Raw genomic sequence first — 143,259 nt, forward strand, 5'->3', positions numbered from 1 at the left:
ACGATATAGCGTAGTTGCGTATGAATTGACGTCGTACTTGTCGTGTGGATAGCTGGTCATAACTTACTGAAATTATATGAAAAGAAGACATGAAATGATGTGTAAAAATCGTATGTGGTTGGCTTAGTATGTTCGTAAACGTTTGCAAGAATTCCGAACATTGTTATGTTGTCGGTTAGGGACTGTTTTGGATGTGTTGTTGGTTAGGGACTGTTTTGGACTTGTATTTTCATTAAGTTGGAAAGACTAATTATAAGTTAAGAGTATACATCATATTGTATGTTGGATGGGCTGTTATAAGTTGTTACATGCAAACGTTAAGGCTGCAAACTATTAGAAGTAACTTGAGAATGTTGTAGCCGTATGTGAATCGTTATTGCATGTTATGAATGTGGGCTGTTTAGAATATTGTGTGGGCTGTCCGGATTGGTGTTGAATGTATACTTATTGATGTGGGATTGGTTGTATGTAGTTGGTTTGACTACAAGAGAAAGCGTCGTCTAAACATCTAGAAAGGAGTTACTAACGTTAGAATACGTTTTGAATCTCCCCGTAGGTTAACCATAGTTGTTGGCGTCTTAATATAGGTTGAAGTATTATTGGGCAGCGTATACATATTGTGTGACAAATAAGCGCTAAAGGTATGTAAGGCAAACCTTTCTTTCTTTGGCATGATTCTTGTGCTATTCGTTCTATATGTACTCCATATGACTCCATTCTTAAACGAGTAAGGTCTATATGTTCCTCGTGATGGTTTATTGATATTGTACTCCTATTCTGTTCCGAAGGGAACATCCATAAGGTGCCAGTTGAGTTGCGTATATGGTTTTACTAATGATTTCGAGGAAATTAGTTTTATACTAAAGGGAACATAAAGTTCGATTTTCAAAACCACTCCGAAGGGGGTGCGAGATTTTACTATTTCATTTCATTTACGATTTATGTTTACATTCCATAGCATCATTTCTTGTATTGATATTTGTGGATTAAATTTGTGTTGACATAATTGTGATATTAAGCCGGAAGCGACTGCCCGAAGGGGCCATCATTATTAAGCCGGAAGCGGCTGCCCGAAGGGGCCATCATTATTAAGCCGGAAGCGGCTACCCGAATGGGCCATCATTACTAAGCCGGAAGCGGCTGCCCGAAGGGGCCAGTATTATTATGCCGGAAGCGGCCGTCCGAAGGGACTATTGTGATACTAGCCGGAAGCGGTAGTCCGAAGGGACCATTTTGTTAACATGTCGGAAGCGGCATGTGTGTTGGATTGCATTATTTACTTAAATGTTGTTTTGAGACTTCGTGTATACATTTATGTTTCTTCCAGCGAAGGCTGCAGGTATTGAGTTAAATTGTTATTTCTTCTATCCTAAATCAAATTATGATTATGATTTGTTACCACCTTACATACTCAGTACATTGTCCGTACTGACGTCCTTTTGCCTGGGGACGCTGCGTTCATGCCCGCAGCCCCAGATTGCTTGGCAGGTTAAGTATATAGCTAGGATGCTCTGACGTCTGTTGAGATTGGCAAGTTCCACCTCATTCTGGAGTTGTGCTTGTTGCACCCTATTTTTACCAAGGCTAAACAAAGCACAACTTATGGAGCTCTGAAAAAAATTAATTATGTACAGAGTCGCCACCTAGCATTTAAGGTATACTAGGGTACCTATAAATTATTAATATATGCAGCTTAACATTGTCTACGAAAATAAGTGAGATTCTAGGTAAGAGTTCAAATTATTCCGAAGGGAAGGTGTTAGGCATCCTTCAGAATCCACAAATGTGGTTCCCGGCTGGACCAATTTAACTATACGAGGGATGTGTAAAAAGGCTTTATTATTTACAAAAATTAATAGAATTTAGACTAAAGAATAATATGAATATTCACATAAATAATCATGCAATACGTATTTTATACATATGTGTTATAATAATTATTAAAAAAAATGTTATGTGCAACTTAGAAGCTTGGGTATGTGACAAAGGTATAAAAATGGACATGAAATTATTTTTGCACTCGAAGTGAGTTAACTAATTTAACTAGTTAAGTATGTACACCTAATCAATTAATTATGAGAGTATATTCTAAAACCTAAATATTGAGGCAAATCACCCTATTTATTCACTTAAGTATGCTAAGCTACTAAATTAAAACTCTAGCGAAACGTGATAAATATAAGAATATTAGCTACGAAAAATAATAACTGTCTAATGTTAATTTGTCTAAAACACATAAAATTTAAATCACATAAGCAGATCATAAATAAATACCGCCAACCTGCACCCTAAAAAGTAAAGTTTCACTATATTTTATGCTTGCATAATTTAAGAAGGTAAAAAAAAAAATATATAAACAAAGAGTTTAAAAAGCTATTTGAACTTATTTTGAGTGTCATCTTCAAAAGTAACTCCGGATGCCTGCATGAGACTTAATAAAAATGTTAGTAAGAGAATAAATAATTATCGGATGAATTAAAAAAAAGTAATGAATAAACTTAAAATAAAAAAAAACCCGTCTTTGTACATGAAAGGCCTTGGAAATCGACGGAAATTTCTTCATCGGCCATTTGGGTTTAGTATTCGCCCAAATGAATTTAACTAAATGCGATAAAAAGATAACAGTAGCATTGGCCGCTAAAAGTCTTTTTTTTTCTTTTTTTTCGGGCATAAAGCCAATATTTATTTTTTAAAAAAATGTAAAATCAATCCGAATATTGATAGTAACAACGTGCAGTAGCCAAAGGAAGGAAAATCAATCCAAGGAGTAAAACAAAAGTTAAGCAGCAGCAAAACACAAAAAAAAAGGACACAACGAGCATAGCTGGCCAAAAAAAAATAAAAAAATGAACTAAGGTAATAACAACGACAAAATTAACGAAACCAGCAATGGAGTATCACCAAAATAGAGACAACAATAAAACAGCAGTAGAAATAGAATCAACCTAACAATTCAAGAGTAATTTTAAAAGCAACACAACAAAGCCAAAAAAAAATTAATAAAAAAAAGCATAACAAATCTGTCTTGAAAATAATATGCGGGAGAAATAATTAAAATATTTAGAGTAAAACAAGAATTAAAATGATAGAAAAACAAAGCCCAATATATTGGTTTTAATGGTATTTTCCGATCAGATCCGAAGCAAGAAGCAGGCGGAGTTGAGTGTTTCATAGTAGTTGTTCGCGGCTGGCTGCTCCGGTTCACCGGAGCATAAAGCTCCTCGCCGGAGCAGTGAACAAGAAAAAAAAAAGAGGGGGCTGTTTGGGGGGGGGGGGGGGTCGTTTGGTTAATGGTGTTGTGGAGATGGAGCAATGTTTGGGAGAGAGGGAGATGAAATGGGGGGTTATGGGGGCTGTCCGGTTGGAGAAATAAGGAGGTGGAGATGGGAGGCTGTTTGTGGGTGGAGAGGGAGAAGCAAAAAATCTGAAAAATCAGTGTGTCTGTGTGTGATAGCGTGTGTGAGGGAGGAAGGAAAATGTTTAGGTTTTTTTTTGTTGGAAGAGAGTTAAAAATCTGAAAAAATTAAGTGTGTGTGTATTATGTAGAAGATGAATACCCCCTCCTTTTCTTATAATGAAAAATGGCCCCTGTTTTGTCCAAAGAATAGAAGATTGCACCCTTTTGTCTCCTCAATGCTTACCTTAATCCCTTTTTTTTTAAAAAAAAATGATGAAACCTTGACTTGATCGGATTTTACTCTGCGTTGAAAAAATTAATTACTCCGATTTTCTCTGCACTGTCAGACTGTACTAACATATAGTTAATTAATACATGTATAAATAATAACGCAAGTATAAAATATAAACCTTAATGTCTATGATATGAAAATGTATTGCTATAAAATTAAGAAACAATTATTAATTGCACAAAAATGATAATATTACGCTGTACATGTGCAAAATAATGATTCTTGAAAAAATGACAATAAATTGAGAAAATTCCTAAAATAAGGATAATCATCAATAAATTGTTGAAAGAAATGTAAAAATGTGTAAAAAAATGTATTTCGTGCTCTTTAACGAATCAGGGCCCCCCAAAACGTTAATTTTAAGCACGTCGAGCCAAAATTAGGTGTCAACAACTTGTCCCTCTTCGACCGGAGACGATTAAAGAGTTTTCGGACGAAGACGTTGACATGTAGCCTATTTTGGCTCGACAAAGAATTGTTAAAAGAATATGTACGGAGAAAGAGGCCAGACGTTGGTAGAGCTTTGACAATACTCTCAGTCTGTAGGTAGGGTTGCAATGAATAGATAAATGATAAAACGGGAAGGATTGTTCAGGGCCGAAAAAAAATGTTCGCATACCCTCGTCGTCGCTTCCAAAATTGCCCCCAGTATCGAGCTACGAGATACTGGGACGGTGCAAGATTGCATACTTGCTGGGGAAAGAATGATTCTCGTCCCGATGTGACCGAACTCTGCATAGAACTTCCTACATATCTCGTCAATCACGAGAATCAGGTTAATGTAGTTCGAAAGGTGATAACTAATGGATGTTGTGGCAAATTTTGATCGTCCAATCAAAATTTTGCCCCAGTGTTGTTAGAATGGTCCTAGCAAGTGTAGGATGAAGAACGGTCGTGCTATGTAACGCCTTTGCTTCGGCGAAGCATGCAGGTTCAGTGCAATGCGGCTGCGAGCATACGCAGGGGCATTTGAAAACAATAAAGAAATGCAGGTGCGGTGCAATGCGGCTGCGAGCATACGCAGGGGCATTAAGAAAACAATAATAAAACAAGGCAGATGCGGTGCGATGTCTTATGCAGAAATTTTCAAAGGGCGGTGCGCGGCCCGTGCAACATATGAAAGGCGGTGCTCAGCCTTATGCAGAAATTACAAAGGGCGGTGCATGGCCCATGTAACATATGAAAGCGATGCGAAGGGCGGTGCGCAGCCCGTGCATCGTATGAAAGGCGGTGCTCAGCCTTATGCAGAAATTACAAAGGGCGGTGCATGGCCCATGTAACATATGAAAGCGATGCGAAGGGCGGTGCGCAGCCCGTGTATCGTATGAAAGGCGGTGCTCAGCCTTATGCAGAAATTACAAAGGGCGGTGCATGGCCCATGTAACATATGAAAGCGATGCGAAGGGCGGTGCGCAGCCCGTGCATCGTATGAAAGGCGGTGCTCAGCCTTATGCAGAAATTACAAAGGGCGGTGCATGGCCCATGTAACATATGAAAGCGATGCGAAGGGCGGTGCGCAGCCCGTGCATCGTATGAAAGGCGGTGCTCAGCCTTATGCAGAAATTACAAAGGGCGGTGCATGGCCCATGTAATATATGAAAGCGATGCAAAGGGCGGTGCGCAGCCCATGCATCATATGAAAGGCGGTGCACAGCCTTATGCAGAAATTACAAAGGGCGGTGCATGGCCCATGTAACATATGAAAGCGATGCAAAGGGCGGTGCGCAGCCCATGCATCATATGAAAGGCGGTGCTCAGCCTTATGCAGAAATTACAAAGGGCGGTGCATGGCCCATGTAACACATGAAAGGCGGTGAGCAACCTTATGCAGAAATTTAAATGGGCGGTGCGCAACCCATGCAACATGAAAGGCGGTGCTCAGCCTTATGCAGAAATTACAAAGGGCGGTGCATGGCCCATGTAACATACGAAAGCGATGCAAAGGGCGGTGCGCAGCCCATGCATTATGCAGAAATTACAAAGGGCGGTGCATGGCCCATGTAACATATGAAAGCGATGCAAAGGGCGGTGCGCAGCCCATGCATCATATGAAAAGCGGTGCTCAGCCTTATGCAGAAATTACAAAGGGCGGTGCATGGCCCATGTAACATATGAAAGGCGGTGCTCAGCCTTATGCAAAAATTTTAAAAGGGCGGTGCACAACCCATGCAGCATTGAAGTCGGTGCGCAGCCTTATGCAGATGCAGTGCAATGCGGCCGCGAGCATACGCGGGGCATTGGAAAATAAATAAATAAAGCAATGCAGGTGTGGAGGGTAACGCCTTTGTTTCGGCGCGAATGAAGTGCAGAAGGTAAGGTCCTTGGGCCATGAAATGGTGCCTTTAGGCGATGAGAATGATGACTTTAGACTATGACGCCCTCGGTGTCCTACTGTGGGGCTGGACGAGCCAATGCAGTGTCCTACTGTGGGGCTGGACGAGCCAATGCAGTGTCCTACTGTGGGGCTGCCGAGCCCGTGCCTTTTCTCTCGAAATGCACCATTGGTGGCATTTTTTAGGGCCCCCTCAAAAATTTTGTCCCAGTTTAGAAAACAAACAAAAATTTGCATACTTCCCGCGAAATGCGATGTGCACTTGCGGATTTTTTTTTTTTTTTTAATTTTTTTTTTTAAGCTACTAAAAAATGTTCTCCCAATTTCATGCTTCAGCGGAGAAATACAAGGATCTTTCATGGTAAGACCAGATGTGGATACCTCATAGAGTTAGTAACAACACAACAACATTGAACTATATTTACTGTGCAACAATAAAAAATAAAACATTAAGAAAAAATAGCAAAATCAGGAAAGCAAAATCCAGCAATTTTTTTTTTTTTAAATAATAACAATGATTGATATAACATGCCTCGACTTCAGTTGGTACCAACAATTAGTATTGTGCATAAGAATTCACCATTATTTAACGTCCAACAAACCAAGATCGACTTATTGATAATTCCTACAGCTTCAAGTGGTACCTCAGACATACCTAAGGATCGACAAGATCGGTTCATTTTGTTTCAAACAAAGACTCTGAACTATACCTACCCTCATGTTTCAAGTGCCCTCACCAGAAAGAAAGTCTCTTTTCACACGTATTCAGTATTTTTGAACTTTGGGACGTCTAGAGAAGTACACTCAAACTGAGAAAGATGTTCAATGCTTGCAATTGTGATACCATAAGCTTGGCCGTCATGTAAGTATCCACTAATGAGAGAAACCTTAGCATAGAATCACGTAGGGCTTGTTATGGGGTTGTAATGTAGGCTTGGGAAAAGGGTAGGATATTATTTGGGTAAGGAGTGACTAATCCTTCCCTAAGCGTTGCACTATGTCTGTGCTTAGTATTTGTGTGCTCTGACGCTGATCTACTTTGTTTTATTGTCCCTTTCTTTTGTACTTGTGCGACCTCTTTTGCAAGTTAAAGTCCCCTTTTTTTTTTTTTTTTTTTTTTTTTGAGTTTAGGGTTGCATGCCCGAGACTCTGTGGGGATTAAGAGAATTGACGTGGGTTGCACGCCCGAGGTCTTGATAGTAATTCCAGATTGTATGCCTGAGTGTAAAAAATAAAAATAAATAACGGGTTAGATGTCCGAGATCCCTAATGACTGAGTTTTTTTTTTTTTTTTTTTTTTTTTTTTTTTTGAAGCTTCAGCTCAGATCTCTATCCGCAGTTGCACGTTTTTTTAGTACGCTCAAGGAGGTTGGGCCAAGAGAGAGATAGTGCATGTAAGCACTCAGAAATGGTATAGGCTTATGATGTGGTGGTCAAATAAAAGGCTTTAGGCTCAAAGGGCGAATGCTAGGGATAATGTCATTTGGTAGGCTAGAAAGGCTCAAACGGGTCAAAGAAGGTCTATGATCCTTTTCTATGCTGAGTGTTACTCATAATTTCGCCTCAACAGACATTCAGGCCAAGTTCTAGATCACAATGCAATGCAATTGAACGCTATCTAAAGCTCACCACACAATGCACAGGAAACAATGAGGTTGGTTTTGTTCTTGTCTTACAAGCATGCAATAGAATTTTTCAAGTGTCACTTAAGGTGTGAATGAGAGGTACCAAAAGAATCTATGGTTTACCACAAAGTCAGTCCTCTATATCATATTGATTATCACTTGTTTATTTCATATGCACATTCTAACTGTGTCAGTACCAACCAAGTCAAAGATACGAAACTAAAAAATATTTTTGTATTTTTTTAAAATTTTTGAATAAGGAGTACCGAACCCGAGAAGGGTTGCCTACGTATCTCATCTTAGATGAGAATGAGGTGCGCGTAGTTCGTTCAAATAGGATAGAAGAAATAAAATATTTTTGTGATTTTTCAAAATAAATGATTTTTTTTTTTTGTGATTTTTGAATAATGAATACCGAACCCAAAAGGGCTGCCTACGTATCTCATCAAAGAAGAGAATCAGGTGTGCGTAGTTCTTGCTAATATGATAGAAAGAAATAAAATATTTTTGTGATTTTTCAAAATAAAGGATTTTTTTTTTTTGAATTTTTGAATAACGAATAATGAATACCGAACCCAAAAGGGCTGCCTACGTATCTCATCAAAGAAGAGAATAAGGTGTGCGTAGTTCTTGCCAATATGATAGAAAGAAATAAAATATTTTTGTGATTTTTCAAAATAAAGGATTTTTTTTTTGAATTTTTTAATAATGAATAATGAATACCGAACCCAAAAGGGCTGCCTACGTATCTCATGAAAGAAGAGAATCAGGTGTGCGTAGTTCTTGCAGATAGGGTATAAAATGCATGATTGAAGAAAAAATATTTTACAAAATGCAGGGTTCAACGCAAGTCAACTAAAAAATAGTTAGATAAAGTGCTAAGATAGTGCAAAGCAAATAACAACAATATTTATTTAAAAACAAAACATGTAACAAATAAAGAGTATGTGAAAAATGAAAAGAATGTTCGAAATAAAGGATAAAATTCAACCTAGCTAAAAACAACTGCAAAATGGAATGTACAGTAACCTAGGAATTCTAAGAGTTGGTTTTCCTATGACACAAGGCTCCCGAGCGGACTACTCGAGTGAGAAGGCTACGCGGTCCCCGTTACTCGGGCACCCCGCGCATACGCCAACTCTCCTAAAATTTGGATTCTACGAAAAAAATTCGCGGGTGCGCAAAACACACCTCGCGTGTACGTGTGATAGTGTGAGTTTTCTAGAAGTGGAGGAAATATGAACGGCATGCCATTTTATATAAACCGATAACACATATGAATATTAATATAAAACCACCAAAAGATAGCAATCAAAGAGAAACAGTAAAAGCAAGATGCATAATTTACAATAAAGTAAAAAATGAGTATGGTAAATAAAACTTGCTAGTAAAAAAGGAAATAATACAGTGTATGAAATTAAAAGCAGATATGTACGTAAACAAATAAGGGAACAAAGGGAAAGGATATACATGACGAATAAATACAGGCAAGTAAAATAAAGAAAAATTCAAATAAAGACAACCTCGAATAACAAATTGAGTCCATATGGTTAGAACCTAAGTGTCCCCAGCAGAGTCGCCATGTTGTTGCACCCTATTTTTACCAAGGCTAAACAAAGCACAACTTATGGAGCTCTGAAAAAAATTAATTATGTACAGAGTCGCCACCTAGCATTTAAGGTATACTAGGGTACCTATAAATTATTAATATATGCAGCTTAACATGGTCTACAAAAATAAGTGAGATTCTAGGTAAGAGTTCAAATTATTCCGAAGGGAAGGTGTTAGGCATCCTTCAGAATCCACAAATGTGGTTCCCGGCTGGACCAATTTAACTATACGAGGGATGTGTAAAAAGGCTTTATTATTTACAAAAATTAATAGAATTTAGACTAAAGAATAATATGAATATTCACATAAATAATCATGCAATACGTATTTTATACATATGTGTTATAATAATTATTAAAAAAAATGTTATGTGCAACTTAGAAGATTGGGTATGTGACAAAGGTATAAAAATGGACATGAAATTATTTTTGCACTCGAAGTGAGTTAACTAATTTAACTAGTTAAGTATGTACACCTAATCAATTAATTATGAGAGTATATTCTAAAACCTAAATATTGAGGCAAATCACCCTATTTATTCACTTAAGTATGCTAAGCTACTAAATTAAAACTCTAGCGAAACGTGATAACTATAAGAATATTAGCTACGAAAAATAATAACTGTCTAATGTTAATTTGTCTAAAACACATAAAATTTAAATCACATAAGCAGATCATAAATAAATACCGCCAACCTGCACCCTAAAAAGTAAAGTTTCACTATATTTTATGCTTGCATAATTTAAGAAGGTAAAAAAAAAAAAATATAAACAAAGAGTTTAAAAAGCTATTTGAACTTCTTTTGAGTGTCATCTTCAAAAGTAACTCCGGATGCCTGCATGAGACTTAATAAAAATGTTAGTAAGAGAATAAATAATTATCGGATGAATTAAAAAAAAGTAATGAATAAACTTAAAATAAAAAAAACCCGTCTTTGTACATGAAAGGCCTTGGAAATCGACGGAAATTTCTTCATCGGCCATTTGGGTTTAGTATTCGCCCAAATGAATTTAACTAAATGCGATAAAAAGATAACATTAGCATTGGCCGCTAAAAGTCTTTTTTTTTCTTTTTTTTCGGGCATAAAGCCAATATTTATTTAAAAAAAAAAATGTAAAATCAGTCCGAATATTGATAGTAACAACGTGCAGTAGCCAAAGGAAGGAAAATCAATCCAAGGAGTAAAACAAAAGTTAAGCAACAACAAAACACAAAAAAAAGGACACAACGAGCATAGCTGGCCAAAAAAAAAATAAAAAAATGAACTAAGGTAATAACAACGACAAGATTAACGAAACTAGCAATGGAGTATCACCAAAATAGAGACAACAATAAAAAAGCAGTAGAAGTAGAATCAACCTAACAATTCAAGAGTAATTTTAAAAGCAACACAACAAAGCCAAAAAAAAATTAATAAAAAAAAGCATAACAAATCTGTCTTGAAAATAATATGCGGGAGAAATAATCAAAATATTTAGAGTAAAATAAGAATTAAAATGATAGAAAAACAAAGCCCAATATATTGGTTTTAATGGCATTTTCCGATCAGATCCGAAGCAAGAAGCAGGCGGAGTTGAGTGTTTCATAGTAGTTGTTCGCGGCTGGCTGCTCCGGTTCACCGGAGCATAAATCTCCTCGCCGGAGCAGTGAACAAGAAAAAAAAAAGGGGCTGTTTGGGGGGGGGGGGGGGGTCGTTTGGTTAATGGTGTTGTGGAGATGGAGCAATGTTTGGGAGAGAGGGAGATGAAATGGGGGGTTGTGGGGGCTGTCCGGTTGGAGAAATAAGGAGGTGGAGATGGGAGGCTATTTGTGGGTGGAGAGGGAGAAGCAAAAAATCTGAAAAATCAGTGTGTCTGTGTGTGATAGCGTGTGTGAGGGAGGAAGGAAAATATTTAGGGTTTTTTTTGTTGGAAGAGAGTTAAAGATCTAAAAATTAAGTGTGTGTGTATTATGTAGAAGATGAATACCCCCTCCTTTTCTTATAATGCAAAATGGCCCCTGTTTTGTCCAAAGAATAGAAGATTGCACCCTTTTGTCTCCTCAATGCTTACCTTAATCCCTTTTTTTAAAAAAAAAATGATGAAACCTTGACTTGATCGGATTTTACTCTGCGTTGAAAAAATTAATTACTCCGATTTTCTCTGCACTGTCAGACTGTACTAACATATAGTTAATTAATACATGTATAAATAATAACGCAAGTATAAAATATAAACCTTAATGTCTATGATATGAAAATGTATTGCTATAAAATTAAGAAACAATTATTAATTGCACAAAAATGATAATATTACGCTGTACATGTGCAAAATAATGATTCTTGAAAAAATGACAATAAATTGAGAAAATTCCTAAAATAAGGATAATCATCAATAAATTGTTGAAAGAAATGTAAAAATGTGTAAAAAAATGTATTTCGTGCTCTTTAACGAATCAGGGCCCCCCAAAACGTTAATTTTAAGCACGTCGAGCCAAAATTAGGTGTCAACAGTGCTGAGTCATGTATAGATATGTATGATTATGGGTATGACAGGGCCCTGTCCTGACTCATAATGTTCAGTTCACTTCTTACAGACTTCTGCAGACAGTGTCCTGTGGTATGTTTGTCGAGATGTCGACAAAGTGATATCAGTTGAGTCATTTAGAGATAATGATTTTCAAATGGGAAAAATTTTATGTTCTTAAAAGTTTTTGAAATGACAGGTTTTAATAGAGCGAATGTCTAAGGGTTCGCTCGACTCTGATGAGAGTCGGGTGCCCGTCATGCCCTATCATCGTTAGGGTGTGACAACATATTAAACACAAACCAACCAATATTAAAAAAAAAAAAAAAGAGGTAAAATAAGTAGAACCCACCATCTCCAAACTCACGGAGAAAAAAAAAGTAGACCCATGTTAACAAAATCAAGCAATATAAAAAAAAAGTGAATCTCATATTAAAAAAACAAACAATGTCAAAAAAAAAAAAACGTGCAGATTTTGTAGTCGTAGCAAATACTAATATAATAAAGTTTAATATACGGAGCACAAACTATAATGTTAATTGTGGGCCCACATATTAAACACAAACTAACCAATATTAAAAAAAAATGTGTGGTCTCCATATTAAACACAAACCAATCAATATTAAAAAAAAAAAAAAGTTAAAAAAGTGGAACCCACCATCTCCAAACTCACGGGGAAAAAAAGTGGACCCTATATTAAAAAAATCAAACAATATAAAAAAAAGTGAATCCCATATTAAAAAAATAAACAATGTCAAAAAAAAAAACGTGCAGACTTTGTATTCGTAGCAAACACTAATATAATAAAGTTTTAGATACGGAGCACAAACTATAATGTTATATTAATTGTGTTTTGAACATTAAAAAAAAAGTAAAAAAAGCGGAACCCACTATCTCCAAACTCACGGGTAAAAAAAAAGTGGACCCCATATTAACAAAATCAAGCAATATAAAAAAAAAGTGAATCCCATATTAAAAAAATAAACAATGTAAAAAAAAAAACGTGCAGACTTTGTATTCGTAGCAAACACTAATATAATAAAGTTTTAGATACGGAGCACAAATTACAATGTTATATTAATCGTGTTTTAAACATAATATATAGTGTATATATATATAATCACTATTTAAAGACACTTACATACACATAGATGCACTATAATCTAAAGTGTTGGGCCCGTGCGCCTAGGCCATCTAGTTGGACAGAGAAAAGAAGCTTCCTCATGGTTGTGTGCCAAAGTGAAGGGCGAAGGCAGTAACAGATTTTCACATGTCACGTAAGGTACGAAACATCAATGACTTACAATTTGCAAAGAGAGAAGTACAAAAGAAAGCATTCCAAATTGTAACCAAAAAGAAGAAAAAACAACACAAGAAGCATGTATCAAAATAGTAATGATTTACGAGAAAAGGACCAAAATCATCCATAATGTTTGGGTTTGGATCAAAATCATACATATTCTTTCACATGGTGCACTAATAGTACATTATGTTTGCATAAGTGGTGCACTTTTAGTCACAATCCCAAATAAATTTAATGGAAAAGAACAAAAATGCCCCTGAACTTTTAGAAAAGGTATAAAAATACCCTTTATTCATCTATTTTGCTAAAACTACCCCTCAATTCAACTTTTTGGCTCATTTATTCCCCTTGACTAACGGACAACACTAATTTTTTTATTTTTTTTTAAAAAAAAAATTGCACATGACATTTTATTACTGAAAAATTGATTTATTCTTTTAAAAATAAATCTGAAACCTTGGAATTTTTTTAAATTTGGAAAACTTTTTTTTAACGAGTAAAACCTTGACTAACGGACAACACTAATTTTTTTTCTTTTCAAAATGTGAAAAATTGGATTTTTATAAAAATCTGATTTTTTTTTTTTTATGGAAAAACTGTGTTTAAAAAACAACCAGAAAACTATCTTTTTTTAAATCTAGAAGAAAATTATGGAGTATTAGTTTTGCACATTTTACTTAAAAAAACAATCAGTTTTTCAGATTTAAAAATTGAATTTTCTAAAAAAAAAATGGGGTTTCCACCCGTTAAATTTTTTTTTCCAAACTTAAAAAAATTCCACATGTTTTAATGAAAATCCAATTCTGTTTTTATATATATATATATATATATATATATATATATATATATATATATATATATATATATATATATATATATAAGGCTTACTACATTTGTTTTTTTAAAGAAATGGATGTTGAAAAATTATTTTTCCTTATTCTACAAATAACGATTTTTCAGATTTATTTTTAAAAGAATAAATCAATTTTTCAGTAATAAAATGTCATGTGCAATTTATTTTTTAAAAAAAAAATAAAAAAATTAGTGTTGTCCGTTAGTCAAGGGGAATAAATGAGCCAAAAAGTTGAATTGAGGGGTAGTTTTAGCAAAATAGATGAATAAAGGGTATTTTTATACCTTTTCTAAAAGTTCAGGGGCATTTTTGTTCTTTTCCGTTAAATTTATTTGGGATTGTGACTAAAAGTGCACCACTTATGCAAACATAATGTACTATTAGTGCACCATGTGAAAGAATATGTATGATTTTGATCCAAACCCAAACATTATGGATGATTTTGGTCCTTTTCTCAATGATTTACAGAGTGAGAAGTACAAAAGAAAGCATTCAAATTGCACCAAAAAACAAAACAAGAGAAAACAATTTTTTTACTAGAGCGAATGACCTTCTACAGTACTTTTTTTAATATTACTATTTACTTTTTACTGTGGACTTGCAGAAAAGTAATGACTTGCAAATAGAGTACAAAAGAAAACATTCAAATTGCACCCGGAAAAAACAAAACAAGAGAAAACATTTTTTTTAATTAGAGAGAAATCATTCAAAAAATAAAAAACATTTTTTTTTAATTAGAGAGAAATCATTCAAATTAACCATGTAGAGTACCCCTTTATTTTTGATACTATATAGTAGTACCTTTTTGTTTTAAAAAAAACTTTTCTTAATCAGGAAAAGTTTTTGCGAGGGTATAAATCAAGTAAAAAATAGTAAATTTGAATCCTCTGCTTCTTCTCTCCTTGGTTATGAGATTGTAGCATTTTCTCCGCTTTCTTCAAATTAAAGCGGCATATTAAAATCAATTGCATTAATGAGTTTCTATTTTGCTAAAAGAAGAACTACTTTAGAAGAATGCCACATTTTTTTTATATAAAATAATTTAACTTTTAAGTTTTTCATATTACCATTATTGACATATATTTATAATCACATAAATATCATGACATATTTAAAATTACAAGTTTTAAAATTTATATATATATATTTCCCTAACTCTATACTAATTTCATATAAAATGAAATGAAATTACATAAATTATGTCATATAGACCATGAACATATGTTTGTAAATAGGAAAAGAAAATAGATATTGAAAATTCCAAAGGTGTCAGTGTAACCACGTACGACCCCTATTTACACTCCCCACTTTGCCCATGACCCACTAACTTATCCACTACGCCACTTCTGTATCTTCCGTATGATAACTGTCATATTCGCCTCGCCTGCAATTTTGTATACACTTACACTGAACCTTTTTTACTTTTTCTCCCTCATTTAATATTTTCCTTCAATAATAGTACAAAGAAAACAATTCATTCAAGTATAAGAAGTACTAATTGCAAGACCTATGAACTTAAAATGAAATTTTACACAAATAAAGTTTCTTTCATTTTTATTTTGTATTGCTCTTGTCTCATGATTAAATTATTCATCTAATTGAGATCATCTATTTTGACTCTAATTCTACTCCATCTTTTATTTCATTTTAGTGTTCGCAAAATAGTGAAAAAGAACCTAGATATTTGCAATCATGTGCGTTAATATTTTTATAATTAATTTGAAACAAGATATAGTGAGACCTCTCTATAACAATATCCGCATAAAACAGCATCTCTCTATGACAACTCAATTTTTTATATTATATTTTACTTCTCTATAACAACATTTTATCAACTTTATTGTTGTACGCTCTTTGTAAAATTACCCCCATATAACAACTATCTTTTTTTTTTTTGTAATATAATAATTAATCATCTTTATAAAAATAGAATATCTTGATTACCAATAATAAATATAGAGATTTTGACCAAATATTTGATCCTTTAATACATTATTTGTGACCAAGAATATCATATGAATATATATTTTCATTATTAAAAGATTTTCTTTTGTTATACAAAGTGTGATTAAGCTTAAAATTTAACAATTACAAATGAGAAATGAGATTTTATGCATCTTTTTTTATTGTAACAACGAATATTATTTAAATGTTATTGCTGTTATAGGTGTATAATAGCCATTTTCTATAACGGCCAAAAATTTCGTACCCACTGATGCTATCATAGAGAGGTTTGACTGTATTTTAAGAAGTCCTATAAATTTTGATTTTTTTTTAACTCTCTGTCATGTTTGACCGAGTTTATAAAATTAGCTAGCTCTCTTCATCATGTTTGACCGAGTTTATAAAATTAGCTAGCTCTCTTCGTCATGCTTGACCAAGTTTATAAAATTAGCTGCTTTGAAAAGTATTTTCTAAAAATAAGTATTTGACTAATCAATTTAAACATATTTTTTTAAGAGCAATTAATTAATTATTATTTGATCAAACTTTTAAAAAATACTTTTAAAGTGTATTTTTTTCAAAAGTAATTTTCAAATAAGTATTTTCTTTGTTCTTGAAAAATAACTTTTGTCATTACCAAAAACTTGTATTCTTATTCTTTTAGCTCTTGGAAAATAGCAAACATTTATTTTCTTTTAAATTAAAAGCTTAGTACTTTTCCAAACTAAGCACTTTTAAATAGAAGCTTATATATTTCCCCTGTTGTGTACTCCAACACATAAACCCCAAATTAGCGGCTTTTTCCTGCATTGGTAAATCTCTTATTTTCTCTTACTTAGATATTTCAGTACGGCCATGTATTTATCTAATGTTAATTAATCGATTTCCACTAATAAAAAAAAATGATTAATCGATTTCCGATTGCTGATTTTGGGGTTTTACTGGTAAGGGGTTTGGGAAATCTTAATTTATTTTAATGAGTATTTTTCTTTTTCGGTATCTGATGATTTTGTTGAGTTTTTAGTGATAATATTACTGTGTTAGAATCGACGGTATCTGTTGCACTCATCAATTTGGCGGCAAACAGTTGGAAAAACAGACCACCAATATACAGGTTTAGATTTTAAGCATTCTTATTATTTTTTGGCTACTTTTTTAAATGTGATGGAGTATCTGAGTCTATTGATTTGTAGTGAATATATGTTGAACTTTATTGAAAATACTTGGCGATTTTATTTGCTGTTAAATTTGAATTGCAAATTTGGGTCTTGAGCTTTTTGGATGCATAAGCTACTACCTTACCATCCTGCATTAAAATGCGCGAGACCAACTCTTGAGGCATCGCAATACACCACGAAAATTTAGGGGTTTCTCCCTGAACTTTATTTTAATTCGTTGTGCTTTTTCTTTTGGGTGGAATCCTAAAATTCTAGTTTTTATCTCAGTTAATATAACCCAAACTGAATGAAACATGAACGAAGAGCAGAGTTCTAGTTTGACTAATTCGAACCGGCTGTAATACCAGTTAAGGTCGGATAGACCTCAATGCAGTTATCTAGTCCTTCTTACCGAGGACATGGCCCTAGATAGGAGGATAAGGAGGTCGAGGATTAGGGCAGAAGGCTAGTAGGAAATTGAGCGTTTTCTAGTTTTTCCTTCTCATTTTATCCTATTCTTTGATTTATTATTATCTGTTGTTTCGGTTATCTTATTATTTGCTGTTGTCACTGTTCTTTTTTATAATATTTACTTCTTCATGGAGTACTATATTTCCTTTTTCAAGCCTGCTTTGAAAATGCTTTACTTGAGCCGAGGGTCTTTTCATAACAGTCTTTCTACCTCCATAAGGTAGGGGTAAGGTCTGCATACACACCATCCTCCCCAGATCGCACTTGTGGGATTACGCTGGGTACGTTGTTGCTGTACTAAGTCTGGGCTTAAATTAGGAGCATGAGACTTGGAGGTAATATTCAACAATTAACAAATTGGCTTTATTCCTACAAATTTCTAGTTAGTACAAAGTTGTCCAATATAGAAGCACGGGAAGGAAACATTATGTCCTAATTCCCAAAGAAGTTAAGGTAGTTTTGAATTGAGCACTGGGTTAGATTTGTAGTCACTGAGCTTTTTGATATTACACTGCCGACGTTTGCAATACAGTTTTTCTTCCCTTCTTTTCATGGGAGAATCATTTCATGCTCCTAATGCAGGGTTGAGCCTTTTGTGTCTCTTGAAAATATGATTTGGTAGCTTCCTTTCCCTCTGCCTCTTAAAAATACATTTTCTAGTTTGTTGTTTTTACTATTATGTGTCTTTAATTGAAGTGACAGGATATAGTTTGTCAATGGAGTATGGCAACGAAGAGAATGGTTTTATTAGTGTTCCGGCTCCTGAGTTTGGTGCAATTTTTATGTCAAACATTGCAACAAAGAGAGACTGCTTTAAACATAAGGTCTTTGGCCTTCCATCGTCCATGGCTAATTTTGTTAAGGAGGTCAAAAAAGGAATGGTCCTGTTCCTATTTGAATATGAAATGAGACAACTTTTTGGAGTGTATCGGGCTATCTCAGACGGTGGAATGAACATTGTACCCCATGCATTTAGGTCTTCAGGGAAGCAGTTTGCTGCGCAGGTATCATATGACAAATGATGGTTTCTTATCATTCAACAAGAACTATTATTAGGTTAAATAATACAAGGATATTTTTGGTGTCCTCTTCTTTTTGCTTTTATGTTCGCTTCCCTAGGTCCAATTTGTGCCGATCTGGTACTGTAGTCCACTATCTGAAAATGAGTTCCGCGATGCCATTAGGGACAACTACTTTTCAGCAAGGAAGTTCCACTTTGGTCTATCTGATGAGCAGGTCTGTTGATTATTCTTTATATTTGGGCTTTTAATGATAATATATTCTAGCTGAATATTTCTGTTACTAACTGTTCCTTCTCAATGTGCAGGTTCATAGGCTTCTCAGGTTGTTTAGTTCAAGAAAGTTAAAGAATAAGTTACCCCCGAGAAGTCTCACAGCTGTAGTGAGCAACGGTGTTGACGAAGACCATATAATGGTCAATAACAATTCTTCTGCTGCAAGTGGTGGTTTTGATATCAAACATTCTAATGTTGATTTAGGGAAGGCCCTGTCGAGAGGACATCCAAGGTCATTCTGTGGGGTAAAAGGAGTCAACGATGACATGTGCCCAATTGAGCATAGAGTGAAGGATGAAGATAGAGTTGATTCTGCTGAACATCTCTACTATAATGATAAGAAGAGAAGAATAGGTTATGATGGAAGGTTATTGAGGGATAATGCTGTGGAAGATAAGCTTCTTGTTCACTCCCTCAATGAAGAATTAAAATCTTCTAGAGATGATTGGTCCTCTTTGAATGGCAGGGTAAAGAGTGGGCACAAAATCCACATGAATTATTCTCCTGCCATCTCCAACTACATGGGAGATTCTGACCTCAGAAGAACAGTTCATGATTCAAATTTTGTGGTAAGAGATCAGATAGTAAAGGAAAATAACATGGACAGTAATTATTGTCTGGGCAGATCAAATGAGCACAGTGGAAAGGCTTCAGACAGTGATATAACTAGACTTGGTACTCATTATGCAGGGTTTTCAAGGAAAACTACTGTGGATAAAGCACATAGCATGTATAATTCTCGTGAGCCTTCCCTTTCTAGGAAGAATAAAAGTGACCCCTTTTGGAATATTGGAACAGTAACTGATGATTGGCAGAGTTCCTTTGACGATAGAGTAGGAAAAAAGAGCAATTTGGACCTGGATATTAATTCTACAATCGTGTCTGAACGCTTTGATAACTCACCACATAATCAGAACGGAATTCGTAAAGATGGTAGATTATTCACAACAGAGATAAGTGGAAATGAATCTAAGGTTCTTACAGGTATCGGAAGAGAATTTGATCATCTAGCGGCCATTGATGATGATAGTGTATGCTTCCTTTCTAGGCGTAAAGGAGCAAATGAAAAATGTGTAGATAACTTTTGTATCCCAGCTGCTTCAAATGGGAACTCCGCGTATGCCGGAGATGTAAGTAGACGGGTGGCTGAAGTTGGTAGTTATCCAATGAATGATTTCGATGGGTTTGTCCCTGGTGCAGAAAACTTTCAGAGGCCTCTCACCGTGGCTGATTGCACTGCTTACTCTCCAATGAAGAATGGAACCTCAGGGTACTATACCAAGTTTATTGCTGAAACAGAATTTCCTCAGTCAACAGAAGCCCAAAATCTTGATTACTCTTGCTCTAAATTCCATGATGCAACAACTACAAAAGTCATGCCATATAAACATGAGCGCCTCAGTTCTTGTTATGGACATACCGAGACTTATGAAGTTGAACAGGGCTCAAACTTTGTACAAAAGCAATCTTCTTCCAATGTTTATAGAGAGAATAGTTTTGCATTGTCTAAAGGTATATTTTCTCCATATTCCTATCCAGAATTTACAAAGAGGGGCCTGGAATCAGCTTCTGAAGATGGAAAGATGGTTCTGCTTCGATCACATGATGGGTTCGACGCTCCCCCTTTAAATGTTGGAATTTCTGAGGCAATGGAATCAAATAGGTCTGGTTCTTTTGGTTATAGAACGGATTTCATTCCAAGGGGTTCTATTGCTCCACATTTTGCTAGGGCTGATATTAACAAGGGTGATAGTTGGAGATTTAAATCTCAAGCTGCCCTCGGTTCTATTGCTAGAAATTCTTTCTCTGGTAATTATCAATGTGCAGATGAGGAACTAGGTGATGACCATTTTATATGGCAAGCGAGTGATGCAACTCATGTTGGAAGAAGTTCTCGTTCTCCTAATACGAGTCGGTTACTTCATCAAGGCAACGTTTTGACAAATCTTGATCACACCAACATCCCTGGGGCAGACATCGTTAATGATGAATGCCAGAACAACATATTAACTGATGTTGTCCATTCTGATTCCAGAAATTCCAGAAGAAGTGTGTTTAGTCGCTTATCTTTAGCTCCTAAAGTACGTAAGCTGAGAGAACAAGAAGCTGATCATAGTATGAGCTTTAATGAGCATTATATGGATACTACAATTGACGAAATCATGGACGTGTTATACAAGGATCAGAAAATTGTACCAAAAAAGCCATTGAATTGGAAACCATATATTCGAAAAGTCGAACATGGGGAAACTAACAGGTCCGGGAAACATGTTGCAGTTATCAAGAATGATTTAGAGCAGCCTGATGATTCAATTATGAGAGTTCTCAGAGAAAGCGCCGATGAAGTCCTTGAAGGAAGTATGAACCATGTTCTCGCAGAGACCAGAGTGGTGGACTTCAAGCGCAGGAGGAAGACAAGTCGAGCTTCAGAAAAGACTAATGCCAAACTCAACAAAGAAGAAAAGACAAATGATAATGAACACACAGTCCTTCAGAATGCACAAGAAAACAGTTCTGAAACTGCAATAGCTAAGGATTCAGCTGATAAGCCAATCAAGCGTAGAAAGCTTGTGCGTCCAGCATTTGATGAAAACAACTCCACGAGTGATTTGAAAGACCAACTTCCTTGTCAGACACTTGACAAGGTTAAAACAGGCAATTCAGATTCGAGCGAAATTCAGTCCGCCCTCTAATATTTAAAAATATTGGTGAACGACAAAAGGACTACTTCATTAGTCATCAAGTTCTCCAACTTGCTAGCTCAAGGGGCGGTTAGCATAGACTGAAGCTTGGTACATGATGATGACGAAACTGAACAAGGCAGCAACGTTATAGCATACAAAAATCATGTAGGTTCTCCTCGAGGGTATGACTGTTTTCAGATCTTATGTAGATTTGCACCTCGAGTTCTGCGTGAAAGTTGTATTTTGTTATGCAAATGAACAAATTCACCCTTTGTGTAAATTTGATATTTGCAACAACTTACTCTTATTTTAGTTGATCTCGTTCTTTATCCTATTAAAGTCATTTTCGTCCAAAATAGTTTTCGGCTATATTTAGAGTCACGTGGTATGTGCTTGTTTATCTTTAACCAGAGGTTTGGACTTTGAGCTATGAGTATGAAGTTGTCTTTGTTATGAAATGCTTTACTCCCGATATTTAGTTCAATTTTTTGCTTGACCTAGTTGACAGGGAATGTCTCTGAAATGGGATCGTTCGATCTTGAGACGTTTCCCGCCTTTCTCCTACCCGTAACACTTCTTCCACAATGCCCAATTGACGAAATCATGGATGTGTTATATAAGAATTTTTATATACCTAAAACTCGAACTCGAGACATCTGGTTAAAGGAGAAGCAACTCATGTTGCACCACATACTTTGATGGTAGGCCACAAGTTCACATCGTGTATTCTTGCAAATCAAAGAGAGAATTAGTTATTTACTTAAATAATTATTTTTCAAGTTTATTGGCGTATTAGTAGTTAAATTGAGGATTATATATATATATATATATATATATATATATATATATATATATATATATATATATATGTAAGAATAGTAAAATAAATATTTTAATTAATATTTACAAAGAGTGTACTCCCTCGGATGAAAAAAAGAGTCCACTTAATCATTTGCACACCTCTTAAGAAAATACTAACTCCTAGATAAAAATAGGTAATTTGACTAAATTATTCTTAATTAAATAAACATTGAGATTTGATCATATAACACTTAGGACAAATATGAAAAAATAAAGTTAATTCTTTCTTGATTTGCTAAGTACTCTTTTTTCTTTTTTTGATAAAAAAAAAAAAGTTAAGTGGATTCTTTTTTTGATCCGGAGGGAGTAAAACGCAAAATTGATAAGGGAAAAATAAAAAATGGAGGGAATATTATAGTAGGATAAAACCCAACCCGTTAACAAAAAAAACCCGACCCAATTTAGCAACACAATTCCGTTGTTCATTTTACATTACGGTTACAACCTTTGATAACAGAAATCTCAGTCGCACTCCACTGCCTGCCATGCTTCGCAACCTGCGTACGCGGCGTCGTCCGCTTTACGCCCCTCACATTTGCGCCTTAGCCGCCTTCATCCTCCTCCTTCTCCTCCTCTCCATTTCACTCCTCTACACCCGCCTCAACTTCTTCCTTCTCCAACCCACCCACCCTCAATCCCATCACCCCCTCCAATACGACACCGTTTCACTCAACAACCCTCTCGTTTACGACTTAGCCGATACCGATTACCGCTCCAACGACGATCGCATCGACGTCGCAGACAACAACACCAACGACGACGATAATGAGTTTTTACTCTCTAATGAAAACGAAGAGGATGATGAAGAGGTCATTAATCAGTATCCTAGGGTTTCTTCTACGTATTTTTATGATCAGAGGAATGGTGTTGTTAGGAGAGCCTTTAATAAGAGATCTATTGAGGAATGGGAGGATTACGTTAATTTTGAGTCCAGGATGAAGTTAGGGTTAGGGTTTAAGAGCGATGAGTCGAAAGCCGCGTTTGGATCCGATGATTTTCCTGTGGATGTGGGAATGAGGATGAAGTTGAGTGAAATTAAGAGTGTTGAAGATGCTTTGTTGTTAAAAGGATCAACTTTGAGGGAAGGTTGGGGTGACTGGTTCGAGAAGAAGAGCGATTTTTTGAGACGTGATAGGATGTTTAAGTCGAATTTGGAAGCCTTGAATCCGAATAATAATGCCATGTTGCAGGATCCTGACGGTGCTGGGGTTACCGGGTTGACTAGAGGGGATAAGATTGTGTTGAAAGGGTTGATGAATGAGTTTAAGAAAGTTCCGTTTTTGGTGAAAAAGACGCTTTCCGTGTCTGAATCTGAGCTGGTTAATGATGCTTTGGATTTGGAGAAGATGGTGGGGCTGGCGAAAAGTGATGCTTTCGAGTCGAAGGTGTTGAAAGCTAATGATGAGGATGTGAATAGTAGAGCGAAGAGAGCGAAGCGTAGAACGTTAAACGATAATGTTAGAATTGGAAAAAGACTTGTTCATGATAGTGATGAAGATTCAGCAACTAGGAGTAAGGAAGGGATAAGGAATGGTGATGTGAAAGTTGTGGATGACAATGCAAGAGGTGAAGTTTCTGAGAAAGTCTTTGCTGATGGAAAGAGATGGGGTTACTTTCCGGGGCTGCAACCGAGGTTGTCTTTTGCTAATTTTATGGATTCATTTTTCAGGAAAGCAAAATGTACTATGAGAGTTTTCATGGTCTGGAATTCTCCAGCATGGATGTTTACAACTCGGTATCAGAGGGGACTTGAGAGTGTGCTCAATCATCACCGGGATGCTTGTGTGGTGGTTTTCTCTGAGACAATTGAACTTAACTTCTTTAGTGATTTTGTCAAGGATGGGTAAAGTCCTGATTCTTTCTGCCTTCAGTTCTTTATACTATTTGTTATCTTGTTGTTTGTTTGACTTATATCTTCATCTAAAGTTATCTGTATCAGTGTTTAAAAAGGCAGGGGCGTAAGGCGGGGCGTTTTACATATGCCTCGGTGAGGCGTAAGCCCCGAGGCACGTGGCGTAAGCCCCATGGGTATTTAATTTTTTGTATTTCATAAAATAATATAATTATAATAAATATTTTTAAATAGGTAAAATTACATAAAAAATAAAATAAAAGTGTATATATATATATATATAACCTTACAAGTATAAACAATACAATGAAATAAAAGCTATTATGAAATGCAAATCAACTAACATTTTAACTTTCAAACAATGAAAAATCACAATTTGTTAAAACAATATTACTATCATTCTATTCATTGTATCTCCCTATAAACAACTTTATCAGTATTATAATTGAAACGTAACTCCTTCATGAATAAAAATAAAATTACTTTCAAATAGAGAAATAACAAAATATGATAATTTGATACATAGGACAAAAGACTAATGACAAGTGAAAATTCACAATTCGGTTATGTATTCTTAAAAGAAATATTAAGTGATATTCACCCTCACGATGTTATCATATAGTAAATATGCAATACTACGACTTGTTATTTGAGTTATACCCAATCTTCTTATTTCGGTAAATGAAAAATTATTAATTATCAATCATTTGTTAAAGAATTATGAGGGTCAACGGTTTTAATTAAGGAATTTAACATATAATTGTGTAAGAACTGTTAGGCGAGCCCCGAGCGTTGGGCGTTAGGCGTGTTTAGGGCGTACAATCGGGCGCTTAGGGCGTAAGCCTCACAGGAATTAAGCCCCGCACGTGAGCCCTGGGGCATTTTGCTAGTGCCCCGCCCCAGGACGAGCCCCGAGGCGAGTCCCAGAACTGCCTTTTAAAACACTGATCTGTATTTGCCTCACGAAGAGCGTACTTATAGTGCTTCCAAGAAGTCTTTAAGTTCTTATTGAAAGAAGATACTCTCAAGTTCTTCTTTTTGTATACATGCTTGTGTGCATGTCTATGGTGTTGTATTCTTCCATTTGCAAGTTTATTGGGGATGGTTTTGATGATAGATTATTTTCCGCAGCTTCAAAGTGGCTGTTGTGATGCCCAATCTTGATGAACTCCTACTAGACACACCAATACATGTGTTTGCTTCTGTCTGGTATGAATGGAAGCAGACAAAACATTATCCTTTACATTACAGTGAACTCGTCAGGCTGGCTGCTCTATACAAGTAAGCTATATGGAAAATATATACTTTTCCTTGTATTTAAATTGTATGTACTGTGAAATTAACCGAGATGTTGATGATGCATTGTAGTTTCTATTCTAATAGATTACCATCCACCTTGATTGGCATAACGGAGTTAAAAAATCTGGTGTTTCCTGTGTATAGCATTTGGTCGAGGTAAGGCAAAGTAGATAAAGAGCCAGTACTTAAGATCCCGACTATTTATTTCAATAAATAATTATTTTTATAATAGAAAAGGATCCCAATAATCTTTTCGAGATTAAGCTGTTGACAGCAGAAAGAAAGTCCTTCACTACCACAACCAGCATCATTCACGAATGTGATTGGGAATTAGTCAAAAAAGGAAGAGTTGCAATAGATTATCTTCAATTTTTGAAGTTTATTTCATTGTGATTGTAATTTCTCGTACTTTATTTTTTCCTTTTCTTTTTCATATAGCTGATAGTAAGCCACAAGAAAGGTTGTTCATGAAGTTAAGAAATGGAGTTGATGATGGTGAGAAGATACCTTATAAAAAATGATGGTGAGAACCTAAGAGGACTACTGATGAAGGATCTAGTTTTTTTCTGAGATGTACAATTTTTTTGTCTGTTAGTATATGTTAATGGATAACCTACTGTAGTGTCTGTGGCGCATGGCAAGGTTCTTTTTAAGATCACTTATGAGATCACAGATTGCCCAGAATTTTGCTGCTCGTAGTGAGGGTTTTGTTTTAGCAATTTATGCCAATAGCTGAATTACACGAGTTATCCATAGAGAAAGTAGATTGTGGTGAGAGTTGAACCAACATCCCTTGGCAAAAGCGAAGAACCTTTGAAATTAGCATCATGATCGTTTTTGAATATATTGCAGATGGCCGTATATCTAGCAATTTGTGTGTTGGTACCTATTTATTCTGAAACATGTAAGTCACAAGCTTTTTACTGAATCACATTAATGAATTTATTTACCTTATAGAAAAAGATTGAAGGATTGACTAAAGGGGCATATGACAGCTGTGGTCTCATGTTTGTAATGAACTCTTTGCCCATTCCATTTGCTGCAGTATTGCTTTAACTTCAGTAATATGACAACTTAACTTTTGGTGAAATTCTTAGTTCCAGTGTTATAAATAAACTTTCATGTTCTCTTTTGCCTTTTCTATTACAGGTATGGTGGAATTTATCTCGACTCAGACATCATTGTGTTGAATTCATTGTCTTCACTTAATAATACTATTGCTTTTGAGGATGATCTACGTGGAAAAACTTTGAATGGTGCTGCAATGGCTTTTAGAAAGCACAGGTATTCGCAACTCAATCTTGGCCTCTTATATAGTTCTTAAGTGCTCTGTTCTAGTTCTGGCGTACTTGGACCTTGCAATATCCATCTTTTCTCTGGTACTCTGTGAGTATGTCCATGTCTAAAATTGAGGCCCACTGAGGAAGATTGATGCAACTACCCTCAACCCCCTCCCCATGAAAAAAGCTTTCTTCCTGTAGATGAACAGAATATTCAGGTTTTCCTTGCTGGTGGGAGATTTCATGGTATCCAGTGGATTGGTCGAGGTGCACACAAGCTGATCAAGATACCATTGTTATTAAAAAAATGTTCGGGTTGTCCTTAGCAGCCTGAACATGCTACTGGAGGATTCAATTTTAAAACAATAACATCGAATTCTACTACCTGTAAATCTGACAGAAATGTTTGCTAAAATTTATTGTGGGAAAAGGATAGGAGCACAAGTATTTCCTTGCAAAAGTATATAAATGTAAAGTAATCCTCTTCTGTCTACCATATGGCCAATATTCACTTTCTTGTATTTTTTTTTTTCAGTCCTTTTATAATGGAGTGTTTGAAGGAGTTTCATGCATCTTATGACGACAAACAATTGAGATGGAATGGAGCTGATCTTTTGACAAGAGTTGCTAGTAACTTTTCTGTCAATGATAATATCTCCGGTAGAAAGATGGAGATCAATTTTCAACCCTCGAATATTTTCTTTCCTATCAGCCATAGCAATATTACCAGGTACCAGACTTAACTACCTTTTAGTCTTGAGGTCAAAAGTATAAAACAATTATGCTAGTGCTTAAATTTTTAGTGAAAGATTTATCATTGCTACTTGAACTTTTTGATTTTTATTCATACTAATATTGTTGCCTTCCCGCACTACCTTTTCTTGCCGTGATAATAGGTAGTGTCACAACTGGAGTTATTGTCATTATTAGTTCATTACTGACAGAGTTACAGTCATCATGGTGTTATTATCTATTATAACTTCTTTCATTATCATGTTATTAGTATGTTGATAGATTGCTTAGAGTGCACATTCAGTTCATCCAAGGTGAATGAAAAAAAAGGCTTATCAATTAATGTTATTGTGGTAAAAAGAATGAATATCAGGCTCTTTATAAAAATAAAAGGAATGAATATCAGACACTAAAACATTATGTAGCTTTAAGCCAGTTTTTAATTACATTTCTTATACCCAAAAAAGGGAAACCTATTATAGAATCTGCTTAGCCCTTTGTTCAGATTGGTTCAGGACCAACTCTGTTGAGTGTTGAAAAGAAATGAGTATGATGTAGGACAATGGGGAAACCCCTATCCTTAACTTTTGCTGCAAAAGAATGTAACTCATGACTAATTTGACCAATTTTGTGTTTAAGATCGTAAAGTACTGATTACCAATAATATTCATCACCTCATCCGAAAACAAAAAGGTGTATTGGCGGTTTTTGTTCAGGATGTGGCTCGAGAATCACAATCTCTGTTTAAAACTACAGTTGTATGGTTCAACAGAAATTAAATATTGCGAATTTTGTCCCAGCACAAGTAACTTGTTCTAAAACTTTGAAAACCTAGTATAGTTAGAGCTTCCTCGTTTTAGCCGAACCTTTAAGAATATGAAATAAGTAGTATAATTCTATCTGTTCAAGGCATTGTATTCTCCAATCTGTAAGGCCCTGTTAGGACACTAAGCTGGAGTTTCAATGAAAATGAATTTTCAGTTTTTCCAACTAGAATTGCCGGTATTAGAATGGTCAGCTAATTCAACTTGACAATGCTTTAGTCAACCGGGGAGCTCTTATTAGTATAAAAGGTGTCGGAAAAGACAAGGTAAAAGTTTGGAATTCCATACCCCTAGCTATCTGGTGAATCTGGAGAGAAAAACGCTAGATTTTTTTGAAAGCAAAAAAGAATCTGTAGTAACTATCAAGTACAGATGTATCTCTTCATTGCTTTTCTGGTGTAATAACATGGCTGATGCCTGATGCCTGATGCAATGGATTTAAGAACCATTGGCAATTTTTTTAGCTCATTACACAACTTATAATGATGCTTTCCTTGTAAATATTCTTAACACACCCTTATTGCTAGCCATTAAAAAAAATTCCTTTAAAGATAAAAACTGAATGGTCAGCTAATTTCTGTCCAATTTATCTGGGAACTTGGAGCTCTTTAAAGGGGTCCTTTATTTTGGGCGTCACTAAAGGGCATCTTTTACATGGTCTCTACTGCAGTATGAACATAAATGTTTATGTTTAATTTAATTACTGGCATAATACAAGCATGTTTTTCGGTGCAAAAAGTAGCCTGAACTAGTTCTGCCCCCAGTGCTTTGGTCTAGTGGTAAAAGCACAATACGTGATGTGTGGGTTAGCGCATGTCATGAGTTCAAAACCTGATACAGACAAACACCTGATATTTAAGTGGATAAGGGTAGAGAGGCGGGCCTATTATCCACTGAGTTTTGAACTGTGCGCCATTGGCCCTCAAGGATTTCTTGGTCATAAAAAAAGTAGTTTGATCTGATACTTAAAGAAGATAATATGAAAATGTTCTTTTTTAATGTTGATTTGGTTAATATTTATTGCTTTAACTAAGCCTAATGGTAAATTCATAAAAGTTTTCTGAGTCTTGTACTGAAAGGGGAGGAGAAAAAGATGGATTTTAGTGTGAATATTCTGAACTTTAGGAGTTGGAAAGGATTGGAAGAAAACCTGAATACCATTTCAGCTGGCATATGATTGGTCAATTTGGAAACAAAGAAATCTCAGATGTTTTGCAGACAAAAGAGAGAGCATACAGTAGCTGAAGCACCATATCCTTCTTAGTCTTCTGGTTCAAAATAGAGAATGTACAACATATTGCTAGTTTCATAGAATTCCTCAGTTTTTTCTCAGTATACTAGGGACAACTGAGGTTTTGTAAGGTTCCTAGATATGAAAATAGACACCTCCTTAATGATCCTGCTAATGACTCATTACACAAACCTAGTGCTGCGTTTGTTTTAATGTAATGATTACTTTCGCTCTCAATAAAAAAATAATGTGAACTCTAGCCCACTTACAGCCTAAGCAAAACTTTTTGTTTCATTGATGTGCAAAATCTTAACAACTTAACATGTAGTTGCAACATTGATTTGAATTGACGTTTTCCTTATTTGAGTCAATTTGAAGAAGTAAAATATTAATTCGTGTAATTTAGCCTTAATATTATGCTTAAACCCCAAACTAACTGCAGGCTAAAGGGAAAAAACCTTGGTCTGTCTAAATATGTCTAAATATCTCATTCAGGGAGCTTCAGCAGACTACTAACATGTCATGGTTTCTATAATCAGACATCATCATCTGCTCTTTAAAAATACATCATCTACTTATTTTCTTTTTATTTATATCTTATTGAGAGGATAATATTACAGGAGGCTTATAGAACTTAAAAAATCTGTACCGACTGTCTTTTGGCAGATACTTCTCTGCACCAGCAATGGAGACTGAGAAAGCCGAACAAGATATGCTATTTAAAACTATACTCAAAGAAGCAGTCACTTTTCACTTTTGGAATGGCTTAACTTCAGCTATGGTTCCTGAGCCTGGGAGCCTTGCATACCGGATCATTAATTACAATTGCCTACGTTGCTCTGACACATTGTGAAACACTTTCAAAACCATTAAAGCAGATGGCCTTGTAAAACATTTTTATTTTCATGCCATTAGATACCTCACAGCTTTTATTCAAAAGAGAGCCTGTTATGAAGATGCACATCTAATATTCTGGTGCTGCTTCATCCATGAAGAAATGCTGCTTGTGGTAATGATGTCCTGTCTATATATAAATTCTTGTTGTAGGTAGCATGAATCTCCAGTTGATTGAAGGTTTTCTGGACCTTGTATTGTTAGTCCATTAGTTGTGGTAGATTCCCTCGAGGGAGGGATTAAGAGGTCCCACTTTTTGTAGCTGGGATCTTTTTGTATATTTGTTTCCTTTGTTTTTTGTAGTTCTCATTTATATATGTCTGATTCAGACGATTCAATAAGTTTTAATCATAGAGTTTTGTAGAACTATTTGTAGTCATTGGCAACACAGCAGTGATATCTTTAAGAGATGTTCCTTTTAAATTATTTCTACATCTGCAGCTTCAGATTATTTCTACTCTTCTCTCAGCCCATTTTTACATCTCATTTTAGACTTAGATATATCATCAAAACTATATAACTGAAAAGGCCAGCTGCTTCGTATAGTCCGTAATTCAACGAACTTAAGTACAGGTGCAAAATTGAAAGATTAACGCATCCGACATTGGTAAAGTAGCAACCAATATCCGATGGTCTTGATCCCTTTGTTTCAACAGTCACTGCCAAGTAGAACCCAGAAGCCATGGCTTTTCCCCTTCTTCATTTTTCCTCCACCATCCTTCATCGCTACCATAGGGACGTAAATGGGGCGCGGCAGGCGGGGCAGGGCAAGCCGCCTTAGACCTGTTAAGATTTTGACCCGTCCCTACCCATTTTTTCAAATTTCACCCTGCTCTGCTCAAACCCGCCCTTCCGCATTTATGATCTTTCATTTTTCTGTTCTTGTTTTATTTTGCAATATTCTATTACTAATATTTTACATTCTTGATCATTTTATTGAACTTTACATACCAGAAGTATCAAATTTATACAAAACCAGATTTAACTATATTGTTTGAAGAACATAGGAACCAAGCCTAATGTCAACTACTGACAAAATTGAACTCTAATCTTTTTTAGTGTTGAAAGAGTTTCTTCCATGCTAGTTCTCGCATCAGGTGCTGCTAAAGTGCAGCTCAAAGCTAATTTCATAATAGATGACTGGCACAGCATCTTTGCATCAGTTGGTTCATCCCCTAGTTGTACCAAATTAGTATCGACCACCTTATGTATTTCACTTGGAAAAGAATCACCGACCCAACGTCGTATGCTAAAGTCTCCGGTAAATATTTCATCACTTGGTCTCCTTCTTGTAAACGTCTCCATCATCAGGATGCCAAAACTATAGACATCACAGCTCGTGGATACTACTCCATCTTGTCCATACTCTGCAATCATGGTTGAAAATGATAAGAAAGGCTTCCTAGCTATGGATGAATATGCTAAATCTGAGAGTATCAATCTATATAAAGGGCAATGAATTGTTTTGTGTATTATAAGGATATGAAGAAACTTTAAGAAGTTCTAATACCTGGAGCAATATATCCGATGGTCGCAATAGTTTTTGTTTGAACAAAATCCTCCCCTGCTCCTAACAATTTTGCAATGCCAAAATCACTAACATGGCCAACCATGTCTTCATCTAGTAAGACATTGCTTGGTTTTAAGTCACAGTGCACCACAGGTCTTGAATATCCATTGTGGAGATAGTCCATTGCTGATGCAACATCTATCATTATATCTAATCTCTGCAACATGTCTAAGAAAAAGTTATGATTGTATAGCCATTTTTCAAGTGTCCCATTCGGCATGTATTCCAATACTAAGGCTTTGAAATCAATGCTGGAGCAACTGGTGATGACTTTAGTAAGATTTCGATGGCGTAGGTTGCGTAACATTTCACATTCCGTATCAAAACTTTTGAATGAGCCCTCCAGTTGTGCATTGAATACCTTTGCTGCAAAAAGAGTACCATCCTTAAGTATCCCCTTGTAGACCATGCTGAAACCCCCGTAACCAAGCAAGTTGCTTTCATTGAAATCCTCTGTTGCTTGTTTCAGTTCATAATAGGAAATTCTTTCATGCCCATTTTCTAGAGACAACTCTGCTTGACCTGCATTCTTCTTTTTCTTCCGCAATCTTAAAAATATACATGCGAGGGATACTGTAAGAAACAGCAGGCCTACTCCCAAAGGGATGTACAAAACCAGGATTGCCTTTTTCCTCTTGCAAGAATTTATGATGCATGGGGGTACATGAAATTTAAAATCACCACAGAGTGCATTATTGGAGATGAATGATTGGCTGGTGAAGTTTGCAAAAGGACCACCAGTGGGAATTTCTCCACTGAGTTCATTGAATGAGATGTTCAGGTATTTGAGATAAACAAGAGCTTCTAATGATTTTGGTATTTCACCACTAAGATTGTTCTTGCACATATCCAAGAATTCCAATGCCAGCATTTTGCCAAATTGATCTGGAATAAGCCCAACTAATCTATTATGTGCCAGAGAGAGTTTAATCAATCTATCTAGACCCCCTAGAGTTCTAGGTATCTCACCAGAAAAATCATTTTTCGACAGATCAATGAGTGTTGCAACCTTTAAATTTCCAATATCAGAAGGTATTTTCCCAATTAATAAATTGGATGATACATTGAATTCTATGAGATCTTGAAGGCTCCCCAAGCTAGCAGGTAATCTCGAATTCAGCCTGTTGGAAGCTAGGTAAAGTTGCCTTAAACTGGTAACATTCCCTATGCATGGTGGCACTGAACCAGAAAACCGATTTCCTGACAAGTCTAATGCGCCAAGATGCTTTAAATTGCAGATAACATTAGGTATTGTTCCTTCTATCTTGTTGCTTTGTAGGTAAAGTTCTTGAAGGTTCAGCATGCCTTGGACAGCTTTTGGGATATGTCCAGTCAATTTATTGTTAAACAGAATCATCTTTATCACTCCAGTAAGGTTACCAACTTCTTCAGGAATGACACCCTTCAGTTTACAACTTTGTCCTTCAAACATTTCTAGAGAGTCAGAGAAATTCCCAAGAGATGCAGGTAAAACACCATCTAACGGATTCCTATAAAAAAATAGTAGTCTTAGTTTCCTACAATTTGTCAAATATGTAAGGAAACTCAATGCCGAATTGCTCCAAAAGTTATTCCCCCCCAAGTGCAGAACCTCAAGGTTTTCTAACCTACCAAACGATTCAGGAATTGGACCCGTGAAACTGTTGTTGTAAAGAGCAACCATTCTGAGTTTTGAAGAATTTGAGATAGTAGCAGAGATGAAACCAGTCAAATTATTCCCTCCAATATAAAGCTCTTCTATGCTGGGCATTCCACGACCTAAATTTGAAGGTAAAGTACCTGAAAGCCTGTTATGTATAAGTGATAGGATCTGCAGTGCTGATATGTTGAAAATGCCTGCAGGAATGGAACCAGTAAACTTATTTCGAGCTAATCCCAATATCCGTAGTTTATTAAGGTTACCTAGCTCCGCTGGTATCTCTCCTGTCAATACAAGGGAAAATATATGAGTAACAATTTGGTGGAAGATCTAAAAAAAGGTTGCAAATTTCATATTTCTTGTAGTGAAATATCGCACTACCTTCCAAGTATTGTCCTCCGAGAGATAATTGTCTTAGAGTTGTTAAGTTGCCTAACTCTCTCGGTACAGTTCCAATGAACTTATTGCCAGACAATGACAAGATTTGAAGCTTTCGGCATTTCTCTAAGTTTATTGGAATAATGCCATCGAGGTTGTTGTCTGAGAGGTAAAGCTCTTCCAAGTTTGGAAGATGGTCACATATAGTTGTTGGAAGCTTACCAGTAAGATTGTTGTTAGTAAGAGCAATGTTTTGCATTGACGTACTATTAAAGAGTGACGTCGGTATAGATCCAACTAGCAAGTTTTCTTCCAGGACTAAATAAGTCATGTAACGAAGATGACCAAGTTCTTGAGGGATCTCTCCTTTGAGAAAATTTCTAGACATTCTCAACTCCTCTAGCTTTGTTAGATTGGAAAGGGAAGATGGAATTTCCCCCGAAAATTGGTTGCTCGAAAGGTACATGTAACGAAGGTTAGGTAACAAACTTAAAAATGATGGAATGGCACCAGTGAAGTTATTGCTTGTGACATTGATCAGTTTCAACCTTTGCAAATGAGCCAACTCTTCTGGCAAATCTCCACGGAAAGTGTTGTCACTGATGTCGAGGGAAACAAGAGATGAGAGGTTTCCAAGGTGTGGAGGTATGGTACCATGAAGTTGCATGCTAGAAATGTCTAAAGCAGTGACTCTATGGTGGTGGGGGCTGCAAGTGATTCCAATCCAGCTACAAACTGGGCTGGAGTAAGACCAGTTGTTTGCTAAGATGTTGTTAGGATTAGATATAGAAATGTGAGATTTGAAGGCAAGAAGAACTGCTTCATCAGTGCTAATATTGGGAACAATAGCCCGTGAAATATGATCATGAAGTAGAATCAAAGCTACAAAAGCAAAGAGAAGATTGTAACGTGTACCCATAACTATAATAGGGCAGGCTTCTCTTTTTTCCTAAAACAAGAATGGTTGAGGCAAAGCAATGATCTTAGATGGTCTATTTGATGATATCAAGTTCATTGGATATCTATATACTATCGTGAGTCTTTGGACTTTTATTTTATGGTTAAGAGGTCAAATTTCAGTACTACAAGTTGTAAGTGTGAAAGCTAGTCACAGACATGACATGTTTTGAGTGGTCCTGACCAAATGTGTGTCTCTCTTTATTTCTCTTGTGAATTGGGAAACTGCAGCATAGATTTTATGACCCTTTATGTTTTAGTATGCAATAACCCAGGAGTCAATATAACGTGTAGAAGACTAATTACAGTCCTAACTTATTCTCAATTTTCCCTTATTTTTTGTGGAAAAAAGAGAGGAAAAAGATGATAGCTCTAAAGTACAAAACCAATGACCTGTACGCGTTGATTGGTCTGTAAGTATTGTACAGAGTATGTACAAGCTAAGCCCCAAGGCTGTTAGGAAAATTTTTAGTCAACAACACTCTTTATCATCATTTATACATCCAGAATCATTAGAGCCATATCTGTAAGCCAAGACAGCAAAACTGGAAAATGACATTAGCGACCCTACAGGCAACAAGTCTCTTTAGCCTTTATAAGATGTGCCAAAAATGTCAACCTGCGTCCTATTTTTTCTGGTCAGTTGTGGCGACGTTGCATTTAATTATAAGTTGAATATTATGAAGACATGAAGACAAAGGAAGAAAATGTCGAAATTCTGGACACGCTATTTGAAAGCACCAGGGCACTATTGAAGGCAGGTGTGGACTGCAAAACTGGAACATGGCATTGGCGACCCTATTGTTACTAATGAGAGGTTCCAAGTAGGGATGGCAAGTGAGGCTGGGCAGGCCGTCGTGGGTTGAGCCTTAACCCGCAAAATCTCAACCACCCCCACTTTTTCTATATATTTTTTTAAAATCTAGTAATACTAATCAAAATTTAATATTATTGTGCCGTGAAACAAAAACTACATAATATGCAAAATGTCTCTTTTGCCGGAAACGTCAGCCTGAAAATCCTATTCATTCTGGTCAGTAGCGTGGTGTTGCATTTATATGTTGATTACATGATGAAGCAAGTCTCATTTTCCAAATCTATCTTCGATCTATCTATATAGAATAGGAGAGACAAATAAAATTGCAAATCTTTTAAACTAAAATTTTTAACTTAAAAATAAATTTTAATTATTCTTTAAGTTCAAAGCGGTTACAACGTAACTTCTTAGCTTTATCCAAAATAAACTCATCCCTTACATTTTTCTCTCTTCCATTCAATATGTTTTCTTTATTCTCAGTAACCCTATGTTTTTTCTCTCCTTCTCCTTTGATTTTTTTAATTTGCAGAATCTAAGTAATGGTCGCGGTCTTGTAGGGAATGACTTGATAAAAAGTGTAACGTTGGAACAAAGAGTTTCTTGAAGTAATTTCTAATCCGGTGTTTGGCTTACATTTTTATGACTATATTGAAGATAAATATCTTTTAAATTCTTTCAGTATTGTAATTCTTATTGATTATCTAGATCGCTATCGTATTTCTTAGCGTATTTTAATCTTTTGAATGGCTTTAAATATTAAATAACCTCAGCCAAATGTTAGAAAGTTATTTTGCTTTTAGCATGGTGATGTTGTCACTGCAATTTTCATTTGTGAGAGCAATATGTGCTTAGTCTTGTGTTAAGGTGCTTTTTGATATATGTGCCTTGCTCTACCATTAAATTACAAACATAAGTTAATAATATGAGCGAAGAAGAACACTATTTTTTATGTTGATTAATACGAATTTCAAACTGATTACCACTTCTCTTCATTGTTTTACAGTTTTATCAGTAATCTAATTCTTAATGCTTTATTATTACTGAAAGTTGAACTTGAATTGCCGATGGAGATAATATATTTGGGGAAAGTTTTTAATCTTTTATGCAATATTGCATCTCTGTGAATTCTTTTGGAGCTTCACAAAAACAAACGTTTCTTATAGGTACATGGTTTTGTTTCCCTTTTTTTTCCTTTCTTTTTTGGTACTTTGAATGTACGAATCACTTTTTCCTTTTCAACTTGAGATCTTGGTAGATATGTTCTTAACTGGCAACACTTTTATTTTAATCATTGATATGTTCTTAAATTTGGGAAGTGAAAGTTGGTAATAATTTGTTATCAAATTATCTTTCAATAAGAATCATGATCACAAATTTAAATTACATTAAGGCAAATTCATAATTTAAATTTTATGAATTCAAAGGAAAATACTTCGATATTACAGGTTTTTTGGATTCACTGAAGATGGTGTGCTACTTTATAGACTTTGTTGGTGATAGTAGGTAAGTAGCAGAAGCATTTTTTGATTTAATAGTGCATATTGTCAAGTCTTTCATTTTTTTCCTCATTATTTGCCCGTTTTTCAAAGTGAGAATATTCTTCATGAATCTACAAAGAATTTAGGGTAATTGTCGATCCTAAAGTGCATGAGTTTGAACGAAAGAGGTAAAGCTACTTCAAGCCTGACTATCGAATTGTGGAGCATCAAACAAGGATTAAATGACGCAATCCAAATGGATTATAAAGCAATAGAAATGGAATCAGATTGCTGAATGATTGTCAAACTTATCATTGAGGAGGATGTATACTATCATCAGCTTAGACCTATTATTGAAGATTGGAGACATTTGATGAAGGCCAACAAAGCGATGCTTAGACATGTTTGGCGGGAGGCAAACCAGTGTACCGATTTTCTAGCGGGAGAATCCCACAATCATGACAAGATGATGATATTTTGGAGTACTGCATTTAAGAACATGGAATTTCTACTCCTATCACATATAAGCCTTGTTGCTCTTGAATGATTGTAAGATCTTTGTTTAGTTTGTTTTCACTGTAAAAAATATTACATTGGATTGTCCATGAAATTTAAATACACGAGCAGGAAATATGCTCTTTCATATGCCTATATATATTTGAGGACATCTAAATTTTTTATTTGTAGATTCAGGTCATGAAATTGGGTTATTAAGTATGTTAGAAGTATATTAATTATTTCCTAAATGATTGTTGAAAGGAGCGCATGACAATTTTATGATAATTAGTAGCCTATCATATCATATCATATCATATCATACAATACTATACTAAAAGTGGGAAGAGTCTAAATCAAAATTTGAATTACTAAAATGTCCTTTAAAGTTGATTGACCATTTTATCTTTTTACAAAAAACATTAATTTCCTATTAAATGATTAATTCTAACTAAACTTAATTGGAAAGAACTTTCATATACCTATTGACATGTACAGATTCTGTGAACTTTAATTTACAGGTTCAATGTTTTATGTCACGTATTTATTTTCTTCCCTTTTGGCTTCCAACAGTTTAAACTTTTCATATTCTTTATCAATCTATAAAGTGCACAATGAAATAATCTACCCTCAAATCACTTCACTTTAATCTTTTAATTTCTTATAAAATCATTCTTCTCCGCAGCTTCTGCAACAATGATAATCATACAGATTTCCCTTTTTTCCGTGAAGTCATCTGTGTAGGTTTATCTTTATTCATTTATTTAAGGGAAAATAGTCAAGTATAATTTCTCTAATATAGTTGATTGGCTAACTTTGCGCTCCGTTGATCAAAGTGATCAAATATACCCCTCTGTTAGTCAAAATGTTCACTTATACCCTCAGTTGAATGAAAATCCCAATTCAACCAAAATTATCTATTTAATTAAAAATACTCATGCCCCATATTATAACCCGCCCCCACCTAAAAAATAAGTTGACCCCACCCAAATATACCCCTCTACGCATTCTTTAAATCACGGCATGGAAGCCGAATCACAAGTCATATCATGATAGTCCCATTATTCATTAAGGATTATGTGCATCATCCTATTATAGGGGTACATCGAATCATTTCAGTTTAGAAAACCGGGTTCACTTCTTTAAATAAGTTTCAAATTCAACACAATTCATTTAGAGCATTCATATGAGATAGTCAAGCTTTTCAATTATCAAGTTTAAACATCCCTTATGGGGTAATTCAAGTTCAAATACCATAACTTTATATCTCAATTTTCAATCATCCTTTAGAGAGGAAAACAATCATGAATACATATATATATATGATATAGTACAAACAAGATTTAATGTGGGCTTGTCCCTCACGCACATAAACCACAACCACGCACATAAACCACAACCAAAGAGTTCACAAAAATAGTTCGAAAGAGATGTTAAAAAAGAGACATACAAATCACCTTCATAGTCAAAAAGATTTTTAAAAGAGAAATAGCTCTAATCCCACTATAGGCTAGAAATCAGATTCCTTCCAAGTTCAACAATCACACTAAAATGGTTATTAATAACAATGTTTAGAACTTTAACCAATTCTAGGGATTTCTACCCTTCTTTCCAAAAAAATAGGATTTTTTCTAGCCTTAAAACTTGTTCTTGAATCCGTATGTGAATCATTAGTGAATTCTAAAAGAGCAAAGCGTAGAACGTTAAACGATAATGTTAGAATTGGAAAAAGAGTTGTTCATGATAGTGATGAAGATTCAGCAACTAGGAGTAAGGAAGGGATGAGGAATGGTGATATGAAAGTTGTGGATGACAATGCAAGAGGTGAAGTTTCTGAGAAAGTCTTTGCTGATGGAAAGAGATGGGGTTACTTTCCGGGGCTGCAACCGAGGTTGTCTTTTGCTAATTTTATGGATTCATTTTTCAGGAAAGCAAAATGTACTATGAGAGTTTTCATGGTCTGGAATTCTCCAGCATGGATGTTTACCACTCGGTATCAGAGGGGACTTGAGAGTGTGCTCAATCATCACCGGGATGCTTGTGTGGTGGTTTTCTCTGAGACAATTGAACTTAACTTCTTTAGTGATTTTGTCAAGGATGGGTAAACTCCTGATTCTTTCTGCCTTCAGTTCTTTATACTATTTGTTATCTTGTTGTTTGTTTGACTTATATCTTCATCTAAAGTTATCTGTATTTGCCTCACGAAGAGCGTATGTATAGTGCTTCCAAGAAGTCTTTAAGTTCTTATTGAAAGAAGATAATCTCAAGTTCTTCATTTTGTATATATGCTTGTGTGCATTGTTTACCCCGAATTTGGTAACCAATTGAATTTATATGTGGATATAGGATACGTGCTTGAGTCTCAATATGAATCACAAAGAGATGATATGAATCACAAAGAGATGATATGAATGCTTGTTTATAGACGAATGACAGGTGCAAATACCGGATATATGCACATGTAACGAGTTGATTGAAGAAATATAACGTAAATGACAAGATTTGCAATGGACCGAATCTGTATTTGGAGAGCAAGATTTGTATATATGTATTTTGTGTTACAAATGTTCTTGAAAGTAAAAAGATGAGCCAACCCCCCTAAGGGAGGAGGATATACCCTATTTATAGCAGTTAGCCCATGGGCCTCATACAATATGAATTAATAAAATAGCAATAAAAGGGACAGCCCCTGCACGGATTTGGTGGGATTAGACTGACGGCGCCATCTGACACACGCATAGTTGGTAGCCGATCATGATGTGACACCACTGATGCGCTTCAGCAACGGTCATAACGGACCAACGGATACACGGACAAACGGCTGTCCGGATCAACGGTGATGAACCCTCGGAAAGAGTCCCCGAATCATCGGTGGCATAGAGACCTGGCCAAATGGCGCCTCTGCTCGGCTTCGATTAAAGCGCTTATCCGGAAAGGTGTGATGCCCCTCCTGCGAACTCCCGACCCTTTTCTTCCTCCGATCCATAGTTTCTCCGGATTGACTCATATCCGGTTTTTACCGTATACAGATAGCCCCCACACTTCCCGGACCAACGATCCATCGGAGTAACGGGAAGTGAATGAATCATACAACCGACCGCCCGGATGGCCTATCCTTATCTCCTTATTTTTGCGAGAATAGTTGCGTCACGTCTTCCCCTTTGCCGGCCACGTGTCCTGCTCCGGATGGTCCGCTCCTGTCAACCGCCTTTTGCACGTCGTTTCGGGTCGCTTCGCATTAATGATGGGACATGTGGCGATCCTCGATAACCATTTCCCTCCTTATGCCTATATAAAGCCCCTCATTTCCTCATTTTTTCATTTTTACGATCTGCTCTTTCATTTCTTCTCTCCTCTGCGTTCTATCTTCATCCTTTCTTCAGCAAATCTGTTGCCAAATCTTCGCTTATTTTTACGTGAAAGGGGGATTAATTTTGTCACCATTCTCGCCCACTGCTTTTTGCTTCAGTTGCTTTTCAAATCACCATTTCCTTCGTTCCCTTTGCATTATTTTCCGAAATCCTCTTCCCTTTATTCCTTCAACATGTCTAAAACCACTTCTCCCAAAATTCCCTCGGTTTCATCCCCGGGGGCCGAGGCTGTGTCTCCGGCTAAACAAAAGAGTAACCCCGAGACTACGGCCTCGGATATTATACCGGCCAAATTTAACTTCAATAAAGACCTTGAGGCGGAAAAGCCCTCTGCCGTCTCAGACCGGGAATACGACGTGAGGTGATATCCTTCCTCCATAACCGAGGATAAGCTTGACATAGTCCGGCCAGACTGTGGGTGGAACACACGCCCGGTAAGGGTTTTTGCACCCGGGCCGGACGAATCCATTATCGACCACCGGGAAGGGTTCTTGTACGTGTACACTTATCCCTTTACCCTTAAACTCGACCCCTCGATTGATCCGGTCATACTGGATATGTGCCGGACCTATGGCGTGACTTTGGCACAGATCGGCCCAATCGTTTGGAGGGTCGTTGCTTGCCTTCGGCTGCTGGCCAACAGAGCTGAGAAGGAATTCTCACTGGGCCACCTAATATGCCTGTATTCTACGAGAATATTCCGGGGCGGTGTCATAAAACTAACCAAGCACAGCCGGAACCCGTTCTTCTCGAAGGTGGACGAAGACCGGGACAGGGAATGACTAGAACGCTACGTCCGGATAAAAATCGAGGATATAGTCCCGGCCGCCCATCTACCTTTTCCGGAGAAATGGAACGACAATCATAAGTTCAATCCTTTGAGCAATCGTTCTTACTTGTTCAGCGGCTTTTGGTATTGTTTTCTCATTGCCCTTTTTTTTTTTTTTTTTTGTAGCAAACGGATTTGTTCCCCCGGTTATTCGCAATCTGAGTGAATGGGTCACGACACTCCTCAGCCAGCTTCCCTATGAGGACCGGACATGGGCCCATTTGTCACGCGGTCGATGGATCGCTCAAAATCATGGTAACGTTTGGCTTTCCTTTGTTTTTGCTGCATCTTTAGCCATTCGTGGTCGTCAGTTTTCTCAATCCTGCCTATGTCTTTGTCATTCAGGTTTGCCGAATGGCTCGGTGGCATACAGATCGGAGTCGGGGGTCGCTTCCCCTGCACCGGCGTCCGCGTTCAACACGGAGGGTTCTTCCCGTGTTCTTGCCAAAGCTGCAAAAAGGAAACGGCCCTCCGAAAAGGGGCAACCGTCCAAACGAAAGAAGGCAAGAAGTGTTTCCCGGCCCCCGAGAGAAGAAGCGGAGCCCGACATCATAGTTCGGAGGGTCGACTTGGCTCCGTCAACGGCTCCAGTACCCGAGGAGACTGCCTCCGTTCCGCCTTTGCCTTCTATCAACGAAGGTCTCTTGATTCCCGTTCTTCCTTCAGGTGCAGAAGAAATCCTTTCCCCGGCTCCTCTTCGGTCGGTTGACTTTGTCAACATTTCAGGTGAAACTTCTTCGGAAGATACTCCCCTGCAGAGGATAAAGGGACCCGGGGAAACGACTGTCACTGCAGCTGATCAAAGGACTGCCCCAGTTCCGGAGACCGAAGCCCCCTTTCACGCTCATCCGTCTCCCGACCAAGAACCTGTTTCTATTGCGGATCCCCCGGTCTTTGCCAGAAACATTGAGTTATGCCAAGTTTATCTACCCTGGCTCCGAGGGTTGAAGATTTTGAAGATATGCTTTCAACCACTCCTCCTGCTACCGGTGAAGCTGCGGGTTTCGGCCATCTTCCAATTCCTCGGGTCACGAGGTCGGCTAATCGACAATCAGAATCTGGTTCTAGAGATAACCTGGTGACCATCTTCCCAGCCCCGAGCGTAGAACCAAGAAGAACCATATCGGCCGTAATCACCGTCCCCGAGGATTGCGGCTTTATATCGTGCCCGGTGGGAGTAGCAAGCTATTTGCGGCCTCTTGTCTCCGACTCGGACAAGCGTAAAATGACCGGGGTCACCTGGCAGTGCCTTATGAACGAAGGCATACACACGGGCAACCGGGTAAGACCCTCAGCCACCCTTGTATATCGGTAGACTTTATGCTCACTTTGTTTGATTCTTCATGTTTGTTTTTCTTGCAGAGTGTGGTACTGGTCAACGAGGCCTTCATCCGTGCCCAACACGAGATGGACGATCTTCGAGGCCAACTAGATGCCCAAGGCCGAGAAACGGAGAAATATAAGCATCTCCTCCGAGAGAAAGAGGAAGTGTTGGGTCGGACGGCTGTTCTTACCAACCTTCGTCCCGAGCTCGACGCGGCCAAGGACGAAAATCGTGGCTTGAAGAGTGAATTGGCCTCCATGACCGATTATAATCGAAGCCTCGAGGCTGACAAGATTGGCCTTAGCCGAGACAAATCCCAATTTTCGTCGAGACTGGACGAGCTGGAGACCACCGTATCCCAACTCCGGGGGGAACTGGATTTGGTGAAGGCCGATGCAACGGGCCTAGCCGAGAGGAACCGGCTACTGGAATCCGACACCGCTCTGTACAAAGAACGCATGAGAGTTTTCGAAAAGAAATCCGAGGAGCGGTCTCGGATATGTGAGGGCTTAAAAGCCGAGCTGGAGGAGGCGGTGAGCGCCAACGATGTTCTTAAGGCCGAGCTAGAAGCTGCTGTTCACATGAGGAATATTGCTGTGGCAAACCGGGCCGAGCTGGAGACTAAGTTGGCTAAAGTCGAGGCTGATTTGGAAGAAGCCTGGAAAGGCGTGGAGGCGGCCGAGGCTCATACTGCCATTGTCGCCGAGTACGAGAAGTGGAAGTCTCGGCAGTTCACCCTCGAAGAAGCCGAGCATGGATTCTCCAATCTTCCGGCCCTGATAAACCAGGCCAAAGAGATGGAGGAGGAGGCAAACCATGCCCTCGGGTCTGACTCAGATGATTCCGAACGAACCGAGTCCGATCATTCTGCCTCCAGTCATGCCGAGTAGCATAGGATTTTTACTTGGCTTTTGCTTTTTGCCTTTGCTGGCCTTTTGACTTTTGATGTAAAATTATTCTTTGTAAAAGTATCTTTTGTATATATGAAAGTTGCACTTTTCCTGTTTCTTCATTTGAGTGCTTGTTTTTATTTTGCCTTGAATTATTGGTCCGTTTTTCGGACAAGATGATCCGTAGTCGTTGATTAATTTTGCCCGTAGGACTTACCAAATGTTTTGTGACTTCGGATCTTTCCGTGCCCATGATAGGCGCTTCTTTAGGACCGGCATTTTTCGTGGCCGGTTCGCAATGATCTCGTTGGATTTGTCGAATTTCGACCATAGTGCCTGGTGTAGGGCGTATAAATTGAACAATGCCGAAATACGACCATTGCAATGGTTTCTGTATTGCAAGTGTTTGTACATATGAGAATTTTCATTTCTTGTATCTTTGCCGTAGCAAACACTATGTGGGACACGATTCATTATGATCTTTTGGTCCTTACATCGAAGGTGATGGCCGGTGGCCAGCCTTTGTTTTTGCCGTGGCAAATTCTGAATGGGACACGATTCATTATTATCGTTTCGTCCTTACATCGAAGGCGATGGCCGGTGGCCAGCCTTTGTTTTTGCCGCGGCAAATGCTGAGCTTCTTTGTTTCTCTTTATCGTGACATGCTTCGATGTGGGTACTGTGCCCCCCAAACACTTATCCGAGCTTCGAGGTCGGGTGAGTGTTATCAAGCCCCCACTCGGAAGGTGTGACCTCGGGTGTCCGAGTGCTGGCCCTTTATCTTTGTTGCGTAGCACGTTGTACTTGTTGCCTCATTAAAAACCTCGTCGGAAAACCCATTTTGGGACAAAACCGCACTAAGGAAAAGAGTGCAACACGTGCTTTCTGTCCTAGATTCTAGTTTTATGCTGTCCTTGATTTCCTGCAAAAGAAAAATACGGTTAATAAAAAGTATATGGGAAGATCATACCTTAGCAGTAGTATCTTTTTAGATGGGCTATGTTCCAGTTGTTGCGCAGGCATTGCCCATCCATGGACTCCAGCTGGTATGATCCTTTGCCCGTTACACCGATTACCTTGTACGGTCCTTCCCAGTTCGGTCCTAGCTTTCCCTCGTTGGGGTTCTTTGTATGTAAGGTGACTTTTCGAAGCACCAAGTCCCCAACTCAAAAATGCCGAAAGTTGGCTCTCCGATTGTAGTATCTTTCCATTCTCTGTTTTTGGGCTGCAATTCGGACCAATGCGTTTTCACGCATCTCATCTGTGAGGTCGAGTCTTATGGCCATGGCCTCCCCGTTTAATTCCTCGGTAGTATACCTGAACCGGAGGGTCGGTTCGCCAACTTCAACGGGGATAAGGGCTTCGGCCCCGTATACCAATGAGAAAGGGGTCTCGCCCGTGCTAAACTTGGCCGTGGTTCGGTAAGCCCATAGTACTTCCGGTAATACTTCCCTCCAATGGTGCTTCGACGCTTCTAGCCTTTTCCTTAGGTTTTGGATTATTGTTTTGTTTGTGGATTCTACTTGTCCGTTTGCACATGGGTGATATAGGGTCGACACAATTTTCTTGATCTTCAATCCCTCGAGAAAACTGTTGACCTTGCTACCCACGAACTGAGGACTATTATCACAAGTTATCTCGGCGGGAATGCTAAAACGGCAGACAATGTGATCCCATATGAAGTCGATAACCTTCTTTTCTCTGATTTTTTCAAAGGCCTGTGCTTCAACCCACTTAGAAAAATAGTCAGTCATAAATAAGATAAAACGTGCCTTACCTGGTGCCCAGGGTAACAGACCCACGATGTCCATTCCCCACTTCATGAACGGCCATGGTAAGACCACCGAATGCAGCAACTCCCCAGGCTAGTGAACCATTGGGGCATGTCTCTGACACCCGTCACATTTTCGGACAAAGTTTCTTGTGTCTCCGTCCATCTGATTCCAGTAATATCCGGCCCTGATAAGCTTTCGGACCAGAGCTTCTGCGCCAGAGTGATTGCCACAGGTTCCTCCATGTACTTCTCTCATCACATACTTCGTTTCCCCGGGGCCCAAGCATTTAGCCAAGGGTCCGTGAAAAGAGCGTCGGTATAATTGGCCGTCCGCTAAGCAAAAACGGGCAGCATTGGTTCGTAACGAATGCGACTCCTTCGGGTAACTTGGGAGCTTATCATCGCGCAAGTAGTTAATGTATTTGTTGCGCCAATCCCAAGTCAAACCTGTTGAGTATATTTCGGTGTGTCCGCTCTCTATGGCCGTTTTTGATAGTAGCACCGTTGACCCGGGGTTGACTTCGTCCCCTTCGACCGCAGATCCCAAATTTGCTAATGCATCGGCCTCGCTGTTCTGTTCTCTCGGTATGTGCTGCATGGTCCATTTTTTAAATTGGTGAAGCACCACTTGGGTTTTTTCGAGGTACCTCTGCACCCGTTCGTCCTTGACTTCGAACGTGTCATTCACCTGGTTTGCGACAAAAAATGAGTCGCACTTTGCCTCGATAGTTTCTGCCCCCATGCTTCGAGCCAATTCCAAATCTGCAATCATAGCCTCATACTCGGCTTCATTGTTAGTCAATTTGGTAGTTTTGACGGACTGTCGAATGACATCCCCGGCCGGGGCCCTAAGGACAATACCAAGCCCGAAACCTCTAAGGTTCGAGGCCCCGTCCGTAGACAGAGGCCAAATGCCCGTGGCCTTCCCTGAGGTCAGTAGGAATTCTTTTTCGACCTCGGGGACCATAGTTGGGGCAAAATCTGCCACAAAATCGGCCAAGATTTGGGATTTGATGGTCGTTCGAGGTCTGTATTCGAGGTCGTAACCGCTAATCTCTACAACCCACTTTGTTAGCCTACCCGACAACTCCGGTTTATGCATGATGTTTTTTAAAGGGTAAGTAGTTACTACACATATGGGATGACTTTGAAAATAAGGTTTAAGTTTTCTGGAGGCACTCAACAGCGCTAATGCCAACTTTTCCAAATGGGGGTAACGGGTCTCCGCGTCCCCCAATGTTCTACTTACATAATAGATAGAGAATTGCGTACCTGATTCTTCTCGGACCAAAAAGCCGCTTACCGCCACTTTGGAGACAGCTAGGTACAGGAATAGTGTCTCGCCCGCCTTCGGTGTGTGTAGTAGCGGGGGGCTAGACAAGTATTTCTTCAAATCCTGTAGAGCTTCTTGGCACTCTGGTGTCCAAACAAAATCGTTCTTCTTCCTGAGCAAAGAGAAGAACCGGTGACTCCTGTCCGAGGATCTTGATATGAAGTGACTTAGTGGTGCGATTCTCCCGGTGAGTTTCTGAACCCCTTTTATGTTGTTCACCACCTCGATATCCTCGATGGCCTTGATCTTGTCCGGGTTGATTTCGATCCCTTAGTTTGACACCATGAAACCCAGGAATCTGTCGAATCTTACTCCGAAGACACACTTCTCCGGGTTGAGCTTCATGTTGTACTTGCGAAGCACATCAAAGGTTTCCTGCAAATGCTTTAAATGGTCCTCTATTTCTAGGGACTTAACAACCATATCGTCAACGTAAACTTCCATTGTTTTCCCTATTTGTTCTTCGAACATTTCATTAACGAGGCGTTGGTAAGTTGCACCGGCATTTTTTAATCCGAAAGGCATGACATTATAACAATAGGTCCAATATCGGGTGATGAAGGATGTTTTTTCTTGATCCTCCGGGTGCATCCGGATCTGGTTATACCCGGAGTAAGCGTCGAGAAAACTCAACATCTCATGTCCGGCCGTTGCATTGATCATTCTATCGATGTGAGGCAACGGAAATGAGTCCTTCGGACATGCCTTGTTTAAATCTTTGAAATCAACATACATTCGAATTTTGTTACCTTTTTTGGGCACTACCACAACGTTGGCTAGCCACTCCGGGTATTTCACTTCCCGGATGGAGCCTATTTTCAAAAGTTTTGTTACCTCGTCCTTCACGAATGTGTGTTTAGCCTCTGCCGTGGGCCTTCTTTTTTGCTTCACCGGGGTAAACTTTCTGTCCAGGCTGAGCTTGTGAGTTGCTATTTCTGGTGATATACCTGTCATATCTATATGCGTCCATGCAAAGCAATCGGCGTTAGTACGGAGAAACTCAATTAATTGGCGCCTGAGCTCCGGGGTGAGCCCCGTGCCCAGGTATACTTTTCTGTCCGGAAGATAATCGAACAGGATGACCTGCTCTAGTTCCTCCACAGTTGACTAGGTCGCATCCGAGTCATCTGGCATGACGAACGATCTGGGTACCTCGTAATCTTCCTCTTCATGTACCGGGTTCAACCCGGCGCACTTTGATTGCTATTTGGGAACTTTTTCTCCGGTTGCATCTTTCTCTTCCGGCTCCTTGGGCCGAGGTGACACTTCCTCTACTGCGAACATTTCCCTTGCTGCGGGCTGCTCGCCTCGGATGGTTTTCACCCCCTCCGGCGTGGGGAACTTCAATAGCTGATGTAGTGTTGAAGGCACTGCCCTCATGCTATGTATCTAAGGTCTGCCCAATAGTGCATTATATTTCATGTCCCCCGCGATCACATAGAACACCGTTTGCTGAAGGGTGCCACCCACATTTACGGGCAGTGAGATCTCCCCCTTCGTGGTTTCACTTGCCATATTGAACCCGCTTAATACTCGGGCCACTGGTACGATCTGACCGAGCAGTCCCAGCTGTTCAACCACTCTCCATCGGATGATATTGGCCGAGCTACCTGGGTTAACAAAAATATGTTTGACCTTAGTTTTAAAGACAAGTATAGAAATTACCAATGCATCATTGTGGGGTTGGATGATGCCCTCCGCGTCTTCGTCATTAAAGAAGATAGATCCCTCGGCCGAATGATCTCGAGTGCGCTTTTCACGAACAATAGAAATCTTCTTCCGCTTCATTACCGGACCTCGAGGGGCGTCAATGCCCCCCACTATCATGTTGATCGTCTGTTGGGGTTCGACAGGTTCGGGCCTTTGATAAGATTCCCTTTCCTTATAATGATTTTTGGCCTGCTCGCTCAGCAGATCTCGGAGGTGACCATTTTTCAATAACCGGGCTACCTCCTCTCTCAATTGGCGGCAATCTTCGATTCTATGACCGTGGGTTTCGTGATATTCACACACTACACTCGGATCCCGCTGACCCGGGTCCGACCTCAATGGTTTGGGCCATCTTACATCGAGGACACGTCCAATTGCCGAGACAAGTCCCGAAGTACTAACGTTGAAGTTGTACTCCGAAATTTTTGGCGGAACTTTATTACTGGCGGAACTTCCGGCATCGCTCCTAAAGGAGAGTCCCCGATGTTCGACGGGCGTTCAACCAGCTTGCTGCCCCGTCCAGAGAAATGACTTGGACTCTCGATTAATTTTTCCGATCTGAAATTTTGTCTCTCCGAATGGGGATATGACCGAAACCTCTCTTTCGATAATTCGGACTTCGTTTCGTATCCCTTCCTTGGTGCCTCGAAACCTCTATTTACTTTGATCCTTACCGGAGAGAGCTCGAATTGATCGTCCTCCACCCGAATCTTCGATTCATACCGATTGTGGACGTCGGCCCCTGTTACGGCCTCGTATTCTAGCAAACTTTCTTTCAATTTGGCCGAAGCCACCGAACTTAGCATGTTGAGTCCCTTTGTGAAAGCCTGCGCGGCCCACTCTTCTGGCACCGGGGGGAGTTCCATCCGTTCCCTCTGGAACCGGGTGTCGAACTCCCGCAATAGCTCGTCGTCCCTTTGGGTTATCCGGAAAATATCAGCCTTATGGGCCTGCACCTTTATGGCACCGACATGGGCTTTTACGACGGCGTCGGCGAGCATTTCAAAAGAAGTGATCGAATGCTGGGGTAGATGGTCGTACCACGTCAATGCCCCCTTCGATAGAGTCTCTCCAAATTTTTTCAACAATACCGACTCTATCTCATCTTCTTCCATATCATTGCCCTTTATAGCACAGGTGTGTGAGGTCACGTGCTCATGCGGGTCCGTGGTGCCGTCGTATTTCTGAATATCCGGCATCTTGAATCTCTTCGGGATCAACTTGGGGGCCGCACTCGGAGGAAAAGGCCTTTGAATATACCTTTTTGAGTTTGGCCCTTTTAGCAAAGGTGGAGCCCCCGGTATCTGATCCACCCGAGAGTTGTACGTCTCGACCCTCTTTTCGGTGGAATCCACTCGTTTCGCCAAAGTTTCGAGCATCTTCAGAACCTCGGTGGAGGAACCGGCTCCAGAATCATTACTCTCGACCGTCCATGGCTCGTTCCTTCCGATTTCCACTTGTCACGACCCAACTCCGTAGGCCGCGACTAGTGTCCGTGCTGGACACCCAAACGTACCCAGTAACCCAAACTAACATATAAGCAGAATATGTTCAAATGTAAAAGTCAATTAGCGTTAGTAATTATCATGAATGAACCGACATAGTACATGGACGCCGATGAGGCTGTCACAGATCATATCATATCAAAACACATACAGAACCCACACAAGTATGTCTACAGACCTCTACAGATCATAACAGAATCATAAGACGGGAAAAGGCCCCGTCAAACCCCTGAATATCATATATATATATATAATAGCGACAGACTATACCAACATATAGGCTCTGGAAAAAAGAGCGCTCCCAACATAGCAGAATAGATGTCCTAGGCAGGCGGTCAACAAATCTGTCTTCTGTACCTGCGCGACATGAAAACGCAGCCCCCGAAGAAAGGGGGTCAGTACGAAATATGTACTGAGTATGTAAAGCACATAACGTAGTAAACAAAGTCATAATCGAAGCAGAAGATACAGAAAATGAACTGAATATCCAGATTAGCAAAATGCTGATCATATAGCATCAATACTATTCACTAAAAACATATGTCGTACCTGGTCCCATTACGGAACAAGATCATAGCCGAAACAGAACTTACAGAGGAGTGAGTGTGACATCCGAAGTATCAAATGCATATTTTCAAAACATGAGGAGTGTGTTCAGAAACATATATCATATCATATCCGGCCCCTGCCAAGGGGCTCGACAAACAGAACGTGGCCACCCCCCGACGCTGGTGCCACCATACATACGGAACAGAGTAGGGGATAACCCCGTAACATAACATATCATATCAGATGGCCATATCAGATCATAGCATATCAGAATGTGTGTACATGGCACAGCATACTCCAAAACCCATGTACATATATACCTGCCCCCTCACATCGAGGCACGGCGAACAATGCAGTGGAATACGCTTGACAACATATCCTGGCCCGGGCTTAGTGTGGGAAACATTGAGGCATCTACGAATGGAGTAGTGAGAAACTAAATGCAATAAAAATATCATAGATTCCCAGAGACTCAATGAGGCATATCGAAGGACAAATCAAATCGATGAGGTCGGACAGAATCATAGTAAGTGTATGTCATATATCATAATGAGTTACGGAAGAATAATCCTCCTGAAATCATTTTCATATTCCAAAATAGCTTACCAACCTCGAGGGAATCACTAAAACAATTTTCCTTAGTAGTTGAAAGGATAGTTAAAACTTTTCATTTTTTATTGTTCGAAAATAAGGCAATAGTACAAATAGAGGCTAAGCGGGAATGGTGGTAGACTAAATGCAACCCAACATATCGTATCTTTACATGGACTCAATAAAGTATTTAGAATAAGTATCATTAGTAGTTGGAAAAGTAGTTAGGTCGTTTCCTTGAAAATCGCTTGAAATCAAGTCACAAATTATCATAAGGGTAAAATCGGAAATAGTGGGCCCACCTCGGGACAAACAAAGCGGCGGGCTCAAATTACGTATATTAAGCTTATGGGGTCACCTACAGAGGTCTTAGGGATATTCCATAACTTTCTAGACAGTTTGGAGAAATTTGCATAATTTTTCAATAAAGCTTACTTAAAGGGTTCAATTCTATTGAACGAAAAAGGAGTATTTTCAAATGCGAATTCCGATGGACAGAATGTCTTCCGAGGTTCAAATCCAATCCTAGTACACCTAGGACATGCCAAAATAAGAGTCGGGATAGCTTTACATACCTTTTATGCTCTTTACGCCTTTCCAAGTTCATTACCCGTTTCGTCCAAAATCTGCAAATGGTCACATTTACCAAATGTTAACCATAAGGCTTTAGGCTTAAATCTCAAATCAACACTTTTCTACAGAAATTTGGGCAGCATTTCCCCTATACATATAGCATCCCCGAGAATTCAACTCGGCCAAAACAATCCACAACAACCCAACAACAACATCAACAACAACAACAATCACTATAAACACAATATAACTTAACTAGTTATCTTTGCAACGTAATGTCATAACCTTCATTTCAACTTCAATTTCCGAACTAATCTCAATGGTTTCACATTCACCATTAGTTTAGATCATCACAATATAATTTTGAAGCATTTCATATCATTTCCACAGAATATTCATACGATATACAAAATATACAACTTTCCACTAAAGTCATAATTCATTCAAAACTTCTAACCTTTGGCATACATATTCATAACATGATTCCATCTTCCAAGTTCATCAATAACCATCATAATTTGCACCCTAACAACTTCATTTTCATAATGTCATAAAATCGTACTAAAACGACATAAACTTCTACATTCCATTTTTCCAACTTCCATCAAATTCATTCAACTTTCATTCTCAATGTGAATTCCATCATACACACAACTAGAATACAACATAAATTCAATTCACCATAAGCATACAATGTATATACACACACGGCCATACACTATATTCCATACCCACTTTGAAATCTTCCATTTTTCCATACAATCAACTAATTCCCACATACTACAACACAAACAAGACTTCATAACACAATAAATAGGGATGAATTCTTACCTTTTTCTCCAATCTTCTTCACTTGTCCAAAGTGTGAGATTGATGAAACTAATGCTCAATCTTCCAAAACAACTACACCAAGTTGTAGAAGACACTTAATTTAGTAGGAATTCAACAAGAAAATAATTTTAGAGTCAAGATTTTTGAGGGTGATTTTTCTATGGCCAACCCGAAATGGCTCTTATGTTTGCTCTTTGTTTTCCTCCTTTCTCTTCTTTCTTTGCTTCTTGAAAATTCTATTAGATAATGACCATTTATAATTAATTAGCACATGAAAATATTCATTAAAGCCATGGGTTTGGCCTCACTTGGCCGGCCACCCCTTAAACATTGGGCCTAAATTTTCATTTTATTTTTTTTGGGCCAACTCGGTTGGTCCCGAGTTGGGCCTAGCCCACTGGCCTTTCGACCTTAAAACGTTCATATCTCCTTGTACCGACGTCACCTGGGAACCCACGACCTATGGATGGAAAGCTAATTCAATTATATACGACTTCTATTTTTTGGTATTTTTCCAACTTCCAAACTTATAATACCGTTTTTGCCCCTCAAAGTCAGGTCACCCGAAAACGTTTTCTTAAAAATATTCGTTTGGAGTGCTTCCACTTTGATTTGGCCCAAGGGTACTTCATGAGTTGTGTTTAACTTTACATATGTGATTCATATTAATTTTCAGATGTTACAAAAAAAATCTCGGTGTGTGGGCCCCACCCCAGCAGATACTCCGGGGTTCAAAAATACGAGATATAACACCACTGCACCCTTAGCCTTTTCCGGCCCAGCTTCCTCTTGTCCACTCTGCAACCGGGCAATCGCCATTCCTTGCTCGGCAATTGCTGTTCTTTGTTCTTGCAACATCTCAAAAATCAAACGCAAATTAATGCCATCATTCGGTGCCTCCGGTTCTCTCTGGCTTTGGGTCCGAGACAATGTAACAGAGTTATGTGTTCTTAGAGGATCAGTGGCCGGTAGGGCGGCATTCTCTTGATCCACGGTGTTTTGTCGATTGAGGCCCTCCCTCGAGTCAACGCGGTTCGGGTCAGCAGGATTTGGTAGTCCCCGTGGTTCGCTTCCCTCATTTTCTGCCACAATTTCGGTGTTAGTAACGTGACCAGATTGTTCGACGTCAGCCATCGGCCCGCTTTTGACGAGACGAACGGGGGGTGGAAGCATTACGATTTAGATGGATACGATAAAAATCAAGACTAAGAACTATTATCATAGCCCCACGGTGGGCGCCAAACTGTTTACCCCAAATTTGGTAACCAATTGAATTTATATGTGGATATAGGATACGTGTTTAAGTCTCAATATGAATCACAAAGAGATGATATGAATGCTTGTTTATAGACTAATGACAGGTGCAACTACCGGATATATGCACATGTAACGAGTTGATTGAAGAAATATAACGTAAATGACAAGATTTGTAATGGACCGAATCTGTATTTGGAGAGCAAGATTTGTATATATGTATTTTGTGTTACAAATGTTCTTGAAAGTAAAAAGATGAGCCAACCCCCCTAAGGGAGGAGAATATACCCTATTTATAGCAGTGAGCCCATGGGCCTCATACAATATGAATTAATAAAATAGCAATAAAAAGGACAGCCCCTGCACGGATTTGGTGGGATTAGACTGACGGCGTCGTCTGACACACGCATAGTTCGTAGCCGACTATGATGTGACACCACTGATGCGCTTCAGCAACGGTCATAACGGACCAACGGATACACGGACAAACGGCTGTCCGGATCAACGGTGATGAGCCCTCGGAAAGAGTCCCCGGATCATCGGTGGCATAGAGACCGGGCCAAATGGCGCCTCTGCTCGGCTTCGATTAAAGCGCTTATCCAGAAAGGTGTGATGCCCCTCCTGCGAACTCCCGGCCCTTTTCTTCCTCCGATCCATAGTTTCTCCGGATTGACTCATATCCGGTTTTTACCGTATACATGCATGTCTATGGTGTTGTATTCTTCCATTTGCAAGTTTATTGGGGATGGTTTTGATGATAGATTATTTTCCGCAGCTTCAAAGTGGCTGTTGTGATGCCCAATCTTGATGAACTCCTACTAGACACACCAACACATGTGTTTGCTTCTGTCTGGTATGAATGGAAGCAGACAAAATATTATCCTTTACATTACAGTGAACTTGTCAGGCTGGCAGCTCTATACAAGTAAGCTATATGGAAAATATATACTTTTCCTTGTATTTAAATTGTGTGTACTGTGAAATTAACCGAGATGTTGATGATGCATTGTAGTTTCTATTCTAATAAATTACCATCCACCTTGATTGGCATAGCGGAGTTAAAAAATCTGGTTTTTCCTGTGTATAGCATTTGGTCGAGGTAAGGCAAAGTAGATAAAGAGCCAGTACTTAAGATCCCGACTATTTATTTCAATAAATAATTATTTTTATAATAAAAAAGGATCCCAATAATCTTTTCGAGATTAAGCTGTTGACAGCAGAAAGAAAGTCCTTCACTACCACAACCAGCATCATTCACGAATGTGATTGGGAGTTAGTCAAAAAAGGAAGAGTTGCAATAGATTATCTTCAATTTTTCAAGTTTATTTCATTGTGATTGTAATTTCTCGTACTTTATTTTTTCCTTTTCTTTTTCATATAGCTGATAGTAAGCCACAAGAAAGGTTGTTCATGAAGTTAAGAAATGGAATTGATGATGGTGAGAAGATACCTTATAAAAAATGATGGTGAGAACCTAAGAGGACTACTGATGAAGGATCTAGTTTTTTTCTGAGATGTACAATTTTTTTGTCTGTTAGTATATGTTAATAGATAACCTACTGTAGTGTCTATGGCGCATGGCAAGGTTCTTTTTAAGATCACATATGAGATCACAGATTGCCCAGAATTTTGCTGCTCGTAGTGAGGGTTTTGTTTTAGCAATTTATGCCAATAGCTGAATTACACGAGTTATCCATAGAGAAAATAGATTGTGGTGAGGGTTGAACCAACATCCCTTGGCAAAAGCGAAGAACCTTATGAAATTAGCATCATGATCGTTTTTGAATATATTGCAGATGGCCGTATATCTAGCAATTTGTGTGTTGTACCTATTTATTCTGAAACATGAAAGTCACAAGCTTTTTCCTGAATCACATTAATGAATTTATTTACCTTATAGAAAAAGATTGAAGGATTGACTAAAGGGGCATATGACAGCTGTGGTCTCATGTTTGTAATGAACTCTTTGCCCATTCCATTTGCTGCAGTATTGCTTTAACTTCAGTAATATGACAACTTAACTTTTGGTGAAATTCTTAGTTGTTCCAGTGTTATAAATAAACTTTCATGTTCTCTTTTGCCTTTTCTATTGCAGGTATGGTGGAATTTATCTCGACTCAGACATCATTGTGTTGAATTCATTGTCTTCACTTAATAATACTATTGCTTTTGAGGATGATCTACGTGGAAAAACTTTGAATGGTGCTGTAATGGCTTTTAGAAAGCACAGGTATTCACAACTCAATCTTGGCCTCTTGTATAGTTCTTAAGTGCTCTGTTCTAGTTCTGGCGTACTTGGAACTTGCAATATCCATCTTTTCTCTGGTACTCTGTGAGTATGTCCATGCCTAAAATTGAGGCCCGCTGAGGAAGAAACAGGTACTATGAAAATAGAGGGAATTAGGGAAAAACTGCTTTATATGGATAAAATTACACATTCTTTTAATAGAATAAAGATTGATGCAACTACCCTCAACCCCCTCCCCATGAAAAAACCTTTCTGCCTGTAGATGAACAGAATATTCAGGTTTTCCTTGCTGGTGGGAGATTTCATGGTATCCAGTGGATTGGTCGAGGTGCACGCAAGCTGATCAAGATACCATTGTTATTAAAAAAATGTTTGGGTTGTTCTTAGCAGCCTGAACATGCTACCGGAGGATTCAATTTTAGAACAATAACGTCTAATTGCACTACCTGTAAATCTGACAGAAATGTTTGCTAAAATTTATTGTGGGAAAAGGATAGGAGCACAAGTATTCCCTTGCAAAAGTATATAAATGTAAAGTAATCCTCTTCTGTCTACCATATGGCCAATATTCACTTTCTTGTATTTTGTTTTTCAGTCCTTTTATAATGGAGTGTTTGAAGGAGTTTCATGCATCTTATGACGACAAACAATTGAGATGGAATGGAGCTGATCTTTTGACAAGAGTTGCTAGTAACTTTTCTGTCAATGATAATCTCTCCGGTAGGAGATCAATTTTCAACCCTCGAATATTTTCTTTCCTATCAGCCATAGCAATATTACCAGGTACCAGACTTAACTACCTTTTAGTCTTGAGGTCAAAAGTATAAAACAATTATGCTAGTGCTTAAATTTTTAGTGAAAGATTTATCATTGCTACTTGAACTTTTGATTTTTATGCATACTAATATTGCTGCCTTCCCCTCACTACCTTTTCTTGCCGTGATAAGGTAGTGTCACAACTGGAGTTATTGTGACTATTAGTTCATTACTGACAGAGTTACAGTCATCATGGTGTTATTATCTATTATAACTTCTTTCATTATCATGTTATTAGTATGTTGATAGATTGCTTAGAGTGCACATTCAGTTCATCCAAGGTGAATGAAAAAAAAAGGCTTATCAATTAATGTTATTGTGGTAAAAAGAATGAATATCAGGCTCTTTATAAAAATAAAAGGAATGAATATCAGGCACTAAAACATTATGTAGCTTTAACCCATTTTTTAATTACATTTCTTATACCCAAAAAAGGGAAACCTATTATAGAATCTGCTTAGCCCTTTGTTCAGATTGGTTCAGGACCAACTCTGTTGAGTGTTGAAAAGAAATGAGTATGATGTAGGACAATGGGGAAACCCCTATCCTTAACTTTTGCTGCAAAAGAATGTAACTCCTGACTAATTTGACCAATTTTGTGTTTAAGATTGTAAAGTACTGATTACCAATAATATTCATCACCTCATCCGAAAACAAAAAGGGGATTGGCGGTTTTAGTTCAGGATGTGGCTCGAGAATCACAATCTCTGTTTAAAACTACAGTTGTATGGTTCAACAGAAATTAAATATTGCGAATTTTGTCCCAGAACAAGTCACTTGTTCTAAAACTTTGAAAACCTAGTATAGTTAGAGCTTCCTCGTTTTAGCCGAACCTTTAAGAATATGAAATAAGAAGTATAATTCTATCTGTTTAAGGCATTGTATTCTCCAATCTGTAAAGCCCTGTTAGGACACTAAGCTGGAGTTTCAATGAAAATGAATTTTCAGTTTTTCCAACTAGAATTGCCGGTATTAGAATGGTCAGCTAATTCAACTTGACAATGCTTTAGTCAACCGGGGAGCTCTTACTAGTATAAAAGGTGTCGGAAAAGACAAGGTAAAAGTTTGGAATTCCATACCCCTAGCTATCTGGTGAATCTGGAGAGAAAAACGCTAGATTTTTTTGAAAGCAAAAAAGAATCTGTAGTAACTATCAAGTACAGATGTATCTCTTCATTGCTTTTCTGGTGTAATAACATGGCTGATGCCTGATGCAATGGATTTAAGAACCATTGGCAATTTTTTTAGCTCATTACACAACTTATAATGATGCTTTCCTTGTAAAATATTCTTAACACACCCTTATTGCTAGCCATTAAAAAAAAATTCCTTTAAAGATAAAAACTGAATGGTCAGCTAATTTCTGTCCAATTTATCTGGGAACTTGGAGCTCTTTAAAGGCGTCCTTTATTTTGGGCGTCATTAAAGGGCATCTTTTACATGGTCTCTACTGCAGTATGAACATAAATGTTTATGCTTAATTTAATTACTGGCATAATACAAGCATGTTTTTCGGTGCAAAAAGTAGCCTGAACTAGTTCTGCCCCCAATGCTTTGGTCTAGTGGTAAAAGCACAATACGTGATGTGTGGGTTAGCGCATGTCATGAGGTCAAAACCTGCTACAGACAAACACCTGATATTTAAGTGGATAAGGGTAGAGAGGCGGACCCATTATCCACTGAGTTTTGAACTGTGCGCCACTGGCCCTCAAGGATTTCTTGGTCATAAAAAAAGTAGTTTGATCTGATACTTAAAGAAGATAATATGAAAATGTTCTTTTTTAATGTTGATTTGGTTAATATTTATTGCTTTAACTAAGCCTAATGGTAAATTCATAAAAGTTTTCTGAGTCTTGTACTGAAAGGGGAGGAGAAAAAGATGGATTTTAGTGTGAATATTCTGAACTTTAGGAGTTGGAAAGGATTGGAAGAAAACCTGAATACCATTTCAGCTGGCATATGATTGGTCAATTTGGAAACAAGCAACGTCTTACCCGGAGCTGACTACCGAGCACCACTGATTAGGCTAATCCTCATGCTCAACCCGGACATATATGATCTCCAAAGCAACACATATCTATATACACGAGCCCTCACGGCTACAAAACTGATATACAAAAGTAAAACATAGTCATCATGGCACATCTACTACCCACACGTACGTATCTACGAGCCTCTACTAGAGTACTAAACATAAAGACGAGACAGGACCCCGTCGTGTCCAAATATATGCATAAAATAATAAATCAACATGGCACCTCCAAAGTAATGGAGTGCTTCTGTAAGCCTGTTGAGTAGCTCCTAGGAATCTGGGCCACCTCCTTGTCTACCTGTGGGCATGAACACAGCGTCCAAAAGAAAAAGGACGTCAGTACGAAATATGTACTAAGTATGTAAGGCATGAGTAGTACCATAAGTAAATCGTGAAGGACAACATAAAATAAAAGACCAAATACCTTTTGAGATGTTCGTCATGCTTACTTTACCTTTTCTCAAGAATCATGGAATGCACATACATATACATATCATAGAACCGTATATGCTCATACACATTAAACATTATCCGTATTCGGCCACATAGTGGCTCGACAATATCCGTATTCGGCCACATAGTGGCTCGACAATATCCGTATTCGGCCACGTAGTGGCTCGACAGTATTCGTATCGGCCACATAGTGGCTCGACAGATTCACATACATGTCTTCCGTACTCGGCCATAACAAGGCTCGGTATATCTCATTATCATCATTGCCATCACTACAGAAATCTCTTACCAATATCATCTTAAGAGTCTTGGAAATCGCAAATTCTAGCTCTTCTTAGGAGTAGGACATTTCAAACATTTTAACTGAATTCTTAATAAGGGAATTATGCTTCTATATTCCATGGAAAGCACAGTCATTTTCGCTGTCATGGTCGTCATTACTGTTATGTCTCACTTTTGAAGGAAACGATAACATAAAACAAGGCCAACTATTATGAATGTGACGGAGACTCACACGGTAAGCTCAATCATCCCATGAGGACATGTGGAACTTTAGTCCTTGGGTATCACTGGGAGGGGAATTACCATCCTAATCGTTGTCATGAAGAACATTCCTCAACATTTGTAACGGTGGCCTTAAGAATCATGGAATCCTAACATTTTAGGACTAAGGATAATATGGAAAACAAGCGTGGGGTCACAACATAGGAATTACCATTACAAAGAGCACTATTATTTATATCGCAAGATTTATGGAAGTTGTGGGTCCCTAGTGTTGCTGGATTTGGGAGCGTTGTGAGTGTCGTATGTAGTTTGACCACTATGGAATCATCATCATTATCATTGAGCATATCTCATCTCTGGCTCATAGGGAAAACTCTTAATAATCATGGAATACATAGGAGATACAATACGGGGGTCATGCCTTAGGAAGAAAAGGGACTAGCATCTTAAGGTGGGTCTAGCAGCAATGAATAACGTCAAAGAATCGTATAGGGATCATTAGCTTTGTGACAATATCATATCATGAACCTTAGGATTTCTAGACTCGAACTCATCATCATCATTATCATATTCATCACATGTCTGTTAACTTTATCTCAAGAGAAGCTCTTTATAACATAGACTCATAGTTTCTGGAATATAGGAAGATCATGGAAGGTAAAGAAAATCATGTCATAGGATTCATGCCTAAGAAAAGAAGGGACTAGCCTTACATACCTTTTCGTTTTACTACTCTATCACTTGAACGTTCTTCTTCAATGTTCTCGTTTCTACCTTCAAGAGAGTTTGTATTAACATTAGACAATCGATAACTTAAGTATACTTGATTAAAGTTAGAGAAAATTGGGCAGCATTTCCTTTGTTTATACAACTTTCTCCATATCATACATCAACTCTCAAACGTCTATAACAACATTCACAATATCATACTCAACAATCTTCATCAACCATACATTATTCAAGTCTCCCAATTCCATTTCAATTCATCCATAACCATGGTCATAATACAACCTTACATTAATCCTTATATAATGTTTCTCCCATGTTCTTCATATCATTTATAACATAATTATAATCACAACTTATCAAGAATCATGATTCATACTAAGCTACTACTTAAAAAATGCTACTATTCTTACATTCATGACCCATTTTCTATCTCCTTCTACAATCCAAGTCTTTCAACCTCTCAATACTTTAAACAACATGGAATGATCATAAAAATTACCTTAGATAGTATGGGAATGAGCATTGAGTGGAAACACTTCACTTGTGCAAAACCCTAGTTTCACTTCCAATGAGATTTCTTGTCTTGGATGAACCCTAGTGAGTTTCTTGCACTTGATTCTCTTGGTTTGATGAAGTTGATCATGAGTTTCTCTTGAATTCTAGTGGAAGAAGTGTGGAGAGTTTTCTAGAGGGTTCCTTGTCACGACCCAACCCCGTAGGCCGTGACTAGTGCCCGATCTGGGCACCCAGACACATCTATCAAATGCTATCTCAGATTTTATTAACCGCATTCCAGTATATAGCAGAAGCCGACAAGACTATATTTTAAATTTAGATAATTTCCAGAAATATTTCGACAGAGTTTCCTTTGTTTTACGGACTATCCAATATACCCTGCGCACAAAAAATACCAACAAAGGCCACATAGGGCCAACAAAGCAACATTTAAACATATGCGGACCGGCCGCCGCGGCGAATGGGATCGCCCAAACACAATATATACACGCATCCATACAGAAAGACCCCAACCCACAAACATGTCCCCAGACCTCTAAACAGACCGACAGAATCATATGACGGGACAGGGCCCCGTCGTACCCCTGAGTGACGTACATTTATACAATAGCAGGAGACTGTACCAAAAATATAGGCTCCGGATAAGAGAGCGCCTCAGAATAGCAGAATAAGATCCTAAGCGGGCGGATCAGCGAACCCGTCGTATGTACCTGCGCGGCATGAAAACGCAGCCCCCGAAGAAAGGGGGTCAGTACGAAATATGTACTGAATATGTAAAGCCTGAAGTAGAGAAACCAAAATCATAACCGGAAACAGAACGAACAGAAAGAAATGCAAAAATCCAGAATACCAAATGCATATTTCAAAACATAAGGAATGTGTACAGAAACATATGCCATATCATGTCCGGCCCCCGCCAAGGGACTCGGTAGACAGAACGTGGTCACCCTCCCGACGCTGGTGCCACAACACATAAGGATCAGAATAGGGGATAACCCCATAACATAGCATGTCATGTCAAATGGCCATATCGGATCATATCATATCATATCAAAATAGTGTACATGGCACAACATACTCCACAACCCATGTACACGTATACCTGCCCCCTCACCATCGAGGCACGGCGAACAATGCAGAGGAATACGCTTGACAACATATCCTGGCCCGGGCTCAGTGAAGGAAACATTGAGACATCCACGAGTGGAGTAGTGAGAAACTAATGCAATATGAGACATAATACATTTTACAAGGACTCGATGGAGTATTCCGAACAACAACCGTATTAATGAAACCGCACGATAGTCACGGTGCGTATATTTCGGATAACAAAAATAGATTATGTGATAATAGTCTTCTTGGGATCATTTCCATATTCCAAAATAATTTATAAGACTTAAATATAAGTAAGTGACCATACTTGAAATTCGAAATGATAATCATACCAAATTCTTTCAAAAGTCGTCCGAATTACATAAAGGAAAGTCGCGGGACCCACGGACGGGTATTGACCCGAGTCGGGCCCGCCTATTTAAAACATACTCATTATACATCATGCAAACTCCTATAAAAATATTGGAGCAATCCGAGCCTTTATGCAAAAGATATGGCATTTCATAGTTACGGAATTCTTTAAAACAACTTTTTTTGTACAAAGTTTGGAAATCAATGCTTTCGAAGACATAATGGTTCATACTTCATCAGAACATACATAAGAATGCCAAGAAATATATATAAGGATCATAACGTACTCGGATTTCGAATTTGGAATTTCCTCGAGACTTGTGATATAGCCTATTGAAAACTAAGGCATGCCAAAAGAAAGAAGGGTTGCGCTTTACATACCTTTAGCGTTTAGTCGTATTATAACTTGTACTTGCTGCCCAAAAACACTTATCCTATATCAAGATATCAAGAGCTACAATTAGTCTACGAGGGAATTCAATACGTACTTTAACGTTAACAATCCCTTTCAAACATTTAGACCACGTTTCGTTCGCATTCAAACCAACTACATACAACCGATCCAACGTCAATAATCATATGCTCAATACCAATCCGGACAACCCACATAACATTCCAAATACAACATTCCATATCGATTCACATACGGCTACTACATTCTCAAGTTACTCCTAATAATTCGTAGCCTTAACGTTTTCGTGTAGCAACTTTACAACAACCCAAACAACGTAAATACAATATATATATTCTTAACTATCATTAGTCTTTCCAATTTAAAGAAGACAACATGTCCAAAACAGTTCCTAACCACGACACGTCCAAAACAGTCCCTAACCAACAACACGCCCAAAACAGTCCCTAACCAACAACATAAAGGTGCCCGGAATTCTTGCGAACGTTTACGAACATACCAAGCAAACCACATGTGATTCTTACACATTATTTCATGTCTTAATTTCATATAATTTCAGTAAAATACGACCAGCAGTCACACGATAAATATATCACCAAATTCGTACGCAAATAGCTACATTGTCGACACTAAAACCTTACAACGACAACAACATGTTTAATGACATTACTTTCATGATTCTTGGAACTGTTTTAGCATCATTTCCATTCTTACAACAGCCCACAATTCATCTCAATTTCAACTTGAATCATTATGCTTCACTTCCACTAAACGTTCATAACAAGAATCAACACTCAACACATACAATTTCACCTCTAGCACTAAAATAGTTCACTGTTTTGGACTGCTCGTATGCTTCAACATAATTCATTTCTTTAACACCTTAATTCACATATTCAACATGCATACAATACACCACAATGTCCATAACAACAACAATCAAAATGTGACACAAAACAGTCCCTAAATCCCCCCAAAACAGTCCAGTCACACGGCTACAACACCACTTCAAGAACTTCATGATTTTCATCCATTTATCCATACTACAACACATTCAATCCATTTCCAATACATGTACAAGAAGATTAAGCATGATTTCATTTATCTCTACAACACACGGCTCATTTCAAATTCAAGAGAAACAGCCCAATACCAACATACACGAATACAACACAAGAAAAATGATCATTCTTACCTTACAATCTTGTTCTTCACTTTGGCCGAATCTTCACCCCTAGTGAAATGCTACACCTCCTTGTTTCTTTCCAACAACTACTACACGTTATTATGCACCTTTATAAGGGTTGAAACACTTGAAGAAAATATATTTTTTGAATCTACATGGAGAACCCAATCTGGCCGTGAGCTATAGGAGCTTGAATGGCATGTTTATGGTTTCTTCTTCACTTGAAACTTAATGGTGAATGTGTAGAACACTTTAGGGGTTTAATGGAGGAAAATAAATGGAAGATCTGGCCGTTTTTGGTGGTGGAACAGCCATGGAAACCGTTGCTTTCTTTCTCTAGTTGGTGAAGAAGAGAGCTTCTCTCTCTTGTTCAACTTTGTCTAGTTGGGAAATGAGTTGGCTGAACTTTTGGTCAACAAGGAGACCATTGTGCTGCCCAAGAAGGCCTTACACGTTCCCCCAACTAAGAATGGGCAAAAAATCTGATTTTTGTTATGTGCTAGTGGACCCCACACGGCCACTAGTGCAAAATTTGTGTACATTTAAGTCTTAATCCCCACTTAATAATCCGACTTGCATCGTCCATATCTCCTTATCCCGATATTATTTTGACGAGAGGTTTGTTGCGTTGTAAACTAGACTCGATGAACTTAATTTTAGCCTTTTGAAACACCTTAAAACTCCTCATATGCAAGGAGATATGCCTCCAACAATATGGGATAAAAATCTGGTCCGAGATTTTATTGAAGTTGTTCCGATTCATTTCGTTTAACTTCTAATCCTCTTCCAACCTCATGTAACCTCTTATGAATACATGTACACACTTGTATACATAAATAAAAATCCATATACACGTCTCGAAAGGTCCAGAGAATCACAATAACCTTAAACATAATTAGAGAACTCACAAAGCTTCGACGAAACTCCAATCGCAAAAGTATGTTCATATATTTTGTCCATCTTCTATATCATTACTAATGATCTCAAATACTTTAAAAGGTCACTCACATTACCTCATATACATACTCATAGCGCGATTTCACGTCCTTTAGGTAACCGTGTCACCTTGGGATACTTAAGGAAACCATATGTATATAACGATATTCTTACTAACTCGACTAACTTTCCTTGAACCTTCTTAACTCATTCTTTCTTGTTTTAATACAAGTAGCACAGATTATTATGGAGTGTAACATTCCTGAAGTGTGGGGTGAGAAATGAAATGAATTAAATGAGGTTGGGGTCCCTTATATTAATCTTGAAATCTGTCCCGACTTAGTTTCACGGACCAACATACGGTCCGTATAGTTTATATGGACCGTATGTATGGTCGTATCTTTGGTCCAGTGAAAGTCCCCATTCTGGGCAGAACATACGGCCAATATATTTTATACGGTCCGTATATTGGACCGTATAATGCCTAGCTTTTCGAAATTCGTTCTCGTCGACTCGTTTGATCTCCAATCCTTATGGAACCTTCTTAATACTTGTTTAACACCTCATTAAAAATCTAAGGGAGAGAATGTCTCTTCTTTAAGACATTATTAATCCATCATTAACTTGGTACTTTGCAAATCCTTTTCGATACACTACGTATACCTCGCCTTTCTTGACGAACTTTCTTCTATTACCTCGAATGTCTTTGAAATCTCAATTAGAACCATTAAATACTATTTCTTACTTATTGAAACATCGTATGCTTCATGCCCTTCGTTAGTCTATTCACTATGCATCAATGTGAAATTTTTTGAGGTCTACCAAAGACGTTGCTTGGTTTTATGTCACTGTGCACCACAGGTCTTGAATATCCATTGTGGAGATAGTCCATTTCTGATGCAACATCTATCATTATATCTAATCTCTGCAACATGACTAAGAAAGAGTAATGACTGTATAGCCATTTTTCAAGTGTCCCATTCGACATGTATTCCAATACTAGGGCTTTGAAATCAATGGTAGAGCAACTAGTGATGCCTTTAGCAAGATTTCGATGGCGTAGTTTGCGTAACATTTCACATTCTGTATCAAAACTTTTGAATGAGCCCTCCATTTGTGCATTGAATACCTTTGCTGCAAAAAGAGTACCATCCTTAAGTATTCCCTTGTAGACCATGCTGAAACCCTCGGAACCAAGCAAGTTGCTTTAATTGAAATCCTCGGTTACTTGTTTAAGTTCATAATAGGAAGTTCTTTTATGCCTTCTTTCTAGAGACAACTCTGCTTGACCTGCATACTTTTTTTTCTTTCGCAATTTTAAAAATATACATGCGAGGGATAGTGTAAGAAATAGCAGGCCTACTCCCAAAGAGACGTACAAAACCAGGATTGCCTTTTTCCTCTTGCAAGTCTTTATGATGCATGGTGGTACATGAAATTTAAAATTACCACAGAGTGCATTATTGGAGATGAATGATTGACTGGTGAAGTTTGCAAAAGGACCTCCGGTGGGAATTTCTCCACTAAGTTCATTGAATTAGATGTTCAGGTACTTGAGATAAACAAGAGCTTCTAATGATTTTGGTATTTCACCACTAAGATTGTTATTGCACAAATCCAAGAATTCCAATGCCAGCATTTTGCCAAGTAGATCTGGAATAAGCCCATCTAATCTATTATGTGCCAAAGAAAGTTTAATCAATCTATCTATACCCCCTAGAGTTCTAGGTATCTCACCAGAAAAATCATTTTTCGACAGATCAATGAGTGTTGCAACCTTTAAATTTCCAATGTCAGAAGGTATTTTCCCAATTAATAAATTGGATGAAACATTGAATTCTATGAGATCTTGAAGGCTCCCCAAGCTAGCAGGTAATCTCGAATTCAGCCTGTTAGAAGCTAGGTAAAGTTGCCTTAAACTAGTAACATTCCCTATGCATGGTGGCACGGAACCAGAAAATCGATTTCCTGACAAGTCTAATGCGCCAAGATGCTTTAAATTGCAGATAACATCAGGTATTGTTCCTTCTAGCTTGTTGCTTTGTAGGTAAAGTTCTTGAAGGTTCAGTATGCCTTGGACAACTTTTGGAATATGTCCAGTCAATTTATTGTTAAACAGAATCATCTTTATCACTCCAGTAAGGTTACCAACTTCTTCAGGAATGACACCCTTCAGTTTACAACTTTGTCCTTCAAACATTTCTAGAGAGTCAGAGAAATTCCCAAGAGATGCAGGTAAAACACCATCCAACAGATTCCTATAAAAAAAAAGTAGTCTTAGTTTCCTACAGTTTGTCAAAGATGTCAGGAAACTCAATGCCGAATTGCTAGAAAAGTTATTCCCCCCCAAGTGCAGAACCTCAAGGTTTTCTAACCTACCAAACGATTCAGGAATTGGACCCGTGAAACTGTTGTTGTAAAGAGCAACCATTCTGAGTTTCGAAGAATTTGAGCTAGTTGCAGAGATAAAACCAGTCAAATTATTCCCTCTAATATAAAGCTCTCCTACGTTGGGCATTCCACGGCCTAAATGTGAAGGTAAAGTACCTGAAAGCCTGTTATGTATAAGTGATAGGATCTGCAGTGCTGATATGTTGAAAATGCCTGCAGGAATGGAACCAGTAAACTTATTTCGAGCTAATCCCAATATCCGTAGTTTATTAAGGTTACCTAGCTCCGCTGGTATCTCTCCTGTCAATACAAGGGAAAATATATGAGTAACCACTTGGTGGAAGTTCTAAAAAAAAGGTTGCAAATTTCATATTTCTTGTGATGAAATATCGCACTACCTTCCAAGTATTGTCCTCCGAGAGATAATAGTGTTAGAGTTGTTAAGTTGCCTAATTCTCTCGGTACAATTCCAATGAACTCATTGCCAGACAATGACAAGATTTGAAGTTTTGGAATTTCTCTAAGTTTGTTGGAATAATTCCATCGAGTTTGTTGTCTAAGAGGTAAAGCTCTTCCAAGTTTGGAAGATGGTCACATATAGTTGTTGGAAGCTTACCAGCAAGATTGTTGTTAGTAAGAGCAATGTTTTGCATTGACGTACTATTAAAGAGTGATGTCGGTATAGATCCAACAAGCAAGTTTACTTACAGGTCTAACGAAGATGACCAAGTTCTTGAGGGATCTCTCCTTTGAGAAAAAGAGTGTTTTCCTTGTTTCTGTATAGTCTTTTGGGAATAGCTTCAACAATTGTTGCATTAGTCGTTGGATTTCTGATTTTAAGAATAAGAAAAAGCAATGTGCCATCAGATAGAGAAATAGTCTGTGAGGAAAAATAAAGAGAGAAAGAAGAGTGAGGCATTCGCAGATAGAGAAATAGTCTGTGAGGAAAAATAAAGAGTGTGAACGATATTGTAATGAGGTGAGAAAATCTTAAAAGAAGGTTATTTTATTTGAGTGTGTAGTGGTATTTGGAGTATTTTACTCAGACCTACAAAGTGTAAAATCCTTGATATAGTGATATCAGTTGCTCCTCTCGGCCAGTGGTTTTTTCCCTTTTGGGTTTCCACGTAAAAATTGTGGTGTCGTTATCGCTCTTTTTTATTCTTTTTGATTAACTATATCACGGTGCTACATTATTATTCCACTGTAAATACCGTGAATATTATTTCTCTGGCAGGTTTATTCCTAATAACTGGTATCAGAGCACAGATCTAATCATTTATAGAAATATTTTTTGCGGTCGGTTGTACTATACTCGGTGAAAAAAAAATGTTCGGATTAAAGCATGAGGTAGCAAAATTCAACGGTGATAGCGGTTTCTCAACATGTCAAAGAAGGATGAGGGATCTGCTTATCCAAAAAGGATTGCACAAGGCACTAGGCGGCAAATCCAAAAAGCAAGAATCCATGAAAGTTGAGATTGGGAAGAAATGGACGAAGAGGAAGCTAGTGCAATCACGTCGCACTTAACAGATAATGTGGTCAATAGCATCATCGACGAAGAAAGTGCATGTGGTAGCTGGACAAGATTGGAAAACCTGTACATGTCCAAGACGTTGACAAAAAAATAATACCTAAAGATGCAATTATACGCCCTGCATATGGGTGAAGGTACAAATTTTTTGTCACATTTAAATATTCTTAATGTGTTGATCACGCAGCTGGCCAACCTCGGTGTAGAGATCGATGAAGAAGATAAAGCCATCTTTCTTTTGAACTCGTTGCCATTTTCTTATCATAATTTGACAACAACTATCTTGCATGGTAAGGAATCAATTGAGCTGAAAGACGCCACATCAACTCTTCTACTCAATGAGAAGATGAGAAAGAAACCTGAACATCACGGATCGGCTCTCATCACAGAAAGTAGAGGTAGGAGTTTCCAAAGGGGTTCGAGCAACTATGGTAGATCTAGTGCTCGTGGGAAGTCTAAGATCCGATCCAAGTCAAAGCAAAAAAATTCTACAATTGCGATAAACCAGGTCACTGCAAAAGAGATTGTCCAAATCTAAAAAAGGGGCAAAGGTGAAAGTAGTGGCCAGAAGAATAGTGACAACACAACTGTCATGGTGTAAAACAATGATATGTTGTTCTCTTCATAAATGAGGAAGAGGAATGCATGCACTTGGAAAGTTCAGAGGCAGAATGGGTGGTTGACACAGCAGCATCTTACCATGCCACACCGATAAAAGATCTTTTTTGTAGATATGTAGCAGGTGACTTCGGCATTGTGAAAATGGGTAACACCAGTTACTCAAAGATTGTGAGGATCAGAGACATTTGTATCAAGACAAATGTCGGATGCACATTGGTTCTGAAGGACATGCGCCATGTACCTGATTTGCGGTTGAACTTGATCTTGGGAATCGCTTTGGACCGAGATGGATACCAGAACTATTTTGTAAACCAAAAAAGGAGACTTACTGATGGATCATTAGTAATTGCAAAGGGAGTTTCTCATGGCACGTTCTACAGGACAAATGCACAAATATGCCGAGGTGAATTAAATGTGGCTCAAGAATATGCAGATTTGTGGCATAGAAGAATGGGTCATATGAGTAAGAAAGGATTGCAAATTCTTGCCAAGAAATCACTCATTTATTTTTCCAAATGTACAATGATAAAACCTTGTTACTATCGTTTATTTGGTAAATAACATAAAGTCTCATTTCAGACATTGTCTCAAAGAAAATTGAATATACTTGATTTGGTATATTCTGATGTTTGTGGTCTAATGGAGATAGAATTGATGGGCTAGAAAAGCATGCTCAGAATGGCTAAACTGCCTAAGTCATTCTGGGGTGAAGCAGTTCAGACAGCCTGTTATAGGCTATGCGTCTACCAAATACAGTATCGAGGGACTGGTTGTGTATCAGTTCCCTTATGCAGTCGTGGAAAACTCCTTGATCAAGGTATTAAAAATCACAACCTACCCCAATAAGATTTCAACTCAACTAACCGAGCAACTTCAGGTTACAACTCTATCGTAAGCTAGGAACTAACTCCCACAATCCCTCACCCTTACAATAACGCTTATGTAACCTAGGAACTAACTCCCATAGTCCCTCAACCTTTGCAATACTTCGATTGCAAGCAACTCTACCTAGCTAACTCTAGATAAGGACACTAATACACTTAGACTAATCCTAGCCTAATGTACCACTCAATAGCTTGAGGAGACACACTTCTAACAACAACACTTTGAGAATTTAAAACACCTACAAACTTCTAAACAAGAAGAGTAGGTTTATAGTTTAAGCACAAACGAACAAAGATTTACAACAACATAAAGAACATAGACTAAATTCATATCAGGATCTGGTTCTTCAGCTTGAAAGTAACTTTGTTCTTGCGATCACTTGAATTCTTGCGGCGATAGCTTTTGCAAAAGTTAGATTAGGTTTTTCAAGTGATACCGATTATGTTGCAACATGTTGTATATATAGTGAAAGCATATTGTCATACCCCATTTTAACCGGAGTAAAAATCGTTTACAACATCCCGATAATTCCGAAGTTAATTAAAGTTAGGGAGTCGCCACTTAATTATTTATGGCGAACTAGGACACCTAAAGTTCATTAAAGTTATTTTCTAAAGTAAACTCCGTTTTAAGGTCTACTAACTTAAGATCTAGGTAAGGGTTCAATTAATATAAAGGGAAGGTATTAAGCACCTTTTAAGATCCATTAAAATGGTTAACCGACCGGACTTACGTTGAGAAAATTGAGGCTGATTGTTATATACATATGGAAGCATTTTAAAAAAATACAAATATCATATGAAAAGCAGTGAACTAAATAAAGTTTAGGTAAAACGTTTGTGTATTTCGAAAGTTGTGATTAGCTTAACATGAAAGACTTATGAAAAGACTATTAGTTCAATATAAACTATGCAAATGTTGTTTTAAAAAATACATGTTTCAAATGTTGGAAAGAGCTAAAGTGAAAAAGTTATCCATAAAAACTAGTTTGCCTTTTTTTATTTCTCAAAAGAAGCTAACGTTAGTGTGTAAAATTTGTGATATTTTGAAAGCATATCTTTTTCTTTGTAACTAAAAAAGGTACCAAACTCACAAGAGGAACAATTAAACTCCACTTGATTTAAGACCTAAGTTGCTGATTAAGACATCCTAAATGGGACTTGGTTAAAATAAAGCAGTTAAGCATTTTATAATAACCACACAACTAGGAAGAATGTTAGTCACACCAAACATGTAAACAAGCAGTATCAACAAATAAATAAATTAGCCAAAATAAACTCCCGACAGAAAGATTTGATTATTTTGTAATTCTCTTTGAGCGATGTAAAACTGGAAATGATCGAGGATGCACGGGCTCCGTGTGGTAGCGGCGTCGTTGAGTCTCAAAATGAGACTCTCGGCTCCGGTGTTCATGCAAACAAAGAAAAGTAACAGAAGATTAGAGTAACGATATGGTTCTTTTTTATTAAAAAAAAAGTAAACGAAGTAAAGTAACACTATCATTCAATTCACGACCCATAAATTCAAGAAAGCCACTACGAACATATACATGAATAAGGACCTTAAAGACATGAACAATTGATCAAATTTTTGCACTAAAATCTACGTATGAATAACAAAGAAACACACTCAGTACCCTATGAAAGCCACTTTCTTAAACCATAATATGAGCAGCCAGCGCTTGGAACAGATTTTAATATTTAGAAATATATCAAATCAAGTTCTTCAAACACCAATTAAGATTAAGTAACACCAATTGCAGCCCGTGAATTAAAACAGAACCTGTTTACTAAAAATAAAGAACTTGAACAGAGAATGATACTTTATGTTTGAAATACAAATGATTTAACACTTTGCAAATATAGAAAAATTACCTTTGAGTAGTAATCTATTCAAAGCAGAGAACATCCATTTCCATTCGAACAACTCAGAAATCAGGTTTCGACAAATTACAAGGAGAGATTAACCTTAAAATACTACTAAACATCATTTCCTGAATAGAAGACTAGTAAAGGAATCAATAACTTCAATTGTTCTACGCCAAACATCTACAAATTTCTTCTAGCCAAGCTAAAAAAAGATCTGTCAAAAACTTAATCCTACCAGTAGCTAATAAAATTCTTGCTCCAGATTCATTCTAGGACTGCAAACACTAAAACTAATGTCTTCAAAAACCTTAGCCCTTGGCTAGCCATCCAGATAAAGCAAACTAAGAACACAATCCATTTTTCAGGAATCATTGGCACTTTCTAATCTATACGTCCAAACAGAAATCTAATCTCCCAAAAATAAAGTTGGTATTTCCACAGGAAAGGTCAACATTGATGCGCATTTGAACTTATGCTGCTTATATTCGTTCCTTACAGCGACTAAAAAACCTCATCTTCTACTTAATTGCAAGTCGCATAGGATAAGAACACATTCCTAATGTCATAATTCTAGGAGTGTGAAAAGTTTAATAATACAGATGAGAGGAAACCTATCCAACACATGATTTTAATTCATCTATATATAGCAAAACATATATTCGCATAGCATGAATGATGGAACTGCAGGGGCCTGACTTCTGGATATCTCAACATAAGAAAGAACTTCATTTCTTAATAATTAGATCACTGGTTATGGGTTAATCTTAGACCAGCAAAGAAGAACAATGAATATTTGATTTTTATGATATCTAAATGAGCAAAATCAGAACAGCTAAAGTGATGAAAGGGAACTTTGAAGCATCGAAAATCGACAAGATATATGCAGCTAACGATATCCTCGCAATGTACATAGAGCAGAACATATTGGCTGACCATCTAATAGTTACATTTTGACACTATATAACTAGAAACAAACTCTTCGCAACACATTATCCTTTTAAAGGGAACAGGACAGGGGTTACCAATACATTGATACATGATTTTTTTAAAAGGGGATGAATTAAATCCAAACGACACAGGTATCAACAAGAGGGATGTTCGACGTCTATTCTCACGATACATCAATACAACAGGTGTCAAAAATATCAACACAGGTATCAAATACACGACATTAACGTTCCGAAGGCATTATTTTACAAGAGAGAACTCTGATTCATGATTTTATCTCAAACGGGCAGATTCATTACACTAACAGTGAAAGAAAAATAGAGAAAATATTTAAGCTTAAGATTCACCGACCTTTTATGGGTGTAGTGAACGGGGCGTTGGCCTCGAATCTACACTGGCGTTATGGAACAGACCCGAACCTCGACGAACGAAAAGTTTTTTTAAAATCTCCAGGTTTGGAGTAGTAGTCCAAAGATAAAGTGTTATGTCTATGAGATTTCCAGGATGTTTCTCCTTTTTTTCCCCTCGAGAATGAAGAATAGGGTTCTATTTATAGAACCCTCAAATAATAGGGTTTGAACATTTTGATGTTGTGGTACGATAATTTGAATTGAAATGGGTTAAATTTTTGTTTCAAATCCGAATCTCGTCTAGAGTAAAATCGAAAATGAAATTCAAGAAAAATCCAAAAAGGGTCAGTGTATTACCGTTGATTCTCTATGAAAAAAACAAAATCAATAACACCTTTGCCCGAAATGGGGAGGCAAAGGCTGCATACGATGAAAGTCGCTTGAATTTTATCAGGAAATGGTATTTGAATGCTGGCTCACGTGGGATTTTTGGAGCAGTATATTGGAAAAGATTTAAGGCTGGATTTCAAAAAATAATAGCCATTTGATTGGGAATGTGAACAGATCTCTTATGCTTCAGCAGATCAGATTTCTGCAGAGCAGTCTTGGCTCTTTGTGGTATTCTTTGTTTGACCAAATTTTTAACAGAAGAGATAGAAGAGTGGTCAAGCTATTGATATCGAAGTTACACAAAAATGGTGGAACAAGGTCTTGTGATGGTGAAAGAAGGCACAGAAATCTTCCAAAAAATGGAAGGGAAAGGAAAGGCAACAGATTAGGTTTTTGGAAAGATAAAAGATGTTATGGGCTGGGTCATATGAATCACCGAATGGGTTGCGGATTGGACCCGATGGAATGGGCTTCATATTTGGCTGCTTTGGGTCTAGTTAATTGGGCTGCTAACTTGGACCTTTTCCTCCTTTAATTAATTCCTTTTGGGCTTCTTAGTAATTAATTTCTACAACTCCTACATGATTAACTTGTATATATATTATGATGACAATTAGTGATTAATATGTAGAAAATAAGCACTTAATAAAATATTGACTTATAATTAACTTAACGAGTCCAAATCCGAAAAATGAAATAGTGACGAACCACTAAAAATTGTGATAAAGTAATGCTAGTAATATTGATAGTAAAATAGTGAAGATGAAAGTAATAAGAAGGGTAACAATATTAATAGGAGTAGCTATGAAAATAGCGGAAAAAATAAAGTATTTAGCTCGTTAATAAATTTAGAAGCCCAAGGAAATAAATTGGAATAAAGGAGGGACAAAATTGGGTGTCAACACATATGAATTAGAAAGAGACCACTCTTCAAAAGTTTGACCTAAAGCATAGGCCAGTTCACTGTGTACTCGTGTGCAACAAATGGCATAGTTTTACAACTGTTGCTACTGACGGTGCAAGGTGCACAGAGAGCAGATCACAGACCAAGTTTCTCTCTGGTTCTACCAAAAGTTTGACAATCATCAAAATAAAAAGCACTTGGACGTATCACAGTTTGTTAACTGATCAATCGTAGTCCATCAGTTCCATTGGAGTTTGACATCCTAGAGAGAGTTTGGACCAACAAGAAGGTGTCCAACTCGCATATGAAGGTGTTCAGTTGCAGAGCTTTTGCACATGTACCAAAGGAGCATAGAACAAAGCTGGATGTTAATTTTGTTCCCTGTATATTCATCAGATATGGAGATGAAGAATTGGGGTACAGACTGTGGGGTCTTGTAAGGAAGAAGGTCATCAGAAGTAGAGACGTAGTCTTCTGAGAAAGTAAAGTTAGAGTTGCTGATGATCTGTCAGAGAAGGACAAGAATGGTATAGTCCTTAACCTTATTACCATTCCTTTTAACCATCCCAAAAGTGTGAAAAGTACGACCGACGAGGTTTCCGAACATGGGAGCAACCTAACGAGATTTCTGAGCAGGGGGAGCAATTTAGTGATTATCCTGAGCAAGTTAAGTACCCTACTCAGGAAGAAGAACAATCTTAACTTCTGAGGAGATCAGAAAGGAAAAGGGTAGAGTCATCTAAGCACCCTTTGTCAAAGTATGTCCTCATTAGTGATGAGGGGGATCCAGAAAGTCTTAAGGAGGTGCTGTCCCATCCAGAAAAGAGCCAGTGGATGAAAGCCATGCAAGAAGAGATGAATTCTCTACAAAAAAATAACTCGTACAAGCTGGTTGAGCTTCCAAAGGGTAAAAGATCATTCATGAAAAGTCAAACTTACACAAAGACCTATTCTGATCCATGTGTATACTTCAAGAGATTTTCTAACAACAACTTTATTATTGTGTTGGTGTATATGGATGACATTTTAATTGTAGGACAAGACAAGGAGTTGATTGCTAAGTTTGAGGAGAGATTTCTCCAAGTCATTTGACATGAAGGACTTGGGCCTAGCACAACAAATTATGGGGATGAAGATTGTTCGAGAACGAACAAGCAAAAAGTTGTGGCTATCTCAGTAGAAGTACATTGAACGTGTACTAGAAGGCTTCAACATGAAGAGTGCTAAACCTGTTAGCACGCCTCTTCCCGTCTGAAGTTGAGCAAGCAGATGTGTCTTACAACAAAGGAGGAGAAAGAAGGCATGGCCAAAGTTCCTTATTTGTCAGCAGTTGGAAGCTTAATGTATGCAATGGTATGCACTAGACCTGATATTGCTCATACAGTTGGTGTTGTTAGCAGATTCCTTGAAACTCATGGAAAAGAACACTGGGAAGATGTCAAGTGGATACATAGGTACTTGAGAGCTACCGCAGGAGACTGTTTGTGTTTTGGAGGTTCAGGACCAATCTTAAAGGGTTACACAAATGTTGATATGGTAGGTGATCATGATAGTTGTAAATATACTACTGGATATTTGTTCAAATTTTCAGGAGGAGCTGTTTCATGGTAGTTGAGGTTGCAGAAGTGTGTTACACTCTCTACAACTAAAGCAGAGTATATTGCCGCTAATGAAGCTGGCGAGGAGATGATATGGATGAAATGGTTCCTTCAAGAGCTTGGATTGCATCAGGAGGAGTATATCGTCTATTTTGACAATCAAAATGCAATAGACCTGAGCAAGAAATCCATATACCATGCAAGGACGAAGCACATAGATATGAGATATCACTGGATTCGAGAAAAAATAGATGACAAATCTATGCAGGTCAAGAAGATCCCTACAAGTGAGAATCCTTCAAATATGTTCACGAAAGTGGTACCAAGAGACAAGTTCGAGCTATGCAAGGAACTTGTCGGCATGCACTCAAACTAGAAACCCAACGTTACCTCCTTCAGGTGAATGGGACTGGAGGGGGAGATTGATGAAGTCCATCCCATTTGGTTGTAATTTCCATGTGCCAATTTTAATTGGTTAGAATTCTTACTTCGAGCCAAAGGTAAAATTTGTGGACACAAATTTTGGTTAACTTTTTTTTTTCTTTTGTGCTTGGAGGCCAAGTTTGGTCTCCTATAAATGGAGAACCATTCTTCCATTTGTAAACACACCAAACATAGAGAGAAAGAAGAGCAAGGCATTCACAGATAGAGAAATAGTTTGTGAGGAAAAATAGAGAGTGTGAGCGATATTGTAGTGAGGTGGGAGGATCTTAAAAGAGGGTTATTTCTTTTAAGTGTGTAGTAGTCTTTGGAGTATTTTTTACTCAGACTTACAAAGTGTAAAATATAGTGATATCAGTTGCTCCTCTTGGCCCGTTATTTTTCTCCTTTTGAGTTTCATCGTAAAAATCTCTGTGTCATTATCGCTCTTTTTTATTTTTGTTGATTAACCGTATCACGGTGCTACATTGTTAATCTGCTGTGAATACCGTGAATATTATTTCTGTGGCGGGTTTATTCCCAACAAATTCTTCTCATGGCATTGCGATAAAAAATTGCTGCACTTGGTTATCTCCCAAAACACTGAAGGGCTTATATTTGTTCGTTGATAGTACTAACAGAGATTCTATTCTTACGGCTACAGATAGCGGTAAACAAAATGTCGTATATTGACTCATTTAAAGTTTGTGGTAGATATGAACAATGTTTTGATCATTCTTGTGCCTTACTTACTACATGTTTTCACATTTACTAAGGCCTGCATTCATCTTTTATGTCCCTACAAAAGAAAGCCATAAAGGAGGCTTATCTTGGAGATCATATGTGGATAGAAGGCTTGATGAGTTAACGGTAAGGAATAATTAAGTTTCCAGTTCCTGTTTGGCGGAAGACTTGTTAGATGAATTGCATGGTCCACAAACTTTTTTTCAATATTGATGTAAGCTCTATCAAGATGAAGAAAGACAATGAGTATAAAACATATATCATAGCTCGCCAAGGATCATAGCAATTCAGAAGTAATGCCATTTGGACTCGCAAAAACATTTTCAAGCACTGATGCATCATGTTTTTGGCCCTTATCTTTGCAAATTCATTCTAGTTTCCATAAATGATATTGCTTATATACAGTGTGACACTACATCAAAATTGGTGCATTTAGAAATAGTTTCATTTGCACAAAACCAGGGTGATGGTATCTCGGTCATATCATTTGATGGTGCTGGGAGGACTAAGAGATCTCATTTTTTTGTGGCTGAGATCTTTTTGTGTGTTTGTTTATTCTTTGTTTTTGTAGTTCTGAGTTACATCACTCTCATCTATCTGGCGATTGGCTTACATTTAATTTGAAATTTTGTACAATTATTTGCAGTCACTGGAAACACATCGACCATATATTTCAGAGATGTTCCTTTTACATTATTTCTGCATCTGCAACTTCATATTAACTTGTCTTCTCTCAACCTATTTCAAATCTCATTTTTTTTGGAGAAGGTAAGTACCTAGTATATTGAAAAGAAAAAAAGGAAACTTGGCACCAAATAGTTGAAATCTAATTTAGACCTCTTTATATCATTAAAACTACACACAACAAGAAATGACTTGCTTCCTACAATCCATGATACAAAATCACTCAAGTAATTGTGCATAATTGAAAGGATAACACAACCCACATAGGTAATCAAGCATCAGGGAGCTAACGATCTGATACCACCTAGTGACGACTACTGACAAACTGGAGTCTAATCTTTTTAAGTGTAGAAAGAGCATCAGCCATCCTAATTCTTGCATTAGGTGTCACTAGAGTGCAGCTCAAAGCTAATTCCATGATAGATAAAAGACACTGCATCTTTGCCTCAGTTTGTTCATCCCCTAGCTGTACCAAATTAGCATCCACCACCTTATGAACTCCACTTGGAAAAGAATCACTAACCCAACGTCGTATGCTAAAGTCTCCAACAAATATTTTATCAATTGGTCGCATTCTTGTAAAAGTCTCCATCATCAGGATGCCAAAACTATAAACATCACAGCTCGTGGATACCATTCCATCTCGTCCATACTCTGCAATCATGGTAAAAAATTATTAGAAAAACCTCCTAGTTATCAAGGAATATGCTAAAACTGTGCCTATCAATCTATATCTAGGGAAAATAATTAATGTTTTGGGGTACTCTAAGGATACGAGGAAGCATTAAAAGTTATAATACCTGGAGCAATATATCCAATGGTTGCTATTGTCCCTGTCTGAACAAAATCCTCCCTTGCATCTAACAATTTTGCAATGCCAAAATCACTAACATGGCCAACCATTTCTTGATCTAACAAGACATTGCTTGGCTTCAAATCACAATGCACCACTGGTGTTGAATAGCCATTATGGAGATAGTCTAATGCTGAGGCCACATCTATCATTATATCCAATCTCTGAAATAGGTCCAAGAATAAGTTATGAGAGTATAACCATTTATCAAGTGTCCCATTGGGCATGTACTCCAACACCAGGGCTTTGAAATCGGGGCTAGAGCAACAAGTGATGACTTTAGTAAGATTTTGATGGCGAAGGCTGCTCAACATCTCACATTCTATATCAAAACTTTTGAATGCACCTTCCAATTGCACATTGAATACCTTTGTTGCCAAAAGAGTACCATCCTTAAGTATCCCTTTGTAGACAATGCTGAAACTCCCATTACCCAGCAAGTTGCTTTCATCGAATCCTCCGGTTGCTTGTTCAAGTTCATAATAGGAAATTCTTTCATGCCCTTTTACCATAGGCACATCTGTTTGACCTGCATTCTTCTTTATCTTTCGCCATCTTAAAAATACATATGCGAGCGCTAATAAAAGAAATATGTTCCCAAGAGGATGTACAAAACCAAGTTTGCTTTTTTCCTCTTGGGAGATTTGAGGACGCACTGTGGCACATCAAACTTAAAATCACCACAAAGTGCTTCATTTGACAAGAAAGATTGTCCTGTGGCATTTCCAAAAGGAACACTAGTGGGAATCTCGCCACTGAGTTCATTAAACGAGAAGTTAAGGTATTTCAGATACACAAGAGCTTCTAATGACTTTGGAATTTCTCCTCTAAGATTGTTAAAACTTAAATCTAAGGATTCCAAGGCCAGCATTTTGCCAAATGAATCTGGAATAGGCCCATCTAATCTATTATGTGCCAGAGAAAGATCAATCAATTTATCTAGACCTCTAGAGTACTAGGGATAGTACCAAAGAATTCATTTTTTGACATATCAATGAGCGTTGCAGCCTTTAAATTTCCGATCTCTTGAGGAATTTCCCCAGTTAATAAATTGGATGAAGCATTGAATACTATGACATCTTGAAGGCCCCCCAAGCTAGCAGGTAATGTTGAATTTAGCCTGTTATTATCTAGATAAAGATATCTCAAAGTGGTAACATTCCCTAAGCATGGTGTCACTGTACCAGATAACTGATTTCCTGACAGGCCTAAGCCACCAAGATTCTTTAAAATGCACATAGCATCGGGGATGGTTCCTTTTATCCTGTTGCTTTGTAGGTAAAATTGTTGAAGGTGCAGCATGCCTTGGACATTATTTGGAATATGTCCCGTCAACTCATTGTTAAACAGATTTAATTTTGTCACTCCAGTAAGATTACCAATTTCTTTAGGAATGACGCCTTTCAATTTACAACTATGTGCTTCGAAAATTTGTAGAGAGTAAGAGAAATTCCCAACAGATTCCGGAAAAAAACCACCCAATGGATTCTGAGATAAGATGAGTTCTCTTAGTTTCCTACAGTTTGTCAAAGGTGTCAGGAAGCTCAATGCTGAATCACTGGAAAAATTATTTCCCCCCAAGTTTAAAAGCTCAAGGTGTTCTAAGTCACCAAGTGATTCAGGAATTGGACCTGTGAAACTGTTACCTGCGAGATCAAGTATTCTGAGTCTTGAAGAATTTGAGATAGAAGCAGAGATAAAGCCACTCAAATTATTCAACCCACAATAAAGTTCTTCTAGGTTGGGCATTCCACGATCTAAATCTGATAGCAGATGACCTGAAAGCTTATTTTCGTCAAGTACTAGGAACTGCAGTTCTGACATGTTTAAAATGCTTGTCGGGACGGAACCAGTAAACTCATTCCTAGATAATGATAGCTCCTGTAGTTTCTTTAGATTACCTAGCTCTGCCGGTACCTCTCCTGTCAAGTGGCGAAAGTACATGATCAGTATCAAATGTGGCGGAAAAGAAAAATGGAAGAAATTTCAGATTTCTCGGAAGGAAATACCGTAATACCTTCCAGATGCAGAATTCCAAGATATAAGTTTGTAAGAGCTGTTAAGTTGGCTAACTCTCTTGGTATAGTTCCAATGAACTCATTGACAGACAATGATAAGACTTGCAGCTTTTTGCATTTTCCTGTGTTTGATGGGATAGAGCCATCTAGGTTGTTGTTTGAGAGGTAAAGCCCTTCCAAATTTGGAAGATGGTCACATATAGTTATTGGAAGCTTACCAGTAAGATTGTTGCTGGTAAGAACAATCTCTTGCATTGATGTAATGTTAAAGATTGATGGTGGTATAGAGCCAGTAAGCTGGTTCTGTTGCAGGTATAGCGAGGTCAGGTAACGAAGATTACCGAGTTCTCCAGGGATCTCTCCTTCTAGAAAATTAGTATGCAATCTCAACACTTCCAGCTTTGTTATATTGGAAAGGGAAGAGGGAATTTTTCCGAAAAACTGGTTCCTTGAAAGGCTCACATAGCGAATGTCTGGTAACAAACTTAAAAATGATGGAATGACACCAGTGAAGTTATTGCTTGTGGTATCTATCAATTTCAACCTCTTCAGACGAGCCAACTCTTCTGGCAACTCTCCATGAAAAGTGTTGTTATTAATGTCAAGGGAAACAAGAAATGAGAGGTTTCCAAGGTGTGGAGGAATAGTACCATGAAGTTGCATGCTAGAAATGTCTAAAGTAGTGACTCGGTTGTGGCGGGAGCCACAAATGATTCCAATCCAGCTGCAAACTGGCCAGGAAGAAGACCAATTTCTTGCTAAGATATTGTTAGGACCAAAAGAGATGTGAGATTTAAAGGCAAGAAGAACAGCTTCATCGGTTCTAATATTGGTAAATGTAGCCATTGAAGAATGGTGATGAAGCAGAATGAGAAGTGCAAGAGCAAAGAGAAGATTGCAACTTCTTCCCATAACTATAACAAACAGTTACTCTTTCTCCTTATTGAGCTAACCAAGAATGGACAAGGTAAGGAATGATGCTAATTAAATGGTCTATTTAATGTTAGTCTCTGGAGCGGGTGGTCGGTTAATATTTGAGAGTGTTAATTTTCAGTACTACAAGTTTTATTAGTGAAAGTCAATGGAAATAAACACTAATATTCTCGCATTCATACATAGGTCAAAGGGGATGGATAAGATGAAATATAATCTCTTAGCTTCTTTACTGTTCCCCTCCCATATTTTTCTTTTTTCCTTTGGGAATTCTGAATTCATGGAAATTTTGCCATTTCTCTGAAATAAAGAATTGAGACGCATATTCGTATGTGGGCTTTTTGGAGTGTTTCAAGTATAGTCAAGATATTTTTATGACTTTCACATTGTATGATAATCTCCAGATGTAATTTTCAATTGATGAATCAAGCAGTGAACAATTGTCAAAGATAATCCTTTACGAGCGTAAAAATACGAATAAATGAAGACAGAGGAAGAAAATAAGAAAATGTCAAAGTAAGGCAAGTCAAGTATGCGTGCTACAACAACTTATTATGAGCTGGGAATTCTAGAAGCTGTTTGAAAACACATTTGAAGTCCAAATGTTATTACGACAACAACAATTATTATGCCTCGATCTCAAATAAGTTGAAGTCGGCAACAGGAGCGAATCCACCCTTTAGGGTGGGGGTGGCATGACACCCCCTCGATTAATAAATTTTTTATATACTTATGTTGTAATTTGCTTAAATTAGGTTAAATATTTGATCCTGCCACCTCCAGTCGTAAATTAGACAAAGGTGCCACGGCTGGTAGACACAAGTTTAAATCTATCTTGAACATTTTTCGACTCCCGTTTTTCTTTGCGCTTTTTACTTCCTTTGTACCAGTAATTTCCTTTTCGGCCCTCCCAATTTTATATTTATCTTTTTATTATTTATATTATCTTTCCTCTTTTCTATTATTTTATCTGTGATATCTAGCGAGAATACACAAATAGAAACTTGGGAAAAGGGTTCAAAATACACTCAAACTATGGCCAAAGTTGTCATAACACACCTGAACTTTGCGAGGGTCCTATGACCCCCCTGTACTTATTTTTTGTGTATTTTGTACGCCTTTATATGTGTAAGAGAATGTTATCCTTGATTATTCTGTTCCCTTGAATGGGTTGATATACATGATTTACAACCTAATTGTAGGCTACAAATTAGGAACTAATTTGACTAAATAATTTTAACATATGCTATCCTAAAATAGAAGATTACAAAATATATATGACTAAATAATTCCATAATCTAACACACCCCCGCAGTCGAAGCGGGAGGTTTATGAACGGTTAGACTGTCCCGAAAATCATCAAATAGTACGCGCGGAAGACCTTTGGTGAAGATGTCAGTAATCTGATAACGGGACGGAACATGTAGGACACGAACTTCGCCTCGTCTAACCTTTTCACGAACAAAGTGAATGTCCATTTCAATATGCTTGGTACGTTGATGTTGTACCGGATTTCCAGACAAGTAAATGGCACTCACATTATCACAATAGACCAAAGTTGTTTTACGAATAGGACAATTGAGTTCAAGCAACAGATTACGAATCCAACAAGACTCAGAGACAACATTAGCAACCCCTCTGTATTCTGCTTCAGCACTTGACTTAGATAGAGTAGGTTGGCGCTTGGAAGACCAAGAAATCAAGTTATCCCCAAGATAGACACAATAACCCGATGTGGAGCGTCGAGTGTCTGGACATCCTCCCCAATCAACATCTGTATATGATAGTAGTGACTGTAGAGAGGACTTGTATAAATGTGTGCCACAGTCAATCGTACCTCGAATGTAACGCAAAATGCGTTTTAATGCTTCCATATGCTGGACTTTGGGGTCATGCATAAACAAGCAAAACTGTTGGACGGCGTATGATATGTCAGGCCGAGTGAATGTCAAGTATTGCAAAGCACCTGCCAGACGACGATACTTCGTAGGATCCTCATACGGGGCGCTTGAAGAAGCGCTGAGTTTGCCTTTTGTGTCAACAGGAGTGGGGCAAGGCTTACACTGTGACATGCCTGCTCGGTCAAGAATATCCTCTGCATAAGAACTCTGAGACATAAAGAGACTATTTTTGTCTCAGGAGACAGCAATTCCCAAAAAATAGCTCAACGAACGCAAGTCTTTAATTGCAAACTCCGTAGCTAACTTGGACATAATACCGAGTCTGAGAGAGTCTGAAGATGCAGTTAGAATAATATCATCCACATATAACAAAATGTAAGCAATATCTTTTCCACGACAATAAGTGAAGAGAGAGTTGTCAGATGTACTATGCGAGAAACTAATGGTTGCCACATATTCAGCAAAACGCTGATACCAAGCCCGTGGTGCCTGTTTCAAGCCATAAAGAGACTTACGCAAGAGACAGACATGATCAGGATGAGCTGGATCCCGGAATCCCAGAGGCTGATACATATAGACGGTCTCATTAAAATTGTCATGTAAGAAAGCATTCTTTACATCAAGCTGGTGAATGGGCCAAGAGTGAGATAAAACAATAGTAAGAACCACACGGATAGTTGCCGGCTTGACCACCGGACTGAAAGTATCATCACAATCAACACCTTCCCGTTAAGACCTGCCATCACCTACAAGACGGGCTTTATGCCTCTCAAAAGAACCATCAGATTTCTTTTTATGCCGAAAAATCCATAAAGACCGAATAATTATAATAGCATTTGGAGGACGAGGGACCAACTCCCAAGTCTTACTATTAATAAGAGCATTATATTCATCTTGCATAGCATTTTTCCAATTTGGATCATTAAGTGCACCAACGGGATTCCGAGGAATGGGGGAGATGGAATTGTTGGTGACACTTAAGGCTTGATTATGGTATTTCAAGTTCGGCTTAAAAATCCCATATTGACTACGTGTAGTTATGGGATGAACGGGTGGGGGGATGGCAGGGAGGAGGGGCTGCTGCCGTGGTGGGTCAGCGTGGGAGAGGGAGGGGCGGACAGTGGGGGGACTGTCGTGCGGACCGTGGCAGGAGGATGAAGAGGCTGGCGGGCAGCTGGGGCAGTGGAGGTGGACTACCGGGCAGTCGACGATGAAGGGGAGGAGGTGGGGGAGCTCGAGTGGTAGGTTGCACGAGAGGGAGGGCGCTGCATTGGTGGAGCAGTGGCCTGGTCATGCAACAATTGGATTCTCAATGGGGAATTATCATCATCCAAAAATTCATATGAGGTAGAAGATGGAGTATTTATTTGTGAAAATGGAAAGGAATTTTCATCAAACCAGACATGCCGGGCTATGATTATTTTTCGGCTAAATAAGTCATAGCATTTGTACCCCCGATGATTGGAAGGATATCCTAGGAAGACACACGGAGTGGACCTAGATTGCAGCTTATGAATTTGTGTGGAGGGAAAAAGAGGAAAGTATAGACAGCCAAAGACTCGGAGATGAGAGTAGGATGGATTCTTATGATAAAGAATGTGAGTGGGTGTCTTATATGCTAAGAGTTTAGAAGGAAGAATATTATGTAGTTACGTTGCCATGGCCAAGGCGTGATGTCAATAGGAGGGGGCATAGATGCATGGGCAAGGAGTGTACCAACAATATTATTGATGGATTTAATTTTCCGTTCCGCCTTACCATTTTGGGGGGGAGTGTGGGGACAAGAAAAGCGGAAAAGCATCCCGTTTTGTTCATCAAACTTATGAAAAGGACCATTATTGTTACACCTCGGAAAATTTTCCATTCATGCACAGTGAATTGACTGACGAAGGGAATGATGCATATGATGTTTTTATAAGTAAGAAATAATATTTAATGATTCTAAATGAGATTTCAAAGACATTGGAGGTAGGAGACGAAAGTTGTTAAGGAAAGCAAGGTATATGTTGTGTATCGGGAAAGAATTTCGAGTATCGAATTAATGATGGCTTAATGAAATTTTGGAGAAGAGTTATAATGTCCCTTATATTGGTAATGAAGTGTTAAGTAAGTTTCAAGAAGGACCCATAAGCCAAATATGGGCATAAGCCATCCAAAAGGGCGAGTTAAGGAAAACGTTTTCGGATGATCTGATTTGAAGGGGCCAAAGCGCTATTATAAAGTTGGAATTTGGGAAAAACACCGAAATAATAAATTTGTATACAATTAAAAGATATTTCTAACCATAGGTCGTGGGCCCTCACAGCATATCGGGATCAAAAGTTATGACCATTTTACCGCAGACAGTTCGTCACGTTCCGGCGCAACATGCGATTCGCATGTTCAACATGCGACTCGCAGATGCAACCGCAAAGCATGCCAGTGAGAGTTAGTGTGCTGGCATGATTTGCGACACAACATGCGACTCGCATGTTCGACATGCGACTCGCATATGGTGTCGCATGTTGTGCCAGTTCCGAATCTTCTGGACCATTATATATAGACCCAACTTCGTGTTTAACCCATTTTTTCACCATTTTTGGTCCGAAAACCCTCTAGAACCCTCTCTAAACTTTCATCCACAAGAAAAATCAAAGGAACCAAGATTAACAACATCAAATCCATGAATCAAAGTGTATGAAACCCAAGTAAAGTTCATCTTCCTCGAGGAAATCCAAAGAGAGAAAGTAGGGTTTTGGTGCTAGAAGGGAAAACTCCACTCAAGGCTTGTTCAACCATCATCCAAGGTAAGTTTCATGACCATTACATGTTGTTTAAGATATTGGAAGGTTAAGTTACTCGACTTGTAGAGAAGCATAGCAAATGGGTCATTCAAGAGTGAATAGTGTCATGTTTGGATAGTAGTTGAATTGAATCATGAATGATAGGGTGTTGTGAGTATGAATATGTTATAAATGACTTGTAAACCATGAGATATGTGATACGTGGGAAAATACGATATCGAACCTATAACCATAAATGTGATGAAATTGGAGAGAAATGGTGGATTTTGCTAAATGCACACAGATGATGATTGTTGATTATGATATTGTGAGTAGCATTGGGAATGTTGGGAGTTGATATAGAACATGGGAGAAGTAGTATAAACAAAGGAAGTGCTGCCCAATTTTTCCTAGAAACTAACGACGCGTTCTCATAGTTATTTAGCTAATGTACTTCACATTCTTTAATGAAGGTAACGACGTGACATCGGAGGTGAACGAGTGACCGATAGCTTAGCTAAACGACAAAGGTATGTGAGGCTAGTCCTTTCTTTCTATGGCATGAATCCGATGGTATGATTCTCCTTTCTCTACATGAATTCTCTATATATACCACAGAAAGTCAAGAGTCTATGATCATGAATAGCTATATGAGATAAGAGATATGTTATGAGTCCAATGATGATAAGTTAAGTCTAAAGACTCTAGAGTCCATGTGATGAAGTTCCTAAACGCTAATGATGTCGTATGTTGTATACACTCACCTCATACATTGTTCCCTCCGAGGTGAGGCAGAATACCATTAAGTTAAGTATATCATGTATTGTATACACTCACCTTATGTATTGTCCCTTCAAGGTGAGGCAGAGCACTATTAAGTTACAGATGTTTGTTATGGCATACACTCACCTTATACACTTCTTCCTTCATGGTGAGGCAGGATACTTATAGATGTCCATAATAAAGTCGGGGGATCACGACGCTACGTCACCCCGACAAAGTATAGTTGTCCTTGAGTTCTCATGCATGTATTATGATGAGTATATAATGATGAGCATATTATAATGATGATATTACACCGCTCCTATATGGACGGGCAGACATACACACCACTATAGTGGGCAGCTTATACCCCGGACGCGGGAGGCCTGGACACAGGCTATGATTATTACACCGCTCCTACATGGACGGGCAGCTTATACATTATCACACCGTACCTATATGGACGGGCAGCTTATATATTATTGCATACATGAGATGATGATGATTATGAGTAAGTCAGCATGTGTTATTTCTTCTATAAGTTACAGACATATATAGTTGCTCCGTATTGATGCTTCTTTTATCTCATTGACGTATTTTCATTGTTATGCCTTACATACTCAGTACAATATTCGTACTGACGTCCGTTTTCTTTGGACGCTGTGTTCATGCCCACAGGTAGACAGGGAGACGACGCAGACTCATAGGAGCTAGCAGCTGATTTGAGAGCACTCCATTGTTCGGAGGTGCTTATGATTATCTTTTTGTATATATGTATTTTGGGCATGACGGGGTCTTGTCCCGTCCTTATGTTTAGCACTCCAGTAGAGGCTCGTAGATACGCAGTGTGGGTTAGATGGGGATGGTATCACGAGACGCTATATAGTATAAATGTTATTTTGATGGCCAAGAGGCATATATATAAGTATTTATGTTTTATATGAAATATGATTTTCCTACGATTTGAGTATAAAAGTAATAAAAGAGCATGAAATGAGTATGATGAGACATAGAACGAGCGGTGCTCGGTGGTTAGCCCCGGGTACCCGTCGCGGCCCCTAGCTGGGTCGTGAAAAAAGTGGTATCAGAGCAGTTCAGTCCTAGGAAGTGTCTACGAGCCGTGTCTAGTAGAGTCTTGTTTATGGTGTGTTGCGCGCCACATTTATAAACAGGAGGCTACAAGGCATTTTGGATGGTTACTCTTCTTTCATCTCTAAGATCGTGCGATAGAGCTAAGCCGTAGGAAATGAGATTCCTTATACTAACCCCTAATTGCAGCAGAAGAATGGTAATGATAGAAGAAAGTGATTGATGACAATGAAAGCTACGGAGGTAAGCCCCTTCGTCGAGGCTACATTATCGAAATATGTAATACTATGATGATGAATTGATTGTCAGAAAGTAAGTCAGTGTTCATATAATAGAGAAATTGATTAAATGTGGCTCTCTATGATAAGTTCAGTTATAAGTTGAGAACACAACAAATTGAATGGATCAGAATAAAGGTAAGCGACGGTATGAAAGATATGTATCGAATAAAATAAGAATATTGAGATATGATTGAAATATAAAGCTGAAGGATGAAAAAGGGAAAGTAAATGGGAAGAGGTAACAGGGCAGATCGCTACAGGATCAGGTACATCTCGAAGTGTGAGATATGAGGTACGTTACGACATCCTTGTGCTTTTGCTTGAAAATGGGAGCCCTGCGTGGTTGAGATATGTCGTATATACATATATTTGCATATATATATTGGCCCTGTGAGGCATTGTTGGTGTTTGCTGCGTGCAGGTTTTGGGATAGTAAGAAATATAGAGGAAACTCTGCCGAAATTTTCCTAGAATCCAAAGGAGATAAGATATAAGCTTGCAATATGTCCTAACGGGAAAAGGTGATGTGCAAAAGAGTAATGGCAGAATGAGATTAAGCTATAAGTATCGTTAATGATTACAAGAGTAGAGTTAGATACTATGGAATTGATAGTAATGGCAGTTATAAGAGCGACATTGATACGGTAAAGAGAAATGCTAGAGTGAACAAAGGAGATTAGTAGCACTAAAACATGACATGGATGAGAAAGTGTAACTCTAATAGAGTGCGATATTGGAGTAGCGATTGGATATATAAGCACGAGTAAAATATGATAAGTTTATTATCAAAATAAAGTAGCAGCATCACGGAGATAGAGATACGAATATGAGGGGTTATAATGGATGTGAATACATTGGTGAGATAACTTATGTGGTAAGAAAAGTATAGGGAGGAAATGACTAAAGACGTGACATGTTCTATATGAATAAAGAGTGAATGCAAGTGTGAAACCAACAAGCGAGCCCTGGAGCAGTAGATGAGAAAGCTTATCAGACCTTGTTAAAGGAAAGTCCAGCATAGAGGTTCTTCAATGACAAGAGATGATAGAAAGCAATGACAAAAAGGGAAGCCAACTTGAAAAAGAAATTAGAGAAAAAAAGGATATGGCAAAGTCGTAGTAGTTTGTGATTGGTATAATCAAGAGTAAAAGAGCATGGGACATAAGGGATATATGAATTAAATATTTGAAGGTGAGATAACGGATTTGAGAATGGTACAAGTAAAATCCTAAAAGGGGGGAAGCAAGTAAAGGTAATATAAGTGTAGAGATTGAAATGATGGATTCTAAGATGTGACAGATATAGACTCTAAAACAAAGAGCGAGAGTTGTGCATAAATAAGTCTAATGATGGGTAAATGAGTACGATTATGAATACAAATACGGATGTGGATACTTGTACATGTATAGAAATGTATGTACACGAATCACGTAAGAACGATTATGCGACTTGCAAGTGCTTATGCGTCGCCGATGAAACCAAGTGAGTACTCGGAAAGAGGAATAAGAGGTAAGAAAGAATAGTGTGATCATGATACTTCGATTCAGTTAAAAATAAATATATGGCGAAAATTCGTAGAATCCCGAATAGTTTAACATTCGAGGACGAATGTTCCCAAGGAGGGAAGAATGTTACACCTCGAAAAATTTTCCGTTCATGCACAGTGAATTGACTGACGAAGGGAATGAGGCATATGATGTTTTGATAAGTAAGAAATAATATTTAATGATTCTAAATGAGATTTCAAAGACATTGGAGGTAGGAGACGAAAGTTGTTAAGGAAAGGAAGGTATATATTGTGTATCGGGAAAGAATTTCGAGTATCGAATTAATGATGGCTTAATGAAATTTTGGAGAAGAGTTATAATGTCCCTTATATTGGTAATGAAGTGTTAAGTAAGTTTCAAGAAGGACCCATAAGCCAAATATGGGCATAAGCCATCCAAAAGGGCGAGTTAAGGAAAACGTTTTCGGATGATCTGATTTGAAGGGGCCAAAACGCTATTATAAAGTTGGAATTTGGGAAAAACACCAAAGTAAGAAAGTTGTATACAATTAAAATATCTTTCTAACCATAGGTCGTGGGCCCTCACAGCATATCGGGATCAAAAGTTATGACCATTTTACCGCAGACAGTTCGTCACGTTCCGGCGCAACATGCGATTCGCATGTTCAACATGCGACTCGCAGATGCAACCGCAAAGCATGCCAGTGAGAGTTAGTGTGCTGGCATGATTTGCGACACAACATGCGACTCGCATGTTCGACATGCGACTCGCATATGGTGTCGCATGTTGTGCCAGTTTCGAATCTTCTGGACCATTATATATAGACCCAACTTCGTGTTTAACCCATTTTTTCACCATTTTTGGTCCGCAAACCCTCTAGAACCCTCTCTAAACTTTCATCCACAATAAAAATCAAAGGAACCAAGATTAAAAACATCAAATCCATGAATCAAAGTGTATGAAACCCAAGTAAAGTTCATCTTCCTCGAGGAAATCCAAAGAGAGAAAGTAGGGTTTTGGTGCTAGAAGGGAAAACTCCACTCAAGGCTTGTTCAACCATCATCCAAGGTAAGTTTCATGACCATTACATGTTGTTTAAGATATTGGAAGGTTAAGTTACTCGACTTGTAGAGAAGCATAGCAAATGGGTCATTCAAGAGTGAATAGTGTCATGTTTGGATAGTAGTTGAATTGAATCATGAATGATAGGGTGTTGTGAGTATGAATATGTTATAAATGACTTGTAAACCATGAGATATGTGATACGTGGGAAAATACGATATCGAACCTATAACCATAAATGTGATGAAATTGGAGAGAAATGGTGGATTTTGCTAAATGCACACAGATGATGATTGTTGATTATGATATTGTGAGTAGCATTGGGAATGTTGGGAGTTGATATAGAACATGGGAGAAGTAGTATAAACAAAGGAAGTGCTGCCCAATTTTTCCTAGAAACTAACGACGCGTTCTCATAGTTATTTAGCTAATGTACTTCACATTCTTTAATGAAGGTGACGACGTGACATCGGAGGTGAACGAGTGACCGATAGCTTAGCTAAACGACAAAGGTATGTGAGGCTAGTCCTTTCTTTCTATGGCATGAATCCGATGGTATGATTCTCCTTTCTCTACATGAATTCTCTATATATACCACAGAAAGTCAAGAGTCTATGATCATGAATAGCTATATGAGATAAGAGATATGTTATGAGTCCAATGATGATAAGTTTAAGTCTAAAGACTCTAGAGTCCATGTGATGAAGTTCCTAAACGCTAATGATGTCGTATGTTGTATACACTCACCTCATACATTGTTCCCTCCGAGGTGAGGCAGAATACCATTAAGTTAAGTATATCATGTATTGTATACACTCACCTTATGTATTGTCCCCTCAAGGTGAGGCAGAGCACTATTAAGTTACAGATGTTTGTTATGGCATACACTCACCTTATACACTTCTTCCTTCATGGTGAGGCAGGATACTTATAGATGTCCATAATAAAGTCGGGGGATCACGACCCTACGTCACCCCGACAAAGTATAGTTGTCCTTGAGTTCTCATGCATGTATTGTGATGAGTATATAATGATGAGCATATTATGATGATGATATTACACCGCTCCTATATGGACGGGCAGACATACACACCACTATAGTGGGCAGCTTATACCCCGGACGCGGGAGGCCTGGACACAGGCTATGATTATTACACCGCTCCTACATGGACGGGCAGCTTATACATTATCACACCGTACCTATATGGACGGGCAACTTATATATTATTGCATACATGAGATGATGATGATTATGAGTAAGTCAGCATGTGTTATTTCTTCTATAAGTTACAGACATATATAGTTGCTCCGTATTGATGCTTCTTTTATCTCATTGACGTATTTTCATTGTTATGCCTTACATACTCAGTACAATATTCGTACTGACGTCCGTTTTCTTTGGACGCTGTGTTCATGCCCACAGGTAGACAGGGAGACGACGCAGACTCATAGGAGCTAGCAGCTGATTTGAGAGCACTCCATTGTTCGGAGGTGCTTATGATTATCTTTTTGTATATATGTATTTTGGGCATGACGGGGTCTTGTCCCGTCCTTATGTTTAGCACTCCAGTAGAGGCTCGTAGATACGCAGTGTGGGTTAGATGGGGATGGTATCACGAGACGCTATATAGTATAAATGTTATTTTGATGGCCAAGAGGCATATATATAAGTATTTATGTTTTATATGAAATATGATTTTCCTACGATTTGAGTATAAAAGTAATAAAAGAGCATGAAATGAGTATGATGAGACATAGAACGAGCGGTACTCGGTGGTTAGCCCCGGGTACCCGTCGCGGCCCCTAGCTGGGTCGTGACAATTATCAAATTCACGCCCGTTGTCACATTGGAAAGTTTTGATTTCTTTTTCAAACTGAGTGCGAATGAAAGTCCGGAAAGACAAGAAGCAATTATAAACTTGGGACTTTGTTTAAATGGGAAAAGTCCAAAGAAAATTAGTGTAATTGTCAAGAAATAAAACATAATATCTGTGACTTGAAGAGCTAAGAACAGGTGAAGTCCATAAATCACTGTGAACAATGTCAAAGGGCATAGTAGTAGTTGAAAGAGAGTCATAAAAAGGCAATTTAATTAATTTCCCCAAAGGGCAAGAATGACAAACATTGTTTCGAGCCTTATTACATTTAATCAAATTACTACTACGTAAAGAACTAAGAATAACATCCCCTGGATGACCTAAACGAGAGTGCCAGATATGAGGAGAGATGACACTAAAAGCAGATGGTGCAAAGACGAGATGGCTCGAAAATTTTGGAAGAATGGATAAAGATCACCCGAACTCTCACATCTCATGAGTTTGCTCCCTGTCCGTAAATCCTTCACATAAAAACCAAAAGGATCAAATTCAACAGAAACCATATTATTGATAGTAAATTTACGAATGGAAATAAGGTTTTTGATGAGTTTAGGTGCATGTAAGACATTTTTCAGTTTTAAAGAGGGATTTTCTTGAAGGGATGTATGACCATAACCACGAATTGGAATCTTGTTACCATTACCAACAATAATGTCATTATTTTTGCTCAATTGGTAATAAGACGAGAGAGTACCTTGGGAGTTGGTCATGTGAGATGTGGCTCCAGTGTCCATGTACCAATTCTTGTCATCGGACGGATTCAACGACGTTGTGTGCATAACTTGATCAATATCGGTGGGCGTATACCCACCATGTGATGACGAGGCTGATGAGTAGAACGACTGTGGAGGACGAGGACCAAGAACTCCCTGCTGCGAGGGAGTTGGACGCGACTGCTGCCAGCCGCGGGGTTGCTGCCACCCAGCCGTGGGGTACTGGCACTGTGGGGTGGCCCACGGTTGTGGCCCCCACGCTGCCCACGGTGGAAAATACCAAGACGGGGCAGTGGGTCCCTGTTGCTGCGACGCGGCGGGCTGGTATGCCTGGGCATTGGTTCGGCTGCCCCCGCCGCTGCTTTGTCCATTTTCGCTGCCACCGCGGTTGTTGCAGTTGCCGTCGCTGTGACCGCGGTTATTTTTCTTTCCACAATTCTGCGAGTTTCCATGATTGTTGAAGTTATTTTCAGAATTATTGGGTTGTCCATTGCCTGAGAAATTCTGAGGATTAACATTGTGGGAAACAAGAACAGCATTCGAGCCGGAATCGTGAACGGCGTCCTCGGCATGGCTATCTTCCTCAAGCTCAAGCATCGACCGGAAAACGTCAAAAGATGAGAGAGGAGTACGGTGCTTCACCGTCGTGCAAAAAGTTTTATATTCCTCCGACAACCCTCGCAGAAGACGAAGCACAAGTCGTTCGTCGAAAACTTTGTGACCGACATTGGCAAGGTTGTCTGCAAGAATTTTCAGCCTGGTGCAGTATGTTTTCACATTCGGAAAATCCACCAATTTGGTGTTGGTGAATTTTGCATCAAGAGCAAGAGCCCCAGCCGATTTGTTGTCCTGAAAGAGATGAACAAGGCGGTCCCAATCCTCGGCTGTTGTGTCCTCTTGATGAATGATCGTGTTGAGAAGATCATTCGATATCGTACCATATATCCTTTGCCGAACAATGTCATCTAGCCGTTCCCATAAGGCCTTAACAGCAAGTTTTTTGGCTGCAGTTGCCGGTGGTGGCACGGTGGGGGAGGCAGGAGGTAGGATGTGGTCGATCACCAAGTTTACACGACAATGGAGCTTAAAGAGGGTAGCCCAGTTATTGTATTGGCTTCCTTCGTAGTCAAGCACAATAGGGACACATGATTTGATATTGGTGACGGTAGTCGCAGGATGCAACTTGGAGGCGTCAGCTATGGAGAAGATGAGGGGAAATAGCCGAAGGAGAGGAAAACGAAAAGAGGGGGGTCGGCGGCCAAGGGCTAGGGTTTTAGGATGCTAGGGTGTTTAGGAGAACCTAGTCTGATACCATGTAAGAGAATGTTTTCCTTGATTATTCTGTTCCCTTGAATGGGTTGATATACATGATTTACAACCTAATTGTAGGCTACAAATTAGGAACTAATTTGACTAAATAATTCTAACATATGCTATCCTAAAATAGAAGATTACAAAATATATTTGACTAAATAATTACATAATCTAACAATATGGTGACCTGTACAAGCGATTGTATCTATTCTCTTTGAGCGCGTAAGATTCCATATAAAAGTGTATATAATACACAAAAAATAAGTCCAGGGGGGGTCATAGGACCCCCGCAAAGTTCATGTGTGTTATGACAACTTTGGCAAAATCTGGGCAGCAAATTACTGTTCATCTTCTTCATAGAGAACTGGACTGAAATTTGATCCTAATGCACTTCAAATCTCAACCAAACATCACCAAATTTCAGATTCAAATTCCTCTCGACGTTCCGGTTCTTTTGATATATCACTCACTCGAAATGGAGCTCATTTGCGGCAACCCGAAAATTCAAGTTCGAAGCTTCAAGCTTTGTTCATGGCAGTCATGGAATCGTTCAGTTCTTCTTCACGCTCTAGACGTCTTCTAAGCTCAAGTTCAGCTTCAAACAATCAACAACCAAGAATTTTATTCATCAAATTCGGAATTTGAAGACCCAGATCTGAAAGCCTCAAGTCTAAACTCGACGTCCCTAATGGAGTTTTTGTTTAATGGTTCTACTATCTTAATCCACTATTATTAATCATGTTTTCAATGTTGACAATGTCACAAATCCTATATAATATCGAAAAAGACCCGTTTGATTTGGTCGTTACAATGGAGTTTTTTTTGGGTTTGAAATTTTGGAAAGTGGAGATATGAAAAATACCCAATTGAAGAATAATTAAATCTTTTAAACTCAACACAAAGGAAAGCAAAAGACACAAATTCTTGAATAGGCTCAAACTCAACACAAAAGGCACAAAGCAAAAGGCACGATAATTGAAAGAAAAATTAGCTCTAACGACTGGAAAAAAAAATTGGTTACTATAAGTGCACTTATAACGACCGGATTCATCTCCCTTCGTTAAGAAGTGGTTGCTAAAAATCAAATTTCCTGTAGTGGAACGCGTGCATACACTCAAACGAGTTTGGGTGACTTTGTCCATTTGAAAGCATAGAAAATACACAAAAAATAAGTCCAGGGGGGTCATAGGACCCCCGCAAAGTTCAGGTGTGTTATGACAACTTTGGTCATAGTTTGAGTGTGCTTTGAACCCTGTTCCCTAGAAACTTCAAAATTTCTTAAATTAAGCATTTCTCTTAATCTCAAATCTGTGAGTATTTAAATCAAAAAACTTGGGTCTCAATGAGAATTTTGGATTGAGATCAAAATTCAATTTTTTTTAAAATAATTTCTTTTGTTTATTACTCCTTCCGTCCATGTTTACTTGTCTATATTTGACTGGGGAAACTCTTACTAAATAATAAATAAAATGAGAAATAAATTGGAGTGCTTAATAAGAAGAGTAAAATAGGTATATAATGGTAAATTATGTGTTGGTTTTTCAAACTATATAACTTACAAGTAAAAGTGGACATATATTTTTAGTATAATAGACAAATAAAAATAGATGGAGGGAGTGTATTATAAAAATTTCTATTATTCTATAATTGTTAAATTCAATTTAAATCACTTTACTACTTAAATTGTGATGGAAATTTCGTAAGCACTGCTTAGAAAAAACATGAAATTTATGATTTATTTTTGAGAACTTGTAGTTTATCTAATTCTACATTTACTTATGGGGGAGTATTTACCTATTGAAGAGTTTTTCTATTATTTTTCTTATTTTGATTGGTGTAATTCCCTTATTGAAGATGTTATTTTACTTGTGCAAATTCATTTTTTAATATACATAACAGATGCAAGTCCCTTGGTGAAAATGTTGATTTTACTTCTGTTGTTAATGGGTGTTAATGAGTCTGATTCCTTGTTTAAGATATTAATTATGTTCGTTTTTTTATTTTTGAGATGTAATTTTTATATTTGCAAATAAAAAAAAGCCTATTAAGTTGACTTGAATAAACTAAAAAGAGACAGACCCGACCCAAATACACGTTCCTAACAAGATGTACATTGAAGAAAATTATAGCACTCGCCACCTTCAAATCCTAGATCCGCCTCTAGTCAGCTATATATTCAGTAATGGCCATGTTTTCCTATTCAAAGTCATCTCAAGCAAATATTATGCGAAACAAAAAAATAAATAAAGTTATACAGTAATACAGGTCCAAATATTATTCTATATTTTTGAAACATGGATGATGCATTATTGAGGACTAGAAAACTGGAAAATGGCATTTATGACCTACAGGAAAAAATGGTCTCTTTAGCTTGATGAGATACGCCAAATTAAAAACGTCAACCTGGATGTCCTACTCTTTGTGTCACTTGTGGGGTTGCTTTTATAAGTTGGCCACATGATATCAATTTAATTGGATAGAAAATTAAACTTGACTGTAAGGGCGGAATCAAGTTGAAAGGATCAGTTATGCAAATAGCCTTTACATATTGACTTCTTCAAACATGTAAAAGTGACTTTTAGGACAAAAACTTTGCTGTATATTAATGAGTCAAGAGCGTTCGTCTGGCCGGAAAACAACTTAATATATTGACTAGGTTTCCCTCACTGTTATGTCTTAATATAAAAATATCAGCATTGGCATCTTATAGCTACTTGTGAGTAGTGGCAAGTGACACCACTGAAAGGTGTAATAGAATGGTAAGGGCCCTCCTTCCTTAACAAGAGGTCAAGTTCAAGCCATGAAAATAGAGTCCACTCTAATAAGAAGCGTTTTACCCCTTACTGGACCTTCCGGTGCGAATCTAAATTTGTCTTGTGAGCTTAGCCCAGATGCCTAAAGCAAACAAAAGAATTAGTACTGGCAAGTGACATGAAAAGCTCTGTAAAGACTTCCAATAAGTATGATTATTTCAGTTAACAACAATTTTAGAAATATAGGTATACTAAGTTTACAGTTAACAACAATTTTAGAAATATATGTATACCAAGTTGGCATCAATTATCACAAGTAGTAAATGTAGTGACTGAAACCTAATATATTAAAGTAATTAAGTTCTTTGCTGGCGAGACACACACTAGCCTTTAGTCTTGATACATTAAATTGAGTGACAACATCCTTTTTACCGATATACTGAAAATCCTTAGTCCAACAGTCTCTTATACATGTTTGAAAAAGTCAATATATTAGGGCTACTTGCATCTAATTATATGATCCTTTCAACTTGACTCGACCGTTCTATTAGTAATGTTGAATTTATTTTTTTGTCAAAAAAAAAAACCTTAATATTAATAAGGGTAAATTTGTCAATTGTATTTTTTTAAAATTAATAAAAAATAGACAAAAAGAATTATTAAAATAAGCAAAGTAAACGTAATGTCGTAAATCACAATTAGAGAGATTAGTATCACGAAGTGAAATATGAATGTCATAAATCACAATCAGAGAGATTAGTATCACGAAGTGAAATATGAGTGGAGGACTCTAAAGTATCCTATAGTTTGATATTAATGGAATGTATTATAATCTTGCAAAGGATCGGGTTCCAATGAACTTTAAAAAAGAAATGCATACATTAGGGACAAAAAATGGAAAGAACTCCTCGTTAGTCTATACTTGATGTCTTTCAAACTCACTAACAAGCATTCTAACTATATATAAACATGAGTTTTAAGGTAGGATTGTTGACATAGTATACTTAGGTCTCGTTTGCACATGATTTGAAAACATAGTTTCAAATCATGTTTGGACATGCAATTTAAATATTTTAAGTTATATTTTTTTATTATAGACATAAAAACTCCATAAATTGTAAAAACTATCAAAACATTCTCAATTCTTATACAATCTTACCAAATGAGTAACTCATAGTTCATAACAATATCGGTACACTACTAGAAGACTTTTCTAAAAAATACAACATCAATAAATCAAATTTTAGTTCAATAAAAACGAAATTTTAACATGAATAGTGATGTAACTACTCTTTAATATAATCCTCCCACGTAAATTAAAGGGTGGTGAAAGTTAAAGAGCCAAATATACCCCTATACTATTGAAAAAGGGTCAAATATACCCTTCGTTATACTTTGAGTCTAAATATACTTTTACCGTTACACTATTGGTTCAAATATATCCTTCCTCCATTAAAGTTATCCAATGTGAATATTCAATCTTACGTGGCACAAACTTTTGATGAGGTGGATGCCACAGCACCCCTTACCCATTTTACTCCCTCTATTTATTCTAAAAAGGCTTCTTCCACTTGTTCCATTAATTTCTTGCCTCGCGGATCCAGGATTTTCATTCAGGGTGTTCGGAAAAAAGAAGAAGCTAAATATACATTGTAATTTTTTGCCGAGGGTGTTCAAAAGTTAATATATGCACATAAATACAGAAAGTTTACCCTATATATACACTATAATTTTTTACTGAGGGTGTTCGGGTGAACACCCTCACTTCAACGTGGATCCGCCCCTGCTTGCCCGCCGATTACTTCGCCGTCTACTAATGTCGAACTGGAATTTTCAATCGATTTTTAGTGGGTTTAGCTCCATTAAAACTTAACTTTCTGAATAGACCTGGGATTATGGTTGTCTTTAAGATTATCATAAAGGATTTGGGGCTCGTTGCTTCAGCAGTTCGTCGAGAAGAATAACTCTCTGCAAGCAATGTATTTTGTCTTAATGCTTCTTGAGTTTACTGGTATATGTACGTATTGGATTTCAAGTTTGAGCTATCTACTGGTATATATGTAATCAGAATGAGCTGAGGCTGAGTGATGATGCCGTGCAACCCATCTGTAAAATAAACGGAAAAATTAGTGGCTATGAGTTAAAGAAGTGGCGACGGAGAGGGACGGTGAAGAAATGTCATTGGATGAGCTTACGCATCTTATAGCTTAAAAAAATAAGATGAGGTAGTCTAATTTATTTTTTTGACTTATAAGTTATTTTCAGCTTATAAGCTGCTTTAGATAAGCTAAATTAAATGGGTCCAATTATTTTTTTAAGCTTATTTTAAGCACAAATTAACTTTAAGCTGGTCAGCCAAACATTCATAAAAGCTTAAAACAGCTTATAAGCAACTTATAAGTCAATCTAAACGGGCTCTAGAGATACTTCACTTTCCTTCTCCACTCAAAAAGTCTTTTGAGTACTTTAAAACGACTGCTATGTTTTTTTTTTTTTAAATATTTAAAAATTTTGACGGCAATGATAGTGGCAAGGGCGGTGGAGGTGAAGAAAATTTTAGTGATAGAAGAATAAATAGAGGAGAGAGGTAAAATAGTAAGAGGTGCTGAGGTGGCATCCACCTCATTAAAAGTTTGTACCACGTAGGATTGGATATTTACATTGGATAACTTTAACGGAGGAAGGATATATTTGAACTAAGACAACAGGAGTATATTTAGACCCAAAATATAACGAAGGGTATATTTGACCCTTTTCCAATAGTACAGGGGTATATTTGGCCATTTTTCGTTGTTAAAAATATCTACCAACTTATGTATCTTTTTTTACAAAATATATGAGTTAAATTTTATATTTAAAAAAGTTAAAACCATATTTTCAAACCCTAAATCATGCCTTTTTGAATAATTTAAGTTTTAAACCATGAATGAAAACTCATATCCAAATATTAATTTGGGATCATGATTTCAAACCATGGTTTGAAAACGCCCTATCAAACGCCTACTTATACTATTTATTTAGAAGAGGCTAGAGCACACAGGTGACTGGTGTTGGTTGACATGTGGGCTAGTCAATCAAAGGGCATTTTCAGTATTGCATCATTTTCATGCCTTAAGTATATTGTACTTAACTACCTTATGACGTGTGCTTTTTCATTTTTGGACATCAAAAGCAGCCCATAATTTACTTTTGACATTTGTGTCTCCGAAAAAACTGCACTTCAACTTCCTATGCTATGGGCCCATCTTCTTTTTCTATTTTCATGCTTTTTGATTTTAGATTTTCTTTAGCACTAGTGGACCCCACCTATTAATTTTGGATCACAATGCATTTATCTTTTCAACTAGATGACTTATGCCCGTGCTATGTACGGACTCAACACTTCGAATTATAGTGTATTTATGTATATATAGTTATGTTTAGATAGTGATAATATATATATATGTATTATATATATATATACTAGTGGACCCCACCTATTAATTTTGGATCACAATGCATTTATCTTTTCAACTAGATGGCTTATGTCCGTGCTGTGCACGGGCTCAACACTTCGGATTATAGTGTATTTATGTATATGTAGTTGTGTTTAGATAGTGATAATATATATATATATATTATGTTTAAAATACGATTAATATAACATTGTAGTTTGTGCTTCGTACCTAAAACTTTATTTTATTCGTGTTTGCTACAAAAATTTATTAATGTTTTTTAAAAAAGAAAGACTTGTTTAAAAGAAAACTATTTTCCTCTCTTTGAGATAAAATAATAACAATATTTAAGCATCAGTTGATACTTTCAATTTTAATTCGATTAATTTAAAAGTGTAAAATACTTATTATTATTTTTTTATCAAATTTTGATTTGGATAATTCTAATTCAAATTATTAAATTAATTTTACATGTTTGAAACGAAACAAAGTGGAAATTAATTTTCTATTTAAACGCTGAAATGCTATTTTTTAATTTTTGGTAAATATTCTCGGTTTAACTCATTTTACTTGTCATGTTGTCTTTTGTATGATTTTTTAAGGAAATGGGAATTAGAATTATAATTTGACTAATTTACCTTATTCATTATTTGATCTTCATTTGATATTAATCTCTTTTCACATTTATGAGAGTAAGAATAAAAATAAAAAAGTAATTAAATTGTATCTTATTTTTTAAATATATATATTTTAAGTATATTTATTTTAGTAAACATAACAAATAAATGACATGGCGGAATAGCGAATACAGCAATTAAATATTTGGAAGAAAAGTAATAATATGAGGTCCATGTTTTTTGCTGTGTAATAATTTCATTTGCTCTCACTAATGGGTTAATATGCATGTGGCAATGAATTCACTATTATTGACTTGATGGGGATACTCTGGGAATTACATGAATATTGTTTGATTTTTTAGTATATGGGTGCACGTGGGGTTTTTTTTTTTTTGACGTTGCCTTTTTTTTTAAAATATTAGGTCCATCTTTTTTTTTCATGAGTTTGGGGAGGGTGGGGTCCAGGCTTTTTTTTTTTAAGAGTAACTGTCGACGAAGCATGGGTAAACCGATGCTTCTATATAGTAGAAAAATTGAAATATAATAAAGTATGTCTATCTATACTTTTTAGAAGAGTTGGTAATATAAAGTATAAAACGTCATTTTTTTGCCCTTAAATAAAAAAGTGGGTGGGACCACATGTGTATCAACCCACTAATGGGTGGATACGTATGTGCAATGAATCCATCATTACTGATTTAATTGTTTGATTTTCTAAGCACTTTTTTTTTTAACTTTGTTTGTTTTTTAATATGGGATTCAATTTTTTTTAATTAATATTGCTTGATTTTGTTAATATGAGGTCCACTTTTTTTCTCCCGTGAGTTTAAATGTGGTGAGTTCCACTTTTTTTTTTAAATACTGATTAGTGTTTAATATGGGGCCATGAAGAGCTTCTATTTTTTAATTTTTAGTAAATATTTTTTGTTTAACTCATTTTACTTGTCATGTTGTTTTTTACACGATTTTTTTAAGGAAACGTCAATTAGAATTATAATTTCACTAATTTAGCTTATTAATTATTTGATCTCCATTTGATATTATTTTTTCTTTTATGACATTAATCTCTTTTCACATTTATTAGAGTAAGAGAAAAATGAAAAAGTAATTAAATTCTATCTTATTTTAATATATAAATATTTTAAGTATGTTGATGTACAATAATTTCATTTGCTCCCACTAATGGGTTGATACGCATGTGACAATGAATCCATCATTATTGATTTAAATGTTTGATTTTCTACACATTTGTTTTTTAACATTGTTTGTTTTATTAATATGGGATTCACTTTTTTTTATTTTTTTTAATATTGCTTGATTCTGTTAATATGGGGTCCATTTTTTTTTCCCGTGAGTTTGGATGTGGTGGGTTTCATTTTTTTTCTTATCATTTTTTTTAATACTGGTTGGTGTTTAATATGGGGCCCATATTTTTTTTTAACATTGTTTATTTTTTTTAATATGGGATTCACTTTTTTTTTTAATATTGCTTGATTTTGTTAATATGGGGTCCACTTTTTTTTCCCGCGAATTTGGATGTGGTGGGTTCCACTTTTTTTTTTTTTAAATACTGGTTGGTGTTCAATATGGGGCCCACAATTTTTTTTAGTATTAGTTGTTGTTTAATATATATGGGGCCCACAATTTTTTTTGCTTGATTCTGCTAATATAGAGTTCACTTTTTTTTTTCCCGTGAGTTTGGATGTAGTGGGTTCAACTTTTTTTTCTTCTCCTTTTTTTTTTGTAATACTGGTTGGTGTTTAATATGGGGCCCACAATTTTTTTTTAACATTGTTTATTTTTTTAATATGGGATTCACTTTTTTTTTTAATATTACTTGATTTTGTTAATATGGGGTCCACTTTTTTTCCCGTGAGTTTGGATATGGTGGTTTTCACTTTTTTATTTTTATTTTTAATACTGGTCGGTGTTTAATATGGGGCTCACAATTTTTTTTTAATATTAGTTGTTGTTTAATATATATGGGGCCCATAATTTTTTTTATAATTTTTTTATTGGCCTGTTTAATATGGGGCCCTTTTTTAAGAGCCCACGATGGATGACGAAAAAGGACCACAACGGACGACCAAAAAGGCACCAGCTGGTGCTTCTATATAGTAGTAAAATTTGCCTGACAACTTTTTCATAACTTGTTCATTTTAGTGATTCAATTTTTCATATATTTCAATTGTTAATTACTCAACTACCAAGATTTTATTTACACAACACATTGAGGATGAAATAAGGAACTCAAAGATTATAATATTGTTGTTGTTTTTAATAATATTTTTACTAATGTTAATATTTATCCGGTATTAATTTTACACTTAATGAAATAATTTACTACCACACAAATATATAATGTCTCAAAGCATTTCAACTCAGCTAAAAAAATAAACTATAACACAAATTATAGAACTCATGCTTCCAAAACTTTTATTTTTTCACACGTGACTTTCAAAAAACGCCATCAAATATGTTGAAAATTTCTTAAAATTGCATAGAGATAAAATTGAATTAGTTTTGAAACGTTGATTAATTGTAACAAAGAAACATCGTAGATTATATTGAAAGATTCTTATAATTACATCGATTAAATTATCGTATATATTGGGCCCGTGCTGACACGAGTTCCAGTATCTTGTTAATAGAGAAGTCCACAAATGGTAAGAGACGACAGAGCATCTGACCGACCAATGTACTAATTGGGTTCAGTTTACTATGTTTTTAATCTAGAGAGACGACATGTCACGCCCCGAACCATGGCCTGGGCGAAACACGGCACTCGGTGCCTTATTGCATGTGACCGAGCGAACCACAGTACTTGCTGAATCATCATGATACATAACATGAGCGGAATATAATGTGAATGCATGATGAGCCTTTATAAAACGTAGTAAGTCATAATATTTAATAAAAATACTTGTTTAAACATGAGTACGGAAATAACATGAATGAGCCAAAATAGCTATACGACTCTGAATGTCTGACGTAACATAACTTCACTTGTCTAGTCTATGAAACCTCTAACATAAGTCTGAACATGGAAAACATACTCGCTGGGACAAGGCCCCCAACATACCTTAGATGCATAACTGACATAAATAGAAGTAAAGACACAACCCCGAATGAGATGGGGCTCACCAAAAGCTGATACGAATAATGTCCTAATGAGCAAATCTGTTGTCCTGTCAATCAATACCTGCATCGTGAAATGCAGGCCCCCCGGGCAATAGAAAGGGGACGTCAGCACATTGAATGTACTGGTATTTAAAACAACTGAAAGAAATAACTTGGGACATGAAATAATAATGATAGGAACTGAAACCTGGTCATGAACATGAATACATACACATATATATATAAAACATGGTAAAAATATCATAAGTAGGGAGAGCAATAACTTATAACCGATCCATGGTCTGGTGCTTGCGTCCCGCCAGCAGAACACTCAGTCCTTGCCAGGGAACATGAGATTTAATAAAATATGAAAGGATCCAGTCATTAAGAGAGATCGTCCGGGACATGCGTAGAGCGATCCTCATCCTACGATGGCTACGTAGTTTCAGGCTATCTGAAGCCTTCCTCGGTAATTAAAGCAACTCCCAAAAAAAACATGAACATGTAAAATAAGTGGCACTTGCTGCTCATGGTTTTCATGAATATAACTTATAATCATGGTTTCATGAAATAACTTGTCATAGTCTTGCAAACATGTTCTTGATTCATGAGTATATCAATAGTTCGTAATCATATATATATAATTGACTTGAAAACATGCTTGTAACTTGCTAGATAAAATCATAAAGTTTGATATAAACATAATGAGAACACATGAGGAAGAATTCATGATTTGTGGATTAAGCTTGGGTTCCTAATAACCGTAATGGAAGATTAAGAATACAATAACGAATATAGATATAAAATTCATGTACATAAATACGGGCTACCAATATGTTGGGTTTAATGCCCTAGGATTTGAACTTCATGGATATCAAGAAACGGAGCATGGGGAAGAACGTAGAGATTCCCACATGTGGATGGAAGTTCTACATACCTTGACTTCCTGTTTTTTAGCGTATCACAATGTCTTTCAATCCCTTCAACTTTAATCTATAACAATACAGGTCATAGGCATTCTATATTAGCAACAATATCCATGTTTTGATCATCTAAGCATTTAATCAAGGTCAAAGTCATAGATGGACCCCTGAACTTGTCCTGATTTTCCATTTAGACCCCCCAACTGAAACGTTGACCATCTGAACCCCCAAACATAAAATAAATTGTGCCATTTGAACCCCTCGTGTCAGCTGGGCACACGCGTGCAGCTCACTTGCTGTGACATGGAAAAATAGACAAATAAAACTAAGCCATGTCATATTACCTGTTTAAAAAAAAAAAAGCCATGTCAACAAAAAAAAATTAATTTTAAGAAAAATTAATTTAAATAATTTAAAAAAAATCTGAAAAACCCAACCCATCCTCTCTGATAGCCCACTTCACCGCCGCCACTGCCTCCGCCGCCCCCACCGCCCCCACCGCCGGCACCGCCACCACCGCCGCCGCTTCAAAAATCTATTTAAATAATTAAAAAAATTGTGTCATTTTTCGTCGGAGATTTGTTTAAATAGATTTTGAAATGGAGCAGCGGCGGTGGCTGAGGAGGAGGCAGCGGCGGCGGTAAAGTGGGCTCTCGGAGAGGATGGGTTGGGTTTTTCAAATTTTTTTAATTATTTAAATAGATTTTAAAATAGAGCTTTTGTTAAAATTAATTTTTAATGATTAAAAATTTTAAAAAAGAAAGCGGCGGCGGCGGAGGCAGCGGCGAAGTGGGCTATCGGAGAGGATGGGTTGGTTTTTTTATTTTTTTTTAAATTATTTAAATAGATTTTAAAATAGAGTTTTTGTTAAAATTAATTTTTAATGATTAAAAATTTTAAAAAGCAAAAAATTTGGTCTCTCACGCTCTGTCACAGCAAGTGAGCTGCACGCGTGTGCCCAGCTGGCACGAGGGGTTTAAATGGCACAATTTATTTTATGTTCGGGGGTTCAGATGGTCAACGTTTCAGTTGAGGGGTCTAAATGGAAAATCAGGACAAGTTCAGGGGCCCATCTATGACTTTGGCCTTTTATCAAACACTTGGTGGGCATGAAGCTCCACAACTTTCATTAATGGTGTTTTCTTCACCCAATCCCCATTCTATTACTTCTAGCTGATTCTACAATCTCAATTAGATGTAATTAACATCATTCTTCATCACCCACATGAATACAACAATCCCAAGTCAACAATCCAAAAACCCTAGCATAGTTCATATAGTTCTCTTTATCAAACCCATTTATTATTCTCTCAAGAACTCATCAATTCACAACTATAATTGATTAGAGAGTAGAAACATTACCTTTTTGAAATCCAATCCTCTTGAATTCGGGTTCTAAGGTTTCCACATCCAACAATAATGTTCCAAACACAACTCTATGGATTTGAAGGGTTTACTTAAGTTAGAAAGGGATTAGGGATTTGGATTCAACCTAGAATTATGATAAAACTTATCTTGGAAGTTCTTCAGGTTTTGGGACTTGTTCTCTCTGAATTTAGGGTGAGTTTTCGTGAATGGGGTGTGAAGAATGAAGTGAAAAAAACCTTAAAACGAAGTTTTATAATTGTTGTCGGTGCCTTTTTACTCCCAATTTTACGTCCCGTACAATTTTTACGGACCGTATATCTTACCGTAAAACAATTCCAGTGATTTGGACTTTCTGGACCAATTTTACGGCTGGAACATACGGACCGTATAATTTTCACGACCCATATAATTTTCACGGTCCGTATGTTCCACCGTAAATCAGCAGAACACTGTTTTAGTAAAATGGGCATAAATTTTTGTATAGATGTCTGTTTGACCCCCCCCCCCCCCCCCCCATAATATACCGTTGGAAAGATATTTCAAAGATCTACAACTTTCAAGAAGGAAGTTTTCCCAAATTCCTAATTAATAAAGGGGTTATGGTCGTTGGAAGTAAGACCTTCTATAAACTCACTTGCAAACATGCCTCGTAGAGTGGCTTTGAACTTTGCTTTTCCCAAAGACATTTCTTATGACTTGAGTAGTTTTAAAAACACTTTATAAAATCCTCATATTGTTTCCATTATATTATCATCTTACGAGTCAAACCTTAGCTCCAAAGCTACGAGGTGTTACAATATCTCCCCCTTGGGATCATTCGTCCCCGAATGATGGGTCATGGTTAAGGATATGGCTGGACATGGCTTGAATACGTGAACATGAATGAAACATGACATAAAAAATAATAGCTTGACATGGTTACGTGGGAACATGGTCATGGATCATAAGAACTGAATGCGTGATTACATGGAAACATGGATACTGAAGCATGAGACATGATGTGACATGAATTATGGAAATTTACCTTGAACATTCTCTGCTTGTTCTTCGAACAAAAATGGGTATTTGGATTTCATATCCTCCTCGGCTTCCCATGTAGCTTCCTCAACCTTCTGGCTCCTCCACAGGACTTTCACGGAGGCTACTTCCTTAGTTCTCAACTTGCGAACCTGACGGTCAAGAATGATTATAGGGATCTCCTCATACGTCAACCCATCGTTAACTGTTATAGTATCAGTAGGAACAACCAACGACGGGTCTCCTACACACTTCCTCAACATTGACACATGAAACACGGGATGTACAGCGGCCAAATCTTGTGGCAACTCAAGTTCATAAGCTACTAGACCAACCTTTCGTAGAATTCTGTAAGGTCCAATATATCTGGGACTGAGCTTCCCTTCCTTGCCAAATCTCATGACACCCTTCATAGGTGAGACTTTAAGGAACACCCAATCATCAACTGAAAATTTTAAGTCCCTTCGCCTCACATCCATGTAAGACTTCTGACGACTCTGAGTCGTTTTCAAACGCTCTTGAACTAACTTGACTTGCTCCATAGCCTGATAAACTAAATCTGGTCCTAACAATTCTACTTCACCAACGTCAAACTAACCAATCGGTGATCTACACCTTCACTCAAAAAGGGTTTCAAACGGTGCCATCCCAAAACTAGCATGGTAATCAAGGACACATAGTTACTGAACTGAATGAATAAATGATTACTGAATTGCTGAGGTACTAAACTGAATGTCTATTGAACTGACTGAAGACTTAGCTGACTGAATACTGAGCTAACTGAATACTGGATTGACATGAATACGTGAGTACTGGACTGATATCTGAGTACTAAGCTGACATAAATATCTGAGTATTGAACTAACATGAATATTATAACATGAGATCTGAATAACGTATCTGTCTGAGGATGAAAAGTTGTGCTAAGGTTCACCTTGGTACCCAATCCTTTCTGAAAGGATTTTCAGAAGTTCGCTGTGAACTGAGCACCATAATCTGAAATAATAGACACTAGGGTCCCATACAATATGGCAATTTCATTAACATATGACTTGGCATAATCTTCTGTTGAATCTGTGGTCTTAACTGGCAAGAAGTGCGCTGACTTCGTAAGTCTGTCCACAATCACCAGAATTAAATCATGCCTCCTAGCTGAACGAGGTAGACTTAGAATGGTGAGCTTCTGACATAATTAGCTCTCTGATTCCATCTACATCTGGAACACATAATCTGCCTCGGTATCTCAAGGTACCATTATCTCCCCCTTGTTCAAAAGCTAGGCTTTCTGTTAATGAATCTCTTCTTTCATCTGCAGCAAGTAGGAATCACCAAACTGCTTCTCTCTAACTTCGATGACTAAGGAGGAATAAGCCATGTTCTGGACAACAATTCCACCCACTTCGGAGTTCGAAAGTCGAATTCCTAGCTTGGATAAGCGGTGAACTTCTTTCACCATAGTTCTCTTGTCTGCCTAAATCATGAGCTGTACTTCCTATACTTGATTTCTTTTTTTTTTTTTTTTTTTTTGAGATACTTCCTAAAATACTCATAGTACTGTTGTGCGCTAAGTCTATGACTAGCACCCTAAATATTAGAGTCTTATGCAATGGCACTACCCTTGTGACACATAACTGGGCATGATCTTATAGCTTTTCTGTGATCGCCTAATCGATAGTAATTGAACTTGACACGATTCGTTCGACGATCATTCTACTCACTTTGGGTTTTCTCTAAGATGAAACATATTCTTTATGGAGACTATCTCATCATGCCAACTTAACTGAACTGAGGTTCTTCATATCTCATACTAACCCTTCGGGTCTCCAATTATCTCACTGGACTTACTGGCGATTTATGCATCTCCCCCTTAGACCAAGGCTAACGTCTTATACTTATAAATTATTCTCTTTTGATGAGATCCAATTAACGTTCCTTATCTTCTGTAATTCCTTTGTACTCTACAAAACTGACGACTCTTACGGCTTAGCTGATTTCTTCTACCACTAATCACTCTACTCTGAACTTAACTTAAGCCCTTGGTTTCTAACACACATTCGGATGTATTTGAACTGTCACCCACTTAAGAGTGTTAACTTGACTAAGTAACTCAAATCGTACTTCTACTAACTCTGCTGAAAAATTTCTAATTCACTATATCTATTCAAACTTACTTACTATGCTTCTGTTAACCACTTGCTAGCATCATATTCTCAATTTTTTCTCTGAGTACTAAAGTGAAGCATAAGGTTATTTCTAACTTTTCCTCCTTATCTGACTCTATTCTGGGGTTGTATACTATCTTTCTGAGCTATAGACATGGATCACACTTAGGAAAATTTCATCTGTCTCATATAAGGAATTGGAACAACTAACCCCAAACTCCTTATATACTTCAAAATTATATCATACTATACACATCAGGGATAAATACTTAATCACATAACCTAAGAGGGAATTATCATATCTTTCATCTCATAGTAATACCTGCTTCTTGTAGTAACTTACTCATGTCATACTCTCTAGGTATGATCTGAATAAGCTGAAATGATTTGAAACTAATACAAAAAAATTCAATCTCATCTGCTCGTGGTTTTCTTATCGCATCAGTCCCTTCTTAGTCATGTACATAGATCATATGGCAAATATATATATATATATCCTTGAAAAAGTAGAGACTTTCTAGTATTACAAGTGGTTGGCTCTTAGGCTATTCCCCTGCTCAAAACTACCGTGAACAATTTATGCCTGTTGCGGTTAACTTCGTAACATGCTACCTGGTGGGGTCTTACATCTGAACTATCAACTGCACAATAACCACATAAGACATAATAGATCTAGGGCATAATATCTTATATGTGACAAGGAGGGAAAATTATTGGCATACCTATGACGCATGTAATGGTACATCGGAATCCTGGCAATCTACCATATCATGATAACGTGCTTGATCCCCACTTAATCCTAATACTTCATCCCGATCAGTGCCTTGGTCTGCTAGTGCCCTAGTACTACGGGCTGCGAACGGTGTTGTTGAATTGGTTATGCCTGGTCTGGGGGGACGAATTGCACCACCACCCTTAGTCTTACTATTGTACTTGACTGAAGGGCATTCTCTTTGCATGTGGACTCGGAGACCACAATTATAACACACATCCGAACCCATCCTACACACTCCTGTATGTCTTTTCCTACACCTACTGCAAATAGGGTTCGAAAAACCTTTGCTATCCTGTTTCACTTGTGGGCAATCTTTCAGATAGTGACCCTGCCGGCCACACCCAAAACATCTATGGGTGCCATAGCGGCACACCCCTTGATGTCTCTTATTACACTTGCAGCAAATAGGATTATGAAAAACCCTCTTCCTCACATTGGTCTGAGCTAGGACATTAGTGGTACTTGAAGCAGGTTCTGATGACCTACAGTCGCAGAATTGAAAAATTAAAACTCTCGGAGTCTGAGAGTTCGTCTCTAGGGTCCCATCAATAGTAGCCCTCGGGCCCGAAGTTTCCTTTCTCTTAGTAGACATTCTCTGAAAGAATGCAATGCGCACGAGTTAGAATAACTCCTGATAACTCTATCTGAAAGCAACACACCGATAATGATTAGTTTTGTTATAGCCCACATTTTGTACGTTTGGATATTTCGGGGTAGTCGAGAAAGGTTAAGGAAGTGATTAACTTTCAAGGTTATTTTAAGTGCCAATGGGTTATGAATATTATTAGTGTGGAAATATTGAGGAAGACCAAGGGTGAAAAGGGAAATTTGCAAAATGACATTATGGTAATTTTGTGGAAAGGCTAGGGGCAAGAAGGTAATTTCACAAAATTTAAGAAAAGAAAAGAAAAAGAAGAAGAAAATTCTAGAAAAGGAAAGGAAAAAAAAAATTAAATTAATTAGTCTTCTTTTAAGAAGACTCTAGAGAAAAGAATAAAGGGGGCATCATATATCATTTTCAACAAAAGAATATTCAAGAAGAAAAAAAAAAGAGACTTGAGAGCAAGAAAGGCCATTTCGGCCAAGAACAAGAAAGAGAGAAAAATTCTTGAGCCATCAATCTTGATTCAAAAAAAAATATTCTCCTAGTATTTCTACTAATTCAAGGGTCCCCTCCAACGTGGTATAATTGTTAAAGCAAGAAAATTACTCTTGGTGGCAAGTTCAAAAATTCTAGCCATATGGAAAGTTGAGAGAAAAAGGTAAGAATTCATATCCTTTTATATGTTATTCATGGTTTGTATATGTTGTGGTATGTAGAAATGGTTGGGAACTATGAAAATATGGATTGTTGAAGTTGTAGCCGTGTAGGTTGGTGTTGGTCGTGCATGGGTTATGTTGTGTAGGAATGATGAATTAAAGTTCCTTAGTGTTTTGATTGTTGTTGTTATGGATTATGTGATGTAGAAATGAATGAAATTTATGAAAGTTTGTATATTGAGGTTTGGCCATGTGTATGTGACATTATGTAGGAGTGAAGAACTAATTTTATTTAGTGTAATTTGGTTGTTGTGTTGTGGATTATGTGATGTAAATGGGAGTTTAATAATCCAAGTTGGTGTCGTAATTGTTGCGGGCTGTTTCTGGAAGCCAATTTGAACCAAATATAGTTTCTTGTAATTATGGTAATAATGTTGTAGAAGTGTGGTTTGTTGGTGTAGATTGTGAATTTTGAAGAAAGAAATGTGTTGTGATGGTTCCTATGGAAGTTGGAAGATTTCGGGTTCCATGGTGCATTGTTTGGATTGTTTGAATATTTTGTGGTTTGTCCGAGGCGTTCTTGAATCTTGTTTAAATGGTTTAGATTAGTACTTGAACGTATGAATATGGATGTTGGTTCGATCGTATGCGGTTGATTTGAATGAAAACGGAATATCGTCGAATTGTATAGAAAAGAGTTAGTAATGTTAGAATGTGTTTTGAACCTCTTATTGATGTTGTTGGTATTGTTGTGATCGTTTGGCCGGGTTGAATTCCCGGATTTGTTGTTGATTGAAATTGGCCAAGATAGATTCTTGGGGGTGGTATGTTTACAGGGGAGATGCTGCCAAAATTCCGGCAGAATATGAGTGAATGTGTTTGAAAGGTTAAGGCAAGTATATGACGATGAATCTAATGAATGGATGAATTCTTTTGTATGTAGATTAACGAGTCTGGACAAATAAGCATAACTAGTTGGTCGTGGCACAGGTATGTAAGGCTTACCCTTTTATTCTCTAGCATGTCCTAGAGCCAAGTAAGGTATGATGTGATATGCTGCCTTGGGGTAACTCTGTTCTGTGATTCTAAGACTGGTTATGATTCTAAATCACTTCTTGATCTGAGTTTATGATTCTGGTTCATCCTTTGATATAAGTAATTTGATATAAGTATTTGATATAAGTATTCTGATATCCGCATTTTGATATAAATATTCTGATGTAAGTATTTTGATATAAATATTTTGATATAAGTATTTTGATGTCAGTCCTTGATATAAGTATTTCAATATGAGTATTTTGATATAAGTATTCTGATGTAAGTATGCTGATATAAGTATTCCGATATGAGTATCCTGATATGAGAATTCCGAAATCAGTATCCTGATATGAGCATTCTGATATGTTTATTCTGGTTCGAGAACTTCTGTAAGATTTAATGTTCCTAACTTCCGTATACGGTCTCGGATTGCTCTGACATGTTCGAAGAGGTTTCTGTATCAAGACGTCCATAATTTTCTTATACGTAAGTATGGTTCCAAAATCTCTATTTGATCTGATTCGTAAGGACATCCGAAGGTGCCTGATATGACTATGACTCTGATTCTCCGAAAAAGGCTTCTGAAACGCTTATAAAGCGTTCTGTACTTCAAACGCTCGTAACTCTCTCATACTACGTCGGATTGACCTGAAATCTGTTCCGAGCCTCCAAGTATCGGTAAGTACACTGGTCTGTCGAGTCTTGATTTCTATGCATGTGGTTTTCTCACGACTCTGCTCGTGCATGACTCAATGTATCTTTCACTGCATCCCGGGCCAGGTTCTGTTATGTCCTCGTGTGTCCGCTACGATATGATTCACTGCGTCCCGGGCGAGGTTCTGTTATCGTGCGCATTCCCCTGCATTGTTCACCGCGTCCCTCATAGGCGGGCCGGGCTCTGTTATATGGTATGATGATATGATGATATGGGGTGGTGGCCAGGATGGCATATGATCTGTCTGTTCACCGCGTCCCGTACTAGAGGGCCGGGCTCTGTTACCGCGCCCCTCACTGGAGGGTCGGGTTCTGATATATGCATATATGATACATGAATTTGACATATAATGATTCTGTTTACCGTGTCCCTTATCACAGGGCCGGGTTCTGTTATACGCATATATGACATCATCTGAGTATTCTGTACGTTCTGTATTCCGTCCGATATATGACATCATCTGAGTAATCTGTACGTTCTGTATACCGTCCGACATATGACATCATCTGAGCATTCAGCACGTTCTGTACTCCGTCTGACGTATGACATTATCTGTGCGTTCTATACATGCCACACTCCTTCTGATATCTGATATCGGTATGTGCGATCTGTGTTTGGAAAGTAAGTATGTCGGCATTCTGTATGCTCTGTATGATTTTGTTACGCTCTGTATGATTTGTACGGTATGTATGATCTGTATTGGTCGGTACGGTCTGTGTCGGTCTGTATGGTCGGTATTGGTCTGTATGATCTGTGTCTGAGAAGTAAGTAATTCGGCAATCTGGATAATATGCTTACCCTTGGTACTGTTTGTTTCTATTATGGTTCTGCTTTCTGTATTCTATGCCTTACATACTCAGTACATATTTCGTACTGACCCCCTGTTCTTTGGGGGCTGCGTTTCATGCCGCGCAGGTACTCCCAGACGAGATAAGGACACTATAAAAGATATTTCAGCAGTGGTGGCGAACTCCATTTGCTCCTGGAGGACTGCCAAGCCAGGGTATGGTATACGTGTTATGGTTTCTGTATGATGTTAGAGACTTTGCAGACAGCGTCGTGGGTATAGTATGTCAGTCTGTAAGCGGCTCCGTCAGCCGATATGTCAGTCTGTGTTATGTATTGAATTTTGTATGACTATAGATTTTTTCGCTTGGAAGCTTCGAGAAAGAATATTTCTGAAAGAAAAAAAAATTACTATGTATTTTATCTGATTTGATTTAAAAAGTTTGACGTAACTTTATGTGCAGCAAGAGTCTGAGGGTTCGCTCGGCCCTAAGTAAGGGTCGGGTGCCCATCACACCCTAGTAAGGTCGGGGTGTGACAAGTTTCACATCTTCCTCATCCACTGAGATGAGGCGTATTTGGTAGAATGGGAAACAACACATGAGTTCGAGTGATTTCTGAGAACACAACTCTATTGCACGATCTAGAGTTGAAAGAAGTGAGACAAACTTAAATGTCTTGGTGGTCAACTATTTATATGTGTGGCGCGCACACACATATAGAAGTGACCCCACTGGACACGATTTCATAGACTCCCTAAGACACTTAAACTTAAGGCTCTGATACCAAGCTTTGTCACGCCCCGAACCATGGCCTGGGCGAAACACGGCACTCGATGCCTTACTGCATGTGACCGAGCTAACCACATGGCTTGCTGAATCATCATGATACATAACATGAGCAGAATATAACGTGAATGCATGATGAGCCTTTATAAAACGTAGTAAGTCATAATACTTAATAAAAATACTTGTTTAAACATGAGTACGGAAATAACATGAATGAGCCAAAATGGCTATACGACTCTGAATGTCTGACGTCACATAACTGACTTGTCTAGTCTATGAAACCTCTAACATAAGTCTGAACATGGAAAACATACTCGCTGGGACAAGGCCCCCAACATACCTTAGATGCATAACTGACATAAATAGAAGTAAAGACACAACCCCGAATGAGATGGGGCTCACCAAAAGCTGATACGAGCAATGTCCTAATGAGCAAATCTGCTGTCCTGTCGATCAATACCTGCATCGTGAAATGCAGGCCCCCAGGGCAATAGAAAGGGGACGTCAGCACATTGAATGTACTGGTATTTAAAACAACTGAAAGAAATAACTTGGGACATGAAATAAAAATGATAGGAACTGAAACCTGGTCATGAACATGAATACATATATATATATATATATATATATATATATATATATATATATATATATAAAACATGGTAAAAATATCATAAGTAGAGAGAGCAATAACTTATAACCGATCCATGGTCTGGTGCTTGCGTCCCGCCAGCAGAACACTCAGTCCTTGCCAGGGAACATGAGATTTAATAAAATATGAAAGGATCCAGTCATCATGAGAGATCGTCCGGGACATGGGTAGAGCGATCCTCATCCTACGGTGGTTACGTAGTTTCAGGCTATCTAAAGCCTTCCTCGGTAATTAAAGCAACTCCCAAAAAAAACATGAACATGTAAAATAAGTGGTACTTGCTGCCCATGGTTTTCATGAATATAACTTATAATCATGGTTTCATGAAATAACTTGTCATAGTCTTGCAAACATGTTCTTGATTCATGAGTATATCAATAGTTCGTAATCATATATATATAATTGACTTGAAAACATGCTTGTAACTTGCTAGATAAAATCATAAAGTTTGATATAAATATAATGAGAACACATGAGGAAGAATTCATGATTTGTGGATTAAGCTTGGGTTCCTAATAACCGTAATGGAAGATTAGGAATACAATAACGAATATAGAGATAAAATTCATGTACATAAATACGGGCTACCAATATGTTGGGTTTAATGCCCTAGGATTTGAACTTCATGGATATCAAGAAACGGAGCATAGGGAAGAACGTAGAGGTTCCCACATGTGGATAGAAGTTCTACATACCTTGACTTCCTATTTTTGAGCGTATCACAATGTCTTTCAATCCCTTCAACTTTGATCTATAACAATATAGGTCATAGGGATTCTATATTAGCAACAATATCTATGCTTTGATCATCTAAGCATTTTATCAAACACTTGGTGGGCATGAAGCTCCACAACCTTCATTAATGATGTTTTCTTCACCCAATCCCCATTCTATTACTTCTAGCTGATTCTACAATCTCAATTAGACGTAATTAACATCATTCTTCATCACCCACATGAATACAACAATCCCAAGTCAACAATCCAAAAACCCTAGCATAGTTTATATAGTTCTCTTTATCAAACCCATTTACTAGTCTCCAAGAACTCATCAATTCACAACTATAAGTGATTAGAGAGTAGAAACATTACCTTTTTGAAGTCCAATCCTCTTGAATTCGGGTTCTCAGGTTTCCACATCCAACAATAATGTTCCAATCACAACTCTATGGATTTGAAACTTAATTTAAAAAGGGACTAGGGACTTGGATTCAACCTAGAATTATGATAAAACTTATCTTGGAAGTTCTTGAGGTTTTGGGACTTGTTTTCTCTGAATTTAGGGTGAGTTTTCGTGAATGCGGTGTGAAGAATGAAGTGAAAAAGCCTTAAAATGAAGTTTTATAATTGCTGTCGGTGCCTTTTTACGCCCAATTTTACGTCCCGTACAATTTTTACGGACCGTATATCTTACCGTAAAAAAATTCCAGTGATTTGGACTTTCTGGACCAATTTTACGGCTGGAACATACGGACCGTATAATTTTCACGGTCCGTATGTTCCACCGTAAATCAGCAGAACACTGTTTTAGTAAAATGGGCATAACTTTTTATACAAATGTATGTTTGACCCCCCATAATATACCATTGGAAAGGTATTTCAAAGATCTACAACTTTCAAGAAGGAAGGTTTCCCAAATTCCTAATTAATAAAGGGGTTATGGTTGTTGGAAGTAAGACCTTCTATAAACTCACTTGCAAACATGCCCCGTAGAATGGCTTTCAACTTTGCTTTGCCCAAAGACATTTCTTATGATTTGAGTAGTTTTCAAAACACTTTATAAAATCCTCATATTGTTTCCATTATATTATCGTCTCACAAGTCAAACCTTAGCTCCAAAGCTACGAGGTGTTACACGACAATACTGTCACGGGTAAAAAGAACACTAAAAGTGGGAAGTAGGGCAGCTTTACGTTGGCCCGAGGGATCACGTGACATTGCTTCGTCAATTTTTTTTACTAGATACACATGTATAAAAAAATAATAGAACAAAATTAGAAGGGAAATATAATAAAATGACACTGCTGTACACAAAGTTTTGCGCTAGTCTGTTGGTTAGATGCTCCCATCTCGTGATGGATGTCCTGAGTTTGAACCCTCGCAGCCTTACCATTTTTTCTTACACTTTAATTAAACCCTAAAAGCAAACTTTAATTTAAATCCTAAATTAACTGGTAAAACCAGTAAAACACAACTGCACCTATAACAACTTAAATAAACGGCAGTGACCAGTGAGCATAATTTATTACTCATGTAATACACTTTTCTTTCTAGTTTGTGTGATACACTTTTCTTTCTAGTGTGTGTGATACACTTTTGTTTTAGTGTGTCTAAAAAAAATGATACATTACTATATTTAGAAATAAATTAACTTAAAACTTTCCCTTTCACCTTATATATATATATATATATATATATATATATATATATATATATATATATATTAGGCCATCACTATGGTTGTGATCCCAATGATGTGGGGGGTTAGGGTTGACCCCTACCATGTCTATTAATCCAAAAAGTTACACATGCTAGAGGGGGACATGTGTCACGCCCCGAACCATGGTCTGGACGTAATACGACACTCGGTGCCTGACTGCGTGTGACCGAGCGAACCACATGGCTTGCTGAATTATCATGATACAAAACGTAAGAGGAATATAACGTGAATGCATGATGAGCCTTTATAAAACATGGTAAGTCATAATACTTAATAAAATACTTGTTTAAACATGAGTGAGCCAAAATGGCTATACGACTCCAAATGTCTGACATGACATAACTGACTTGTCTAGTCTATGAAACCTCTATCATGAGTCTGATTGGAAAACATACTTACTGGGATAAGGCCCCCAGCATACCTTAGATACATAGCTAATCATAAAACAAAAGTTGACTAAATAAAGAAATACAATGTCTAAACCCCGAATGAGATGAGGCTCACCAATAAGCTGGTACGTGCAAATCCTAATGAGAAGAAGCGTCGTCTTGTAAATCCGTACCTGCATCGTGAAATGCAGGCCCCCGGGCAATAAAAGGGGACGTCAACACATTGAATGTACTGGTATGTAAAGCAACCGAAAGAAACAACATGGGACATGGAATAACATGATAAAAACTGAAACTGAAAACCTGGACATGATCATGAGCATGAGTACATATGTATATATATAACATAAGTAAAAACATGATAAGTAGGGAGAGCATTTCATAAACCGACACATGATATCACCACGTGGATACGTGGAGTCTGGTACCTCGCCGGACCAGCAGAGCCCTCATACCTTGCCAGAGTATAAGGTGGTAACATGCCTGATGGATCCATTCAGTGTAAAATTAAGGTATCGTCCTAATTGGGCGGAGCGATCCTTGTCCTATGGTGGCTACATAGTTTCAGGCTATCTGAGCCTTCTCGGTAATTTGTGTAACTCCCAAAAACATGAACATAATATAGTTGGCTAAAAAGCCCGTGACTTTCGTGAATTAACTTGTACTTGTCTTGTAATCATGATTTCACGAAATAACTTGTAAACATGGTTTCATGAAATAGCTTGTAAACATGTTCTTGATTTATGAGTAATACAATAGTTCATAATCATATATTTGTAATTGACTTGAAAACATGCTTGTAACTTGCAAAATAAAATCATAAAGTTCATATGAACATGATGAGAACACATGAGGAAGAATTCATGATTCATGGATCAAGCTAGGGTTCCTAATAACCGTAATGGAAGATTAGGAATACAACAACAAATATAGATACAAAATTCATGTACATAAATACTTAAATACGGGCTACCAATATGTTGGGTTTAATGCCCTAAGATTTGAACTTCATGGATATCAAGGAAACGAAGCATGGGGAAGAACATAGAGATTCCCTCATGTGGATGGAAGTTCTACATACCTTAATTGCTCCAAAACTTGAATTAAAGACTTGAATTTTGGAGAAGATTTCCTAAATCTTGATTCTTGAATCTTGAGATGGGTTTTCTTGAAAACCCTAGATTAGGAATGATGATTTCTTGTTTAGATTACAAGGATATCTGTTAGAATTGATTTGGAATAATTAGAATGGACTTACCTTGGTGTTTTTGATGTTGGAGGAGAGTAGGAAGTCGTTCTAGGGTTTGAAGGAATGAAAAATAATGAGTTGAACTGGTATGGATGAATATATACTGTCCTGTGAAATTGCAATTTACGACCTGAATAGTGCTGGTCGTATTTTCAGTTCACGGGTCGTAAACTGCAATACGGCCCGTATTTTGCAATACGGACTGCACTGCGTCTCTTCAGTAAAATGACCATAACTCTTTGCACAGATGTCCGTTTGACTCCCGTAAGATACAGTTGGAAAGGTATTTCAATGCTCTACAACTTTCATCAAGGAAGTTTTCCCAAATTCCAAATACGTTTTGAAATACGGGCCGTAAAGTGATATACGGTCCGTATTTAACCATATGACCTCAAAATGTCAAATTCCAGAATGTTCAGAAATTCTTGGTTTCAGTTTACGATCACTGTTCATGGGCGTAAATTGGAATACGACCACTGTTCATGGGCGTAAACCACCATATCACAACTAAACAGGAAAATTTCAATTCCCACATTCTTTATCTGATTTTCTAAGTCTAGGATCGTGGTCAAAACTTTCGTTAAAGGTACGAGGTGCTACAACATGGACCAAACCTCTAGCCATCTATGCATTCACAAAAAGTAGCTCAGCTATTAAGAAGGATAAGCCTATACAACGTCCTTCTCTAATCTATTCTAACATCCTTCCCTTTTATCCTTAACGAAATGATTTAGAGCCACATAAATATATATGACTTGTTTTAGACCATAGGTTTCAAAAGTATTCTTTTTTCTTAAAATTCGTGTTGGATCAAATTAAATACATAAATTGAGACAGAGAGAGTAGAAAGTTTTTGGCCTTAAAAGTTAAAACCCTAAAAGAACTCATAACTCATAGCTTTAAAAGTTCTTTTATCAATTAGAATATAATTGTTGGCGGCCCACTTTTCAAATTATAGAATATAAGTTCTTCTCGTTCCTTATCGTGCCGCATCAGGTTAGTTCATTATAATATTTTATTAAGTGCTTGCAATTTGTTCATGAAAATAATTTTATGTCTTTCTACTTTGTACAACGAAATTATTTAGGGTTCATCATATTGATATTTAAATTTACCTATGTTTTATTATTACTTTACAGTTTTAAATCCTCATAAGAGCTACGGATATTTTAGGTCTTGCTAATATCGAGATGGTTAAAATTTCATTTTGAGAACAGAGTTTGATTTTATTTTTTGAAGGCATCCATAACACAATATTTAATGAGATTACATATTGTAGGTACTGAATTAATGAAAATTCATATCCTATTGATGTAAGTACGCGAATTCTATCAAATTTTAGAATTAAAAATGAGAAAGTCTAGATTGTCAAAGGGAAACATGATTACAAACCTTTTATGTCAAAAAAGAAGTTGATTCTATCATTCTATCTCTAAATATATATTTGATCCTTAAGTCCAGTTGTTCACTCTTTTATATGGTAACACTGTTTATAAAAAATTCTGCATACGCCACTGAAGACCCTCCTAAGTCTTAAGTTAATTTACAAAATGTCAATCAAAATTTGATTGACTACTTTACCCTTTAATCAAACACTATGTTCCTATACTCAAATTAATTCCTACATAAAATTCTGCGTATAATGTTGCGTTACTTCAAGTAGAAAAGAATCCAAAAAAATAAATGACTTCTTTGAATTAAATACAAGAAAGTAGAGATACGTTGTAAAACTCTGAAGAAATGAAGGTAACAAACCTTGCAGAAGATGAATAAACTAAAGGCAGCAAAGTCACCATAGTCTGGACTCTGGATGCTTTCATCTATAAATTACATCATATCATACTATTCTAATTCTAAATGTGAAAAGCTCCTAAGTTGAAAGTTAGATTACTAAAATGCCCATAAAATGTTGAACAAATTTTTTACCCTTCACTTAAACACTATTATTAATAATAATTGTGTTAAAAAGTAAATTACCTTACAATTAACAATATTATTTCATTAAAATGTCATAAGAGAAATGTACCATTACTTGACCGGATACATTCTCACGTACTTCGACCATTCATTTTTTTTTTTTTTGGAATTGCTTTCATATTCCATAATTATTGCAACCTTTGGAATGCTTATTTAATATTTTAGAGTTTTTTCAACTTTCAGTAATAACTCTTCTATTAAGGCCAACAAACCTCTTTATTTTTGTTAAAACCTTTTATCCAATTACTCCCTCCGTTCACGTTTATTTGTCCAATAAATTAAAAATAGATTTTCACTTTTACTTGTCACTTTTAGCATATCAAGATAAGACAATTTTCTTTTTTCTGTTTTACCCATAGTATTAATTACACACTTCAAATCATTTTCCAAGTCTAATAAAAATATGCACCAATTAATATGGGTACATCGGTAAATTATGTACTTTATTTATTATTTTTTAAGAGGTGTGCAAAATCCATAATGGACAAGTAAAAGTAAACGAATGGAGCAATTCTTTTTATTTTAAATTATTTTCAAAGTGCAAGAGCTATGTTCCTTCATCCGGTAAAAGACAAGTCAAGAGTCATCTACATATGCCATCTTTAATAATAGGGAAATCAATCAGGAAAATAATAAATTTAGCCAATTACATAATTAATTTTTGAAGCCATTAGGATGCTGTCATTAATGTACACAAAATCAAAGCTTTCATGATAAGTAAAAATAGTTATGTCTTTTCCATTACCTACCCTAAATATACTCTTTAAACAAGTAGACACTTAAAACTTAGTTTTGATAGCAATCCTTGGAAAAAAATAAAAAGACTTCAGTTATAATTTTATTATTTAGGTTGAATAAGTGAAAATAAATTACTACACTAATCAAATGTATGTTAGCCCGCCTAACGGTAGAATTCAGAAAGGTTCAAAAGAGTAATGAATGTAAATTAATCCAAATGATAAATGCATGATTAAAAGGTTCAAGGAATGAGAGTCAAGAAACGTACAACTATAAAAGGGCAAGAAAAGAGTGATTCTTTCCGTCAAATCTCTTCCTCTCCATCGTCATGTACTCAACATCTTTCAGGCATTTTATTAAAATTTTATTAATTTATCCTTTTTGTTCCCCCCCCCCCCCCCCCCCCAAAGTAATTTATCCTTTTTGTACTCTTCTTTGTTTTTGCAGAAAAATATACATATATTGTTGGTGGTTAAAATGGAAATACTCATGAGATCAACGTTCGCTACATTCTTGATGGCACACAATATTTATATATCACGATGAAATTTTAAATGTGGTTTATTGTCCTGGTAAAATAGTGCTATAGTTTTAATATTCGAATATTTGTCTTGTACTTTTGACAGGTTATTTCTACTTTACGTAAAGAAAGTTGATATATCTTTAATTTTCTTTCTAATGAGAAGATATTATTTATTTCTTATAACTTTAATTTTGTATATTATTTATTTCTTATAACTTTAATTTTGTGTATTGGTACATATATCTTCTATCACAATTATACTTTCCTGTAAGGTGAATTTATGGTCTGCAGGTTTCGTTTCATAGAAATAACAAGTTAGAAAAAATAAAATAAAAATGTCAATAAAAACTTTTTCTACAGGTTTATTTGATAGATAAAATATAATTTTACTTTTTCAATTTGATTTTAATTAATTTTAAGATCTTTAATTTTGTGAACTTTAATGATGACTATTAGCTTGCGGAATATTAAAGTTCTTTTACATAATTTGTGACAATTATTAAGTGAAAGATAAAATAATATATGCCAATTTAATTGCATAGAGGGAAATGAATCTATAGGGAATTGTTGGAAGAGTTAATTTTACTCCTGAACTATTCAGGAGGAAACTTTTGTCCAATTTTTATTTTTTCAGCACAAAAATGCTCACGCAATTAGACAATGGCTCAAAAAAAAAAAAATCCGCAAATCAGACCAGTCAGAAAATAACATATCGAAACAAAAAAGAGAAGTGTGCGTTAATTTTCTTTTGCATAATGTGTGACAAATGTTAAGCGAAAAATAAAATAATATAAGCCAATTTAATTGCATAGAGGGAAATGATTCTATAGGGAATTGGTGGAAGAGTTAATTTTATTCCTGAACTATTGCAGAGGAAAATTTTGTCCCCTTTTTATTTTTATCGCAATTCGCCAACGACTCAAAAAATGTGCAAATCAGACCAATCAGAAAAAGAACATATCAAAATAAAAAAGAGAAGTGCGTGTTTAATTGACGCATATCGGCCAACTTTAGGTGTTTAATAGGTCGTAGCTTGTGATAAAGTGGGGCGAAGTTCACAGATAGCCGACTACAAAATGCAAAATTTAATCCAAAGCCAATACTAAGTATAACTATTGATTTTAATTTAGAGATCCTGTTTTTCTTTTTTTATACAAAATTTAACCGTTTTAAAATCAACTCAAGGCCCGTGAGTCTGAAGTTTTATTATATATAAACATTGTACTTTGGCTTGCCAAAACTTAGCTTCAGAAAATTTCGAAGCAAGCAATTTAAGACATATACATGAAACAATTAACAAATGTTGCACGTGTCCAAAAATCTGTTACTCTATAAAAAGTAGCTGACTGTTGTGTTTTTTTTTTCTCCATGGTAAAGAGTTTGTGATCTGTGTAATTCCGGCTTCCTGTAAGTTCAATTTTCCTCATATGTTGCTATTGATTTTTGTTATAATTGAATTTATTTCTTAATTTTGGGCTGAGTACTATGGTGGCAAACCCACGTCTCTCCAAGGGGTGTATGTCTTTTGCAATCCTTTTATAATTGAGATGGAATGAAGTTGATCTTTCGACAAGAGTTGCTAGTAACTTTTCTGGCAATAATAATTGATAATCTCTCTCTCTTTTTAATCAATCCACTAGGCGGTGTTTAGGGCTAATTTTTATTAATCAATTAAAGCAAACCTCAAAGAGAAGAATACAAGGAAGGAGGTCTAGGCCCTAATGAGGTAATGAACCTCTACTAATTAATAAGCATGAAGAAAATAAGAGCTAGAGAAAACTAGGTATTATATGATCACATAGTTTATAATACAATCTATGATGATATTGCAAATAAGGATGCTTAAGTAATGCAAAAAAAAAAAAAAAACAAGAATAAAGTTGAGTTACCAACCTCAAACTTTATTTTATATATGTATGACCAAAAAAAGATCTCTTGCCCGTCTAAAGTATCTTAAAGTATTTTCTTCTTGTCTTCTTCTTCAAATCTGTCCAACAACACTTGATAGTTCATCATTTCTTCTTAGATTTATTGGATCTTGTTGAAGTTGTTGACACTATCATATGATCCTGCTTTGTTAGTCGCATCAGTAGGTGTCTTGGAACAAATTCTTCATTCATCTTACCATCCCAACTATTCTGTCTTCCATGTGTTTTCCTTTTGCTTTTGTTGCTTTCACTTCTTTGTTGCCTAGGTGAGAGATCCTCATCCTTAGCCACCTTATCAAAGCATGTGTCCAGCATATCATCCTCCTCATCTCCATCGAACATGTCATAGCCCAAGTCAACATCAAAAGTTGTAGTTGGATTAACTCCTGAAACTACATCTCCTAGCTCAGGGCTCTTTGCCAATACTCCCATATCCTTGGTGGTAATGGACAAGCTCTTTTTAGAGTTATCAATTGCATTCAATGTATCTCTCATTGTCATACCTGGATTTGCCTTACTTGAAGGTACAAATACGGGTGCTTGAGGACTTAACTTACTCCTAAGAGGAGAAGTAATATGCTCCTCTTCCTCAACTGAATCTGCTCACCTCGTTTGGTTTTTCATCCGAAACAATCAAATCGTTTGTAAAATTAGCTTGCACAAAAGTATTATTTTTCTCCACACAATGGTCTAGCTGAAATTTTTCAATACCGGACATTGGTTCAAAAACATTTTGAGTTGGTAGTATTAAATTAGGATCGACGCACAACTAAACATTTCCCGTCGCACCCTTTCCCCAACTTGGAAAATTACTTTGACTAGCCAAGGAACCAATACGACTTCCCCCTGAATTTTTGTGTGCAACCAATGTCCAATCTCCAGTTCTATTCTCGTTTTCAACTTTTGAAACATGCTGCCCAGAATTTTCAGCAGCATTAACATCAACTGTATCGATCAGTTTTTGCCCCGAATCAACTCGTGACGCATCGACCCTAAATCTTGGTGTTGCCCTGGTTTTTTTATTGCATTGCTATTTAATTGCTTCCCAGATGATTCCATATCAGTAGCACCAATATTAAGAGCCACTAGTGGTGATTTCTCTACTGTAGCATCAACTGGTTTTGACGCTAAAACAGTATCCAAGTCAGCCTCTATTGTGGCTGCATGATTTTGCAATGGAGCCTCTGAAACACCTCTTTTCCAGAATCTATTTCTTGAACAATATTATTGATAATCTCTCCAATAGTATAATGGATATCAATATTCAATCCTCTGTTCTTTATCTTAAAATTAAAATTGTATGTTATATAACAGAAATTAAATATCGCAAAATTTGCCACTGCACTAGTCACTCGTAAAATGGGAAAACTCAGTCTAGTTAGAGCTTCCAAGTTAAAAAAGATGGTTATGAAATTAACTTGGAATTTCAATAAAAATGAATTCTCAGTGTCTCAAACTAGAATCACTGGTATTAGAATGGCCAGCGGTTAAGTCAACAGGGATCTCTAACTGAGATGGCATAAATAAGGTGTATGAATTACAGTTCTATCTCTTTGTTACTCTTTTTCTTCTTCTTCTTCTTTTTTTTTTTTTTTTTTTTTTTTTTGGCGTGTAACATGGCTGGGATTTAGAGGCCATGCTAGATTTTTTGAGCTCATTACATAACTTGAAATGATGTTGTACTTGTAAATATTTTGGAAAGTTGGGCGGCATTTAAGGGCATTCTTTATTACCCGATCTTTAGTGAATTACAAACTTGAACATTCGTGTAATCTGATTATGGCAGAGTACAGCCATGCCTTTTGGTAAAAAAAAAAAAAAAAGTTTAAACTGATCTTAAAAAAGTAATTTAAATTTCCTTTGTTGCTTTTTAATTGTTGATTTGGTTAAAATATATTGCTTTAACTATTACATAAGGGTGGCGTCATAGAACTTAATTTGTTCAGTCTTGTTCCGAAAGAGAGGATAAAATGGATGTATTATAACTAGATCAGTGTCAACTCTAGCAGTTGGAAAAGGTAGGAAGAAAATCAACATTCCAGCTGGCATACGGTAGAAAGAAATCTGAGATGTTTTGAAAGCAAAAGAGAGCATACACAAGCTAAAGTACAATACTGTATTCATCTTAAATATAACACAACGGACATAAATAATCAAGCATCAATCATGAGCGGATGGTCTAACTCCACCTAATGGCGACTATGGACAAACTGGAGTCTAATCTTTTTAAGTGTTGAAAGAGCATTTCCCATACTAATTCTTGCATCAGGTGTCACTAAAGTGCAACTCAAAGCTAATTCCATGATAGATAACATACACTGCATCTTTGTGTCGGTTTGTTCATCCCCTCGCTGTACCAAATTAGCATCCACCACATTATGGATCCCATTTGGAAAAGAATCACTAACCCAACGTCGTATGCTCAAGTCTCCAGTAAATCTTTCATCACTTGGTCGCATTCTTGTAAACGTCTCCATCATCAGGATGCCAAAACTATAAACATCGGAGCTCGTGGATACTATTCCATCTTGGCCATACTCTGCAATCATAATGATCAGAAAAACTTCCTAGTTATCAAGGAATATGCTAAATCAGAGAGTACCAATCTATATCTAGGGGAAAGAATTGTATTGGGAATTTAAAGGATGTGAGGAAGCTTTAAAAAGTTCTAGTACCTGGAGCTATATATCCAAGGGTTGCAATCGTCCCTGTTTGTACAAAAGCCTCCCCTGCTCCTAACAATTTTGCAATGCCAAAATCACTGACATGGCCAACCATTTCTTGATCTACCAAGACATTGCTTGGCTTCAGGTCACAATGCACCACTGGTGTTGAATAGCCATTGTGGAGATAGTCCATTGCAGATGCAACATCTATTATTATATCTAATCTCTTTAACATGTCTAGGAAACAATTATGACTGTATAGCCATCTTTCAAGTGTCCCATTCGGCATGTACTCCAATACTAAGGCTTTGAAATCAGGGTTGGAGCAACTAGTGATCACTTTAGTAAGATTTCGATGGCGGAGGTTGCGCAACATCTCACATTCGGTATCAAAACTTTTGAATGCACCCTCCAATTGCACATTGAATACCTTTAGTGCAAAAAGAGTACCATCCTTAAGTATCCCTTTGTAGACCATGCTGAAACTCCCATTACCAAGCAAGTTGCTCTCATTGAATCCTTCAGTTGCTTGTTCTAGTTCATAATAAGAAATTCTTTCATGCCCTTTCACCAAAGGTACATCTGCTACACCTGCATTCTTTTTTGTTTTTCGCAATCTCAAAAATACATATGCGACGGCTAATGCAAGAATTAGCATGCCCGCACCAGAAAGGACGTATAAAACTAGCATTGCCTTTTTCTTCTTGGGAGATCTAATGTCACATGGTGACACATGAAACTTAGAATCACCACAAAGCGCATCATTTGACAAGAAAGATTGGCCTGTAGCATTTGCAAAAGGACCACCAGTGGGAATCTCTCCACTGAATTCATTAAATGAGAAGTTCAAGTATTTGAGATACACAAGAGCTTCTAATGACTTAGGAATTTCACCAATAAGATTGTTATAGCACAAATCCAAGAATTCCAAAGCCAGCATTTTGCCAAATGAATCAGGAACAGGCCCATCTAATCTATTATGCGCAAAAGAAAGTTTTATCAATCTATCTAGACCCCCTAAGGTGCTAGGGATCTTACCAAGAAAATTATTTTTTGATAGATCGATGAGTGTTGCAACCTTTAAATTTCCGATCTCCTGAGGAATTTGTCCAGTTAATAAATTGGACGAAACATTGAATTCTATGAGATCTTGAAGGCTCCCCAAGCTTGCAGATAAGCTCCCATTCAGTCTGTTGTAAGCTAGATTAAGTTTCCTCAAACTGGTAACATTTCCTAAGCATGGTGGCACCAAGCCAGAAAACTGATTTTCTGTCAAGGATAATGCTCCAAGATTCTTTAAATTGCAGATAACGTCTGGTATGATTCCTTCTATCTTGTTGCTATCTAGGTAAAGTTCTTGAAGGTTCAACATACCTTGAATAGTTTTTGGGATATATCCAGTCAATTCATTGTTAAAAAGAGATAATATTGTTGCTCCAGTAAGATTACCAATTTCTTCAGGAATGATGCCCTTCAGTTTACAATTCTGTCCTTCAAAAATTTGCAGAGAGTCAGAGAAATTCCCAACTGATGCAGGAAGAACACCATCCAACGGGTTATATGAAAAACGGAGTTCTTTTAGTTTCCTACAGTTTGTCAAAGATGTCAGGAAGCTTAATGCTGAATCACCAATAAAATTGTTCGCTCGCAGGTCCAAAAGCTCAAGGTTTAAGTTACCAAGTGATTGAGGAATTGGACCTGTCAAACTGTTGATTGAAAGATCGACCATTCGGAGTCTTGAAGAATTTGAGATAGTAGCAGAGATATACCCACTCAGAATATTGTTTGCACATAATATTCCTTCTAGGCTGGGCATTCCACTGCCTAAGTCTGATGGTAGACGACCTGAAAGCATGTTTTCGTCAAGTTCTACTATCTGCAGTGCTGACATGTTGAAAATGCTCGTGGGGATGGAACCAATAAGATTACATCCGGGTAAACTCAACAGCTGTAGCTTCTGAAGATTACCTAGCTCCACTGGTATCTCTCCTGTCAAGTGGGGAAATATATATGAGTACAAAATTGGTGAAAGAGTGAAAAAGAAGAAAATGTCAAATTTCTTGCAAGTAAATGTCATACTACCTTCCAAGTGTTGTACCCCAAGAAATAATTCTATAAGTGCTGTTAAGTTCGCTAGTTCTCTTGGTATAGTTCCAGTGAACTGATTGACAGACAACGACAAGATTTGCAGCTTTCTGCATTTTTGTATGTTTGGTGGAATAACGCCATCTAGGGAGTTGCTTGAGAGGTAAAGCCCTTTCAAATTTGGAAGATGGTCACATATAGTTGTTGGAAGCTTACCAGTAAGATTGTTTCCGGAAAGAGAAATGGTTCGCATTGTTGTAATGTTAAATATTGATGGTGGTATAGAGCCAGTAAGGTGGTTAGATTCCAGATTTAAAGCAGTCATGTAACGAAGATCACCGAGCTCTCGAGGGATCTCTCCTACGAGAAAATTTTGCTTTATTCTCAATACTTCGAGATTTGTTAGATTGGAAAGTGAAGATGGTACTTTCCCTGAAAATTGGTTGCTTGAAAGCCGCAAAATGCGAAGGTTTGGCAATAAACTTAAAAATGATGGAATGCCACCAGTTAAGTTATTGCTTGTGACATCAATCAGTTTCAACCTCTGCAAATGAACCAACTCTTCTGGCAAATCCCCATGGAAAGTGTTGTAACTAATGTCAAGGGAAACAAGAAATGAGAGGTTTCCGAGGTTTGGAGGAATGGTACCATGAAGTTGCATGCTAGAAATATTAAAAGCAGTCACTCGTTTGTGGCGGGAGCTGCAAGTGATTCCAACCCAGCTGCAAACTGGGCTGGAAGAAGACCAATTGGCTGCTAAGATGTTGTTGGGACCAAAAGAAATGTGAGATTTCAAGGCAAGTAGAGCAGCTTTATCGGTGCTAATATTGGGAACAATAGCTAGTGAAGTATGGTCATGATGCAGAATGAAAACTGAAAGAGCAAAGAGAATATTGCAACTTCTTCCCATAACTATACAAAGCAGGTTTATCTTTTCCTAAAACAAGAATGAATTATGTGAAGCAATGATGTCGGATAAACTATTTAATGATATCAATGTACTGTGTTATTCTCTGGAGTGTTAAGACAAGAGTGTCAATTTTTAATACTACAAGTTGTATTAGTGAGACTTGGTCAACAGTCCAGCTCCTCCAATCACGGCATTATCTCTTTTCTAGTTTCTGCTACTTGCTCCCCCCCCCCCCCCCCCCCCCCCACACACACACACACCCCAACTGAATTCTGTATTCATGGAATTTTTGTCATTTCTTTGACATGAAAAATTGAGGTGCATCATTCACCATATGTGGGCTTTTAATAGTGTATGGTAATCTCCAAAAGTAATTTGCAAGACTGAATATTGTCAAGATCATCCTTGAAGAGCCCGAAATTCAAAGAAGTGTAGAAAGAGGAACAAAATGTCGAAGTAAAACAAAGTTAAAATTGTATATTCCAACAACTTATGAACTAGGAACTCTAGCCATGCTATTTGAAAACACGTTTGAAGTCCTTATTAGTAATTTGCAATATGCACCCCTAACATGTTACATGCCTACTGTTTTACGATTTACATCTTAACTTTTTTTTTTTTTAAAATGATATGCACCATAATTTCCTTAGTTTCTTGCATATTCATAAAAAGGTAATATTACATTACTTATGAGGGTAAAATAGAAAAAACACAATTAATTTTCATACAATGTATTTAATCCTCAGAAAGTGGCAGGTAGGTATTGTTCTCACCTTCTCCCACAGGTGTACTGTGCATGGTTTGGGTTTTAGCCCAAGCCAAGAATACAACAGAAATACCATTTAATGATCGATGGCTTCAATAATTCGACATGTACCTTGATCTTTTGTGTTCTTCGTTATTGAAATTGTAAGAATCGGTAATGGATCATTCATACGCAAAAATACTAATCAGACTTCATATGTATAAGTCTCTTCACTACAATCCAAGTACAATCAAACTTTAAATGAAAATTAATCTCATTCTGGAAAAGTTTAAAACTTAGCGTGGCATGCCTCAGTGGCTTTTGCTTCAATGGAAATGCCGAGACCAATTTGCATTTTGTTAATTAAGTTCAAAACTGTCCGATGGAACAAATGAAAAATCAGTTTCTTGTCTTTCTACTCTATCAAAGTATAGTGATATTTCTCGCTTTAAAAATGTCTAAAGAGTTATTGAAGAGTAACGCTGCAACTGGACGGGAGAAAGACTAATTGAGAGTTTGGTGTATTTGAATGCAGCAGATGTATTTGATTCAATTTTTGCTTTTGTTTTCTAGTTTAAAGTTTAAACCTTCTTTTTTGTATTTCCTAATTCTGCTTTCCTAGTTTGCCCTCATAAATAATTGAGAAAATGTCCTTTTTATGGTTTTGTAAAAAATTAAGGAGATTAGGGTGCAAGTGATTATAAAAAATAGAATAATGATAAATTGTGAAAGAATATATATGTTGGGGGTACAAACTGCAAATTATTCGTCCTTATTATAACATAAACTATATTTTAGAATAGGGTGAGGGTGCTACATTTTTGTTGACCGGAAAATGGCATTGGTCCCTACAGGCAAGCTGGAGGCCCTATACTATTGTTAGTCATCAGAGTGTTTTTTGGCTAAGAATTTTTTTGTGAAATTTTTTGATTCAATTTTTGCTTTTGTTTTCTAGTTTAAAGTTTAAACCTTCTTTTTTGTATTTCCTAATTCTGCTTTCCTAGTTTTCCCTCACAAATAGTCGAGAGAGTGACCTTTTTATGGTTTTGTAAAAAATTAAGGAGATTAGGCTGTAAATAATAATTTTTAAAAAAATAGAATAATTTATAAATTACGAAAGGATATATATGTTGGGGGTACAAATTGCAAAATATTCGTCCTTTTTCTAACATAATCTATATTTTAGAACAGGGTCAGGGTGTTGACTGGAAAATGGCATTGATTACCCTATAGGCAAGCTGGAGGCGCTATAGTATTGTTAGTCTTCAGAGTGTTTTTTGGTTAAGAATTTTTTGTGAAAGTCGGTCAACAGTCAAGAAATCTTTGATTCAATATTTGCTTTTGTTTTCCAGTTTAAAGTTTAAACCTTCTTTTTTGTATTTCCTAATTCTGCTTTCCTAGTTTGCCCTCATAAATAGCCGAGAAAATGACCTTTTTATGGTTTTGTAAAAAAAAAAATAGGGAGATTAGGGTGCAAATAATTATAAAAAATAGAATAATGTATAAATTACGAAAGGATATATATGTTGGGGGTACAAATTGCAAATTATTCATCCTTATTCTAACATAAACTATATTTTAGAACAGGGTCAGGGTGCTACATTTTTGTTAACTGGAAAATGGCATCGGTTACGCTACAGGCAACCTGGAGGCCCTATACTATTGTTAGTCTTCAGAGTGTTTTTTGGTTAAGAATTTTTTGTGAAAGTCAGTCAACAGTCAAGTCCCCCCTCCCCCCCTCCCTCTCCCCCTCCCTTCCCGGGAGTTCCTAACTGGATGTAGACAAAGATTTTTATCTTTTTGAAAACAGTGAGGGGAGACTAATTGACATGACAATTGAATGGTTACTAGACGCATTATTGAGGTTTATCACTTTCTAGGAAGCGCGTTAAAGTTTTTAAAAACTGTGAGGGGAGACTATTTGACATGACAATTGAATGGTTACTTGGCGCATTATTGAGGTTTATCGCTTTCTAGGAAGTGCGTTAAAGGGCTCTTTGCATTTGCACTCTTAACATATGCACTATTCTTTAATTTACATATTCTTTTAGGATTTGCTCCCCAAAGTATGTGTCTTTTTTAATTGAATTTTATCTTTAAGTTTTAGAAGAAGATGGCATATCAGTGGCGGACCTAGTAAGAGCGGTGACCCCCTTTGGTGAAAAATTGCACTGTATGTACAAGGTGAAAATTATTTTTTATGTATATATAGTAGACGTTGAATGTTACACCCCGCATTTTCGTATGTTGAGATTCGAGCTTATATGTGTTTAACTTATGATTATAAGGATTTAGGTTCATATAGTAAGCCATGAAAGGATTGAAGGGCAAGTGAATCAAGAAAATTAAATTTGTCGGACCTTGGAGAAAAATATGAGGAGCAATTTTAGACCAACTTGGGAGACGAATATCTCTTAGCATATGAGTGTTTTAAGGTGTTTCAAAAGCCTAAAATGAAGTTCGTCGAGTCTAGTTTCCAACGCAATAAACCTCTTGTCGATAGGAGATCGGAGTAGAGAATTATGGACGTTACAAGTTCAGCTGACAGAACAGAAACGCGTGCTACAGTATAAAAAGGGTAATAACCCCTTTTTTTCATCAGATTTTGCTGGAAATTTCCAGATTTTAGAGAGAGAGAGAGAGAGAGAGAGAGGGAAACCAAAAGTAAGCAATTTTCAAGCGACGGAGTATTAATCGAAGCTCGGATACACGTATAGAGGTGATTCTAGCATGGTTTTGCGGTGGATATTAACGATATCGCCGTGTTAACTAAAATAAGGTATGAATCTCCTATTATTAATGTTTATTTTAGTTTATTTACGGAGATAAAATTGTCATATAGCCGTATAATAGTTTTGTTAGTGGAAATTTGGGATAAACCCCACATGGGATGTTTATGGAGTATTTTGGTATCGAGGATATTATGATTAATGTTGGTATTGATGTTGTTGTTGTTGGTTGCTGAATTACTATTTTGGGGTTAGGCATATAAATAGGGGAGATGCTGCCGAAATTTCGGCAGATTCCAAAGAGATTTATTTGAAGGACTAAGACGAGCATTGAGTAGTCAAAGCTAAGGCGACCAAAAGATATGTTAAGGCTTCCCTTTCTTTCGAATGCATGATTCCTATGGTACGGTTTCATAAATGTTTTCATAACGTCTTTGTTTCAAAAGCTAGATGTTTATGACTCCTAAGCATGATTCCTTTCCCGATAACCCGTAAATGTCTTTCCAAAATGCTCGTATTTTTCAAACCAAAGGTTATGATTATGTGAGCTCTTGTGATAATAGCGACGAACATATTTTTACAATGATAATGATGATGGTAAAAGTGAGAATATTTTCTACAACGAGTATGATGATGATGTGTTTAAAGATAAATGCCTCAAGTTATGAGATTGATATTTTTATGAGAATATTGAGCTATTTTCCTAACTTTCTCAATTTTATTCATTGTTGTGGCCTCACCTTAAAATAATTGTTCCTTCAAGGTGAGAGAGAGCGATGATTATTCCATAATATAATTGGAGATTACCGACCTTACGTCACTCCGATAGAGTTATAGCTTTTCTTGGGCCCTCATGCATGCTGCTTATATGATATATGTATATATATATATATATATGATATATGTATATATGTGATATATGTATATGTATATGGGGAATATGGGAAAAAGGGTGAGGCGTTATATACGCATAGCCACCTGATCAGCTGGATATCATCTCGGACGCGGGATGTCTGGGCAGTTATTACCACTGGTCTATGACCAGTTGGGCAGATGTATATATTTACCACTGGATTGCAGCCAGTCGAGCAGTTACCATCGTGCTACGGCCGGTCGGGCAGTTACCGCTGATCAGTCGGGCAGTTGCGCTCTACCGTCGGGCGATAATCGGACGGGACGTTACCACCGGACTGCAGCCGGTCGGGCAGTTACCACTGATCAGTTGAGCAGTTAGCATAGGACGATTAGTGAGATAAAGGCACAGTACTGTACATAGATATGGTTAAGCATGCGAGAGTATAGAGAGAGACATGTATCATATATGGATCGGGTTGCATGCCGCAACACATATTCAGATAACGTTTGATAATAATGTAACCAGGACTATGGTAGGGTATACAAACTTAGTAAAGATTGCAAGAAGATGAAGAGGTATGTATACACATGCTAAATTTCCATCGCTAGTTCAGAAATGCCAGGTTGATTCTTATTCTTCTCATCTTTAGTGTATGGCTAATTTGTTTCTCCTTCCGCCTTGCATACTCAGTACATTGCTCGTACTGACGTCCCTTCTTGTGGACGCTGCGTTTCATGCCACGCAGGTGTATACAGATGAGTAGAGGATATTGCTAGAAGATGTTCCAGCTGGATTAGCGAGCTCCATTTCCTTCCGGAGTGTTGCCGAGTCAGAGTATCTATGTTATGGTATCTTGATTGATGTTAGAGACTTTGCAGACAGGGTTACGTATATAGCATGTTAGTCTTGTAAGCGACTCTGCAAGCCGATGTATCATTATGCATTATGTCACGAATTTCATATAATTACATATTTTTCTTTGATTCGAGAAAGACGAAAGGAATGTTTTCGAAAAGCTTCCATTATGCGTTTCATTTCATGACTTAAGAGTCCTGTGAGATTATGAGTATAACGAGAACCAGTGGGTTCGCTCGGCTCTAAGTAAGGGTCGAGTACCCATCATGCCCTATCAAGATTGTGGTGTGACAAACTGAACTCCCTCAGCTTCTTCATTTATGGCTTCTTTATATTTTTAAACCCCCTTGGCATAAATCCTGGCTCCTCCACTGGGCATATGTCACACATTCTTTATAAAGCCAAGTTTTACAGAGGACGGTATGGCATGACATGTCATAAACTCCAAGAACTATATTATTACTCTAAGATGTAAGTTAAGCATCATGCATTCTTGATTAAAGAGGATGGTTAAATGTGAACTTGTTCCCTTAACAATAATTAGGTCTAATATCAGTAGAATAATTTTTAAGCTAAGACTAGGAACTGTCCCTGGTTAAAAAGTAGAGATTAGCTTAACTAATCGGAAATGTCGTTTTCCTGTGTGCATCTCAAAGGTAGTTTCGGGTTCAACATTTACTTTCATGGTTGTACAGAAAAAGGGCCATTGCCTTCCTTTTCAGTTTTCAAAATCTTTTTTCTTCCATCTTCGTTCAGTCAATGGGTCTTCCACTTGAAGTTTGAATAGATGACTAACAATTATAACAACTAAGAACTTCTTGTTAGAAGTACAAGATAATAAATTCTGTTCGTTAACGTATAAGTGCCCGTTTGGATTGGCTTATAAGTTGGTCAAACCAGTTTATAAGTCATTTTTAATTTATTTGAGTGTTTGACAAAAATAAAAAACAACTTAACTTAAGTTAAAAAGTGCTTAAAATAAATAAAATACAAGAAGTTGCTTAACTCCATTTTTTTTGGGGGGCTTAAAAGTCATTTTGATTTGATCAACAACTTTACCCTTTTATTCCTTATACTTTCTATTAATTTCAATACTACCTTTACTTCTAAAAACTCTTTAAACACTTTTATCCAAATACGTAACTGCTTATTTATACAATAATTTTCAGCACTGAAAAGTACTTTAAACACTTATGTTTAAAAACTACCTTTTTTTTCCGGCTAATCTAAACGGGCTATTCTTGATAAAGTTGATCCTGTAACTTCACTTTTAAAAGTAAAAAGCTTGTATCAGCTCTTTCTTTTCTTGCAGTAATGGGTCGCAAATACTATATACCAACCGGAGGCAATCTAGGATTTGAAGGTTTCAGGTGTCGCAACTAGGATAAATGGATCGGTATGTTCAATTTTGGGCTTCGGTTACGATGCATCTTTTTTATTTATATAGATAATTGATCAAATATGCAGATTTATTTAGTTATGCTCTTTTTAAATACCTTGAGATTAAAGATTCTTAAGTTGTCTAATTTTTTTTTGTTTTTTTTTTTGTTTGAACAGATAAAAGGCCTTATTCTCTAGTTTGAGAAATAAAAAAAATTCTATGTTAGAAACACCTGTATAAACCATCTTCCTTAAAAAAAAAAAAAAAAAAAAAAAAAAAACCATCTTCCTATGCTACCTCAATATATTCACACTCCATTGCCTGTTGTGTGTTATTGCACATATGTATTTGAGAACCAAAAAATTTAGCCTCAACATTCATTATTTTTTTTTAAAATAGAATCTTTTTAAACTTATAATTTACTTTTCGAACATATATTTATTTATATTAATGTAACTTTTTAAAAATTGTACTCTTCGAGTCTGGTACTTAAAGAAAGAGAAAGTTCAAAAAAAGTCAAAATTTATTTAAACCAAAAAAGAGCCAACTAGAATTAATAAAGAATAGCAAGTCAAGAGAAATTAAAGAAAAAGGAAAAAAGGAAAGAGAAGAGCTCAAGTGAAGACATCCGTTCGACAGAGTCAACTAAGATAACTAAGGAATAGCAAGTCAAGAAAATATAAAGAAAAAGAAAAAAAATTAACTAAAGTAAAGACAGGTTGTACTTGCAGAAAGAAAAAGAGTAAAACGTGTACTTGCAAGAAAGCAAAATTTGCAGCAAGCCTGAATCGAACTAAGTCACTTGGGGTTAAATATTTAGTCCTTTGCTAGTGGCACCAGACGCTCACTTCTTACTATGGGTGGCAAGTTTAATATTTGTAGCATTTTTTATACATATGGACATATATATAGAGAGTTTCAACCGAGGAGTTCGCCCTTCCACATAGATCCGTCCTGATACCAACCACATATATGATATTACATTGTATTAAATTTCTAACATTTGCGGAAAGAATCTGTATTGGAGAGAAACGTTAAATCCATCGTGTATCCGTTGTGCTATATATATTCGCAGTGCTATGTCGACTTATGAATCTTTTGTGCATTTGCAAGCAAACTGATAAATATTGACACCAAATGGCGAAGACAAAACGCCCATGGGCAAGGAAGAGGTAATTGTGCTGTCAAATTCAACTCTTTCATTTAGTGTTTTTAAAATAAACTGTTTGGTTCAGCAAAAAATTCATTTGATGTTTAGAGTAAAACGAGAAACTTTCTTAGAGATGTTCTCTGATTCAAGTCAGAGATGCTATATCTTCAGAGTCTACCATGGTGCTAAATTCTACTTTGTTAAAATAAGTTAATTCATCTGAACAAAGTTGAGAGTAATTTTAAAAAGTTCAGCAAGATATGTAATAATTGGTACTTAAGTGAGAGGGATCATGAGTAATTATGTGCGTGCAATGACGATTTTGGTACAGAAAACAGCTTTTTAAGACCTTTTTTGTTTTCATAAATGTCATGCTGGATATCTACAGTCTAAAGTATCATTACTGCTTCTATAACTGAAGTATATGTTCTGCAAAGGAGATGATTCTTAAGGCTTCAAGAAAAGTTCACCGCACTGAAATGTAACCTTCTGGCAACGAAATTACTACTGCCAAATGATTCTTCTTCCATTTCGCTTTCTGTTAAATAATCGCACTACCATTATTTACAAACATCTTATTGTCGTTGCAGAATACAGAACAGTAGAGTCGCACGAAGAAACCGTGGCGTTTAGAAAGCACAAGTACTAAGTTTTATCCTGGAGATGAACAAAATGTTCAATTCTCCTTAGCAACCTGAAAATCTTGAATTACACTGCCTGTTAACGCGTCAGAAGTCAGAACTCAGAAGTATTCGCTAAAGTCTATTATGGAAAATGATAGAACACCTCACGTACATCATGGTAGGTAGTTTCGTCGCGGATGTAGTGTGATTATTACTTACATTCATCATGGAGTAATCTTGATTGTTATTGACAACATACTGTTATTATTCACATTACTTTCCTCTCTTCTCTCGCCCATCTTAAATATCGTCAAAACAATTGAAATCAATAAATGAGCTACTTACCGTCAGCAAGTACTTGTACAGTTATTGACAAACTGAAGCCTAATCTTTCCAAGTGCAGAAAGAGCATCTTCCATGATAATTCTTGCATCAGGTGTCACTGCAGTGCAACTCAAAGCTAATTCCATGATAGATGACAAACATTGCATCTTTCGGTCGGTTTGTACATCGCCTGGCGGTACCAGATTAGCATCCACCAACTTATGAATTCCACTTGGAAAAGAATCACTAACCCAACGTCGTATGCTCAAGTCTTCGGCAAATATTTCATCACTTGGTCTCCTTCTTGTAAACGTCTCCATCATCAAGATGCCAAAGCTATAAACATTGCAGCTCGTGGATACTATTCCATCTTGTCCATACTCTACAACGGTCGAAAATAATTAGAAAAGCTTCCTAGTTAATTATTGAGGAATATGCCAAAACAATGATAACCAAACTATACCTTGGGGGAAAGAATTAATGTTTTGGGTACTCTGTAAGGATATGAGGAAGCTTTAAAATTAATAATACCTGGAGCAATATATTCAATGGTGCAATTGTCCTTGTCTGAACGAAAGTATCCCCTGCACCTAGCAATTTTGCAATGCCAAAATCACTGACATGGCCAACCATTTCTTGACCTAGCAAGACATTGCTTGGCTTCAAATCACAATGCACCACAGGTGTTGAATAACCATTGTGGAGATAGTAAATTGCAGATGCAACATCTATCATTATATTTAATCTCTGTGACATATCTAAGAAAAAGTTATGACTTATAGCCATTTTTCAAGAGTCCCATTCGGCACGTATTCAATACCAAGGCTTTAAAGTCAGGGTTGGAGCAGCTGGTGATGACTTTCCTAGGATTTTGATGGTAGAGGTTGCGCAATATCTCACATTCTGTATCAAAACTTTTGAATGCACCCTCCAATTGCACATTGAATACCTTTGCTGCCAAAAGAGTACCATCCTTAAGTATCTCTTTGTAGACCATGCTGAAACCCCCCGTACCAAGCAAGTTACTTTCATTGAATCATTTGGTCGCTTGTTCAAGTTCATAGTAGGAAATTCTTTCATGCCCTTTTCTTTGAGACAAAACTGCTTGACTTGCTTTCTTCTTTATCTTTCGCATTCTTAACACCACATATCCAACGGCCAATGCAAGTAGTAATCCAATCCCCAAAAGAGTACATAAAGCTATAAGCACTCTTCTTCTTCTTGACTTCTCTGTAGATTTGGTTAGACATGGCTTCACATTAAACCTGGAGTCACCACAGGGTGCACCATTGGACAGGAAGGATTGGCCGGTGAAGTTAGAAAAAGGACCACCGCTGGGAATTTCTCCACTGAGTTTTATTAAATGAGATGTTCAAGTATTTGAGATACACAAGAGCATCTAATGACTTTGGTATTTCACCACTAAGATTGTTATAGCCCACATCCAAGAATTCCCAGGCCATCATTGTTATATCCCGTAATTTTATACATCGAGTTATTCGCAAAATAATCGACTCAAGTTAAAGACGGGATCATTTTCGGACACGAAGTAGAAATCTTTAATTTCCGGTTTCTATTAGAACATGAATTGTTTATAAATTTTACTTAGTGTAAAAATATTAATGGAAAGTTGGATTAATTTACCATGATTAGATTATTAAGTGGGATTAAAAATTTAATTATTCATTAAACAAGTCACTAGTGCACTAAGTGGGCCCCACCAAGACATGTGGCCAAATTTAATTGGCTCAAGCCTTGAGTGGGAAATCTGTGCCCAAACCCTCATTTTCATCTTCCACAATAAGCTAGAGAGAGAGAGAGAGAAAACAAAAGCCATGGCATTCGGCCATGGCTAGCAAACTGGAGCTCAAATTTGTTGATTCAAAATCAGATTTTTCAAAGTATTCCAACCAGTTAGGAAGGCTATAATAACGTGGATTAGTCATTTGGAGCAACAAGAACAAGTATTAGTTCATTTCACAACTTCTAGCCAAATTAAGAAGCCAACTTGTTAAGGTAAGATTTCGTTTTCTTTTGTTATAAGATTGGAGTTAATGATGTTGTAATGGATCTATTAAGTTGTATTATGTGAAGTTGGAAGTAAGAAAAATTGTTTGATTAAAGTTGGCGTTAAAAGTGGGCAGATTTGGAGTTGTTTTAATTGGGTTGAGTTTGATTAGTGTTGTCATAATTATGGTATGATATTTGTAGATAATTTGTTTATGTTGAAGGGCTGGAAATATGGTTATTGACATGTATAGGGGTTGTT

At 37.2% G+C, this 143,259-nt stretch overlaps 9 protein-coding genes across 15 annotated transcripts; 3 read left to right on the forward strand and 6 right to left on the reverse strand.

Annotated features, from left to right (window-relative positions):
* Positions 1 to 16,622: 16,622 nt before the first annotated feature.
* On the forward strand, positions 16,623 to 21,824 carry LOC132625043 (uncharacterized). Of its 6 annotated transcripts, none has more exons than XM_060339810.1 (5): positions 16,623 to 16,975; positions 17,710 to 17,824; positions 18,186 to 18,493; positions 18,609 to 18,725; positions 18,817 to 21,824. In XM_060339810.1, exons 2-5 carry the CDS (start codon positions 17,812 to 17,814, stop codon positions 21,475 to 21,477), a joined length of 3,099 nt encoding a protein of 1,032 aa, XP_060195793.1. In that variant the 5' UTR covers positions 16,623 to 16,975; positions 17,710 to 17,811; the 3' UTR covers positions 21,478 to 21,824. The 6 variants fall into 6 exon arrangements, with proteins under 6 accessions (XP_060195793.1, XP_060195794.1, XP_060195795.1 ...); XM_060339811.1 differs by having other exon boundaries at positions 18,192 to 18,493; XM_060339814.1 differs by lacking the exon at positions 17,710 to 17,824 and having other exon boundaries at positions 16,634 to 16,673; positions 16,906 to 16,975.
* Positions 21,825 to 22,740: 916 nt separating this feature from the next.
* On the forward strand, positions 22,741 to 30,873 carry LOC132621817 (uncharacterized protein At4g19900). Its single transcript, XM_060336263.1, has 5 exons — positions 22,741 to 24,172; positions 25,313 to 25,462; positions 26,630 to 26,764; positions 27,296 to 27,490; positions 30,214 to 30,873. The coding sequence occupies exons 1-5, from the start codon at positions 22,815 to 22,817 to the stop codon at positions 30,398 to 30,400; spliced, it is 2,025 nt and encodes a 674-aa protein (XP_060192246.1). The 5' UTR covers positions 22,741 to 22,814; the 3' UTR covers positions 30,401 to 30,873.
* A 468-nt stretch (positions 30,874 to 31,341) lies between these two features.
* LOC132621816 (probable LRR receptor-like serine/threonine-protein kinase At3g47570) lies at positions 31,342 to 35,157 on the reverse strand. Of its 2 annotated transcripts, none has more exons than XM_060336262.1 (3): positions 34,251 to 35,157; positions 31,952 to 33,934; positions 31,342 to 31,808 (listed from the first exon to the last, which is right to left on the reverse strand). In XM_060336262.1, the coding sequence occupies exons 1-3, from the start codon at positions 34,945 to 34,947 to the stop codon at positions 31,468 to 31,470; spliced, it is 3,021 nt and encodes a 1,006-aa protein (XP_060192245.1). In that variant the 5' UTR covers positions 34,948 to 35,157; the 3' UTR covers positions 31,342 to 31,467. The 2 variants fall into 2 exon arrangements, with proteins under 2 accessions (XP_060192245.1, XP_060192244.1); XM_060336261.1 differs by having other exon boundaries at positions 34,032 to 35,152.
* A 4,306-nt stretch (positions 35,158 to 39,463) lies between these two features.
* Positions 39,464 to 57,956, forward strand: LOC132621819 (uncharacterized protein At4g19900-like). The gene is made up of 4 exons (XM_060336265.1): positions 39,464 to 39,876; positions 55,085 to 55,234; positions 56,405 to 56,539; positions 57,153 to 57,956. Exons 1-4 carry the CDS (start codon positions 39,557 to 39,559, stop codon positions 57,382 to 57,384), a joined length of 837 nt encoding a protein of 278 aa, XP_060192248.1. The 5' UTR covers positions 39,464 to 39,556; the 3' UTR covers positions 57,385 to 57,956.
* An 8,445-nt stretch (positions 57,957 to 66,401) lies between these two features.
* On the reverse strand, positions 66,402 to 66,782 carry LOC132624436 (probable LRR receptor-like serine/threonine-protein kinase At3g47570). The gene has a single exon (XM_060339219.1). The coding sequence runs from the start codon at positions 66,780 to 66,782 to the stop codon at positions 66,402 to 66,404; it is 381 nt and encodes a 126-aa protein (XP_060195202.1).
* Positions 66,783 to 67,142: 360 nt separating this feature from the next.
* Positions 67,143 to 68,649, reverse strand: LOC132624437 (probable LRR receptor-like serine/threonine-protein kinase At3g47570). Its single transcript, XM_060339220.1, has 2 exons — positions 68,613 to 68,649; positions 67,143 to 68,296 (listed from the first exon to the last, which is right to left on the reverse strand). The coding sequence occupies exons 1-2, from the start codon at positions 68,647 to 68,649 to the stop codon at positions 67,143 to 67,145; spliced, it is 1,191 nt and encodes a 396-aa protein (XP_060195203.1).
* Positions 68,650 to 79,141: 10,492 nt separating this feature from the next.
* Positions 79,142 to 82,773, reverse strand: LOC132621818 (probable LRR receptor-like serine/threonine-protein kinase At3g47570). Its single transcript, XM_060336264.1, has 3 exons — positions 81,813 to 82,773; positions 79,743 to 81,717; positions 79,142 to 79,596 (listed from the first exon to the last, which is right to left on the reverse strand). Exons 1-2 carry the CDS (start codon positions 82,723 to 82,725, stop codon positions 80,735 to 80,737), a joined length of 1,896 nt encoding a protein of 631 aa, XP_060192247.1. The 5' UTR covers positions 82,726 to 82,773; the 3' UTR covers positions 79,142 to 79,596; positions 79,743 to 80,734.
* LOC132624438 (probable LRR receptor-like serine/threonine-protein kinase At3g47570) lies at positions 79,247 to 80,666 on the reverse strand. Its single transcript, XM_060339221.1, has 3 exons — positions 80,452 to 80,666; positions 79,743 to 80,350; positions 79,247 to 79,596 (listed from the first exon to the last, which is right to left on the reverse strand). The coding sequence occupies exons 1-3, from the start codon at positions 80,664 to 80,666 to the stop codon at positions 79,247 to 79,249; spliced, it is 1,173 nt and encodes a 390-aa protein (XP_060195204.1).
* A 45,946-nt stretch (positions 82,774 to 128,719) lies between the features above and the next one.
* On the reverse strand, positions 128,720 to 132,461 carry LOC132623366 (probable LRR receptor-like serine/threonine-protein kinase At3g47570). The gene is made up of 3 exons (XM_060338117.1): positions 131,415 to 132,461; positions 129,342 to 131,321; positions 128,720 to 129,205 (listed from the first exon to the last, which is right to left on the reverse strand). Exons 1-3 carry the CDS (start codon positions 132,325 to 132,327, stop codon positions 128,856 to 128,858), a joined length of 3,243 nt encoding a protein of 1,080 aa, XP_060194100.1. The 5' UTR covers positions 132,328 to 132,461; the 3' UTR covers positions 128,720 to 128,855.
* Positions 132,462 to 143,259: the final 10,798 nt, after the last annotated feature.

This window comes from Lycium barbarum, chromosome 12 (genome assembly GCF_019175385.1).
Source record: "Lycium barbarum isolate Lr01 chromosome 12, ASM1917538v2, whole genome shotgun sequence".
In the NCBI taxonomy this organism is placed as follows: Eukaryota; Viridiplantae; Streptophyta; class Magnoliopsida; order Solanales; family Solanaceae; genus Lycium; species Lycium barbarum.

What these genes read in the sequence shown, in the direction of transcription:
- LOC132623366 (XM_060338117.1), bottom strand. Translation starts at nt 132,327, where the DNA reads ATGGGAAGAAGTTGCAATATTCTCTTTGCTCTTTCAGTTTTCATTCTG. An exon ending in TGGGGTACAACACTTGGAAG is followed by an intron (nt 131,322 to 131,414) that starts GTAGTATGACAT and finishes CCCACTTGACAG; the next exon opens with GAGAGATACCAGTGGAGCTA. An exon ending in CCTTGGATATATAGCTCCAG is followed by an intron (nt 129,206 to 129,341) that starts GTACTAGAACTT and finishes TTATGATTGCAG; the next exon opens with AGTATGGCCAAGATGGAATA.
- LOC132621817 (XM_060336263.1), top strand. Translation starts at nt 22,815, where the DNA reads ATGCTTCGCAACCTGCGTACGCGGCGTCGTCCGCTTTACGCCCCTCAC. An exon ending in ATGGCTTTTAGAAAGCACAG is followed by an intron (nt 26,765 to 27,295) that starts GTATTCGCAACT and finishes TTTTTTTTTCAG; the next exon opens with TCCTTTTATAATGGAGTGTT. An exon ending in AGCCATAGCAATATTACCAG is followed by an intron (nt 27,491 to 30,213) that starts GTACCAGACTTA and finishes GTCTTTTGGCAG; the next exon opens with ATACTTCTCTGCACCAGCAA.
- LOC132624438 (XM_060339221.1), bottom strand. Translation starts at nt 80,666, where the DNA reads ATGCTGGCCTTGGAATCCTTAGATTTAAGTTTTAACAATCTTAGAGGA. An exon ending in TTTAAGTTTGATGTGCCACA is followed by an intron (nt 80,351 to 80,451) that starts GTGCGTCCTCAA and finishes TGTATTTTTAAG; the next exon opens with ATGGCGAAAGATAAAGAAGA. An exon ending in CATTGGATATATTGCTCCAG is followed by an intron (nt 79,597 to 79,742) that starts GTATTATAACTT and finishes CCATGATTGCAG; the next exon opens with AGTATGGACGAGATGGAATG.
- LOC132621818 (XM_060336264.1), bottom strand. Translation starts at nt 82,725, where the DNA reads ATGGGAAGAAGTTGCAATCTTCTCTTTGCTCTTGCACTTCTCATTCTG. An exon ending in TGGAATTCTGCATCTGGAAG is followed by an intron (nt 81,718 to 81,812) that starts GTATTACGGTAT and finishes GCCACTTGACAG; the next exon opens with GAGAGGTACCGGCAGAGCTA.
- LOC132624436 (XM_060339219.1), bottom strand. Translation starts at nt 66,782, where the DNA reads ATGGTCTACAAGGGAATACTTAAGGATGGTACTCTTTTTGCAGCAAAG.
- LOC132621819 (XM_060336265.1), top strand. Translation starts at nt 39,557, where the DNA reads ATGAGGAATGGTGATATGAAAGTTGTGGATGACAATGCAAGAGGTGAA. An exon ending in AGTGATTTTGTCAAGGATGG is followed by an intron (nt 39,877 to 55,084) that starts GTAAACTCCTGA and finishes TATTTTCCGCAG; the next exon opens with CTTCAAAGTGGCTGTTGTGA. An exon ending in ATGGCTTTTAGAAAGCACAG is followed by an intron (nt 56,540 to 57,152) that starts GTATTCACAACT and finishes TTTGTTTTTCAG; the next exon opens with TCCTTTTATAATGGAGTGTT.
- LOC132621816 (XM_060336261.1), bottom strand. Translation starts at nt 34,947, where the DNA reads ATGGGTACACGTTACAATCTTCTCTTTGCTTTTGTAGCTTTGATTCTA. An exon ending in CGGAGGACAATACTTGGAAG is followed by an intron (nt 33,935 to 34,031) that starts GTAGTGCGATAT and finishes TTGTATTGACAG; the next exon opens with GAGAGATACCAGCGGAGCTA. An exon ending in CATCGGATATATTGCTCCAG is followed by an intron (nt 31,809 to 31,951) that starts GTATTAGAACTT and finishes CCATGATTGCAG; the next exon opens with AGTATGGACAAGATGGAGTA.
- LOC132624437 (XM_060339220.1), bottom strand. Translation starts at nt 68,649, where the DNA reads ATGCAAAACATTGCTCTTACTAACAACAATCTTGCTG. An exon ending in TACTAACAACAATCTTGCTG is followed by an intron (nt 68,297 to 68,612) that starts GTAAGCTTCCAA and finishes TTGTATTGACAG; the next exon opens with GAGAGATACCAGCGGAGCTA.
- LOC132625043 (XM_060339810.1), top strand. An exon ending in GGAAGCAGTTTGCTGCGCAG is followed by an intron (nt 18,494 to 18,608) that starts GTATCATATGAC and finishes TCGCTTCCCTAG; the next exon opens with GTCCAATTTGTGCCGATCTG. An exon ending in TTGGTCTATCTGATGAGCAG is followed by an intron (nt 18,726 to 18,816) that starts GTCTGTTGATTA and finishes CTCAATGTGCAG; the next exon opens with GTTCATAGGCTTCTCAGGTT.